Here is a 102,421-nt window from a genome sequence, read left to right on the forward strand (position 1 = left end):
CAATATCTTTATATACGAACTGTTTTATTTACAGACAATTTGTACAAACGTTTATATTGTAAACATGTATTTAACAATAATATAAAAGTGATGATAAAGCATAGCTTTCTTCTGATATTTGATCATAAACACAGTGTAGCGTCAATCTTGCTCCGATCCTCGGAATTGTGTTGAGGTGTTTGATAAAACTAGAAGGTGTCCAGTGGATTCATTGGTATCCATATACTCCTTAGATAATGCTTTCTTCCGTAGGCATGTGCTTTCTGGCGAAAAATATCTGTAAGTTGAGAAAATGGACAAAGAACCTACATTGACCCCCTTTCTCTCGCTTCGGAAGCATACACCCCGCGCACAACATAGTATACACCCCGCATGTTGGGATGTACACGGTGGTTGTAACAATGCATGTAGGAATAATGAATTGGTCTATAAGATGTACAGTTGAACTCTAGTATCTTGTACACCGGTATCTCGAATACCATGGATATGTCAAAGTGATTTAGAAGTCCCAACCTATTCATTCACTATTTTACCCTTGATATCTCGAATCTTCGGAAATCTCGAAGATTTGCATGTTTTTCTACATTATTATACCACTTGGCCATTCTGTAAGCGCTGTCATATTAAACATACGTATAATTTAAGTGCATAAATATTTTTTAAAAGACAAATCGAGTTATATCTAAAGTATTACTTTAACTTTGGTAAGAACCACCACTTATAAGTTTAATGCGATAGTTCCAATCTTCTTCAGTCATAGATGTTCGCCCGTTAACAAAGTTTTGTTTATTCAACAAATCCTGTTCTGATAAAAGTTGAGCTTCTGATAACTTAATTGTAAATATGCCGATTAATACCGTCAGTTCGGAATACAATGAACTCTTTATTGAGTTATGCTTGATACCAAATTCTCTTTTATTCAGATAAGAAAGACACATTAAGTTTCTTAAGGATGTTTTTAGTCGGAGGGTAAAGAGAAATGTGTAAACATGATACACAAATTGATATTTATTGTTGTTTTTATTCCGAGATGTATCCCGGGTAACCTTGAGCAGGTTTTCTGTAAATTACTTGTTGATACCTTTATCATTGAGAGCCCAGTTTTCATCGAGCTGTAGGAACCTAAAGCAGTCTAATATCAAAGGGTATTAACTGCACCTTAAAATAATGTTCTCATTAAAGTATTTTTGTTCACACGCCAAAGTATAAACATTTTTGTTCACCTGATTTTTTTTGTTTTTGAAAATCATTGATAAGTACAAACGATTACTTTATATAAATTTCCTGGGGTATCTTCTATCATTTGAGATTTTTCCCCAGACTATTTATGAAGTAATTACATGAATTAGTGTAAAAGAAAATAACATGTGTTTTAAATTTCTCGCCGAGTGCCAATACATCTCCATCAGTTGTTATTTTCGTTAACTGATTGATGTTCTTTTTTTATTTTCTCACAATAATGACAAGTAGGGGTCGTGAACTTTTTCATACTTCCTAGCTTTAAGGATCCTCTCGACTTTCAAGGTGAAGAAAAATGGTTTTAAAATATCCTATATTTTCATCAGCTCAAAGAGTATTTAGCCATAAAAGAGAAATACGGCGTTCTTATTTCGTTTTGAATAAGTTCTAAAAATAGAATTATATTTCTTTTGCAGTGAGCAATTTTTGATCTGAAATCTAATAAAAAAGAACATTAAGTAATTTCCTTTTCTTTTGAAAAGAATTGAAAAGTTCTTTTGTTAATGTACAGCTCAACAAACTTTTTAAGCTCTCATGGTTTTTCGCACAAATTAAGGTCACATTGTTATAATGTACCGACAACAAAATACATTTTAAAAGTATTTGTTTACATAATTTGAGTTTTATTTCATTTACTGAAACATAATTTGCACAAATCAATTGGTAGAACTTTGATATATTCATGGCTGAAAAATAACAACTATTCTCATGTGAATTTTTGTGCTTTCTTGCCAATTTGCAGCTGTGTTTTTATCTGTTCTTTTGAAAGCAATAGCTCTTGGCAGAAACGTAGACATGGGCACAGAACAGCTACTGTAACTTGTATTTTCTATACATTTTGACTCTTTAACTCGGAGTGGTAATAGTATTTTTCAACTGTTTGACTGCTTTCTATGTTAATAAGGTGGGATTTTTTAAAGTCAACTTCTAAAATCTAGAATCATGAGAGATTTATCCCACTGCAAAATTTTAACTTTCAAACCGTAAATGCAGAAGAATTTTCCTTTCCATAGAAGGAATTTACTATTTAAAAAAAAATAAACAATACTTCATTCTCCTACCCTTTAGTGTGGTTTCCTTCTGCAATGTTATCCCTTTTTGGCGCTACATTTCGACAAATCCAAGAGGAGTATAGTAAGTGAGCAAAGATTTTTAAAAAGAACTCATCGTGAAGAAGAAAATTTAAAATGTTCATCTACATGGTATCAAGGAAATCTCGATTTATACGATTTGTAAAAAACCTATGGTAGAATCGTATAGGCGAAACATCCTACCATTTATTCATAAGTTCCCCTTTAAAACATCCACTTTGGAAACTTAATATAATAATTTTAAAAGACAATTATGCTTGACATTATATGTAATATAACGAAGGGATGTGTTATTGTACTACAGTATAAAAATGGTATTTTTAATTACAACAATGTGACCTTAATTTGTGCGAAAAACCATGTGAGCTTAAAAAGTTTGTTGAGCTGTATTTTTAAATCATACACCCAGGTGTTTAAGATGGAATTTCACTTGTGTAGTAAACATATATTTGTAATAAGAAATACCTATAGGAGTGAAATTTCTGATGAAATAGCAATAAATGTTTATTTAAACGGTGATGAATGGTTCCTTTCTTGTCATTACATATATTTATCATGCTATACAAACATTACCTATTAGTTTATAAATGAAAGCACGAGAGAGAGAGAGAGAGAGAGAGAGAGAGAGAGAGAGAGAGAGAGAGAGGCTTTGATTAAGAGTTCCGTCAATGAACTGTATAAATTTAATTAAAGTGAATGTGCAATATCTTAAATCTTTTTGAAATGAATATTAATATTTTCAGAAGTTTTGAATTTTATTTTTTAATTACTTTTTCTTCCCTACCTTGTATTTACTTAAATATACCAATCCTACAATTAATTATTTTAGCTATTGTGGTGCGGTTTTTGACCGGAAGATATCTAAGTGAATACGCTTCTTTAGAGGAAGTGACGTATGAAAGAAATGTCACCGTTGATGAAAAACAAGTGTCCATTAAAGTAACAGACGTTGCAGGGAAGGTATGTTAAAATTGTATTCACCGATTAACATGTTTCTTTTTATACATGCATTAAAATAGTGGGTAACAGTTTTGATAAAAATTTGTTACGAACGGAGACACACACACACACCCTCTCTCACAGACACTCAAGGGTAAAGCAGAATTCCCCCTCTCATTCGGAGCGGGGTTATAATTATGAAAATTATTTTTGGAGGATAAAAACCTTTTTAAACAGCAGTAACGAATAAATATATACAGCAATAATAAATCTTTCATCGCTACTGTGTGTAAAGCGTATATTAAACTGGAATCGGATTCTTTAAAAATCATTAAAATATAATCATCAGTGTTTGAAATATTCAGCGGAAAGGATTTCATCGCGCCAAGATTCATTTACTCTGTTTCGCGATTAAGCTGTCGGAAGCAAATCTCTCCAAACATTGGTGTTTATCTTATATAATGTATATAAGACTATTCTTTAATCAAGAGCAAAAAAAAAAAAAAAAAGATCTCTAAAGATATTGTGGAATTTTCTTTCTTTTCTTTCTGTTTATCCGATGTATATGAAGTTTGATATGGAAATGATATCTATTGTATTAAGTAAAACAATATTTCATTGAATGAAAAATTTTGTTTTAAAGAATGCCAAATTTTTATATAATCTCTTTCAGCTTGGGGCTTGGGCCCCATTTCACAGTCATGAAAAGCGACCAATCATGGGTATTTTCAAAACATTATTATGTTTATAGAATCTGGACCGGAAGTCGGCTGCAAGAGACTGGCTTCACAAAATAGATGGCGCTGTCATCGTTTATTCCGTGACGGACCGGAACAGTTTTGACCTGGCGGAAATTATCTTGGATTGGCTGAGGAAAGAAAAGAAACCAAATCAGATTATTCCTATGGTCTTGTTGGGAAACAAATGTGATTTAGAACATTCAAGGTTCGTAGTTCGTAGTTCGTACAACTTAATAAAAGCCAGAGTCTAACCTTGGATTTGCAAAGTTCGAGTATTTTGATTGAATCCCATGAACTTGTAATCTGGCAGTGCTTACTCTATACTACTTTCCATTCGAAGCTTTTTTTTTCTTCTTTTATTAACATGATATATTCTGCAGACTTTTGATAAATATTTATAAGAGGAGTCAGTCATTATGTTTACTTTGTCGTAAATACGGTGAATCAATTCAGGGGGTATATGCAACATCTTCAAATATCATTTACGGCAATTTAGAAACATACTGGTTAAATAAACCTGATTGAACAATCGTAACATAAACAAATCAACCTTACCAAACGAGCAATTTCTTTAAAAAGAGGCCATTTGGCCACATCGCACACCTGTAATTAAAGTGGTCCCGAAATTTGTTCTTCTATTAATTGAGACCTTGCATGTTATCCTAATGGACATGATTTGAACAAACTTGGAATCTACACTACCCAAGAATGCTTTTGAATTATTTGAATATGACAAATCATGGCTTTGAGAAGAAATTTTTATTGACTGCTGTGGCACCACCCTGACCGCAGGGGTCATGATTTGAAGTTTGATTCAACACTATCTACGAATGCTTCCATACACTCTAAAAAAAGTTTTACTTGTTGTTTTTAAAATAAGATATTAGATTAAGAAAAACTAGTAATAATTAGTAATCCATTTAGTCAGAATAGCAAGTAATTGACTACTGGTATCATGGTTAGTAATTGTAAACATAATAATTAGTAATAAGGATGAATTCATTAACTTATAAAATGATTTACTAAGTATCAATAGAATTACTTAAATTATAGGAATTGTATTACTTTAAATTAGTAAATGAACTACTCATTTTTGTTAAATTATTATTACTTAATTTAGAGATAATATGCTTTCGATTTACTAAATTTTATGAATTATTACTAAGTAAATGTAATTCTGAAATTAATTAAAATCTAGAATATTATTACTCAAAAGAATACTAAGTAAATGAAATACTTATCATATTTACTAAAATCGACATTATTTACTAGAAACACTGCAAGGTACCGAACCTCTGACATGTGAGTACTACTCACAGATTTCTTTATCAGAGTTCCCTAATTGGGCCCTCTGAATAGTTTAATAGAAGAAATCTACGTATGATGGAAACAATTATACTTTCTATTTCTTTTGCCAATTTCTTTGTAATTGTTTTATTATATATAATAATAAAATATTTGATTCCAACTTCGAAAGCCTTAAAAATTGAATAAGTTGTATCTTTTAAAGGACCATTTTAAAATGGATAAACATTTCAAGTACTTAATATCGCATTTTTATTAGCGTGACTTTTTTTTTCACATGAAGGTATATTTAGAAGAAAGATAACTCCTCCTCACAGACAATTAGTGACTAGACTACCATATTTAAGTAATTACTGATCTGAATTTTCCTTGATTTAGTAAATAAATTTTTGTTTTAAGTAAATCAATTAAATACAATTCAAACAAGATGTGTTTGTGAAACACCTATGCCCCTGCATGGCAACATAGCAAAGGTTAAACTTTTCTTATATGCAAATTTAAATTATTGGGATTTCTTGATATCTCCAAGGTCAAAAGGTCAAGGTTATTAGTATCTAATGAAAGGTCTTGCTACAAAAAATACATATGTGATGAAATATGGAAACACTTGCCTCAACCCTTCAGAAGTTATGGTCAAGGTTACCAATTTTGAAATGTAGGTCAGACTCCAAGGACAAAGGGACAGATTTGGTGGTACCCAAAGAAAGGTCTTGTCACAAGGATGAACTATGTAAAGTATGAATGCACTAACCCTAATCCTTTTAAAGTTACAGTCAAGGTTTGCTTTTTAAAAGTGGGTCAAACTCCAAGGTCAAGGTCAAAGGGTCAAAGTTCTTGGTATCCTATGAATGGTCTTCTCAAAATGATTACATATATGTAAGTATGAAAGCACTCTTCCTTACCGTTCAAAAGTTATGGCCAAGGTTAAAGTTTTTTTTCATAAGGATGGAAATCTCCAGGGTCAAGGTCAAAATTTCATAGTTGTTGGTATTCAATGAAATTTCTTTCAACAAAAAATATATATGTGAAGTATAAATGTCCTGGTATTTACTGTTCAAAACTCAAAAGATTTTGATAAAGAATAAGTTTGGATTTTTTGTGTATAAGTGAGTCAAACTTCAAGGTCAAGGTCAAATTTGGTGATACTCAAAGAAAGGTCTTGTCACAAGGAATACACGTGTGAAATATGAAAGTCATAGCTCCGCTAAATCAAAAGTAATGGGCAAGGTTAAAGTTTCTGCAGATAAACAGACAAACAGAGAGACAGCTAGACAGACAGACATGCACGACAAAAACTATATACCCCCGAAACTTCGTTTACAGGGGCATTAAAATATTAATTATATAGTAAATAGTGGTAAAATGTAAGTAAAGACCAAGTAATGTTATTACTTATATACACAAATTTAAGTAAATATAAATTACTTAGTAAAACTTTTTAGTGTGTAAGTAAAACAATTCTTTAAAATGCAAAAATCAAGTAAAACATTTGAATCTAGTAATGACATATATTTCAGTAATTGATTTTAAATTTTAAGTAAATGCTTAGTAATTATCTATTACTTATCTTTGTTATTTCAAGTAAAAAATGACTACTAAGTAAAACTTTTTTAAGAGTGTAAAAATGTGACCTATCATGGTTTTTGCTGCTTTTGATAAGACTATTTTAAATAATTTTTCTTTATATTCTTCTGTAAAAATCTAATTCGCCAATGTGGCCCCTACGCCCGGAATAATTAGAACAAACTGGAATCTGCACTATGTGAAAAATTTTTCTTGTAATATTCAACTTTTTTGACCCAGTGGTTCTTGAGAAGAAAGATTTTTTAAACGATGTCGCCAAAGTTTCATGTTTTCCCTATCTCCCCCATGAAAATAGCTCAGTGGTTCTGGAGAAGAAGTCGAATATGTAAAAAGCTTAAGAACGGACGAACAGACTGACAAAATGTGATCAGGTATAAGCTCACTTTAGCTTTTCAGCTGTAAGAATACTAGTAGTAAAGGATATGACTTTGACCTCTCTCCACCCCCTTCTTGTCCATTTACAATAAACACATTCTACATGCTTTACTTCCTAACACGCTGATCATGACATACCTCTATGGGACTCGTACCCCCTCTAATATCAAACATACATTTACACTGTTTTCCTTTTAGAACTGTTACAAAACAACCAACAGAAGAGTTGGAATGGCGAACAGATGGACTTATGTTGACGGAATGTTCAGCCTCCGCTAATACTGAGAACATTAAACGCGTGTTTCACGAACTTATTAGAAAGGTACTGTATCACTGTAGACTTCCAATGCTGTGGATAAAGCATAACAGTTGTATGAACTGTCAACCGATAAATTCAAAATTTACAACAAGGCATGGTCTGGGCCCTGAGAACCATTACAATGGTATTAACATCCAGGTCCTTAAATTCAAAATTTACAACAAGGCACTGGTCTCCTCTGAGAAAAAGTTATGGTTATTTAGCTATGTAGTAGCTAGGTACATGTAAGCTTTGGCAAAGGAAAGGAATCGAAGAAAAGGCTATCCTTTATAATACTATGTTTGCATGACCTTGGACTTCAAACATCGCTTAAGAGTTTAACTGAGAATCTTTTTCTGCATACTAGTCTTATTTAGTTAAACAAGAAAGATGGGAGAATGTTCCATCAAAGTTATTTTTATTTTGATCTAATATGAAATCTTTGGTCAGTGACACTTCACATCTCTAGGTAAAGCCTGGGTGAGTTTGTATAGGGAATAAAATATTCAAAACAAGAGATTTAGCTTTAAAACAATTTATTTGACCTACGTTTTTGATCAAGAACCGTTTGACCGAATCTTCAAATACACCCTCACAAACTGACCTTTGATACAATATTCACTGATTATACACACTTGACATTGGCTTTTCACTTTTAGATTCTGAATTCATTAGTCAGGGTAACTGGACACTCCTGAAGCAGGAAAACTTTATTCGTAAGGTATTGCTAGTTTGAGTGAAGGGAGAAGAATTCAGACAATTAACTGAGTTGCACATGCTTTTTGTTTTGAGTTACTCATTTTCTGCAAACAGACTTAAAATTTTAGTTAGGCATACTCATTGATACACAGGTTTCGGTTACCAAAACAACACCTTTCTCATGAAAGAAGATTAACGAAGAAAGTGTGCAAAATGCCTATAACATAAAAAGTACTTTATATAACTTGTAAATTTAGCATTTTAAGTAAAATTCTTATTTTTGAATAGTATGAAATTTAAAGAACACAACTTTTATGCTGAAAATTCTTCCAGCGAAAATGTTTCTATGATATAAAATGTAAAATTTTTGAATTTTCGGGGTTCGAACCTAAGCAATAAAAATCACGAATGTGTATTTGCTATTTCATATTAAACCGAATAATAATATTTTTGAGATTAAAGATTTTACCTTGAGTACACGTTAATGTTAATAAAATATCAAAGAAAACAATTATGATAGTTAATAGATATATAATTTTTTACTTGCTTGTATCAAAAGGCAATGTGCTCGCCTTGTTCGCGTATGTTCTTTATTGTTTTACTTATAGTTTGTATTGGTGCATTTCCACTTGTATTTTTTCTAAAATTATATTAACTATCGGCATTACTTACTTACAGATAAGTGAAAAAAGAGATTCGTCCTCCAAAGCACAGCGAAAACTTTCTCATGCGCAGATTGGATCACCGAAATTAATTCGAGCGTCATTAAGGAGACGTTTTAGTGTGTTTACTCGAGAGCGAACCTCTACAATGTAAATTTGGAAAACCAGGGTACAGTGTTATAATGAAATGACAATAATGAAAAAATCAACAGAGATTTCTACAGAGAAAGAACTGGGCTCCCTACTTTATAGTATTACATTTCCTGACTTGAATACAACGAAGGAGGAAGTACATTCCAAATCAGAAACACTTCAGTTACTTTTGTAGAAGTATATATAAGTGTAAATGTGTATTACTGTATGTGAGTGCTTCATTTTACTTTTTATTATACTTTGTATATATGTGTGCAATGAAAAGGCATAGACAATAATATATTTTGTCATCCTTCCTCTATATATGTATGTATATTTTACAGTAATCTTCATGCTTGTTCTAATCTTGTCTATAGTTACAATCTCCGTTTATTCTAATATGCTTTTATAGTTATAATTTGCATAAAAAACACACCTTCTCCCTCACACACATACATCCGCACAGAAATATACCGACACATCCATAATACATATTTAAGAATAAATTGTTTGGAAAATATGAAACGGAAGTATTTTTTTTCGTTTGAAGTGCACTTCTAGCATGTCTGAATCTAGACTTGAGCCCCCCCTCCCTACCAATAACCATTTTTTTGTTGAATGCATAAATGATTTACAAGACTTATAACATTCTTTATACATGCAGTTTAAAGGACAAGGCACGGTAAGGTAATGACCGAATCTGCTCTCTTATTTGATGTAAAAATGAGAAAATTAGGAAACGGGCATTTTTTCTGATCTTCCTGTGACCTCTATGTATCCCATAACTTAGAAACAATACTCATTTTGTGGCATGGGTAACAACAGGTTTTTAATTGTAATTAAGTAATTAGTAATTCTAAAAGACACCTCAAACCAGGGGACAAAATGGCGTCTTAGCCTATCTTGTCCTTTAAGATACTGTACTAATAAGGCCACTATCACTCGTGGGACGAGCAAAAGAACGAGAACGGAAGTGTAGCAAAACGCAAACGCGAGGGTTACAACTCAAGATGCGTGATTGTAAAAATTGTAATCTCGCTCCAGCGTCCTATGGTGAAAGTTTTCATTATAACCAGTTCTTTTGACAATGCATCCCACATTTTCTATCGCCCTTATACGCCCTTATAGTTTATCAGAACATATACATTGAATGGTTTTTAAAAAAAAAACATGTACAAAAGACTACAAGAAGTGGGCTTAATATTGTAGTTGCTATATAGAGTTAATAACATTTCTAAACTATTGATTTTGTTTTGTTTTGTTTTTTTTTTTCATTTTTTGTCGAATGAATAATGTATACAGAGTTATTTTCTCCCCGTGTTTTTTTTTTGTTTTTGTTTTGTTTTGTTTTTTTTTTTGCCCTTTCATATTCGGAAACAAGTTTGCCCCGTTTTAAATTCGCCCGAAAAGATTTTTGTTTAAGATATTATACTGTTTACTTTCAATTCGCCTCGTTTTAAATTCGCCCACTTCCGACGAGGGCGAAAGGGGCGATAATTAAACGGGGGCGAAAAATTTCTTGTATACAGTAAATGATTTACAAAACTTAAAACACTCTTTATACATGCAGTTTAAAGGACAAGGCACGGTAAGGTTATGACCGAATCTGCTCTCTTATTTGATGTAAAAATGAGAAAATTAGGAAACGGGCATTTTTTCTGATCTTCCTGTGACCTCTGTGTATCCCATAACTTAGAAACAATACTCATTTTGTGGCATGGGTAACAACAGGTTTTTAATTGTAATTAAGTAATTAGTAATTCTAAAAGACACCTCAAACCAGGGGACAAAATGGCGTCTTAGCCTATCTTGTCCTTTAAAATACTGTACTAATAAGGCCACTATCACCCGTGGGACGAGCAAAAGAACGAGAACGGAAGTGTAGTAAAACGCAAACGCGAGGGTTACAACTCAAGATGCATGAATGTAAAAATTGTAATCTCGCTCCAGCGTCCTATGGTGAAAGCTATCATTATAACCAGTTCTGTTGACAATGCATCCCACATTTTCTATCGCCCTTATACAGTCAGTAAATCAGTATGTAATTTATCAGAACATATACATTGAATGGTTTTAAAAAAACACGTACAAAAGACTACAAGAAGTGGGCTTAATATTGTAGTTGCTATAAGAGAGTTAATAACATTTCTAAACTATTGATTTTGTGATATAATTTCACGACTTCAACTAACGAAGAATAATTCCATAATACAGTTTTACTTAAAGTGTATTCGATTGTTTGGACAAGTGCTCTTGGAAAAAAATCTAACACTGTCTACAAAACTTCTAAATTTGATGGACCTCCTTGGCTGCCTCCGTCTGTGGAATGAAGATAAAACTCGTGTATGATCCTCTTAATTTCCCGCGACTGACTGTGATGCCTTCGTTTCTTAAACATAGAGCATGAGTCTCCTAAAACCTTTGGTACAAGACACACAATAATAGTGGCTGCAGCCTGTGTAAGTAAACTTAAGTTCTTAGATACGGAGAATTCTAACAAGAGATCAACAGAAATATATAAAACAAGGACAATCACGCTTAATTTTAAGAGAGATATAAAAACCTGTTGTCTGATGGGCCTGTACTTCTTCACAATTAAAAAGAAAAGATTCTTCGGGATGCCTTTGCATTCTTCCTCCCTTTTGAACAAAGCTATATCTGGATATTGACCATACTTGTGTATTTTCTTGCATATTTTTCTGGTATGCAGGAATATATTGTCGTAAAACTTCGAAATGTCATTAAGGCTGTCGAACATGTACATAAGGACCGTAAAAGAAAATATAAGGTATCCATAAGTTACCTCTGGGTGCGCAAATAACCCAGTGTATGTATACACAAACACTCCGCAAATAAAGATGAAGCTGTCGACAAATATTATACTGAACATGTAATTGCTGAACGCCACAAAGCAGAACGCAAAAAGACAGCATATTACTTTTAAAGGGGCACTTATGTCTAGATCCCGCCAAGGTTCAATGACGTATGCACGTGCTATCGTCATAATGAAACTAATCAATGGGATTCCATAAAGCAAAAGGCACAACGCTAGTTCCAAGACAGAAAACAAAACATACAGAGGTGTTATGAAAAGAAATATTCTTCCAATAAATGCGGATTTCCTCCATGCGTGAAGACTGTACTTACTCCAACGCCTAATCTGTGTGATTGCAGCAAATTTCCAGAAAGATGGGTTCAGAACCATAAAAAGCTGAGATAGAAAGACACGGAATATTTTTTCGTACCCATTTACAGGTTCTGTTGTTTTCATGGCTCCAAATTTCACTCGAACAAATGCATTAATTTTTAGAGGGGATGTGACTTCATTTTTGTTCTCAACCAGTCCTTTTGCAAGAAATGTTGCCAGGTCGGAGGGAACACATGTACTTAATATGAAACACACGGCGTATAACAGACACGCTAGGAAAGGTCCCCCAAACACTCCAAGAAAATTTTTACTGCTCAGCTCGTATCCCGCCAACATGGACTGGAAATCGTTGGGTACACCTTTCTTTACACTTGCAACTATGTCGCTGTATTGCATTAGTCCATGCAGTAGTACCTTTAGAGCGATGATTGATATGCTTACGAAAAAGAAAGTAATTCTAACAATTCTTGAAGACCAAATAGGGCATTTTACACAGCAAGAGTTAAAAGCATTTGTTATAATGGTTCCAATATGTACAGGATTATAAAAAATCCAACTTTCCTTATTTTCAGCTACTTGAATATGACCTTCCATGTCGCTGATTGAAAAGTTCAGGAATTCATGATAGCTTGAACTACCTCTAAATGTGATTTCATGGACATATTTCAGAAACCACACGAGAAAAAGGGGGAAATACATGTATAAAACCAGACCTAGCACAAACGGTAACTTCCCGCCAATTTTTCTGTATTTCAGGTAAGTTCCAGAACACTCCAAAATTCGTGTTTTCGCCACGAATTTCCACTTCCAGCGACAACATCGATAGCCCATTGCTTCCAAAGGACAAATGACATTAAGACAGAGCGAATAAAGTGCATGACTCTTGATGAATATGCGTTCCCTGTAACACCAGTAGCTCTGATTATAATACTCCGCCATCCCGTTAATATCGCGATCCTTAGTTTTAGATTCAAGATAATCTGTCAGATTGGCTAGAGCTAAGGAAATCCGTTGTGTTGTCTCGTTAGCACCATATTGGATTTGACAATTTCCATGAACTCTTAACGGAACAGAAAAATGTTCCAGGGTGTTGACATCCAAGAGACCGAGAGACCAGACTCGGTAGCCTAATGGCCAGTTTAAGTATTGTCTGGACCCTTTAGGTCCAGGAAATGTCCACGTCCATTTGTTACCTTGTATAACGCATCTTGTTTCATTGATTTGTTTGCTGGAAACATTCTCAAAGCGGAGCACAAAATTTACAAGACTGTATGAGTTCTGTGCAACTTCGTGAAGGAACCTTTTCTTGGTTGATTCTGACACAGAAAACCAACAAGAAGAGTCCACTCCACTGGTGTATGGATAAGTGAAGTCCCAGTATGGACAAACATCTGTATTCCCAGGAGTGACCTGTGCCCCTTCTCTTGCGTCCTCTTCAGCTAAGGCAGCCTGGAGGATCACAATAAAGCAAATTATGTGGTTGGTTCTTTTCATTATGTTCTGTATGTCTCGATTTTTCGTCAACTGATATGAAAGAGAAGACACTATTCCTTTTTCTGAATTCTTTAAACGGTCTGCATTAATTCGTCGCTGATTTGATCATTAAACGTCTAGGAAGTTATTGTTTGATACGGATAATGGCCATTACTACATCCTTTGTGGAATACGGAAACTTCCTGAATTTGTATGAAAAATATAAGTATTCCTGTCGTTTATACGACCAAAATTAAGCTAATTTATTGGAAGTATCTTAATCGAAGGTAAAAAAAAAAGTCATATTGGAACTTAAACAATGAATGAATTATTCTTCCGCTATACAGAAATTTGACCCAAGAATCACCTTTAATCTTCAATAATAATTCGGGAAGTGTATAACCCCAACAGGACAAATTAAATCAAATAAGATATTTGTGACACCTGAATAAAGACACATGTACGCAATTATTTCTCTTGACACATTTTTTATACATGTAAACAATCTTTCAAAGCAGATAAAATTCAGTTATTCATCGAAGTACTTTTTGGCCAAGTACTGTGTTATTAATTATTATTATGCCCCCATAATCGAAAAAAAATCAGGTGCATAGAGTTTTTATTTGTTCACCCGTCGGTTTGCCTGTCTGTTCGAAAAGATCTTTAACCTTGTCCATAACCTTTGATTAGTTGGAGTTATGGCTTTCATATTTCACAGGTGTATTCTTTACGTCAGTTTCTGTATTTGGGTACATTGTACCGACATAATGACCTGTAGAACGGTAAGGGTTAGGACCGTCCTTTTCACAGGTATGTTCCATTTTACAAACCCTTTCATTGGGTACCATTTATTCTGACCGTCTGATCTTTACCTAACTAATTTTGAAAACCTTTAACTATAGCATTAAAATTTGAATGTTGGAGCTAGGGATTTCATAGATCTTCCCTGGAACACTTTTTAATTTGACCTTTTTGCATTTGTCTTGGAGAAACTTCAACAATTCCAATGAGCTGCAATACAGGAACATCAATATCTAGCAAATAATTCTTTCTTTTTAAATCTATCTGTTACCCCCATTTTTTCTTGTACATCAATACATAAATAAAAGAAGAGGCCCTTGGGCCACATTTCTCACTTGAGCACTGTGGCCAGGAAAAAATAAAAATCAATCCAGGTTTGGAAAGCTTAAAATGCATGTGGTCCCGACCTATCACTAAAAAAGCAGAAGTGGGGAGGGGGGTTGATTTGAATTAACTTAAATGTACACTAATTAAGGATGCTTACATATTTCTTTAACTTACTGTGGAATATTTCCTTAAAAGTCTGAAATTTCATATTGGCCAAGCCCTACATCCGGGGTTCATAATTTGAACAATTTGAATCTACACTACCTGAGGATGCGTCCATATGAATATGACCAATCATAGCTTTTGTTGTTCTTCAGTAGAAGATTTTCATTTGTAAAACTATATTTAATGGTCGTTAACTATAGTTTACGAATGCTAATCTAAGTTTATCTGTCTGTAATAAAACGTTAAGAATAGATTTTGTTGATAAACAAAGATTCACGTCTGTAAACTATAATTTACAACCGTGAACTATAGTTAATAGTTGTTAATCATTGTAAGCCATAGTTTACAAATCGTGAAACTGTATTTATCAGAAAATCTGTGTTTTGCAATCGCAAATGATTGTTTTCAGTGTTAAGTATAGTTTACGGTTCTGAAACATACATTATGGTTTACAGATGTAAAATATAGATTAACGTTAACTATAGTTTACAGTCCGTAGACTATAATTTACAACCGATAAACCTAGTTTATCGACTGTGAAACTATGTTTAACTCATTTTTGTGAATTTGGCATGCCATACCCGGGGTTCATGATTTGAACAAACTTGAATCTGCACTACCTGAGGATGCTTCCATATAAACGATGAGCAATCATGACTTTGCTGTTCTTGAGAAGACGATTTTTAAAGATTTTCTCCAGGGGTCATGATTTGAACAAATTTGAATCTACACTACCTAAGGATGATTCCACATTACTTTCATCTTTCCGAACCCAGTGGTTCTTGAGAAGAAAATTTTCAAACAAGCGATCAAATTTTCACTCTCAATTATCTTCCCTTGAAAGAGGACGGGGCCTTTCATTTCAAAAAACTTGAATCCCGTTCACCCAAGAAGTTTGTGGCAAGTTTGGTTGAAATTGACTCAGTGGTTTTGGAGAAGAAGTCAAAAATATTAAAAGTTTACAGACAGACAGCTAGAACGACGGACTACAGACAAGATGTGATCAGAAAAGCTGAATTGAGCATTCAAGGCATAACTTAGGTTGTTTGCCATTATTACGTTCACATGATAAATTATATTACCTATAATGTTTTTTCTAAACTTATATGGGAGGCGGAAGAATCGTTTATAATGAACTCATTGCTCACGGTACTTCTAGAATGTTTTAATAAATTTATAATTCAAGCAAAGAAACTTTTTTTTTAATCCAAATAAAACGGATCATCAACTTTAAATGAGATACAAGCACACATGAATCTGATTGATAAAGAATGCTTTCTCCACGGGTAAAGAGATTATGTATTAACAAAATTTACAGAACCTTCCTTGTATGCATGGAATCTCTATATTGAATATTATTCTAAATTGGAAAAAAAAACAAAGTGATTTGCTTTGGTAACAGTTATATTGGCAGAAAAAAAAACATTTTAAACAATTATTTTGATAAAGTCCTAGCGAGACAATGCCCGTCAACAGTACTTGACTTCCAAGTACATACTTATCTTAAGTACTGTTGATCACATCCGTGAAACTGTAATCCCTTGTAATATCTAATGCAGACTTGTCCTTTTTACATAATGCGGTACTGTTACATCCTGATTTTAACATAATTTCAATAACTTTAATGTGATCGACTCCTGGCGCATAGTTCGGCTTTGGAACACATTTGATATTACACGAATACTGCAGCGTAAACATGTAACCTTTCATTAGCAGTTCTCTTTCGAACATATACGCTAGTTCAATGTTTTTCATAAGATAAAGATTACCCCTACTTGCTGCGAGGTGAAGTCCTGTATATCCAAAAGTATCAGTCGTGTTAATATCAACTCCTAACTGGAGAAGAATATTCGTGAAATGACAATTACCACTAGCCGAGGAATAATGAATTGGGTACCGGCCATTGCTATCCGGGAAGTCAAACTCAGAGTCATGTTGAATTAGCAGTTCGGCGATATCGAAATGTCCAGCAATGCAGGCCTCGTGTATTGGCAAGTTACCATGCTTGTCAAATGCCTTAACGTCGCCTCCAAATTCCAGAAGATGTTGGACTATTTCCAGACAATATTGGCGGCATGCCAAATGCAGAGGTAACAGTCCTTCTTTTGTTTCTTTGTTTGGGTCTGCGCCATTTTCCAATAGGAAATTTGTCAAGGAGATACTTTGTCTTGATATGGCAATTTCAAGTAATGAAAATTCATCAAATGTTATATCAACGATTTTTTGGGTCAGTCTCTGACTTAATTGTTCAAGGTTTCCCGTACGCGCAGCCACGTGGATGTCCGTAAGTATCGACGAACCTACAGCAGCAAACTTGGTGTCAAAGAATATAAAGCGTTGTAAACGTGGGGCTGTTGGTAGTGAAATGCTGCAATTTTTAAGGTTCAAATTCCGTAATACTATATGCCTACACAAATTTTGAAGTTTCGGTACCTTTCTTGATAATAAATGTGGTTCCTTTGTTGCAAGAGCAATGTCATCTCGACTACAATTTAGAATGTACATGTCTTCTAAAGACTTTTTCAAAGCCCAGATGTAGTTGTTGACCTCATTTTTATCTCTTTCTTTATCCTGCAAGTCCTTTTCCGTCTTCCTATAGAATTCTAAAGGAAAGCTTTCAAAGTATCTATAAAAATTTAGGAGAATAATGAAAGCGACCTCTAAATGATTTTTAGATAACGCAACTTCGTAGGCAGATTTGACTGTTTCTTCTTTAAGGGAGTTAGAGATTGCTCCGTGGTGAAGAAGTACAGACGCTGCCAATGTGTTTCCGTTTTGTAGAGCAATGTGAAGCGCGGTATATCCCCTTTCATCTGAAACATTGATGTCAGCGCCATATTCTAACAATAAACTTATTATTTTTAAGGATCTTGAGTATTCCTCTTCGCTATTGACGTCACATGAGATCAGAGATTTACCTGCACATATCAGTAAAGGAGTCCGAGATGTATTTTCGATAGCATTGACATTTGCATTACTTTTCAACAGAGCTTTGGTTACATTCACAAGCGAGTTTTGTACAGCGATATGCAGTGGCGTTCTATTTTTCTCATCCACATCATTGACATCAGCTCCTAAACTCACTAGCTCGTATACTGTTGTCTCCTCATCATTGCAACCATGAGCACAACCATGTAACAATAACTTTGATTGGTTTATATCAGCCCCTAGTGTCATCAGCTTCCTTACTAACGGTATTTGACCAGTCTTGGATGCAAAATACAATGCAGATCGGCCGAACCTGTCCGTAGTGTTGATATCTAGGTCAGAACTGGTCATCACAGCATCGATTACGTCAATGACCTTGAGATCTACAGCCAAGGCCAAGGCTGTGTGGCCAATCAGGACCCTGTTTACAAGGTCACCATTCTTTGAGATGATGTTCAGAACGGATTTAGTTTCCTTCTTTTTGATGGCATCATGGAGGTCATTTAAGACATCGTACGAGTCGATCATCTGATGTTTTTCTGCTACATGGAAAGAAAATAAATATGATGAATCAAGAGTACATTAACAGAGGTAAAAAATAAAAAAAAAAAACATACAAGTTATATTAATCCAGCATTCGGTATGTTTTCCCTTTTATCATGTTACATAATCTGTGCAAGGAAATTACCCTTACTCTCAAGAGAAATTCATAAATCTGTCATGCTTAACGCGAGCATCTAAAGACACAAGCAATCATAAAAGATATAATGTGGAACATAAACTATGTTTGTTCTTTTCAGCTTGAAACAGTTTGAATTACATGCATTAAGAGCTATTTCAAATGGACATCATTCTGAGTTATATACTAGTAGTGAATGAAAAGAAAATAACGAGATATACTCATTTTGCATACTTGTTCAAATACTGCAGGCTGATTTCCTTGGTAATTGGCCTTTGTCCTTTCTCTGTAGGTCCAGCATTATTATTATGTCAATCTTGCTTCGTTATCCTTTGTTGTATGCTTGTTGCTAAATGATGCTTACAACTAGTATATATAGTCCAGATAATACATACGAACATGGAGGAAATCCTATTGCAGTTCCGGATTGCTGTACATTTCTTTTCACGTTTCTTTATAGTTTGAATAATGTTGTGTTTCAATATGTCTCTGCTTGGTTAACGATGTGTTTCAATATATCTCTGCTTGTAATTTAGTTAAGGTTGGTGCATATAAAAAACAGTTTATGCCCAAATATTACTCTCATTCTGCATTGATAGTAAAACACTTCAAACAATTAATAGTAATTTCGATAACAATAAACCCATCGAGACATTTCAACATGGGAGGAAGGATATTCCGAAAATGAAAGTGGGCTATAATGAATATACTCGTCAAACACATAAAACAATAGTATTGTTATATGCCTGGGGTTGGACTTTAGAATTTTGCATATTAATCACAGGCTGATGGTGGAGTGTATTTTTAGTGATGTAAAGTAGCATCCAGTAGTAAATTTATTAGAAATGTTTTATTGTTCATGTTATTTCATTATCTTATTGTTTACTTGAATTAATGATGTAATACACATTGCACTTCGACATTGATATGTAAACAAATGTTGTTTTTGTGTTACTAGACAACCTAGTGAGGTACAATATGTATTGTTGAACAGACAGTAAGGGGCAGTGATACTAAGATGTTATATGTCAGTTTTTCATCATTATCTGCCATATTACGACTGTAATTTATTTACTTATTTCAGCATTATCCCATGTGTTGTAAATTGGGCGCCTGCCATCTTTCTTGCGAAGAAAATAGTCATGTGACATAAACATTGTCGTTTTACAATTGATAAGATCGAAATAAATATATTCATAATTGACACTTAAATGTTATTTTATTGCAGTATTGTCATTTAATTATGTTTTATTTGACGAAATGTTTTGGACCTTGAATGTGTAGCGTAATACTTATGTGTTTGCATTATTGTTCGGTATTACTACGCCATGGATTGTGTGTCGTCCGTTTAATTATACATTTATTGCATGATAGTGAGGGAAATATGAAGACTTATTCAGCCAAGAAAATCATATTCCCCGAGGGCTTCGGCACCGCTCTCAAATTCACTTTCATTTTTAACGTAAAATTACTAAACCCTTTGGTCAACACTTTATCATCAATTTTGTGACGTAAAGCAGGCTATTGTGACGTCTACTACTCCCGGGAGTACGAAAATTATTGCGGGAAAATACACTAGGTGTTCGGAAGAGGTGGATTATGATGAAAAGCGTGCCGACGGCCGGGAAATATGAAGTTTTACGGCCCGATCACGTGATGATCTAGAACCAATCAGATAATGCGTTGTTTAGAATATTTAAAATGAGGTATAATAATACAGATTGTTTGTTGAACTTATTTTATTATGTATATCGAATAGAATTTATAGTTCCTACCTTACATGTAGAGAGGACATTTTTAGCGATGTTATTTTCTTTGTTTTACAAAATATGTATGTAAAGTAGTTCTGAGTTGCTCCAGAAATGACAGTTATTCATTGGTTGTTGTGATCACGTGACCATTGTAGAAGGTTATATATACGAGCAGCGAACGTCAGTTTCAGCATAACGATCAGATCATATTACGTCATCAACATCACTGACTGTAAATTACTAGTGACTTAAAAATAATGTAAACTGATACAAATTAAGGAGCGTATAATTTCTCCATCGCACGGACACCGCAATCCACTATATTTTATTAGGCCAGAGGTGTTAAGCTAGGACTCTGACTCGTATAGATGTACTGACTGTTTTGTTATATTTCATTGAAGTCTTTATTAAATGAAATAGTTGAAACGAGAAATGGAACTTGGTTATGATTAACAAGGATGTGAAGTAAATAATCAAGGGTGTTTTAATACGTGCGACGGGCTGAGGATGCCCCCCTTTTTTTTTATATGTGGACGGATGTCATGAGTAGTCCTGATAAAGTTTAATTGATTGAATTTACACGGGATGGAAACACTGTAAGCTGACTGGCATTTGACAGGGTGCTGAGGAAGCTTACAGTATTGTCTTTTCCAAAAAAAAAAGGCAACCATCAATGATATATACTCAAGCCTTACACTGAAAAATGTATCAACAACTTTTATTAGTATCCCGATGTTTTTATATAGAACATTACATGTCCTATTGGGAAGTAAAATATTTAGGTACCATCTTAGAAAAATAACAAAATACTTTCATGGGGTCAAATTTTCGTGGATTGAAAAAAAAATAGTTCGAGAGAACTTGATCTCGTGGATGAAGAAAGTTGAGTTGTAAGTAACATGCATGCATTTGAAAGTTCCCGTTACGTAGGGTAGGGAACATGAATTTCTGGGTTTCAAACCTCGGTAACAACAGTGATTTAACAAATAAGACAGAGAAACTCAAGCAGTAGGGGGTAATAACTCCATTGAAAGGGCATTTGCTCTTTTTTTGTTTTACAGGATGGTCTAACATGTTAACCCCCCCCCCCCTAAATTTTTTTTGATATTGTACAAGAGGCCCAGGGGCCACATCATTCACCTGAGCACTGGCTATGAAAAAAAAACACTTTGATCGACTATTTGGCCCCACCCTACCCTTAGAGGTCATGCTTTGAACAATCTTGAATACACATCTGTGACCACCTGAGGATGCTTCGAAAAAAAAGCTTTTCAGTTCTTGAGAACATTTTTCCTATATACTTCTATGTAAAACTTGATCGACAATTGTGGTCCCACCTTACCCCAGAAGGTAATGATTTGAAGAAATTTGAATCGACACCACCTGAGGATGCTTCCATATAAATATTACTAATCATGGCTTTGCTGTTCTTGAGAAAAAGACTTTTAGAGATTTTCACTATACATTCTTACGTAAAACTTTGATCCTCCATTGTGGTCCCAAGCTACCAGTGGGTTGTGATGTGAACATGCATACACCACTGCAAATGCTTCCACGTAAATATGACTAATATTTAATGGCTTTCCTGTGCTTTAGAAGAAAGTTTTTGAAAAATTTCCTTATATACATGTATTCATATGTAAACTTTTGATCGTCCATTGTGGCCCCACCCTACCCGCAGGGGTCATGATTTGAACAAACTTCAATGTACAACACTTGAGGATGCTTTCTTATAAATATGACCGATCATGGCTTTGCTGTTCTTGATAAGAAGTCTTTTAAAGATTTTCCTCCTACATTCCTATGTAAAACTTTGATCGTCCATTGTGGCCCCACCCTACCAGCAGGGGTCATAATTTGAACAAATTTCAATGTACAACACTTGAGGATGCTTCCAAATGAGTTTCATATTTCCTGGTCTAGTGGCTCTTTGAGAAGAACATTTTTAAAAAATGCAATTAATTTTTCACAAATTCGTAATTATCTCCCCTTGAAAGAGGGAATATCCCTTCGTTTGAACAAATTTGAATCCCCTTCACCCAAGGATACTTTGTGGCAAGTTTGGTTGAAAATGGCCCAGAAGTTCTTGACTAGAGGATGAAAATGTGAAAAGTTTACAAACAATGACGACAACAATGAAGACAGACAACGGACAAATTTTGATCATAAAGATCACTTGAGTCTTTGACTCAGGTGAGCTAATAATTAAAATGTTAGAAAAATCAAAACTTTTAGAACATGTGGTGGTATGATTTCTGTACTTTTTACAGAGTAATCCATGTGAAAAATCCTTTCTTTGAGTACTATGAACTTTTCTGATTATGTTGGCCGTGGAAAATGGCCTGTTGTCGTAAACTTTAATCTTTGATATGTCATACGAGACATCAGTATTTCACAAACACATCTTATTTTCTTACTTTATACCGTTGGATGCAAGATATGGTATTTTCATCTCAATGCATGTGCCAGGTGTTCAACATTTGAAGAAAGAGCTTCAAATACTGATTGAAGGGTACAAATTTCTGAAGTCCTTTCTGGTTGATTTTTTTTTTAATTTCCTTTGATGAAAAACTTTAAAAGCTTTACTAATTAAGCAACGGAATTTAAAGTTGTCTTGTGCTTACAATAATAACTGTGATCAAAAGAGTGGAATTAACACAATAAAAGTAAAATTATCATGATTTATTAGTCACCTTCCACTGAAAACATTTCACCTTTCACTGAAAATCGCATATGGAAAGGTTGTGATTTACAAACCATTAATTCTGGTCTAGCTGTGTACTGTATAGGATAATACTTAATAGTCTGATATAAATGATTTATATTAGGTGTGGACACGGTGTCCTTTTGGTATGTGCTTCCTAAAAGGTTATATAGGTTTTCTAAATTGAATATATTATTTTGTTTCACTGTGTTAAATTTATTGATGTGAAACACATGCTTTGAGATGCTCTTTGGCGTTTCACTAGACTCCACTGTAGCCTGTCCTGAACTGTCAGTTTTTACACTCAATACAACACTTTTGGGGACTTTTTCTGGGTCTGTTCTTGAAGTTTTTTTAAAGAATTTGTATTTCCTTCTACATTTGAATCCATCTCTTCACTATTAATTTGTTCACTGATGTTTAAATTAATCGGCTCTTCAACAGCTTTCTCATTCAAATACTCTTCTGAAGATGAAGGTGTTCTTTCATCCGGTCTCACATTTTCATATTGTGAAGCAGCAGGTGGCACCTGTGTTTTAGTTGGAGCCACCTGTGAAATGGGAGTAGGTGGTTCTGGTTTTATATCATTATAAGGGATATTGTCTTTTAAGGAATTTTGTTCCGTGTTTGAGGCTGGTTGTTCTAATTTCTCTTTTTTCTCAAGCTGTGTTTCTGGTTTTAATATCTCTAATTTCTCCTCTATTTTAGTGGATTTCCTCAGGTCCATTATTGCATCATCCTCGTTGCTAATATCTTTTGAATCCTTCAATCCTGAATCTAGTTTGGTAATCTGGAATTTGAGTAACTCTAAACTGGCTCCCAATTTTGAAAGGCTAGAATCAATATCAGCACCTTCTGCATTCTCAAGATAACTAGTCAAAATTTCCAACACGGAACTCTCAAACCCTCTCTCTGAAGAAGAATTTTCTAAATTCTGACCCTCTGTTTGAAAAAGCTTGTCACCGTGTAAATCCTGAGTAAAAGATTTCAGCTTTTTCCCTCTGCATCTTCTATCCTCTTCTTCAATATTAAACAGAGACAGTAGATCCAGATTATCATGCATCCTCTCTAGAACGGAATGCTCTTGCTTTTTCTGGCTGCTGCAGCAGTACACCGAAGCTGCATCTATAGGCTGTGCTTCTGACGTAAAGAAATATCCTCCAGCATCAACCACACATTCACCGTTTGGGTTATGTATAACCGTTCCGTGACTACCATTGTTGTGGATAAAGTTATCAGGGTCAAATAATAGTTATAAGTATTTTGTTGTCTCTGCCAAAAAGAAACTTTCCATTCTGTTGTCAAGTTAATGGGTGTTAACATTTTTTACCTGAAATAAAAATCATTGTATTTTTGGTAAATATGTATCAGATACAAGGAAAAAAATTGAATCAATCTGAAATTTAGAGATCATAATTTGCTTGTTATTATCAATTCTTACATGTAAAAGTACAGTATGTGTATTTAGAAAAGCTGGCTAAACATTTAAGTAACTTTGGTACAGACAATGATGCACTTATTCACGAAAATCATAAACTAGATGCTGTCATGAGGCAGTAATACCCGCACTATGGTGTTTGCCTCTAAATATACACTCATTCATATTGGACTTTCCAAGGAAGAAGTCAAAATAATTCTATAATTATCACCGTACATGTATTCGTCAAATTGAACATAAAATTTTCAGATGACCATATCAACTCTGAGCCTCACATATGTATTTTAAAATACTTAATTCATAACAAGTCTGAAATAACAGAATTTAATTAATGATTGAAGTAAATTACTTATTCAAATAAATAATTTTCCCATTATTTGGAACTTTTTAAATTTACTTTCTCAACGACATAAAATATTATTTTAGTACAAAGCGTTTTCGATGAATTTATCAAAATGTGCAAACTGATTTTAGTATTTGGTCGGGAAAAAAACCCATTGAAAATACAACCCTATTAATTTGTCAATGCCTACCCCCCCCCCCCACCCACACACACACACACTCTCTCTCTCTCTCTCACTCTCACATTTTTTAAAAAACATAGTTTAGTTAATTATGATAGTTTGAAATTTGTTCTAGTACTAAACAGTTTTATTTTCTACATTCACATTGGGTTTGCGTCACCCATTATCATATTTATAGATATCACCTCTCGGCACACCTCGGCCAATTCATACTGGCAACGGAATCAGCAAAGGTTTGTCGAATGAGATTATTTAGCACATGTATGCTGACGATGCAGTGTGGTCAGTTAAAATCATCAGGGGATTTCCTACCATTTTTTAACTGGGTCCGGAGTCCATAGAATTGGGAAAATTGACGCGAAATGCGATCAAATTGGGAAAATTTTAAAAAGGACCAATTTTGTTATTTTCCCATATAAATGATAATGAAGGGACCAATAAGTCTCTGTGTTACAATAGAGTAAACAACTGTACACAGATATAAAGATTTACACATTATTCAGCTGTTATTGAATGATAAGAAAATGATATAGCACGATGATACAATTGCATGTTGACACCTGTTGAGATTTTCAGACGTCTTGCAGGGAATCAAAGTATTGTACATCTGTCTGAACACTCTTAAAAAATTAAAAATACAAAATTGGGAAAAAAAGATTCAAAATTGGGAAAATATGGCTGATTTTTTGATTGGGAATGGGTCCTGTAAACGGACTCAAAAACAAGCCAGGAAAACCCCTGATCATTTGTGTTTTAATTGGATTATATGGATTATATTTCATGAATTCGTTGTCACGACCTATGACATTCGGTAAGTACAAGATTTAGTATAGATTGCATAAAAATAGATAAATGCAAATGGTTAGGTTGAAGTTCAAAAAGGGTCAACATGGTCAAAGATCATCGCATGCCACAGTCGACAAATTTCACATTGTCAAGTTATCTCCCGTTGCGGACATTCAGTATATAACAGACGCAGATCCCGATTTTTTTTTCAGAAAGGGGGGGGGGGTGTCACACCTCAGTCAAAAAAATCAGCCCAAGATTTCCTGAGATGGAAATAAAAAATAATAAAAACAATGATGGTGGAGTCCCTGTTTTCTAAGGGGGAGGATGTCCAAAGTCATTTTTATTCTCTACAGTACATATATAGTCTTATTTAAATAACTGCTAATTCCAGGGGGGGGGGGGGGTCTGATCTCCCTAGCCACTGACTCCCTGTACCTGAAATGACAATTGATCTTATGACTCCATAATAGTAGAAATTTTTTTCATTTGACTATTTATACATATTTTGTTTCCTATGTTTATGTATTTTTGTCTGTCCACGGAAACTTTAACCTTGCCCATATTTTTTAAGTGGATTGAGCTATACACATGGCTTCAATATTTCATAGGTAAATTTCTTTTGGCAAAACCTTTTAATGGGTACCACCAATTTTGACCTCTTGATCTCTTGACCTTGGAGTTTGACCCAATTTTACAAGAAAAATACCTTGAACTTGGCGTTAGTTTTGAACAGGTGGTGCTAGGACTTTCATGCTCTTACATGTGTAATCATTGTGAACTTTCAACAGGTATAATTATTTTTGACCTAGACCTTAGAGTTGAATCCAATTTAACTTTAACCTTGGCAATAACTTTTGAACAGGTGAGGAAGTTCTAGGGATTTCTCCCTTTTTTCACATGTGTATTCCTTGTGACAAGACTTTCCCTTTGATACCAACAATTTAGACCCTTTGACCTTGACCTTGGAGTTTGACTTACATTTGAGAAACTTCAACCTTTGCCAAAAGCTGCCATAACAGTTGCTGTCACAACAAACAAACAAATTACTAAAAAAAAACACAGAATACATGTACATATTTTATATTTAACAGATATACATCTGGTCATATCTCTAGTTCTCCCTTGAATGAGACATGGTGATATAAATTTTAAAAAATAATTATAAGAGTTGAAAAGGTTGTGCATATTGAAATATACTAAGCTCTGCGGATGAATTAGATATACCAGTTTAGCTTTATTTTGCTACCCAAAGCACCTTGATTAACTATTCATAAGCATACTGTTTTCTGAAATGTACTGATTTCTGTTGTCCATCTGTTTATCTGCAAACTTTTCACATTAACTTCTTAAGAACCACTGGGCTAATTTCAACCAATTTACATTTAAATATGCAGGGTACTTTTTAAGCGCCCGGATGATAGATCCCGGGCGTATATTGTTTTTGTCCTGTCTGTTTGTCTGTTTATCTGTTTGTCTGTTTGTCAACTTTAACCTTGGCCATAACTTTTGAACAATAAGGGATAGAGACTTCATATTTGGTAAGCATACTCCACTAATAAAGTCCTTTCAAATGACTTCAAGGTCAATGACCTTGTGACCTTGACTAAGACTTATATGCTAAAAATAGCTTTTTCCACTGTTTGTCATAACTTTTGAACCATAGGAGATAGGGACTTCATATTTGGTATGCATACTCCACTAATAGAGTCCTTTCAAATGACATCAAGGTCAATGATCTTGTGACCTTGACTGTGACCTATATGCTAAAAATAGCTTTTTACACTTTTTGCCATAACTTTTGAACCATCAGAGATAAGGACTTCATATTTGGTATGCATACTCCACCAATTAAGTTCTTTCAAATGACACCATGGTCAATGACTTTGTGACCTTGACTGTGACCCATATTCTAAAAATAGCTTTTTCCACTGTTTGTCATAACTTTTGAACCATAGGAGATAGGGACTTCATATTTGGTATGCATACTCCACCGATAAAGTCCTTTCAAACGACGGCAAGGTCAATGATCTTGTGACCTTGACTGTGACGGATATGCTAAAAATAGCTCTTTACACTTTTTGCCACAGTTTTTGAACCATAGGAGATAGGGACTTCATATTTAGTACGCATACTCCACTGATTAAGTTCTTTCGAATGACACCATGGTCAATGACCTTGTGACCTTGACTGTGATCAATATGCTAAAAGAAGATTTTTTTAACTTTGTTGCCGCCGGGCGCGTAGTGTTTCACAAACACATCTTGTTCCAACATAAATCTTCTTCTCAAGAACAGCAAAGACATTTATTGTCCCCATTTTTGCTAAAGGTAGGGTACATTAAATCTCATTTGTTTGTCAATCTGCCCATCTGTCACAATAAATTTAACCTTGGTCATCATGGTTGTATACTTTGAATGAGAAGAGATAGGACTATTATATTAAACATGTGTATTAGTATTAAATGGGACAATACCATTCTACATACACTATGATTTTCATTACCCATGATCTTGAAGTTTGACCTAATTTCCTTAAAAAAATTAATTGCTTTCAGGGAAGACTGGGCTTTTTGCATAAAAAACGTCATTTTTCAACCCCCATTTGATCCCCCAGGGCAAAATCAAAATTCCAAAACCTTACTGCACATCTACATGACCCCACCAACCATCTCCCAAAAGCTGGTTAGGCTACTGAGTAAAATGTAGAAGGAGTTCAGGGAAGACGGGGCTTTTTGGACAAAAAACGTCATTTTTCGACCCCCATTTGACCCCCCGGGGCAAAATCGAAATTCCAAAACCTTACTGCACATCTACATGACCCCACCAACCATCTCCCAAAAGATGATTAGGCTACTGAGTAAAATGTAAAAGGAGTTCAGGGAAGACAGAGCTTTTTGCTTAAAAAACGTCATTTTTCGACCCCCATTTGACCCCCTGGGGCAAAATCAAAATTCCGAAAGCTTACTGCACATCTACATGACCCCACCAACCATCTCCCAAAAGCTGGTTAGGCTACTGAGTAAAATGTAGAAGGAGTTCAGGGAAGACGGGGCTTTTTGGACAAAAACGTCATTTTTCGACCCCCATTTGACCCCCCGGGGCAAAATCGAAATTCCAAAACCTTACTGCACATCTACATGACCCCACCAACCATCTCCCAAAAGATGATTAGGCTACTGAGTAAAATGTAAGAGGAGTTCAGGGAAGACGGAGCTTTTTGCTTAAAAAACGTCATTTTTGACCCCCATTTGACCCCCTGGGGCAAAATCAAAATTCCAAAACCTTACTGCACATCAACATGACCCACCAACCATCTCCCAAAAGCTGGTTAGGCTACTGAGTAAAATGTAGAAGGAGTTCAGGGAAGACGGGGCTTTTTGGACAAAAAACGTCATTTTTCGACCCCCATTTGACCCCCCAGGGCAAAATCGAAATTCCAAAACCTTACTGCACATCTACATGACCCCACCAACCATCTCCCAAAAGCTGGTTAGGCTACTGAGTAAAATGTAAGAGGAGTTCAGGGAAGACGGAGCTTTTTGCTTAAAAAAAGTCATTTTTCGACCCCCATTTGACCCCCTGGGGCAAAATCAAAATTCCGAAAGCTTACTGCACATCTACATGACCCCACCAACCATCTCCCAAAAGCTGGTTAGGCTACTGAGTAAAATGTAGAAGGAGTTCAGGGAAGACGGGGCTTTTTGGACAAAAAACGTCATTTTTCGACCCCCATTTGACCCCCCGGGGCAAAATCGAAATTCCAAAACCTTACTGCACATCTACATGACCCCACCAACCATCTCCCAAAAGCTGGTTAGGCTACTGAGTAAAATGTAAGAGGAGTTCAGGGAAGACGGAGCTTTTTGCTTAAAAAACGTCATTTTTCGACCCCCATTTGACCCCCTGGGGCAAAATCAAAATTCCGAAAGCTTACTGCACATCTACATGACCCCACCAACCATCTCCCAAAAGCTGGTTAGGCTACTGAGTAAAATGTAGAAGGAGTTCAGGGAAGACAGAGCTTTTTGGACAAAAAACGTCATTTTTCGACCCCCATTTGACCCCCCGGGGCAAAATCGAAATTCCAAAACCTTACTGCACATCTACATGACCCCACAAACCATCTCCCAAAAGATGATTAAGCTACTGTGTAAAATGTAGGAGGAGTTCAGGGAAGAAAAGTGTGACAGACGGACGGACGGACGGACGGACATGAGTAACAACAATATACACGAACTTTCTTTAGAAAGTGCGGGTATAATAAACCCTTAATAAATACACTGCATGTTGCAGACATGTGTCTTGCTTTGTGATATTTATGCTAACCACTAAATACCAGGTGATTGTTCTAAATTTTGAATGTGTCAATTTGCGTACAAGTACTGGTATTTGAAGAACTGTAGTTCTTTTTTATTAAACTCCTTATGGATTACTGAAAGTACCTAATATGAAAAAGCTTTAACTTTCAAAATTCAGAATAGTTTCCGATATCCCAAAAGCAACTCAGCATTGTAAAAGATCAATGTGTATACTTAGAATAATACAGGACCATTATGATTCTATGATGGTCTCATTCTGCACTTTTTTTAATATAGAAGTTAAATATATTATATTCTAGACATGGTTATTGCATATTCATTCTACCGTATGATTATGTAACTTGACATTCTGTACAACATTTAATTCATTGGGCTTTGCTTGTGTCATGTTATAAATGTGTCATGTTATACAAGGAGCGGTATACTCACGGTAGCATATCCACACTTGGTTTTGGTGCTGTGTTCTATGGCCTCCAGCATGTCTACACCTATCTCCAGTAAAAAAGGGTCTCTGGTGGCCTGGTACAGGTACACAGCACTATCTATCAGTTCTACAGAAAAAAACATAGGATTAGCTCGCAGAATTATAGGATACATTTAATTCGTTTTCACAAATATGTGTTATTTCCTATTTTGGAAAATTTCAAACTATAAATAATAAAAAATTCTCAATCAAATAAAGTTTTTATTTAACATATTTAAAATTAATGAATATTTTTTAAAAGTTTTTTGTCAAAATGTATTTTATTGCTATGATAAGCAAAATGCTTTGACATACTCATTCAGGCATACATTTATAGGAATGAAGAGTGATATTACTCAAAGAAGCTGAGTGAGCCTTATGTTTTTTATCTGCTACAGGGAATTGTTTCAGTCTCATAAAGGAAGAATTCTACAAACATTACAATTAACAGACATGTACTTCTCCTATACAAAATAAATTAAAATCAAACCTGTGTTTCTTTACTTATTATCTGACAGTAAATATTGGAGATTACCTGGTCTAAGTGGGTACCCCTCTCTCCCCGTGTGGGCCTCACTCTTTGGAATGTTATAGTACTCAGGCAGGAAACCAAACTGTCTCCAGACTTGGTGGAAGTTATGAATAGTTTTCATGGCACTGTCTATATCACCCAACAAGCTCTGTTAAAGGGACATAACTATAAAATCAGCATTATGTTTCCTAATTTTATTTTCCCTGGATTTTTTGCAAATTAAATATAATTATAAAACATCATAATGTCCATACTTAAAATCCTTTCTTTTTGTCAAACTACTTGTAAAATCATGATTTTGTGTTTCAGTTACCTGAATTCCTGGCCAGTAGGCATCTAATGAGGTAAACATAGGAAGAGTTATCCCTCCATTGGTCATGTGTGCCCACATATACCAGTCATCCTTTTTCACATGTTTTACAATTGCTTTCTCATAAACTAAAACAGTAAAATACTTTAACAACTAACATTTACCATTTGTGCATTGTGACAGTCTTCGAAAGCTTAAATATGTACTTGCCTAACACCTATACCTTGTGTGCTTATTCATATGGAATACACATGTAATAGGAAAATGAGAGAAACTTCAAAAGTTGTCAAACAGACAGAAAAAAATAATATTCTACATGTTAATTAAAAATGTTAGCAAATACACTTACCTATGAAGTGTTCCAGAAATTCAGGGATATAAAACAAGATGGCTCCCTTAACTAGATACTCAAAGTATGAATCAATATCCTCTCCAATACCAGGGTCAAGAGCTGTCCAATGACCTTCAAAATTTAAAGATAAATTAATTTCTATTTCTTTGAATTTCTTCATCCGAGTTGCTGGTATGAAAAGAATCTAACATACCAAATCCAGAGCTGATTTTGAGTTCCAGAGAGCCCACATTGCTCTCACTGCCACTTTCTCTAACACAGGGTCACCGGTCAGCCTACTCAGAGATCCAAACTCTATCAGGAATGTCCCGACTCCAGCAGTACAGTGGTCTCCCCTTCAAGCACACCATGCCTAAGGTTGACTGTTCCATAAGGCATACCAGTTGGTGTGTCAAATGCTGTTGGGTAAAAATATTCCCCGGGGGTTATGACCATAACGAATTTGAATCAACACTACCTGATGACGCTTCCATATAAATATTACTTAACATTGTTTTACTGTTCTTGAAAGATTTTTTTTATACAGTATTCCTATGTAAAATTTTGATCCCCAAATCGCGGCCCCATCAGGAGTCATGATTTGAAAAAAATGGAATCTACACTATGTAAAGGTTTCTTATTAGCTGCAAAAATGTAGCCCTCTCCGATTTTTTTTTATCTGTTATTTTCTGGAGAGGGTACAGAAAAAAAAAAAAAGGAGAGGGCTACATTATTGCAGCTAGTTTCTTATAAGTGTCAACTTTTTGGCCCAGTGGTTCTTGGGAAAAAGATTTTTATTAAACGATGTCACCCAAGTTTCACGTTTTCTTTACGATCTCCCCTTGAAGTTGGCCCGGTGATTCTGGAGAAGAAGTCGAAAATGTGAAAAGTGTACAGGCAGACGGACAGGCGGAAGACGGACAAAATTTGATCAGAAAAGCCCACTTAAGCTTTTCAGCCCGGGTTGGCTAAAAAGGATACTAGTAAAGGATATGGCTAAGACCTCCCTAAGTCCCTTCATCCCATGTTGTCCATTTACAATAAACATTAATTCTACATGCTTTACTGCCTAACACATGTATCATGACATATCCCTATGGACCCGCAGCCCTCTAATATTATACATTTATATGCATTGTTTGCCTTTTCAGAACTGTTACAAAACAACCAACACGAGGGTTGGAATGGCGAACAGATGGATTAATGTTGACGGAATGTTCAGTCTCTGCTAACACTGAGAACATTAAGCGCGTGTTTCACGAACTTATCAGAAAGGTACTGTATATCAGTCTAGTTTCCAATGGTAAGCATAACAGTTGTATTTACTGTCACCCGATAAATTCAAAATTTACAACAAGGCACTGGTCTCTTATGGGAAAGAGTGCAATGTATAGACATCAAGGTCCTTTGATATAACTGACAAAATGCAATATATAGTCACTTCTGATCACTACAATCAATCGAACTTGGTAGTTCAGCTATCGAGTAGGTAGCTAACCCTTGGCAAATGAAAGGAATCGAAGACCAGGAAAGAATCATCCTTTATAATACATATTTGCATGATCTTGGACTTCAAACATCGCTTATTGTTTCACTGAGAATCTTTTTTACTGCATGCCTTTCTTATTTAGTTAAACATAAGAAATATGGAATTTTCCATTAAAGTTATTTTTATTTTTATCTGAGATGAAATCGTTGGTCAGTGACCTTCCACTTGTCTAGGTAAAGCCTGGTTGAGTTTGTATAGGAATTAAAATATTCAAAACAAGAGATCTAGATTTGAAGAATTTATCTGACCTACGTTTTTGATCAAGAACCGTTGGACCAAGTCTCCAAATATCCCTTTCTCACAAACTGACTTTTGATACAATATTCACAATATACACACTTGGCATTGGCCTTTCATTGTTTAGATTCAAAATTTGTTGTTCAGGGTAACTGGACACTCCTTAAGCTGGAAAACCTTAAAGTATTGCTAGTTTGAATGAAGGTAGAAGAATCCGGCCAATGAACTGAGTTATATATTTTTATCCTTTTCTGCAAAGTCAGTAAACTGACTTAAAATTTTAGTTAGGCGTACTCATTGATACACAGGTTTCGGTTACCAAATCACAAAAGTGGACCTTTTGAATTCATAAGTGTTTTTAATCAACACCTTTCTCATGAAAGATTGGCAAAGAAAGTGTGCAAAATGCCTATAACTTACAAAATACTTTATGTAATTTATAAATTTAGCATTTTAAGTAAAATTCTTATTATTGAATGGTATGAAATTACAACGAACACAACTTTTCTACCGAAAATGCTTCCAGCGAAAAGGTTCTGATTTAAAATTTAAAAAGCATTTTGCTCGCCTTGTTCGCGTATGTTCTTTGTTGTTAATTTACTTATAATTTATAATTTGTTTTGGTGCATTTCCACTTGTAATTATTCTAAAATTATATTTAGATATCGACATTACTTACAGATAAGTGAAAAAAAGAGATTCATCATCCAAAGCACAGCGAAAACTTTCTCATGCGCAGATTGGATCACCGAAATTGATTCGAGCGTCATTAAGGAGACGTTTTAGTGTGTTTACTCGAGAGCGAACCTCTACAATGTAAATTTGGAAAACCAGGGTATAGAGTGTTATAATGAAATGACTATAATAAAATCAACAGAGATTTCTACAGAGAAAGAACAGGGCTCCCTTCTTCATAGTACAGTGTATTAAATTACATTTTCCTTACTTGAATACAACAAAGGAGGAAGTACATTCCAAATCAGAAAAACTTCAGTTACATTTGTTGAAGTGTATGAAGTGTAAATGTTTATGACTGTATGTGAGTGCTTCATTTTACTTTTTATAATGTGTGCAATGAAAAAGCATAGACAATAATATATTTTATTATCCTTCCTCTATATATGTATACCGTACAGTAATCTTCATGCTTGTTCTAATCTAGTATATAGTTGCAAACTAATATTCTAATATGCCTTTATAGTTATAATTTGCACAAACGCAAGCACAAACCCTCACCGTCACAGAAATATACCGACACAGCCTATACATATTTAAGAATAAAGTGTTTGGAAATATGAAACGGAAATAATTTTTTTATCATTTGAAGTGCACTTCTAGCATGTCTGAAAGCCAAAAATATCCCTACCACAGGTCATTATTTGTCGAATAAATAAATGAAAAAAAAAACAACTTATAACATTCTTTATATATGCAGTTTAAGGGTACTTAACACAAACAAAAATTGGATGCATTGATTGATATATGTTTTTTGCCCGATTCTGATATGAAATGACATAAATAATAAATTCCTGAAATATAAAGAAATCGTAGGTTTTCCTTGGTTCTAAGATATGATACTTTGTTTTTCTTTTTATATAATTCCATAAAAAAATTACCCAAATTTTTAACCTTATGACAAAATCTTATAAAATTCTCCCACTATACTTGGTAAACATTATTCAGGTCGCCAATTTAAATGTAAATCTATGAGAAATATTGTTGTAATGGCCGAATCTGGTCCCTTTATTTGATGTAAAACTGAGAAAAATTCGGAAATTGACATTTTTTCTGATCTTCCTGCGATCTCTGTGTATCCCACAACTATACTCATTTTGTGGCAGGGATGACAACAGGTTTCAATTGTAATTAGGTACTTAATAATTCTAAAAGACACCTCAAACCAGGGGCCAAAATGGGGTCTTAGCCTATCTTGTCCTTTAAGATACTGTACTAATAAGGTCACTGTCACTCATGGAACTTAAACAAAGCGCAAACGCGAGGGCTACGATTGTAGTTATTGTAATCTGGACAGAGTCCATCATCGTTTCTACATTTTCGCTCTATCGCCCTTATAAATACGTCAGTAAATCAGTATGTAGTTTATCAGAACATATGCGTTGCATGGTTAACAAAAACATGTACAAAAGGCTACAAGTTTAATATGTACTTGCCATAAAAGAGTTAATGACATTTCTAAACTATTGATTTTGTAATTTCACGACTTCACCTAAACAAGAATAATTTCATAATACAGTTTTACTTAAAGTGTATTCGATTGTTTGGACAAATGCTCTTGAAAAAAAATCTAACACTGTCTACAAAACTTCTAAATTTGATGGGCCTCCTTGGGTGCCTCCGTCTGTGGAATGAAGACAAAACTCGTGTATGATCCTCTTAATTTCCCGCGACTGACTGTGATGCCTTCGTTTCTTAAACATATAGCATGAGTCTCCTAAAACCTTTGGTACAAGACACACAATAATAGTGGCTGCAGCCTGTGTAAGTAAACTTAAGTTCTTAGAGGCGGAGAATTCTAACAAGAGATCAACAGAAATATATAAAACAAGGACAATCACGCTTAATTTTAAGAGAGAGATAAAAACCTGTTGTCTGATGGGCCTGTACTTCTTCACAATTAAAAAGAAAAGGTCCTTTGGGATGCCTTTGCATTCTTCCTCCCTTTTGAACAAAGCTGTATCTGGATATTGACCATACTTGTGTATTTTCTTGCATATTTTTCTAGTATGCATGAATATATTGTCGTAATACTTAGAAATGTCATTAAAGCTGTCAAACATATATATAAGGACCGTAAAAGAAAATATAAGGTATCCATAAGTTACCTCTGGGTGCGCAAATAACCCAGTGTATGTATACACAAACACTCCACAAATAAAGACGAAGCTATCGACAAAAATTATACTGAACATGTAATTGCTGAATGCCACAAAGCAAAACGCAAAGAGACGGCATATGACTTTTAAAGGGACACTTATATCTAGATCCCGCCAAGGTTCAATGACGTATGCACGTGCTATCGTCATAATGAAACTAATCAATGGGATTCCATGAAGCAAAAGGCACAACGCTAGTTCCAAGACAGAAAACAAAACATACAGAGGTGCTATGAAAAGAAATATTCTTCCAATAAATGCGGATTTCCTCCATGCGTTAAGACTGTACTTATTCCAGCGCCTAATCTGTGTGATTACTGCAAATTTCCAGAAAGATGGGTTCAGAACCATAAAGAACTGAGATAGGAAGACACGGAATATTTTTTCGTACCCATTTACGGGTGCCGTTGTTTTCATGGCTCCAAATTTCACTCGAACAAATGCATTAATTTTTAGAGGGGATTCGACTTCATTTTTGTTCTCAACCAGTCCTTTTGCAAGAAATGTTGCCAGGTCGGAGGGAACACATGTACTTAATATGAAACACACGGCGTATAACAGACACGCTACGAAAGGTCCCCCGAACACTCGAAGGAAATTTTTACTGCTCAGCTCGTATCCCGCCAACATGGACTGGAAATCTTTGGGTACACCTTTTTTTACACTTGCAACTATGTCGTTGTATTGCATTAGTCCATGTAATAGTACCTTCAGAGCGATGATTGATATGCTTACGAAAAAGAAAGTAATTCTAACAATTCTTGAAGTCCAAATAGGGCATTTTACACAGCAACAGTTAAAAGCATCTGTTATAATGGTTCCAATATGTACAGGATTGTAAAAAATCCAACTTTCCTTATTTTCAGCCACTTGAATATGACCTTCCATGTCGCTGATTGAAAAGTTCCGGAATACATGATAGCTTGAACTACCTCTAAATGTGATTTCATGGACATATTTCAGAAACCACACGAGAATAAGGGGAAAATACATGTATAATACCAGACCTAGCACAAACGGTAACTTCCAGCCAATTTTTCTGTATTTCAGGTAAGTTCCAGAACACTCCAAGATTCGTGTTTTCGCCAAGAAATTCCACTTCCAGCGACAACATCGATAGCCCATTGCTTCCACAGGACAAATGACATTGAGACAGAGCAAATAAAGTGCATGACTCTTGATGAATATGCGTTCCCTGTAACACCAGTAGCTCTGATTATAATACTCCGCCATCCCGTTAACATCGCCATCTTTAGTATAAGATACAAGATAATCTGTAAGATTGGCTAGAGCTAAGGAAATCCGTTGTGTTGTCTCGTTAGCACCATATTGGATTTGACAATTTCCATGAACGCTTAACGGAACAGAGAAATGTTCCAAGGTGTTAACATCTAACAGACCTAGAGACCAGACCCGGTAACCTAACGGCCAGTTTAAGTATTGTCTGGACCCTTTAGGTCCAGGAAATGTCCAGGTCCATTTGTTGCCTTGTATAACGCATCTTGTTTCATTGATTTGTTTGCTGGAAACATTCTCAAAGCGGAGCACAAAATTTACAAGACTGTATGAGTTCTGAGCAACTTCGTGAAGGAACCTTTTCTGGGTTGATTCTGACACAGAAAACCAACATTCAGAGTCTACTCCACTCGTGTACGGATAAGTGAAGTCCCAGTATGGACAAACATCTGTATTCCCAGGACTGACCGGTGCCCCTTCTCTTGCGTTATCTTCAGCTAGGGCAGCCTGGAGGATCACAATAAAGCAACTTATGTGGTAGATTCTTTTCATTATATTCTGTATGTCTCGATTTTTCGTCAACTGATATGAAAAAGAAGACACTATTGTCTATTAACTTCCTTTTTCTGAATTTTTTAAACGCTCTGATGTCCGGGGATATGTTTAAACAGCAGTAATTCGGTCGCTGATTTGATCATTAAACGCCTAGGAAGTTATTGTTTGATACGGATAATGGCCATTACTACATCCTTTGTGGAATACGGAAACTTCCTGAATTTGTATGAAAAATATAAGTATTCCTGTCGTTTATACGCCCAAAATTAAGCTAAATTATTGGAAGTACCTTAATCGAAGGTAGAAAAAAGGCATATTGGTACTTAAACAATGAATGAATTATTCTTCCGCTATACAGAAATTTGACCCAAGAATCACCTTTAATCTTCAATAATAATCCAGGAAGTGTATAACCCCAACAGGACAATTTAAATCAAATAAGATATTTGTGACACCTGAATAAAGACACCTGTATGCAATTATTTCTCAAGACACATTTTTTATACATGTAAACAATCTTTCAAAGCAGATAAAATTCAGTTATTCATCGAAGTACTTTTTGGCTAAGTACTGTGTTATTAATTATTATTATGCCCCCATAATCGAAAAAAAAATCAGGTGCATAGAGTTTTTATTTTGTTCACCCGTCGGTTTGCCTGTCTGTTCGAAAAGAACTTTAACCTTGTCTATAACCTTTGATTAGATGGAGTTATGGCTTTCATATTTCACCGGTGTATTCTTTACGCCAGTTTCTGTATTTGGGTACATTGTACCGACATAATGACCTGTAGAACGGTAAGGGTTAGGACCGTCCCTTTCACAGGTATGTTTCATTTTACAAACCCTTTCATTGGGTACCATTTATTCTGACCGTCTGATCTTTACCTAATTAATTTTGAAAATCTTTAACCACAGCATTAAAATTTGAATGTTGGAGCTAGGGATTTCATAGATCTTCCCTGGAGCACCTTTGAATTTGGCCTTTTTGCATTTGTCTTGGAGAAACTTCAACAATTCAATGAGCTGCAATACAGGACATCAATATCTAGCAAACAATTCTTCCTTTTTAAATCTATCTGTAAAACCCTTTTCTTCTTTACATCTTTACATAAACAAGAGGCTCATGGGCCACATTGCTCACCTGAACACTGTGGCTAGGAATCAAAGTACTGAAAGTACTGGAAAGTGCTAAGCATGGGTTGAATTTGAAATTCATCAGAATTTAAATTCCTTATTGCATTGGAATAAGTACATGTATAATTTTGACGGGGCAGCTGTAAAGAGGGGGGGGGGGCGAACTCAATAAACCCAGCTCTTGATTGCCTTGACTGTTACATTAGATAACATCCAATGTAAGTTGTATTGCTATAACAAAGTCTTTAAATATGCAAAAAAAAAAAAAACCAAAGAGAATCTCATTAACTATCTCTGTGCATTTTTTTTAAAGCAAGTGAGTTACTTTTATAACCTTATTTGTTTTCCGCACCATAGTTACAAGTCCAGAGAACAAGACTACTTGTGTTGCATTGTGGGTCCAGGTTTCTGCGATAAAATCAAATTTATATCAATTTTACAATCCGATTTTTTTCTTCTGACTCATTTTATTTCAGATTATGTATATAGCTCTACATTAGCTGGAAGGCCTTTCTTTTGGGGGGGGGACAAATTTTGAATGCTTAAGATGTTGCTGATATCCTTATCTTGAACGTAAAGTGGAGAACACAAAACCTTCTAGTGAAATTTTGAACAATAAATCACTCTGCTCTCAAATTCAAAATTGACTGTCGGCGACCGTGCCTTTCTTTGTTATTATCGGCCGCATATAGGTGATCGACCTATTGGCAGTTGTATTTGAAACTGCACAGGGAGAAATGAGATATTGTTTTTATATTATTAGGTGTATTATTAATATTATGAATAAAAGATTTTTAAAATGGTTTAATATTTTGTTTGAACTGTTTTAGTTAATTTAATTTTTCTCCTCTTCGTAGATATTTATAAAGTTATATTTTTACATATTAAACGGTTTTACAAAAAAACATTTCTAGCATAGGAACTAGTAATATACACGCATTCAATAAAAGTTACTGGGTGTACAAATAATGAATAAAAATTGAACTTTTAAATTTTGTATCGAATATGGTACAGTTGAATAACAAAACAATAATTTTTTTTTCAATATTTCAATGTATATTATTAAAAATAATTGTGATACCAATCCCTCATCGTGCAGCATGTTGCAAAAGACATGTAACAAAAACCCGAGGACTTTACTTCTTTTTTCATTACATTGCTATAATATCAATTTTGGGTATAAGGATATTGCATTTGTCTTTTGGTCATTTTGATGAAAAACCATTCTTATCCTTCATCTCTGACCCTCACGCACATGAATATGATGAATTATAATTTATTTGTACCGAAAATTAAAAACGTTTGATCATTCTTTTTCTCGTGTAATATTTGAAGCTGATTTGTAAATATTTGTTTGTAAAATAAAAATGTTAATTTAAATACTCTTCTACTTAGAAATAAAAATAAATATCATATTAAAATTCATGAGTATTTTCCTTTGACTCATTTTGGCAGAAATACTTTAAAATGCTTCTTTTTTTCACTTTCATCACGATCATGTAAAACATGCTGACAAGAATGAAATAGCCACAACTACGAAAGCCTGTTAGGATCAATCTAGAGAGAAAAAAAAAATTAAAAGGCGTTATAACGCCTTTCGAAAAGGCGTAATAACGCGAAAAAAGGCATTATAAAGCCTTTTGAAAAGGCGTTATTACGCCTTTCCATTCCAAAAGGCGTTATTACGCCTTTTTAAAAGGCGTTATAACGCCTTTCTAAAAGGCGTTATTACGCCTTTCCATTCTAGAAGGCGTTATTACGCCTTTCTAAAAGGCGTTATTACGCTTTTTTAAAAGGCATTATTACGCCTTTCCAAAAGGCGTTATTACATCTTTCGAAAAGGCGTTATAACGCCTTTTTAAAAGGCGTTACTACGCCTTTCTAAAGACGTTATTACACCTTTCCAAAGGCGTTATTACGCCTTTTACTTTCAATACATAACTAAACATATTTAGCCCAACCGAGGGGGGGTGGTGTATGCAGAAATCGTACCTTTGGGACATAAATTTCACAATTAGATATAGGACTAATTTCTTAAAAAATAATTTAAACAAATAGCAATTAGATTTCCAGGAAAAAAGATTTTTAAATGCGTCATATATTTTCAATGTTGAACCAACTAAGTCCTTCTTTCATACCAGGCACACCTCTACCAAGGGTCATTGATTTCAATTGCTGATTATACCCATGCAAATATAGTTGCCTTCTTTTTTCCAAGAAGAGAGAAAAATATCTTCAAATGACATAAATTTTAATACACTGTACATGGCAAGCAAAGCTCCAAGATAAGTCTGCCTATATTTTAGATCTTCACAAGTAGAGTGTTGCCTTCTCTTAATACGAATGCAAACAGTTGTCAGTGAGATGTGCAGGAATATAGAGAATTGCATAAATAAAGATGGTTTTAATTAAATCTTTCTATATTTATTAACATAAGATAATGCCTTTTCCTTTTCCTTTTCATGTAGGCCAGTAATATGAGTGCGAATGGGGTAAACCCCCCTCCAAACATACACACTTTTGAGGAAAAGTCTTGCTACAGTTTAAATATTATAATTAACTATTGGTTTCTTGGTTCCTGAACATTTTGTTGCAGTATGTAAAACTGTGACAAATTATTGCATTAAATAAATTTTTACCGAGTATTTCCCCCACGAATTTTGACAGTGGAGTGTGTGTGTGTGTGTGTGGGGGGGGGGGGGGGGGTATTAAAAGCACGGACCTGTTAAATGCAAAATAATGGTTATTCAAAAAGCATAATAACTATTTTGGAAAGGGATAATAACGCCTTTTAGAAAGGCATAATAACGCTTTTTAGAAAGGCGTAATAACGCCTTTTAGGAAGGCGTAATAACGCCTTTTGGAAAGGCGTAATAATGCCTTTTGGAAAGGCGTAATAACGCCTTTTGGAAAGGCGTAATAACGCCTTCTAGAATGGAAAGGCGTAATAACGTCTTTTAGAAAGGCGTAATAATGCCTTTTGGAAAGGCGTAATAATGCCTTTTGGAAAGGCGTAATAACGCCTTCTAGAATGGAAAGGCGTAATAACGCCTTTTAGAAACGCCTTTTGGAAAGGCGTAATAACGCCTTCTAGAATGGAAAGGCGTAATAACGCCTTTTAGAAAGGCGTTATAACGCCTTTTAAAAAGGCATTATAGCGCCTTTTGGAATGAAAAGGCGTAATAACGCCTTTTTTCGCGTTATTACGCCTTTTCAAAAGGCGTTATAACGCCTTTTTAATTTTTTTTCTCTCTAGATTGATCCTAATAGGCTTTCGTACACAACATCTAAGCGTTCAATCTAAAGGAATTTTTTGCATCAAAATATTTTGTTACAAAGAAAGACTACAAATTAATTAAGTATAGACTATCTATATAAATGCGTTCAAGTTTAAAATTTGTGCTACTAATGGATAATGAGATGCTGTGAAATCATTATCATTGATAGCGCTCTGCATGATGCAAGTGTGATAATAAAAAGGCTCGTTTGTATTTACATTGTTTGAAATAAAGGCCCAGAAGATGGCGTGAAAAATAAAGAAATGAATATACAAAATGAATTCAAACGATATATAGAACCTTGTTAATTTTTTTCAATGGAATTGTACATGTACTACTAATAGATTCCAATTTGATTTTTAAATTCTTATTGAAATTTTAATGAGAGTTTTAAATACTCGTGCGCATTAAATCTTTTTAAGGTACTTGTATTAACTTTTTCGAATTACACTGCAGAAATAAGATTTGTGACATAATTGTTGTTTGCCAGTACTTATTAATATGCACCATTCAGAGATAAGACCCGCCATTATATATCCACAAACACAGGATTTCAGTACACACGAAAGTTAATATCGACTCTACTAATTAACACCTATTATGATAATTCCTACACTAAAAGTAGCCGACAGAGGGTCGGGGATTTCCAGTTGTATATTTTTAGACGACTTGGTAGTGTTACATAACTTGCTCAGTGTATTTCGTAAGCTTTGCGCTGTATCACTCCACGAAATTGAGTTCGTCATTTTGAAATCGAACATAATATACAACACAAGTAACAGCTTTTTAAAAAGCTTGCCTGACTAAATCAATCAATTTATCTGCATGAAGAGTGATAAACCTTTTGAGCATAAATACCTTTGTGGGTTTAAAACATATCCCAACTTTATATTTTGAGAACCTTGTGTAATTGAAATCTTGATTTTATTAGCTCTACTAGTCAGAGACCAGAAGAGCTTCTGCGATAGTAATGCGTCTAACGTCCGTCCAGCTGTCCGTCCGTCCGTCTGTCTGTAAACAATTTTTCAAAATGCTACTCCTCCTACAGTTTTGGTCTGATTTGGCACACAAGTAGACTACACTAAGATACATTATTCTGTGTACCGGTTTTTGATTTCAATAAACGGTGTTGCCGTGGTTGCTAAAAATAGAAATTTCTGTGAGATTGATTCAAAATGCTACTCCTCCAACAGTTTTGGTCTGATTTCAATATAATTTGGACACAAGTAGACTACACTAAGATACATTATTCTCTATCGGTTTTCGATTTTTAGGCGGAAGCCGCCTTTTACTTTTGCATGCTTTGTTGACCTTTCGACCTCTCAAGATGTTTGCCCCGTTTCATGGTACTCCAAACGGATGTATCTTAAACTAAGGGCATACAACCCGCTTATAATTAATCATATTCGACCCCCTTCCCAATCTTTATCGTTATTATCATATCAAAAAGCGTGTATTATGGCGAATTTATTTTAACAATTTATTTTGATTAATGTAAAAAAGTCCAATAAAAATAATAGCCTAATAATAGAAGGAATAGTTACTTTAGTACTGCTGAAACGTTGAAGAACGAACGACAACTCTGTATGTCTAAAACATAAACAAATCGGGTTCAACATAACATTTGATTAGCACGGACTGAAGCGATCTTTAGAAATACTACGAGGGATGAAATAGTTCAAGTAGGTAATTATGTTTAAGAATTATTGACAGGTACATAGCTACTGAAGAACTTATCTTTTCAATAATCTTGTATAAAATAGAAGAAAAGAGGTATGTAACTCCTTTTATCAATTGTGTACTACATTCGCGTAATAATCTAACATAGATATAGACGATTCAGCGTGAAATTATTGTCAACAAACCCACGTGGAGTACAAATGATTTACAATGGTTGACTGGAAGTGACAGGCCTTCTCTTCAAAATAAACAAGGTAACTCACGCTGCGTGATTAGCCTATCTTTTATTGTCACCCTTATCTTTGATTGTTTTAACGTGAAAATGTCGCCTCCCTATGCAGGCATATGTTTTATAGTGGAGTGACAATCCTAGAAAAAGATGCCTAGTTTTCGAGTTTAATGGACCGGCATACCCTACGGCTGAAAGTTATATTTTATAAAAGAGACATCCCTCCTCATACATTTTCGCCCGCTCGTAGAGTTTTCTCAAGTCAGATTTTTTTTAAACTTGCGATGAAAGTGAAAAGGGGGGGGGTATTTAAGTCGTTAATTTTACTTGCTGATAATATTCTTTTTCAAAAATTAATTATTAATTAGAAAAATATTAATTTGTGTGTGATAGGATAGCTAAAGGTATCTAAATTTACAATGCAAAATTAATCAGGAATATTATTTGCCCCCCCCCCCCCTTTAAAAACATGTTTTGTTATAGAAACTGCGTTTATTTCAACAAAATATTATAATATTCAATACAATTATTTCATGCAATATCAATATCGAATATTTACCTAAGCGTTAGAAAGATTTATAAGACAATGATTTCTGATCAAATAAACCGCACTTTTTTAAAGACATCCTCACACTATAAGTCTTGTATTCTACTTGATCTAAAATGTTTTGTGTAACTGGGAACGGATTATAGAATCCCATTATGTCTATGACAGTGACTCCATCGATCAAAATGTTGTTAAATATATTAAATTGGCTTCTATTATTAATAAGATAACGCTAATATTCAGTTTGAATTTAAATTAATGAGCAATTGAAAATAATTTTCCTTTTTTTCAATTTAAAAAAATACGTAAATGACAAACATGTCACTTTTCCTTCGCATTCTTGTTTGAACAAGGTATCTTGCATGATTGGATATTGCCTTTCTAGTTCATAAGCAATACATATAAACGCAAGTATGAAACGGAGAGAGAAAAACGATTTTAGTTTTTCATCTTAAAGACTGTCCATCATCTTACAGAAACTATTTCATGTTTCCTTCGGAAATATATTTAGTGTTTTCTATAGCAAAAACATGGACTTTGTCACTATTCAAACTAAGGGATACATATCTTGTTTACGCATTTCCTCATTTACTTGTACATACCGCCAAAAATTGAACTCTGTTACTATAATCCTTTAGGGGGGATCATATTTTGCTTACAGTACTTAAGTTTTCTTTTGAAAAGACGTACCAGAAAGGAAGATATGAAGCAAACGGAACAGTGAAAGCAATCCACTAAAGTTTTTGCTCGGAAAATTCATGGTTTGTTCTGTCATAAGAAGGCTTTTTCGATATATTTCCTTTTGAGAAAGAATTGTCGTTTTGCTTCAAGAACTAATTGTCTAATGTTAATTTTAAAAATTGCAATGGAGACAGAAGACATAGAACTATATACGGTATCTTTAACCAACCACAGAAACAACATGGGGTTTTCAACATTCTTTTTAGGACTTCTGATGAAATGACAAAGACTATTGAGTATTTAGGCAATCAGCCTTTTTTCAAAATTCAAAGATATTTCCAGTCAGCAGATGAAAAAAGCTACGCACGACATGCATTTAATGTGAATATTGCCACGTGATCAACATTTTTGCACTGTTCTAATTATTATCTACCCACCTGAAATATCTGTTTAAGGATCGACTATCGTTACTTTTACAGTGTAGCTCTTTTACAAAGTTTTTACTTTTATAGTTTTCAATTGAAATATATTCTTGAAAAATTAATAATAAAGATATACATGAACGTGTACATGAAAACCAATGAATAGAAATTACAGCTCTAGCAAATGTATTACGTCATTAATTTATCTCTTCACCCCTTTTCAAAGAATTGCAACTTTAACACCAATACGTGTTCTAAATCTTTCAAAACCCCAAAATCTCGACAATATAACTTATAACCTGCTTAATTTATGAGTAAACGCTTATTCAAAAGTTCACCAAATTAAACTTTTCAAATCATATAGACAACATTCATTGATAAAAAAAAATTGACCTTTTTAGACAGAGAAATGAATAATATCCACAATATTAAAACTTTAAATATTCCGTTGTCTGTCCTTTGGATGAGACCGGAGTACCGAAATTCAGGGTGAGAGCAAGGGTGAACTCTAGAAGAATTTTTACTAAAAAGCTTTTTAAAAATCGTCGAACAATTTCTTTAAAAAATAATGAATCAGATGAAAAAAGCTTAATAAGAATATTACATTCAAAAAAAGTGCACAATTTATGGTCATATTTCGGTTTTTTAGGGGTTGGTGTTTTTTTTTTTTTGGGGGGGGGGGGGGGGGGGTTAGGGGTGATGGGTGTTGTTGTTCTTGCTTAAATTTTTCTTTACTTTGTGTACTAAATATTACGTGATTGTACGTAAAGAATAACGTACATTAGCATTAAACCTTTTATATTTAAATAAAATACTATAAGACAAACCTTTCATTTTACAGACAGACAAACGGGCATTCTTATTCATTTTTTTCGTTCCTTTTCCATGAAATCAATATATTCACCGAATTAATAAAATTCCTATACAAATATACATTATTTTCACGAATTCCTTACACTTTTCTTTATATGTACAATATTATGGTCAGATTTCATTCATTGATCTTTGATCTCCTTTTATTTTAAATTTTGACCATAGAATTTTCTACGACCGGGCAAAAATTATTGCTTGATAATATATCTGACCAAAAAAGTACAAATCAGCCGTAGGGTAGAGTGGTATATTAAATTCAAATTTTTGATGGTATTGTCACTCCACTATTAGATATCGTAATATGATAGCTGGTATATGGTCGGGTCTTATCGAACGAACTGGTACTCTATATTTACCATGATTACATGCCTGGGAGAAATTATTTGAGGAATTATCATGTCGAGTTTGTGTATACATTTATATATCCTTTCTCATTTATTGTTAATACATGCATGTTGAAGGATGGGCCAAAACTGTAAAATCTGGACAGAAATTAAGATGCAAGCGTGAGAACTACATTGTGTTTTGTATAGATGTGTCCCTGCTACGGAGGCACCTAACAGAAAGTGGATATAATTAAGATTGCATTGTGGATTTGCCCTGTGCCACCTCTAAATGGCAGAAGAAAACTCAACTCAGCACAACCAGAAACACTTTTCTGAAGGTGAGTACATCAATTTATTATATTTCTAGATAAGTGGAAAATTTTTTCATAACTTATGATACATATTTTTTATAGCATAACAAATCTTCTTGTTATGATGGCAAAACTGAACCGAATACTATTTTTGAAAGTATATTTTGACTTTTCTTATTTTTGTTGACTCATTTTCTTTTCATTTTTTTTAAATACATGCAAATACATGATTACTTATAATAGTAGGCTTTTGAAAAAGAAAACAAATACAAAAAATATTAGAGAAGTCAAATCGGTCAATATTTAACATGTTTAATAATCGCTTACTCGATATCTGACTTTTTCATTACATGCATGTACAAAATTATCAATTCCATTGGAAATAATTTTTGGTACTAAAATTAGTTATCAAATAAAACACAAATGCAAAATACACCCAAAATTACAAAAGGTTGTTTTAATTGGATCTATTTGAAAAACTGCTGTGTACACGTGTATGTTATATAACTAGCGAAGGAGAGGGGACGGATGTTGTTGGTCAGGATCGCTAGTCTTATATTATTTCATTTGTAAATTGGTTGTTTCCAGTATATTTACACTAAACTTACTACACAAGTTCACTTTCAGCAGTTTTGAATCTTTTGTTATTTCTATATACCCACTTCACTCTTGAAGTGGGTAAAGTGGCATTAATTTCTATGCAAGTCAGATTTCACAGAATGTATGAATGTACATCAAGGCGATAATGGGTGTTTTACAGCTAGGTGTAGATGAAGACATGCTAATTACCACTTGCATGTTTTAGTTATAATTGATAACTTTCTGATAAAAATGTGTACCTTGAAATAAGAAATAATATACATCCGCGTAAACGAGTACCTTTTTTTAGTATTCGATACTTGGACCTTGGATCGAGTACCCGGTAAAGTTGACTTCCCTAGAAAATATATTAAAATACCCGGTATATCATAAAAGGTTATTTGAAGTCCTTGATTTCATTTATTGAAAGTCAGATACATAATGTGAAATAATTTTTGTTAAATAAACATTGTGAGATATCTTAATTTTTTTTTCAATTATACACTTTGTAGAAAATTCTGCCAAGAGACAGTTGTGAAGGGAATCGTGTAGATAATCTCCAGAAAAGAAATCACCACTGATATTAGGATGTATGTAACAATATTTTAATACAATCATCAAAGACAAATTTACCACAGGAATAAAAACAAAACTGTCTGGCATTCAAGGGCCTGCCATGGTAGAAGCTCTCCTGAAAAAATATTCCATTTATTGTGGACATCATGACACAGGGCTCACCTGTCATCAGCATTAGAGACTTGTGTGATTTGTTCTACCTGGGCCATACACCCTTACCAAAATATTGACCTTCTGGCAACATCTTCTGGCTTTATTGCCGCAATATTGCAGCAACATTCTGGCAATACATTGCCGCAATATTGCGGCTATATCGTTTTTCGTATGTAAATTAGTTTTGCGGCAATATTGCCAGAAAGGGGTTGCGGCAATATTGCTGCAAATCATGACCAAAATATAGATCTTCTGGCAACATCTTCCGGCATTATTGCCGCAATATTGCGGCTATATCGTTTTTCATATGTTAATTAGTTTTGCGGCAATATTGCCAGAAAGGTGTTGCGGCAATATTGCTGCAAATCATGACCAAAATATTGATCTTCTGGCAACATCTTCCGGCATTATTGACGCAATATTGCGGCAATATCGTTTTTCTAATGTAAGTTAGATATAAATTGGTATTTAATAGAAATATAATGATCTATCAATCTAACAATTAACAAACTGTGCTGAGGAATATAACAAACAATAGCAAGCCACAGGGTCAATAAGAAATAGCTACAAGTGTACTTCTGCTATTCTTTGAACAGATATAAAATTATGTTGATTTTTTTTTTTTGATTTATGTTTGTGAAACACTGTGCGCCTGGTGGCAATAAAGTTTGAAAAAGCTATTTATAGCATATGGGTCACAGTCAAGGTCACAAAGTCATTGATCTTAGTGTCATTTGAAAGAACTTAATTAGTAGAGAATGCATACTAAATATGAAGTCTCTATCTCTTATAGTTCAAAATTTATGGCAGAGGATCAAAATGGCTATTTTTAGCATATGGGTCACAGTAAAGGTCAAATTGTCATTGACCTTGGTGTTACTTGAAAGAGTTTAATTAGTGAAGGGTGCATACCAAATATGAATTCTCCATATTTTATGACTCAAAAGTTATGTCGAAGTTTCAAAAAATCTATTTTAAGTATATGGTCAAGGTGCCAAGGTCATTGACCTTGGTGTTATTTGAAAGAGTTTAATTAATGAAGGGTGCATACATAATACAAGTTCTCTATCTTTTATGGCTCAAGATTTATGTCCAAGATTCAAAAAATCTATTTTAAGCATATGGGTGACAGCCAAGGTCTCAAGGTCATTGACCTTCAGGTGTCTTTTGAAAAAGCTTAATTAGTGAATTATGCATACTAAATATAAAGTGGACTCTATCTTTCATTTATTTTAAGTTATGATGAATATTTGAAAAAGCTATATTTAGCATATAGGTCACAGTCAAGGTCACATGGTCATTGACCTTGATGTCATTTGAAAGAACTTAATTAGTGGAGTAGACATACCAAATATGAAATCTTTATCTCTCATTGGTTCAAAAGTAATGGTGAAGGTTAAGTTTACAAACAAACGGACAGGACAAAAACAATATGTACCCCCGATCTATCGAGATGGGCGCATGAAAAATGTTTATAGAAACAATATTAATATGCCACTGTGAAAATGTCCAGCAACTCGATCTGCATTAATTTTCAAATAACATGCTTTAATTCATCTTTTCCTGCTACTCTAGGATATATAGACATACAAGTCTAGTATGCATGCATCACAAGCACTAATTGAAACACATATAATTTTTCCACTTTTATCTCCATTGAATCATTCATCTCAAAAAGAATATTGGTTTTGACTCACCAAGTCTGATGATATGGAAACAGAGTACACATTCCTATAATTCTGCTTAAATTCTTCTTTCTAGTCATTCCACACTATGCAGTCTTACTACTCATCTTGACTAATCCCACTGTACACAATTAACAACTCTAATCAACTTGATACAAGTCAGTAATGAAGCAAAACATGCTTGCCTTTGAATTCCCTCCACTTAAATTAAAAAGAGGAAGTAAATGACTGAGCATGCTCAACAAATGTCTCATGGGTAATCCTAGATGTTGCCAGAAAGTTTTTTTCTGGCAGTATTGCCAGAATGTCACCGGAAGTTGTTGCAACTAGCGGTGATATTTCATTTTTTCTGGCAGTATTGCCAGAATGTCACCAGAAGTTGTTGCCGCTAGCGGTGATATTTCACTAACCCAACAAGAGGCCCAGGGGCCATAGCGCTCACCTGAGCACATCAGTCTTGAATTTACTCCCCCCCCTCCAGGCGTTATAATTTGAACAAACTAGAATCTACACTACCTGAGGATGATTCCATATAAATATCACTAATCATAGCTTTGAAGTACTTGAAAAGAAGATTTTAAAAGGTTTCCCTATATATCCCTATGTAAAACTTGGGTCGGCCATTTTGGCCCCACCCTAGCCCCGGGGGTCATGATTTGAACAAACTTGAATCTACACTACCTGAGGATGATTCCACATGAGTTTCATCTTTCCTGGCCCAGTGGTTCTGGAGAAGAAGATTTTTAAAGATTTTTCATATATATTCCCATGTAAAACTTTGGTCGGCCATTTTGGCCCCACCCTAGCCCCGGGGGTCATGATTTGAACAAACTTGAATCTACACTACCTGAGGATGATTCCACATGAGTTTCATCTTTCCTGGCCCAGTGGTTCTGGAGAAGAAGATTTTTAAAGATTTTTCCTATATATTCCTATGTAAAACTTGGGTCGGCCATTTTGGCCCCACCCTTGCCCCGGGGGTCATGATTTGAACAAACTTGAATCTACACTACCTGAGGATGCTTCCACATGAGTTTCATCTTTCCTGGCCCAGCGGTTCTGGAGAAGATTTTTTTTAAATGCCATTAATTTTTAACAAATTCATGATTATCTCCCCTTGGAAAAGGGCGTGGCCCTTCATTTGAACAAACTTGAATCCCCTTCACCCAAGGATACTTTGTGCCAAGTTTGGTTGAAATTGGCCCAGTGGTTCTTGAGAAGAAGATGAAAATGTGAAAAGTTTACGACAACGACGACAACGACTACGACAACGACAGACAACGGACAAATTTTGATCAGAAAAGCTCACTTGAGCCTTCGGCTCAGGTGAGCTAAAAAGCTTGTTTCTGGTGACAAAATTGTGTTGCCGCAATGTTGCCGCAATATAGCAGCAATATTGCTGCAATAATTTTACTTTGGTAAGGGGATGTATTGAATGAAAACAATTTATAGAACCACAAGCACATTCATTTGTAAATCTATGTAAGGTCTGTGTATGTTGTATTCCTTATATAATTTGCTATTTTATAACAAGAATTTGTTTCATTGGTACTAAAACTTAATACATGTACACATAAAAATCCCAAAGCAGTTGTGATATTTATTGTTTTTTATTACTCAATAGTTCTCATTTTTGTGTGAAATTTTATAATTTTCCATTTCTTGTTCCCCAAAACCATATCTTACAAATTTTATGCAATGCAACTTGCATTTCAATTTTAACTTGTTATACTTGACAAAAACTAGAGGTACTGTGAGCAATGAACTCACTAAATGATACCCCCGCCTCCCATATGATTATAATGGAAAAGTCTATGTTTTGCTGTGGCCAGGAAACCCAAAATATGTGTCGGATCAAAAAGTAAAAGAGGAGGTGCACAATGGCAATATGTAATAAAGATTCTGTGAAGATTTCATTAAATTTCACTCAGTGGTATAAGAGGAATTGCGGATAAGAGATGAGTACCCCAAAGCGGAACAGACGGACGAACGGACAGCTAGACGTACGTATGTACGGACATACCGATTACAGTATACCCTCCCACTTTTCAAGCGGGGATATAATAAATGTTAAAATGTTCATATTGCTATTGACGTGACTTATTCTCAGGTATCCGCATCAAAAGCGAGACATATTGTTTATTCTTGTTTCTTGGTTTCAATACTACAATCCAAAGTATTTTTCATCCCCCCCCCCCCTTTAAAAAAGATTATGCTTCAAATATGTGTCATTAAAGTTTTGCACATGAGAACTTGCACACATGCTTCCGCCTATCAGTACTCTCAGTACTTTGATTATGAACGGTGTTGCCGTGGTTACGTACTAAAAATAGAAATTTCTGTGAAATTGTTTCAAAATGCTACTCCTCCTACAGTTTTGGTCTGATTTCAATATAACTTGGCGCACAAGTAGACTACATTTGGATGCACAATTCTATGAACGATGTTGCCATGGTTACTAAACATAGAACTTTCTGTGAAATACTTTCAAAATACTACGCCTCCTACAGTTTTGTTCTGATTTCAATATAATTTTCCACAGAAGTAGACTACACTAAGAAACATTATTCTATATTATCATTTTTTGATTTTGATGAACAATATTGCCTTGGTTACTAAAGATAGAAATTTCTGTAAAATACTATCAAAATATTATCCTAAATACAGTTTTAGTCTGATTATAATACAATGTGGCATGCAAGTAGACTACGCTAAGAACATAAAGAGACTTCATCAAGGATCATTATTCTTAGACTATTTATTGCTGTTGTAAAGTTTCGATTCCCAACTTCTACTTTTCTCTTTCTTTGCTAAGTAAAATCCAGTAGAGCTTCAGTCTCGACAGAGTTCTTGGTTTTACTTGTAGAAGAATCATCTCTACACTGCATACTAAAGAGTGTTATTCGGGGGGGGGGGGGGGGGGGGTCTGCAAGTGAAGTGACCTGCCCTTGGATCTGAATTGATTTCAAGCTACATTGTAACACCTATTATAAAATCTGTTGTCAAATCATGCATTGTAAACATTTTAAAAGATGGATATAATTAAATACACATTTTGCTAGAGTGTACTTTCTCCTCTGAAGTAAACAGTAGTAACGTGTGTTCATTATTTTTTTTCTTAAAAGGGGGGGGGGGGGTAGTGACACGTACTATCTTATATTGAGAATGAAATAAGTAAATTCAATATCTAGGCCTTTGTGAAAAGAAAAATCCAAGATTTTTCACTGCTTTATTATTTATTGTGTACATCTGAACAGAGCCATATAATAGATCAGGCATCTGCATGCAGACGCTGATTAGAACTGCGTTGTTTATTTTTACTGGACCAGTCCATTTATGCAATAAACCAATCGCGGGATCGAGAAACAAATTAGAAAAAAATCATTTCTTTAGTGTTGCATGTCAAGAAAACTGATGTGTACATACGATATGTTGTTTTAAAGAAAGATGTAAAACCTGTAGATAGAATTTCTGAAGCATAAGAAGGAGTTTTCATGGAAGTTAGCACACCCATTCATATAATAGAACAATCCAAGGAAAAGGCGCGGATAGCTTACTAGTGACATTTGGCGCGAAAAGAGCAATTCACCCCTTTCAAAGAATATAAATGGACTGATCCAGTAGTATAGAAAGGCAGAAAAAAGGATCGAGGAAATGTTGAAACGGCGAATTACATGGAATAATCTGTTCCATGCAAAATGAGTAAAGGAAGTAAACACTGCAGTATTTTGCATCAGTAATATCATTTCTTTTTTCTGAAAAATGTTTCTTTTAAAATGCAGATTAAAAAATTCCATTGTTAATCAGCTTGCACAAAATCTAGCTCTCTAGATAGGATCGCACACTTTCGGATCTTGGAAATATCAATTATTATACAGCCTGACGCCGTGACGTCAGGCAATTAAACAAGAATACACATGGGTTACCCCATATCCAAAGATATTCGACTTTTAGATTTAACAGTGTTTAATGATTTTTTTAAAGAAAAAACTGCACTGTCTGGTTATGGAATTGGTGTAAATTTCGTGAGTCCGTAGCATTACGGTCGCCCAGTCTCCTAACAAACAGTACTCATACATGTGTCCGCAAGATCAGTTTGCCTTGGTCTATACACACGTGCGATGGAGAACTTTGTCAAACGCATCAAGCGAGCTCGGAGAAACACGTTTTTGGTTTGCCGAGAAGTTACCATGGCAGACAAAACCTTTTTTCTTAATTAGATCATATGAATACGAATTCTGATTAATAAAAATTAAACAATCCCGGTTCTCAGTTTAGAAATCTCCAACCCGGTTCGGGTTTTCCTACACATTTTATAATTACGCTCCCTACAGTTTACACAGTCTACACACGAGCAGAATCCGACCAGGGATTGAAAATTTCGGCATTTAATCATGTTTAATAAAACACATGTACATAGAATGATTATCTTTTTCTGCAAGAGGAAATTGTATGATAATTGACGGACAATAAACATGAACTTAATACAATTGTTGATATACTATAATGATTACCAATTCATCGGTGAAAAGATTAATTATCAATGGAAGAATTAATGACCTAGATATTCTTTGTTATCAAACATGTTTTAAAAAAACATAGGCTCGGTAGCGGGCGTTGATAAAAGATAAACAAGATCGATAGGGGGCGCTGATAAAAAGACCATGGAAATTTTCGATGCCTACCGAAGAAGCGCTTTGCGCATGCGCTTAGCGCTTAAAAAGTAGAAATTGGTTTATTGAAAAGAAGTCCAATGACCAATCATGGATTTGCTATTCTTGAGAAGATGATTTTTAAAGAATTTTCCCATATATTTCTATGTAAAACTTGGTCGGCCATTGTGGCCCCGCCCTACACCCGGGGGTCATGACTTGAACAAACATGAATGTACACTACCTGAGGATGCCTCTATATAAATATGATGAATTATGGCTTTGTCATTCTTGAGAGGAAGATTTTTAAAGAATTTTCCTATATATTTCTAAGTAAAATTTTAGTCAGCCATTTTGGCCCCGTCCTACCCTTGGGGGTTATAATTTGAACAAAATTGAATCTACACTACTTGAGGATGCTTCCATATGAATATGACCAATCATGGCTTTGCTATTCTTGAGAATAAGATTTTTAAAGAATTGCCTATATATTTCTATATAAGACTTTGGTCGGCCATTGTGGCCCCGCCCTACCCCCGGGGGTCATGATTTGAACAAACTTGAATCTACATTACCTGAGGATGATTCCACATGATTTTCATTTTTCCTGGCTCAGTGGTTCTTAAGAAGAAGATTTTTAAAAATACCATTAATTTTTCACTAATTCATAATTATCTCCCCTTGGAAGAAGGCGTGGCCCTTCATTTGAACAAACTTAAATCCCCTTAACATAAGGATACTTTGTGGCAAGCTCACTTGAGCTTTCAGCTCAGGTGAGCTAATAAAAGAAGAGGCCCTTGGGCCACATTTCTCACTTGAGCACTGTGGCCAGGAAAAAATAAAAATCAATCCAGGTTTGGAAAGCTTAAAATGCATGTGGTCCCGACCTATCACTAAAAAAGCGGAAGTGGGGAGGGGGTTGATTTGAATTAACTTAAATGTACACTAATTAAGGATGCTTACATATTTCTTTAACTTACTGTGGAATATTTCCTTAAAAGTCTGAAATTTCATATTGGCCAAGCCCTACATCCGGGGTTCATAATTTGAACAACTTTAAATCTACACTACCTGAGGATGCTTCCATATCAATATGACCAATCATAGCTTTTGTTGTTCTTGAGAAGAAGATTTCTTATAAAAAATTCTGTATACTAGTATTCCTATGTAAAATATATATGTAAAACTTGGATCGTCCATTGTAGACTATAGTTTACAACCGATAAACCTAGTTTATCGACTGTGAACTATGTTTAACTCATTTTTGTGAATTTGGCATGCCATGCCCGGGGGTCATGATTTGAACAAACTTGAATCTACACTACCTGAGGATGCTTCCATATAAACGATGAGCAATCATGACTTTGTTGTTCTTGAGAAGACGATTTTTAAAGATTTTCTCCAGGGGTCATGATTTGAACAAATTTGAATCTACACTACCTAAGGATGATTCCACATTAGTTTCATCTTTCTCGACCCAGTGGTTCTTGAGAAGAAAATTTTCAAACAAGCAATCAAATTTTCACTATTTCTTAATTATCTTCCCTTGAAAGAGGACGGGACCCTTCATTTGAAACCAAAAAAACTTGAATCCCGTTCACCCAAGAAGTTTGTGGCAAGTTTGGTTGAAATTGACCCAGTGGTTTTGGAGAAGTCGAAAATGTTAAAAGTTTACAGACAGACAGCTAGACCGACGGACTACAGACAAAATGTGATCCGAAAAGCTGAGTTGACCATTCAGGTGAGCAAACAAAAAAAAAAACACAAAGAAGACATAACTTAGGTTGTTTGCCATTATTACGTTCATATGATAAATTATATTACCTATAATGTTTTTTTCTAAACTTATATGGGAGGCGGGAGTATCGTTTATTATAAACTCATTGCTCACGGTACCTCTAGAATGTTTTAATAAATTTATAATAATTCACGCAAAGGAACCTTTCTTTAAAACCAAATAAAACGGATCATCAACTTTAAATGAGATACAAGCACATGAATGTGATTGATAAAGAATGCTTTATACACGGGTAAAGAGATTATGTATTATCAAAATTTTACAGAACTTTCCTTGTATGCATGGAATCTCTATATTGAATATTATTCGAATTGGAAAAAAACAAAGTGATTTGCTTTGGTAACAGTTGTATTGGCAAAAAAAAACAAAACATTTTAAACAATTATTTTGATAAAGTCCTAGCGAGACAATGCCCGTCAACAGTATTTGACCTCCAAATACATACATGTATTTATCTTAATTACTGTTGATTACCAAGTAAGATAGCCATCACATCCGTGAAACTGTAATCCCTTGTAATATCTAATGCAGACTTGTCCTTTTTACATAACGCGGTACTGTTACATCCTGATTTTAACATAATTTCAATAACTTTAATGTGATCGACTCCTGACGCATAGTTCGGCTTTGGAACACATTTGATGTTACACGAATACTGCAGCATAAACATGTAACCTTTCATTAGCAGTTCTCTTTCGAACATATAAGCTAGTTCAATGTTTTTCATAAGATAAAGATTACCCCTACTTGCTGCCAGATGAAGTCCTGTATACCCAAAAGTATCAGTCGTGTTAACATCAACTCCTAAGTGGAGAAGAATATTCGTGAAATGACAGTTACCACTGGCCGAGGAATAATGAATTGGGTACCGGCCATTGCAATCCGGGAAGTTAAACTCAGAGCCATGTTGAATTAGCAATTCGGCAATATCGAAATGTCCAGCAATGCAGGCCTCGTGTATTGGCAAGTTACCATGCGTGTCAAATGCGTTAACGTCGCCTCCGAATTCCAGAAGATGTTGGACTATTTCCGGACAATATTGGCGGCATGCCAAATGCAGAGGTAACAGTCCTTCTTTTGTTTCTTTGTTGGGGTCTGCGCCGTTTTCCAATAGGAAATTTGTCAAGGAGATACTTTGTCTTAATATGGCAATTTCAAGTAATGAAAATTCATCAAATGGTATATCAACGATTTTTTGAGTCAGTCTCTGACTTAATTGTTCAAGGTCTCCCGTACGCGCAGCCACGTGGATGTCCGTAAGTAACGACGAACCTACAGCAGCAAACTTGGTGTCATAGTATATAAAGCGTTGTAAACGTGGGGCCGTTGGTAGTGAAATGCTGCAATTTTTAAAGTTCAAATTCCGTAATACTGTATGCCTACACAAATTTTGAAGTTTTGGTACCTTTCTTGATAATAAATGTGGTTCCTTTGTTGCAGGAGCAATGTCATCTCGGCTACAATTTAGAATGTACAAGTCTTCTAAAGACTTTTTCAAAGCCCAGATGTAGTTGTTGACCTCATTTTTTATCTTTTTCTTTATCCTGCAAGTCCTTTTCCATCTTCCTATAGAATTCTAAAGGAAAGCTTTCAAAGTATCTATAAAAATTTAGGAGAATAATGAAAGCGACCTCTAAATGATTTTTAGATAGCGCAACGTCGTAGGCAGATTGGACTGTTTCTTCTTTAAGGGAGTAAGATTTTGCTCCGTGGTGAAGAAGTACAGACGCTGCCAAGGTGTTTCCGTTTTGTAGAGCAATGTGAAGCGCAGTATATCCCCTTTCATCTGAAACATTGATGTCAGCGCCATATTCTAACAATAAACTTAGTATTTTTAAGGACCTTGAATATTCCTCTTCGCTATTGGCATCATATGAGATCAGAGATTTTCCTGCACATATTATCAAAGGAGTCCGAGATGTTCCATTTTCGAAAGCATTGACATTTGCATTACATTTCAACAGAGCTTTGGTTATATTCACAAGGGAGTTTTGAACAGCGATATGCAGTGGAGTTCTATTTTTCTCGTCCACATCATTGACATCAGCTCCTAAACTCACCAGTTCGTAAACTGTTGTCTCATCGTCGTGGTAACCATGAGCACAACCATGTAACAATAGCTTTGATTGGTTTATATCAGCCCCTAGTGTCATCAGCTTCCTTACTAATGATATTTGACCCGTCTTGGATGCGAAATACAATGCAGATCGGCCGAACCTGTCCGTAGTGTTGATATCTAGGTCAGGACTTGTCATCACAGCATCGATTACGTCACTGACCTTGAGATCTACGGCCAAGGTCAAGGCTGTGTGGCCAATCAGGACCCTGTTTACAAGGTCACCATTCTTTGAGATGATGTTCAGAACGGATTTAGTTTCCTTCTTTTTTATGGCATCATGGAGGTCATTTAAATCATCGTACGAGTCGATCATCTGATGTTTTTCTGCTACATGGAAAGAAAAAAATATGATGAATCAAGAGTACATTAACAGAGGTAAAAAATAACAAAACATACAAGTTATATTAATCCAGCATTCTGTATGTTTTCCCTTTTATCATGTTACATAATCTCTGCAAGGAAATTACCCTTACTTGAGTAATTCATATATCCGTAATGCTTAACGCGAGCATAAACGCAAGCAATCGTAAAAGATAATGTGGAACATAAACTATTTTTGTTCTTTTCAGCTTGAAATGGTTTGAATTGTTTGCATTAAGAGCTATTTCAAATGGACATCATTTTAAGATGTACTAGTAGTGAATGAAAAGAAAATAACGAGATATACTCATTTTGCATACTTGTTCAAATACTGCAGGCTGATTTCCTTGGTAATTGGCCTTTGTCCTTTCTCTACCGGTCCAGTATTATTATGTCAATCTTGCTTCATTATCCTTTGTTGTATGCTTGTTGCTAAATGATGCTTACAACTAGTATATATAATCCAGATAATACATATGAACATGGAGGAAATCCTATTGCTGTTCCGGGTTGCTGTACATTTCTTTTCACGTTTCTTTATAGTTTAAATTTTAATGATGTGTTTCAATATGTCTCTGCTTGATTAACGATGTGTTTCAATATATCTCTGCTTAACTTAATGAAAATTTTAACTTAGTTAAGGTTTGTGCATATAAAAAACATTTTTTGCCCAAATATTACTCTCATTCTGCATTGATGGTAAAACACTTCAAACAATTAATGATAATTTCGATAACAATAAACCCATGGAGAGATTTCAACATGGGAGGAAGCCTTCAACATTTCAAGGATACTCCGAAAATGAAAGTGGGCTATAATGAATTTACCCGTCAAACACATACTAGTAAAACAATAGTATTGTTTTCTCCAAAAAAAAAGTAACCCTCAGTGTAGTTGGAATGATCTAACTGTGTCTCGATACAAGCCCCTCGCCACATTGTTAAACCGGGTCCATAGGACAATATCTATGGCAAGCCAAATTCACAAAAATGAGATAAACCTAGTTTCACAATTGATAAACTAGGTTTATCGACTGTAAACTATAGTTTACAAACCGTAAACTATAGTTAATGATTCGTTAAGTATAGTTTTCATCTGTAAAACTATATTTAACGGTCGTTAACTATAGTTTACGAATGCTAATCTAAGTTTATCTGTCTGAATAAAGCGTTAACAATAGATTTTGTTGATAAACATAGATTCACGTTTGTAAACTATAGTTTATTTAATAGTAAACTATAGTTAAGAGTTGTTAATCATAGTTTCACAAATCGTGAAACTATATTTATCAGACCGTTAACTATAGTTAACGGTTTGTAAACAATAGTTTACAAATCGTGAAACTGTATTTATCAGATAATCTATGTTTTGCAATCGCAAATGATTGTTTTCGATGTTAAATATAGTTTACGGTTGTGAAACATAGATTATCGCGTTAACTATGGTTTAGAGATGTAAAATGTAGATTAACGTTGTTAACTATAGTTTACAGTCCGTAAATTATAGTTTACAACCGATAAACCTAGTTTATCGATTGTGAAACTATGATTTGCTCATTTTTGTGAATTTGGCGTGCCATAAATATCATTTTAACGATAGAACGTTCTATCTACCCTCAATGATACTCAAGCCTTGCATTGAAAATGTATCAACAAGTTTTATCAGTATTTTTACTGATGTTTTTATATAGAACATTACCAGTCATATTGAGAAGTAAAATATTTAGGTACCATCTTAGAAAAATAACAAAATACTTTCATGGGGTCAATATAGTTCGAGGAAATTTGATCTCGTGGATGAAGAATGTTGATTTGCAAGTCACATGCATGTATTTGAAAGTTCCCATTACGTAGGGTAGGGAACATGAATTTCTGGGTTTCAAACCTCGATAACAACAGTGATTAAACAAATAAGACAGAGAAACTCAGGCAGTAGGGGGTAGTAATTTCCATTGAAAGGGCAATTGCTCTTTTTTGTTTTTACCCCCCCCCCTCCCCTCAATTTTTTTTTTTTTTTGATATTTTGAAGAAGAGGCCTAGGGGCCACATCACTCACCTGAACACTGGCTAGGAAATAACCCACTTTGATCGACCATTGTGGCCCCACCCTACCCCTAGGGGACATGCTTTGAACAATCTTGAATACACACCTGTGACCACCTGAGGATGCTTCGGAAAAAAAAAAAACAATAAGCTTTGCTGTTCTTGAGAAGAACATTTCTCCTATATATTTCTATGTAAAACTTGATCGACAATTGTGGTCCCACCCTACCCCATTCCATGTAAATATCACTAATATAAAATGGCTTTTCTGCACTTGAGAAGAAAGTTTTTGAAAAATGTCCTTATACATTCCTATGTAAAACTTTGATCGTCCATTGTGGCCCCAACCTACCCGCAGGGTCATGTTTTGAACAAACTTCAATGTACAACACTTTCGGATGCTTTCGTATAAATATGACCAATCATGGCTTTGCTGTTCTTGAGAAGAAGTCTTTTAAAGATTTTCCTTCTACATTCCTATGTAAAATTTAGACCATCCATTGTGGCAACACCCTACCCCCGTGGGTCATGATTTGAACAAAGATGGGCGAACAAGGCGGGCAAAATGCCTATAGCGTCAGATATTAAGAAATCATACGAAATATGTGAATTAATTTATTAAATTAACTTCTAATCATTGAAATTTTTGAAATTATGTCAGAAAAAAAACTGATGAGAGAGAAAAATCTCGTAAAAATTTTCTTTCATAAAATAATTAGATAGTATTCGTGGGATTCGAACCCTAAGCAATAAAAATCCGACATATCAATAACATACTGCTTTGAGACTAACGCGTTAACCACTATGCTACACCGTTCATGGTGATTTTGGTCATTTAAATCATGTTTGTGATATGACCCGCAACTTAATGAACTTGAAGTATTTCTCGGAAAGAAGCTAATGTTGTGTCATAAAAGTGTACTTTTAAGGTATAGTGGGTCTTCCCTCCATGTTTTTGAAAACCAAAAAATGTGTATTTTATTGCACACTTTTAATATCATCTTTCAAAAAAAATGGAGAAAAGACCCACCCATATTGAAAAATTTTGTTTAAGTATGAGAAAATGATCGTTTTTGTTCATTTTAGTGTGTGTAAGCTTTTTCATAGGCAAATATTTTCATTTTTTGAGAGATTTTTGTAAATTGTAGAGATTTTACATAAAGTATACTTGAATATTAGATGAAATATCAAGTAAAATTTGGATTCAATTGATATTAAAATTTTCACTTCTTATCTGTTGCACTATAGGCATTTTGCCCGCCTTATTCACCCATCTTCTTTGAATCTACACTACCTGAGGATGCTTCCAAATGAGTTTCATCTTTCCTGGCCTAGTGGTTCTGGAGAAGAAGATTTTTTAAAAATGCCATTAATTTTTCACAAATTCATAATTATCTCCCGTTGAAAGAGGGTATGTCCCTTCATTTGAACAAATTTGAATCCCCTTCACCCAAAGATACTTTGTGGCAAGTTTGGTTGAAAATGGCCTAGTGGTTCTTGACTAGAGGATGAAAATGTGAAAAGTTTACGAAGACAATGACGACAAGAATGAAGACAGACAACGGACAAATTTTGATCATAAAGATCACTTGAGCTTTCGACTCAGGTGAGCTAATAATTAAAATGTTAGAAAAATCAAAACTTTTAGAACATGTTGTGGTAGGATTTCTGTACTTTTTACAGTGTAATCCATGTGAAAAATCCTTTCTTTGAGTACCGTTAACTTTTCTGATTATGTTGGCCTTGGAAAATGGTCTGTCGTCGTAAACTTTAACCTTTGATATGTCATACGAGACATCAGTATTTCAAAAACACATCTTATTTTATTACTTTTAAAAAAATACTTTATACTGTTGGATGCAAGATATGGTATTTTCATCTCAATACATGTGCCAGGTGTTTAACATTTAAAGAAAGAGCTTCAAATACTGATTGAAGGGTACAAATTTCTGAAGTACTTTTTAATTTTTTTTTTAAATTTTCTTCGATGGTAAACTTTAAAAGCTTTACTAATTAAGCAATGGAATTTAAAGTTGTCTTGTGCTTACAATAATTATTGTGAACAAAAGAGTGGAATTAACGCAATGAAAGTAAAATTATCATGATTTATTAGTCACCTTCCACTGAAAACATTTCACCTTTCACTGAAAACCGCATATGGAAAGGTTGTGATTTACAAACCATTAATTCTGGGTTAGCTGTATACTGTATAGGATAATACTTAATAGTCTGGTATAAATGATTTATATTAGGTGTGGAAACGGTGTCCTTTTGGTATGTGCTTCCTAAAAGGTTATATATGTTTTCTAAATTGAATATATTATTTTGTTTCACTGTGTTAAATTTATTAATGTGAAACACATGCTTTGAGGTGCTCTTTGGAGTTTCACTAGACTCCACTGTAGCCTGTCCTGAACTGTCAGTTTTTACACTCAATACAACACTTTTGGGGACTTTTTCTGGGTCTGTTCTTGAAGTTTGTTTTAAAGAATTTGTATTTCCTTCTAAATTTGAATTCACATTTTCACTATTAATTTTTTCACTGATGTTTACATTAATTGGCTGTTCAACAGCTTTCTCATTCAAATACTCTTCTGAAGATGAATCTTTTCTTTCATCAAGTCGCAAATTTTCATATTTTGAAGCAGGAGGTGGTTCCTGTGTTTTGGTTGGAGCCATCTGTGAAATGGGAGTTGGTGGTTCTGGTTTTATATCATTATTAGGTGAATCGTCTTTCCCTTTATTTTGTTCCGTGTTTGAGACTGGTTCTAATTTCTCTTTTTTCTCAAGCCCTGTTTCTGGTTTTAATATCTCTAATTTCTCCACTATTTTAGTGGATTTCCTAAGGTCCACTATTGCATCTTCCTCATTGCTAATATCTTTTGAATCCTTTGAATTTGAATCCAGTTTGATCATCTGGGATTTGAGTAACTCTAAACTGGCTCCCAATTTTGAAAGGCTAGAATCAACATCAGCACCTTCAGCATTCTTAAGATAACTGGTCAAAATTTCCAATACAGAACTCTCAAACCCTCTCTCTGAAGAGGAATTCTCTGAATTCTGACCCTCTGTTTGAAAAAGCTTGTCACCGTGTAAATCCTGAGTAAAAGATTTCAGCTTTTTTCCTCTGAGTCTTCTATCCTCTTCTTCAATATTAAACAGAGACAGTAAATCCAGACTATCATGCATCCTCTCTAGGACGGCATCATCTTGTTTTTTCTGGCTGCTGCAGCAGTACACTGAGGCTGCATCTATTGGATGTGCTTCTGACGTAAAGAAATATCCACCAGCGTCAACCACACATTCACCGTTAGGGTTGTGTATAACAGTGCCATGACTACCATTGTTGTGGATAAAGTTATCTGGATCAAATAGTAAGTAAAGATACTTTGTTGTTTCTGCCAAAAAGAAGCTTTCCATTCTGTTGTCAAGTTGATGGGTGTTAACATTTTTTACCTGAAAAATAAAATCATTGTGTTTGATAAATAAGTAAAAGATACCAGAAAATCAATAAAGAGATCATAATCTGCTTTTTAAAATTTAATTCACTATCAATCTATCTGGGTTTACATTTACACATGTACACGTATTATGAGAACTCCAGTTCTCAGAATCTCTTTTAGTGTTATTCTTTACTGCTAAATGAAGGAAGATTAAACATTCAAATTTCACACTTTCTAATATAATATCCCTAAATTAACCCAGCATTGCAGTAGGCGTAGATCAATGTGAATACGTAGAATAATATAGGACTACTGAAATTCTAGGTGTTCTTATTCTGTACTTATTTACAAAGGAATATTCTATTCTGTGATTCATGTATCTCCTGCCATGATTGTGTACATCGAGAATCAGGACTAGATTTAATTTCATGGACTTTGTGACATGTTATGAAATACAAGCAGGGTATACTCACGGTAGCATATCCACACTTGGTTTTGGTGCTGTGTTCTATGGCCTCCAGCATATCTACTCCTATCTCCAGTAAGAACGGATCTCTGGTGGCCTGGTACAGGTACACAGCACTCTCTATCAGTTCTACAGAAGATATCATTGTATCAGCTGAAAGAATTCAAGGGTAATTCTTTTTCACAAAAATGAGTGAATACCTTTTTTGGTAAAATTGATATTTTATCAAAATATATAAAAATCCTAAATCAAAGAAATTTTTTTTTCAAATAAAGTTGTCACATAATTTATGGCTGTTTATGTCCAAATGTACTTTATCTCCATGATTAGTGAATTTTCCAGTGCAACAATCGGTGTGTTTGGTGTTTTATTTGGCTCCAAAAACTTTGTTCAGTTTCAATAATTCTAAATGTTCTACCAGGTAATTATTATACTTAGTACTTTCATCTATACTCTGATATTTCCTATGCAAAAAATCTATTTTTTAACATTATATAAACATACAATTGATACATGCATTTCCTTACTATTGTAGAAGGAACTATGTCAGAACAATGTCAGAATGATTAAAATTAAAACTTTTTAAGCAGTTATCAGTAATTATTGGCGATTACCTGGTCTAAGTGGGTACCCCTCTCTCCCTGTGTGTGCCTCACTCTTTGGAATGTTATAGTACTCAGGCAGGAAACCAAACTGTCTCCAGACTTGGTGGAAGTTATGCATTGTTTTCATGGCACTGTCTATATCACCCAACAGGCTCTGTTAAAGGGACATAACTATAAAATCAGCTTTATGTTTCCTAATTTTATTTTCTCTGGATTTTGTGCAAATTAAATTATAATTATAAAACATCATAATGTTAAAAATTAAAAATCCTTTCTCTTTGTCAAACTACTTGTAAAATCATGATTTTGTGTTTCAGTTACCTGAATTCCTGGCCAGTAGGCATCTAATGAGGTAAACATAGGAAGAGTTATCCCTCCTTTGGTCATGTGTGCCCACATATACCAGTCATCTTTTTTCACATGTTTCACAATTGCTTTCTCATAAACTGAAACAATAAAATACTTTAACTACTCATAACTGGTACTAACATTTACCATTTATGCATTGTGACAGTCTTTGAAAGCTTAAATATGTATTTGCCTGACACCTATACCTTGTGTGCTCATTCATATGGAATAGTAGGAAAATGTAAGAAACTTTAAAAGTTGTCAAACAGACTGAAAAAAACAGCATTGTACATGGTAATTGAAAATGTTAGTAGATACACTTACCTCTAAAGTGTTCCAGAAATTCAGGGATATCAAACATGATGGCCCCCTTCACTAGATACTCAAAGTATGAATCAATACCCCCTCCAATACCTGAGTCAAGAGCTGTCCATTTCCCTGTGGCTACATCAATATGATTCCCAACCTGTTACCATAACATAAATTGGTTGTCATTTTTGCTAAATTACAAACTAGGATTTGAAAACTTAAAATAATTTAAAGAATGACCTTCAAAACTTAATGATAAATTAATTTCTATATCTTTGAATTTCTTCATCTGAGTTGCTGGTATGAAAATAATTTAACATACCAAATCCAGGGCAGATTTTGAGTTCCAGAGAGCCCGCATGGCTCTCACTGCCACTTTCTCAAACACAGGGTCACCAGTCAGCCTACTCAGAGATCCAAACTCTATCAGGAATGTCCCAACTCCAGCAGTACAAGTCACGGTGGTCTCCCCTTTAGGCACACCATGTCTAAGGTTGACTGTTCCATAAGGCATACCAGTTGGTGTGTCAAATGCTGTTGGGTAAAAGAATTATAATTTTCACTTTGTAACACAACTATTGAAACAATCATACCATTCCTATCACCAAAAATTATTTTGCAGGTTTATATAAAAAAAATTATGTATTTAATCCTCAATATCTCACACCCTTTAATTTGATATCCTAAGTTTTTTCCAAGTTCAACTGAGTTCAAGATAATGAGATTTAAATGTATATACACTTCTCAATTATAAAGCTTCTGTAACAAAATACATGTAAATGTATTTAATTGTAAGCTTATAAATGGTTACACATGTAACCATATTGCTAGAATTTTTTTTGCCATAAATTGATGAAAAAATTAAAGCCTCATGCACCAAATAAAAATAAAACTATTTTATCATTTGTAACAACAGACTTTGAAGGTTAGTTTGCTTGTTATCACTTACCTGGGAGAAGGCGTCTGGCCACATCTTCAGCCAATCTAAGGAGGGGTCCAGAGCAGGGCCAGCCAGGTTCCACCTCCATCCCTGCTCTCCTTGTAAACAAATGAGCAGACAATAATCCTCCCAGAACTACAAAAAATAAAAATAAACGTGCTACAAAGCTGTGGATTCTTTAGTGTGCAGAATGAAAGCTAAAAAAAATTTGGAGGACTCATTAATTACTTGAAAAAAAAAGGCATATTTTATTTTTTCATTTATTTTAAGAGATAAATTTACATGCTTGATCGTTCTGATGACGACCACCACAGGTCAAAACCGATCAACAAAATAAATTTACTGCTGCATTCTCACAAAGTGTTTGTGATCTGATTTATATTTTTAAGTTTACAACTTTAGTTACAGACCCTATTGAATACCTTTCGGTATCTATACATGAGAATCTTCCGCAATTTTAACCTCAAAATGTTGGTCTCCAGCTATTTTCTTTGGTTTTTATTTATTTAAACATCTAAAATCCTCACTATTTGACAATATTTTGAATCAGATTAAATCAAGATTCAGAAAAAATTTAAAAACAAGAATCTTGAAGCATGATGACAGATGCTGACTGAAGATGGAATGATAAGCAGTGTACTTAATTCGAAAGAAAATCTTTGCAGAAGGACCTAAAAGTAAACCATTCAACACAAAAAGAATTTCAGTAAGTTAAGGAATCTTAATAAGGGAATTTTTTTTTAACATGGATCCAAGTGCCAAAGTATACTACAGTGACATTTTTTTACTATGTTAAAGTCAACTGCACTTACTTCTGATATTAGTTTCAAATACTGAAGCATTTATGTCGGTATCAAAGTTCATCTTGTCAATTACCAGCTCAGCCACCCTTCGAAACTCTGTGTAGTTTCCCATTATTGCAAGTGTATCTAATGCATCGATCAAGGTAAGTGAATAGCTGTTCAAAAAGACAATTTTTAAACCATAATTCAGTTTGCATGCTCATGAATGAAATATACGTCATAATAAAATTGCATTAAAAAAAATTGTAAATTCCAAATAGAGCAATAAATTGGATTGTGAAAAAAATGATGCTTTATATAATACATTTGTATCATTAAGCCCTACACTTTTTACCTTCCCCAGGTATCGTGTCCATCACAGGTCAGAGGTCTCAATTCATCATAAGGATAAGCATGCTTAATATACCCATCATAGGCATGATGAAACATCGACACAACTCTCTCTCTGCAATAGTTACATAAAGAATATTTACAATACTGAAATAATGAAAGAGTTAATAGTGATCAACATGTGTATTCTTAATGTGGTCATATCAAACACTGAATCTGAATTCAAAGCTATATAACCAAAGCAAGAGATTGCATCTCCTGCTATATAACCTGGTGAAAAGCACTTAGGAAATATGCAAAACGGCACTTGAGAGTAGTCAAAACGGCACTTTAGAAAAGTCAGAACGGCACTTTTTTTATTTTGAGAATTTGATATTGTTTATACAGAAAATGGATCTTTATGTTACATTTATAGTAATAGTGTATATTATTATTGATAAAAAGTTTAAAAAATATTTTAGGAAAAAAATTAAACTGATTCATTTGAAAATTATTATACTTTTGTACAGGGGTTAGATTTTTAAAATGTATTTGGTATTTATATTTTAAATCATATATATTTATTTACTACAAAAGAGATCCAATCTATATTATTATGATCCTTTGAAATTAAAAAATTTATATATAACAGTTAGAGTATGTTTACTAAGAATACACTTTATCAATAATGTGTCAATTTGCAATCATATACAGCTACTATTGTGTAACAAAATGTCAAATGGATTGTACACAATTGATAATCGCAACTGTACATAAAATATGAAGCCATACAACATTTAATAATATAATAAACATGTACATACAAGAACAAAACATTTGTTTTTTTATAATGAAGATATACAATGTTGATATTGTTAAAATAATTTCTACAGAATTAGATAGAAATGTGAGATAAAGTGACTCTTCATTTAAAAGTTATACCATTTCTTTTTGTTTATACAAATATAATTATTCTAAATCCCAAATATTGTTGTGTTATAGCTTAAAAATACTACCTTTAAAAATAGATTGAGCAAAATTTCTAAAGTCTTAAAAAGAACTTATGTGAAATATATATCATAACACTATTATATACTTTTTTCTCTCAGTGCCGTTTTAACCAAGTGCCGTTTTCACTAAGTGCCGTTTTAACCAAGTGCCGTTTTGCATATTTCAGGTGCCGTTTTCACCAGGTGCCATTTTCACTAGGTGCCGTTCTAACCATAATTCCTGCTTGACCTGCTGATAGGGACATAAATTTCAGTGTTGTCACTCCAGGCAATTGAGTCTTGGTTTATATAGACCCGTTATAAAAATGTGTTAACCTATTGATGTAAAAAAACATATCATACTGGCGTAAGCCAAGGACTTGTATCATTTACAAGTTATGCAGTTCTTTTTGTTTATCATATTTCGAATTTCCTCTGCATTATTGCAGATGAAGCCATATATTTACGAAATTTTGAGAAAACATATTAATGTGAAGCATTACAGGTATTGCTTCATATATTACCTATATGTTTTTATGTCATCCTCTGTTATTTTCCTCTTTGAAAAGACCGTAACAGAGTTGAAATTTAAAAGAATAAATAGGCAAATGACACGTTCACTCATTATCGCCCTTGATCTACTTTTGAAGACTAATTGACGCAAGTTGTCATAAGTATAAGTATGTAAGCATGATGGTATACGATTGAATAAATGTTTTATTTTTTTTTAAACCTATAAACATTTAGTTTTAAGTAGCTTTTTATATTATTATTGACTTAATAATTTTGTTTATTTTATAGAGAGAAATTTCTACTGATTTTCTTCCCTGTCGGCATATAGACTGTTCTTCATGTTTACTTCCTTTTCCGGTTTAAGCCATACTGAATTGGCAAGTGAGTAAATTCTGACCAACTAAATCCCTCGATATCGACTCTATTATACGATTTTATGCGGAAAAAGAATAAAAGATAGAACATTTTATTGAAGAAGAATTCCCTTATATCTCAAATATTACAGATTTACAAAAGGTTTCTCGACATAATGAGTTTGTTTACATCCCTCCCTTCATTGTAACTCATGATATACGGTTTAACATTTAAGATTATTAGATTATAGTTGCAGTAAATATCATTTGATATAAAGCGAATGTATTTGGCTATGAAAGATTACCCTTTTATCTCTACAGGTGCAAGATGTTACCTGTGATTGGCCCTAAACTGAATTGCATATCCATAAGACTACAATTAATAGGGTTAAAATTATTTTTCCTGCTTTATGCATTTTGTGGCCGAAGCAGGAACAGCGCAACATAGTGAGCTTTGATGTGAATATTTTCAAAAAATGAAAAGTATATTGAAACTAATGTAAAACCACATTTTTGGCCAAAACCACAATATAATATTACAATATTGTGTTTCTACTGGACCTGATTAATAGGGTTAAAATTAATCCTATGTAGACTTGCTGTAATATTTTCAATAGTATATTGACACCACATACCACAATATAATATTACAATTTGTGTTTCCATAATGTGTTAGATCCGATTGAATTTAAATAGAGAAAGATCAATTCATGATGATCGACATCATCTTGAGCCACAGTTCGGAATCAGCATATAGCTCTTTCCTACCCATGGCTGCTTGATCACATAGTGTCATTTAATAGCTCTGTGCTTTAACATCAACTCAGCCAATGACAATATTGTTTCTATCGTTATTGAAATCTAAAGACTCATCAGTAAACAAGAAATGTTTCATAAACTGTGATTGGGTATTGAAAGGTCACACAAGCCAAGGTTCATTTTCTGACTATGCTTTACTCACATTGGTCAATATTTGAATGAGCTAATGCCTATGAAGTATCCTCTTACATTCAACCATGGCAAGAATGGAAGAGGATCGTAAATTTTTGCTGTGGTTTTGCCATGACCCAATTCATTTTTTCAAGTTGGAAAAAAACACCAGTAGGCAAAACTTGCAAAGAATTAAGCAGTCATTTTCACCTAAGAAAAGTATTCTTTCCTGCATAACTTTTACTAAATTTTTCAGAATGTTGATGCCCAAGAAAAACCGAGTGCAGATATTTGAGTACCTGTTCAAAGAAGGAGTGTTGGTAGCCAAGAAAGATTTTTCTGCTCCAAAGCACCCCGAGATTGATGTCCCAAACCTTCATGTTATTAAGGCATTAACAGTGAGCATTTTAATTCCTTAAATTTTTTAAAATGTAATTTAAACTATATTTACATTGTGTGGTATGTAATTCACAAACAATATTGCTCTTTTTATTGTAATTTACATGAAAAGGTAAAATCAAGGATGTCTTCTTATTTTTATTCAGAAAGTTTCTATCTTTTGGTACTATTCTCCTTTGATTAGAGTACTCTAAAGAGAGATAGAGCTTAGCTGGTTAGAAAATTAATGTAGAAAAAAGTCAATAAATTCAAATGAATGAAAAGTGAAAATTAAATTTGGTCAAGATAAAGGTTTAGAAAAACAACATTCACAATTTATAGAAGTAAAACATAACTGTGATTGAAGGTAAATTTGAAGTGTCTGAGAGTGAGACAATGGTGCCTAAAGCTCCCTTAACTATACGTAGTGGAAATAAAGAATATTTATTTGTAAACATTTTTGTGCTTTGACTATGATGAAAAGTGAGGGAATGAAAAGATAACTCAGTGTTTTTTGAATGGGGGATAAGTTGAATAGAAGTGTTGGCTATCAGACCAAGTAAAGAGAGCTTTTGATTTGTGATAAAAACAATTACACATGGTAGGGAACTAAACTTGTAGGTTTTATTAAATTATACTTGAATTGTTGTCAACAATTTGATGTTTAAACAATAGAATTGATATTAATTCTGATGTTGAGTTCAGTTTGAATAATTTGTTAAATTTTGCAGTCTTTGAAATCACAAGGATATGTCAGAGAACAGTTTTCCTGGCGTCACTACTACTGGTATTTAACCAATGAAGGAATCCAGTATCTACGCGATTATCTCCATCTGCCAGCAGAAATTGTGCCAGCCACACTAAAGAGACAGACGAGACCAGAGACTGCCAGGCCCCGACCTAAAGGTAGTAGTGACTTATTGGAGGTCAATATCTTATGTACCAGCAGTATATATAATCATTTCTAATATTTCTTAAGCTGTAATAATACACTGAAGTTTTTGACTGACAACATTCAGTGTAATTCTCAGGCAGGGATTTTCCACTGCCCCGTGTAGGGCCGAATATGGCCCCATTCCCAATTGCAAAATCACTCCATTTTTCCCAAAAATGAACAGCCTATGTTTTATTTTTGAAAAATTCATGTAAAACAAACATGGTCAGGTTTGAACTCTTGATGAAATGAACATAATTTTTGGAGACTTGGCTAAAACTTTATACCCTGGTAATAACAGATCTATTTTCTGAAGTAAAGTTTTGAATAATGAAGTAAAAAATAAATTTTAACTATCATAAGTGTTTAATTATTGAAATACGTCTTGCTATAAAATTTCCCAAAAAGTTGTAAAATGTCGTAAAATTTCCAATGGTATGGGCCTGGGCCCCATTCCCAAAGTGGGGTGGAAAATCCCTGTCAGGGTTATGCATAAACTTGGGGATCAGGGAATTTCCCTGCCTGTCTATAATGATACAATCCCCAGGTCATACCGGAATTGTGCCCCCAAACCTTATTAGGATAGATGCCCAAGACACCCTTTTACATTTAAAAAAAATGCTTATATTTTGATTTTTATGGAAAATCCTGTCTTTTGCATTTGAATCAGGTAAAGAACCTAGTCCCTGTTGAAAATTGCAGAGTTTCCCCCTATATCAATGGAACACACAGCTTATTTAATGTACAAGAGATTTGTTCTACCTTTGATTTTTTTTAGGTCCAGAAGGAGGACCCCGAGGTGCCCCTGGGGCCCAAGACAGGGCTGAATACAGACGTACAGCATAGTGTATTAAAGTTTATATAGCACTTTGGGGATTGTTAACATAGTGTATTAAAGTTTATATAGCACTTTGGGGTTTGTTAACATAATGTATTTAAGGTCAGACGACACGTTCCTCAAATATATATAATTTTCCTCAAGAATTTGTTATTGAAGTCTAGGTACTTAAATAAGTTTCCTCACAAAAAATTAGGGTACCTTACCAGGCATTAGGACAAGATACCAGAGGGTAAAGTTTCTTATATAATCTTATGGGTTATTTTCTGAATGACCTTTATCACAATTTTTGGTGAACTTTTATTTATAAAACATATTGAAAACGCTGAAGCAATCACAAAAAAATTATTATTATTATTTTTATATAATGCCAAGAAATAAGTCTCATTTGATCTAGGGACTTGATTCTCCAACAGAAACCTTCTGTGCATAATGTAGACCAAGTTATTTCCATTCATGTTTGAATTGCATAAAAAATGAGGAATTAGAATAACTTCATAAAAGACATTGCACTCAATTTAACATTTGCCACAGTGATGAATGTTTTCATCAGAGAAGTGAATAAAATTAATAACATATGTTTAGGTTGCATGTCTTCTAATTTTATGTATCAATATTTAAAAAAAAAAACAGATCCTTTAAGGATGTATTCTTATGATACGCGGAAAAAAACGTGCATTAAACTTTCCAAATGCTTATATTTTTCTGAAAGTGTAATATCCAAGGAATAATTTAAAGACAAGAAAAGTGTATGTTAGTGTTCATCTAAGAGAGGTTCAACCCTTTGAACATAGGCCAAAATAGAGCATGGGAAATTTCTTTAAAAATGCTACTAGACAATAAAATACCTTATAAAACTTATAAATACAGTGAATAAAAACTTAATTTGGCTTAAATTTACTTGAAAGTATTGCAAAGTTGATTTTTTTAAACAAAATATGAGCAAATAAATACCAGTTAGTTAACTTGTACCCAAAAATGTTGTTCACCCATGTCAAAATTAGGCACATTTTTCCCTATAAAATTGCTCCAAAAACCAAAGAAAAACATATTTCTACAATTAAACTTTTTAAGAAAATTGTTGTACAGTTTCTTTAGGTAATATGGCTTCTTTTCATAGCATGAAAAGTAGGGGTTAGTGCACATATAAGAAAGTTTTGATATTTTTTATATCCCCACCCCATGTTTCTTTTTCAGCATTTAATGAAAATAAATCAAGCATTTAGGCATCAAAGTATGTGTTTTATTCACCAAATATTCAAAAGTAGTGTGATAATTTCAGGTAATATTTACAATTTTGATAGGAAAAGATTTTTAAGAACAAAAAGTAATCAATTAACACATTAAACTTCACAATAGTCTGTTGGATGTCCTCTCTTTCTCTTGGCCTGGGGGTTCCAGATTGGATCCTGGTTTGTGGTGTTGGATGGTGGCTTCACAGGGATTAGTAAAATCCTGTCTCACTTTCTCAATCTGATTTTTCATCTGATTTTAGTGGTTCTTAAACCCTGCTCTCTTCTAAAAGCCTTCATTAGTGATTCTTGTGAAAACAAAACTTACCTGTAAAAAATTATTTTAGAAAAAAATTAGATTATAATTTACTGGTAATATCATTGTTCAAAAAATGTAAAATCATCATTTTGTCTATCTGACTTTGTTTTTATGAACCCAGGCCTGTAGTTTAGACTAAAATAATTTCTACATGTTCCATGATAAGTTATCTTATTATTTTCTTACGGTATGTCTATAAATTTGAGATAGAGATTCTGCATTTACAATATCCAAGGTAATTTATCATATACTAAAAGCTAAATTTGTAATAAAAAAGATAATACGAATGTTGTCGTCTGCACGCCTCAGGCCTATGTAATAATGTTTGAGTTTGCGATGTGACAGTATACTATGTATTTTGAAACCTTTGTATCTATAACGCATAAAAATTGCTATTTCCAATAAGTTTGAAAGCATTGTAAACCTCATTTTCGGTTTTGCCTTTTCCACTGCTACTGGAACGTCGTCAACACACTTCGGCGCTGTTGGCTGGCGGGTACCGCTTTCGAGAATGTTCCTGTAGGCTTAATTGTGATCTCGACAATTTTTTAAATGTTTTAAAATTTCTGTCGGTTGGCTCTTTTAATGGAGTGCCATTCGGCATTCCTGTCGCTTTGAAACGGGCGATCCCGTCTTCATGAGTCTTCCCCTAGGCCTCTCGATGTCGATTTCAGTTGTCGAATTTCTTAGGCCTATGTCGTAAATATCATAATTTTGCACACGTGTTGGTCATGCATACAACATAGAAAGATTTTTTATTTAAAAATAAATATAGTTAAACATATAAATCATAAAATCTTTTAAAACGTGTTTGTAAATTGTTATCAGTTTGAATTTTACGACATGTCTAAGTACGAAGACCCACTTGGGGTAAAATGATCATAAGAATTCATCCTTAAATAAGTTTGTGACATTCCTTTATGATTGAGGGGTACATTTATCTTACAGCTGGGGGAGATAAAAAAGCTGAGGTGGGACCTGGTGCAGAACCATCCTTCCAATTTGTAAGTACCTTCTATGTACCTTCTTCTATTGAATGATTCTGAATAAGGATTAAAAAAAAATAACTTGCAGCATTAATATTTGAGCTTAAGCAAACTCAGGAATTCTATAGATAGTGAATATGTGAAAAGATCATTAAAAAGATTTTAAGACCTGCACCAAAATGAATGTCAGTGCCAACAAATAGATGCCAAAGAAAGAATATGAAGCGAAATTAATATGTTTGTGAATCCATATAGCTTGCATACTATATTCTGAATATTTATTACAAGTACACCATGACAAGTGATTTGGTGATTTTATTTTTTTTATAAACCGTGAAGAATTCACTTTAATTAACAACAGATTCATTTGAAACCTGATTTTACCCCTGAAAGATATTAATTACACCCAACACACTGAGTTTCAAGGGTATAATGGTTTTGACCTATCAGTCAGTCAGGCAGCAAATCCTTTTCTTGTCATCCCAACTCCTGTGAATTTGTTTAGACCTTCTCCTCTAATATCGGTACTGATTGTGCTAATTAGTTGTGCGTTATTTTTCCAGAGAGGAGGATTTGGACGAGGCCGGGGATCCTCAGCACCTCCACCTCAGTAGGGAGCCATGTGACCTGTCATGTGATGTGTATATAGGGACATTAAAATCAAGAACAGTCAGGGGAATTTTGTGTTGTTTACTCTATAGAAAAGGAAAAAAGTGAAAATTTTCATGTTTAAGGCCATAAAAAATTAATTTCTTGGTTCTCAGGCCCTCCCTCATCTCTTCAAAGGGTGCCTCATTGTCCCTTTCTATTGCTAAATCAATAAAAACAAATCACCCCCTCATCATTTTGTGAGGTTTTGTACAATATAATGCCTCATCATGTTTTTTGGGTCAATAAAAAAGTTTTTAAAGAATGCCTCCCTCCCTTATCATATTTCTTGAAAAAAGGCCTGAGAACCAAGGAACTAACTTTGCATGGTCTTCTACACATAGATACAAAACACAACCAAGTTTTAATGCATGGATTGATATATTTTGCCTGATTTTGAATAGGCACAAAATGGTATTATGATAAATTCCTAAAATATAAAGAAATGGAAGTTACAACAAATACATTGATGCTAAAATATGACGCTGGGATGTTCTTAATATAATTTTATACAAAGCATCGTAATTTACCAGCTACACATAAAACATATTCTGAGTAAATGTGTGCCTCCATTGTAAAGTTTCATAATTATACTGTTTATGATTGATCACGTGAGCTCATGGGGATTGTTTTTATAATTACTTTCTTCATAGTTTTTACAACCCAGCCAATAACCACGCATATATTCTATATTAAATAAGGAATGACGTAATAAATCATTAACAGTTTTTATTTACTATACTATTAAGTACATACACATGAGTAATCAACATATGGCAATTAATTGTTTTTCCCGCTTCACGTGATCGTATTTAAAAAAAAAAATATTTCTAATTTTGCAAAGATTGAACTCCAAATATAAGAAAACTGGCCATGAACCTACAACGATCTGCAACTCTAACAAACTCTAACAAGTTCGGACTTGTGAAATAATACCTCAACTAGAAACAAACAACCGAACCACGTGATCAAACAAAGCAAGTGAAATATAAAATATATTTTCAAAGCATCCATGGTTTTTTTATTGAGCACTAAAAACAGATTTCACTTATACCTAGAACAAAAACACTTTTCACATATACCTAGAACATTTTTTATAAAAAAGCTCAATTACATGGAGTAAATGAACTAGCCCAACTTAAGAAATATAAAATATTGTTATCGTATACATAAATGGTCTGTTTGGATTTTTTCGTTCTGTGCTGTGTGCATAATTTATTGTTAGTAAGAGATTGTTGTATGAATGAAAAAAGTAAAGATATTGAATTCCCACTTAGCCAAAATTCTGAATTTCTTATTCCCATCTAGCCAAAATTGGGATTTTCACACCTGCAAGGTCACCAGTGTGTAGTCTGTTTTATTACCTGTACTTATTATTTATTTTTAATCGATCAAATTTTAAAAAATGCACAAAATAGAAATATATATATATATATATATATATATATATATATATATATATATATATATATATATATATATATATATATAAATCGTTTACCATTTACAAATTTAAAAAAACTTAAGAAAGATTTTTTTTATTTCTTCATTAATAATTAATTTCAATATCTGATTAAAATATATTGTAATTTCAAATATTAATTTCAGTCACCATTCATTGCAATATCAGCATTTAATCTTAGTTAATCTTAAACAGACTATAGGTCACTTGTAATGAATTTCTTTTGTTCTAACCCTCCCCCTACCTGTACACCATTCCCACTTAGCCAAAACCAGTCACCTGTAACATTTTCAGAATTTTGGCTAAGTGGGAAGACACCGAAATATTCTATGTACAATACAATTACTAGTATGTAATCAGGCCACAATTAAAACAAGGCCCCTTGGAACTTCAAATGTGAGTACAGGTGCTTAAATGAGTAATCATGCTCTGTTGATCAGTCGCATCCGCCGTGAGCCCAATGTTTTGATCAGGTAGAATGGAATTTTCATAATCAGATTCAGTATTAATGGTATTAAACATGTAAGCCGTAATTCGACCAGATGATATGTTAAATTTGCTAATAAGGTCATAATAACGACCATAGTATTTTCGAAATGCTGACTTAAACAATTGTTGAAATCATGTAATATCAACTTATCTGTCAGTAGCCTGCTCGTTTAAAAATATTGATTTGCAATCCAAACATACTCTTGATTATTAACTCTTCTGAGCTCAAGAACCCCTTGGCCAATCATTGTCAAATTTGTCACAGGGTATCCTTGGGCCAAGGACTACCATTTATACTAAAACTACGGTTTGGACCCTTAAACAAGGGGAGATACTCAGGAAAATAAAACCAAAACAAATCTTCTTCTCCAGAACCACCAGGCGGATATTCACCAATCTTACATACAAGGATCAGGATATGTTGAAGATTAAAATTTGCATGGGGAATTACCCTGGGGCTAAGGGCGTGGTCTCTAGGTCACTTAAAGTTGACCAAAAATTTTACTTTATAAAAACTTTGATATTTTGCTTATTATAAAGACTTAGCTGCAGAACTGTAGCTCTCCGAAAGAAAAATATTTTGACAGACCGGAGAGCTACAGTGCCACCCATTGAAAAAACTGTATATTTATTGCGCACAAAAATGTGCGCTGTTCCTCGATTTATTTCTCCATGTTTTTAAGACCGTCATCTCAAATTTCACTAACCGTGTGTTCCTAGCGTATTCTTTCACTGTTTCCACAACAAAACATTCCTTATAATTGTTGTTAATAGCCCTCCTGGCTCTGAAATTGAGATCTTCGAATTTCGTCTATTTATACTGCCATTTTGGTTAATTCGGTCCAATGCGCTTCGTGCAGATGTAAACTACCGTGTGATCGCGGTCTGATTTAGAAACGTAGTATGATCGCCGTAGCAGCGCGGTGAGATCTCCAACAACGTAGTGGGAGCTCCGTACGAACGCCGTGAAGACGCACATGATCGCGGCACGAACGCAGTGATAGTAGACTGCGCTTCCACGGAGACCTCACGGAGATGTCGCGGAGACCTTGGAGATGTTACTGCGTTTCTATAGCGTTTTTACGGCGCTTCTAATGAGATTTATCGTCTTGTGATTTTTTCGACTGCGATTACACGGCGACAGCACGGAGTTGTCACTGCGATCATTGCGCTCCCATGGCGTTTCTACAGCGTCCGTTGGCGATCACAATGCGCTTTCACGGCGTTGTTAGAGCGTTGTCAGCCAGCTCACAAAACAAGAGCAATGGAATCATATTTGATCAGCAATAATTCCAACGTATTTGTTGCATTAGGGGCATTTAAGTGAAAAAAAATGGAAGAGAAAATTACACAAGAACTTGTTCTGTTGTTTCACTTAAATTTTGTAGAAAACTTTTCAGTGTGTTTGTTTTTTTTACATTCATAATAAAATCAAAGAAAATCTAACAACACTTCTGAACCGATAAAATTGAAAAAAGGAGTTTGATCATAAAACTATTAATAATTTAGTACTAAATTATTTAAATCGAACATTTTTAATTATTAAGAATATTTCATGACATGATTAGAAGTCTTTTCTTCGTGTAACTTGAATATTTAAACAAAAATGTTTTACATTCCTTCTGAATATATATTAGTGAGTATAGAATGCATTGTGAACGTATTGTGAACGCAGCCAGCGCAGTGGGAACGCCGTAAACACGAAGTGAAAACCCCTAACGAGCCGTGAAAACTCCGCGGAAGCGCAGTCAATCGCCGAAAGATCTCCGTGGGAACGCAGTAGAACGCCGTGAGGTCGCCGTAGAATCGCATCCGTTGCTGTAGGGACGCCGTGACATCTTCATATTGTGAAAATTTTACAGAAATTTGTGCATTTTTCCTGCGATTCCACGGCGATTTTAAAAATTTAACAACGCCGCAAAGATTCCGTGTGAACGCAGCTTGGTGTGACTTTGAAGAAATCATTATTGAAAAATAGCGTATGCATATTTACGATTTGTGTTCAGTTTTAATGACAATCATTAGCGCAGGTATTTACTATATAGTAACCATTTCTTGTGTTTATCACTGTGATATGTACGCGAGCCATGATGTGAATGTAAGAGTGATATTTTATTTTTGGTTGACCTTTATCCTTCATCTTCAGTAACACATGTATTTCTATTCATATACAAAGGACAGATATTACAGACTCTTGGGTGTTATTTTAGTTTTCTTGGAATATCGAATCGATATTTGAATGTCAATTATCAGTTTATAATACAATGAAGCGCTATTTAAACGGTAAAATATTTTGTTTTTAAAGTTGTTTTAAAGTGGAAAGTTTGGGTGAAATATATGGAGATATCAACAATTAATTCAAACTCAATGTCCATTTAATAATAAAATAAATAATTGGGAGCAGAGTAAACACGGACCTCTAAAATATCACAAGCGGAATCATGTGCCATGGAGGAGTGTAGCATCGCCTGCCGGCCTGTAACATTTGCCATGTGATCCTTGTCATGATCGAGATAAAGGAAAAATTCGTCAACAATTCAGTGTATAATAATGGCGTTACAATAAATATGAAAAACATCATTCAGGATTTGACTTAATGAAAGATTGTATTTGTTGACAAGTTCATTGTATCGAATATAGAACTTACGAAGTGACGACTGTAATCGATATTCTTGTTTCATCAACTTGTTTGTCAAGAATTTACCTCGTTTAAGAAATTGTGCATTCATAGAGCATGCTCTAACGTATCGAATGAACTGAGAGATAAAACCCCCTATATGCATTTGATGAAGGTACTGAGTATATTGCTGCAAACGTAAGGGAAGCTAAATGTCGAATTGAAGGCCACAACAAGGGTTTTTTATTTTCATGTTTAAGATTCTGGACAATTTCTAGCTTTATATGAATATAAAAAATGTTCTGCTAATAACGGGACACAATTGATACCCATGGAAATTCCAATTGATTGTTGGAAGACCTGGTCTCCAGAAACCATATTGACAGTCAGAAATTCAAGCATCTTTTCAATACTGTATACAGGGTTATTTTCGCCCCGTGTTATTTTCGCCCTTTTGCACTTGCGAACAATTTTGCCCCGTTTTAAATTCGCCCAGTCATAGTTTTGTTTAAGGAATTATGCTGTGTAATTTTGAATTCGCACCGTTTTAAATTCGCCCAATCAGGAAGAGGGCGAAAGGGGCGAAAATAAAACGGGGGCAAAAATTTACCTGTATACAGTATCAACTTTAGGGTACATGTACTTTTGTGTACAATTTGAATGATTTTAAGGTATGCAATAAATAATGCAGGGATCTTGAACAATCTCGAATAGTTTTAAACTAGTTAAGAATATATTGCTAGATAACGATAAAAGTGAAATAAACAAAATTCATATGACTGATTTCATATAAGAAGCCGGTCATTTTGCACCTTAAGGATGACGTTTACTCAGGTTTCAGAAATCAGAAAGGAAATTTTATAAAGTTTACAATGTTGAATAAAAAATTGTTCTAAATGGATAAAATAACTAAGTTTTATATCAATTTAAAAATTTAATATGTTAGTACTTGAAGAAAATATACAGGAACAAAACTAAATATATGGCTATGCAGAGGAAATTCGGACTAAATTTTTAAATTTTTCATTTTTGTCAAAATTTTAATTTCTTGCAGTGTTAATCACAAAAGCAAAGGTTACGTGTATTTTAAGACATCATTTTGCAAATATTATATGTGTTTAAGCTCATAAATTATTTCAAATAAATGAATGCTATGATCGAAACAAAGAAATTCAAAAATATGTACAAAAACCACTCCAGACAACATATCTCAATAATTTTATCATTGACCCCATATGTATATAATATTAATACCATGGGAATGCGGGTAACAAAAGTAACCTGAGGTTATAAATAATTTAGAGTTCTTATCATTCAGATTTTTGTAATATTTGATTAAGAATAGGAAAAAAATATAAATATGACAGAGGAAATTCGGACTGTAATAATTATCACGTTTATCGCCCAAACTCTACTCATTTCTTTATATGATGCAACTCTGTTCCATTGCTATAATATTTCATTATTTAAAGAGTTTTGTTGCTTGTAATATTTTGTGAGTGAAGAAAAAATGGTCATAGTGTGAAAAATTGAGGTATTTCCCGAGAAATACGCAGGGGCCACTAGCATGAAAACGAGGTCATTGACCTAGTTATTTGAAATTGAAATTTGACACAAGAATCATGGTTGTACAATGTGCAATAGGTTGTTTTTCGTTTTTATCAGTGGAATTTTTAGTCATCTGAGTAAAGGTATACCTTAAAAGTTTTGAAAAGTTATCTGCCCTTGATGAAAAGAAAGAAAAAAATTCTCAAAATGCCTGTGGTAAATGATTCATTTTATATCATGATTTAATAAAGAGAGAGTTTATGCACATTTTCACCAGAGACGTGTCTGAGTAAAGGTATACCTTAAAAGTTTTGAAAAGTTATCTGCCCTTGATGAAAAGGAAGAAAAAAATTCTCAAAATGCCTGTGGTAAATGATTCATTTTATATCATGATTTAATAAAGAGAGAGTTTATGCACATTTTCACCAGAGACGTGTTTGAAATTCAAATTAATTTTACAAATATCTTTATAAAAAACATGCGCTGTCCATAGACTTCAACGTAAAATTCAATATGCAATTAATTGGACAGTTATGATTTTTTTTCTAAATTCACTTGGTGAAGCATTTTTATTTGATAACACCTTAAAAATGCTATTATGATTAAAAATATCGAACCATTCATTTATTAGGTACAAAATACGGTCGTTATACATTGAATACCTTAACGACGTTCGATCCTGATATTTAAAGTCTTAAACTTTTTTTGCCAAGTATATTTTTAGTTTCTACATACATAGCTTAATTAAAATTCAAATCAAAAAATGAAGGTCAATATGCTTCTTTTGGCGCTACAGTACATTGAATATGACCTTTTTGCACTGAAATTTGTGTCTTAATTAAAAAATTTAATTTTTGACATTTTCCCTCCAATATTTTTATCCAGTTAAAAGCATGAAACAAAATGAACTCTTAAGTTTGTTTAAAAAAAGACACTAAAAAATTGACTAAGAAAAAGTTTCATATTGCTTCGCATAACAAATTATTTGACCTTTCTGCACTAATAAAAAGTGATTTTTCTGGCATTGAAAATTTAATAAGCAAAAAAAATCATTTTAAAGTCTTAAACTTTTTCTGATTTTAAGCAAATAGGTCAATTTTTTCTTGAATATTTAGAAAAGAACATCAAAAGCGGGGGTACATGATGTAAATTTTCAGATATTACTAAAAAAGTGTCAATTTTACGTTAAAATTGGCTCAATTTTTTCCCGAATTTTCAGAATATATTTACTATATTTGTCACAATTTGTTGACAGAATTCATAAGAAATAATTTAATAGATATTTCAGAACCAGCATAACACATTTCACTGCAAAAAACAGCTTTGTGCGCAACCAGGATGGAAAAATAAAAATCCAAAATTAACAGTACTGTTATAGTTCAAACTGGAAAAACTGATAATTTTCGTCTAAAAAACCTTCCGCCAGAAAATATAGTCCTTAGCTTAATTCTACTTGAATGGAATTTAATCGTGGTTTTTTCATTGAATATAGTTAAATTTGCCATGTAGAATTCAGATTTAATGTTAGAATTTAAAAATGATACAGAATTTTATAAATAAAGGACCTGACCAAAATACGCTCAAAATCTCAGGATCGAACGTCCTTAACAAAAAAAATTGCAAATGACCAATGACAAGGTAAGAAGATATACGAGTTTTAATTTTATTGAAAAAGCAACTTTTTCTTACTGTCAGTAATATCAAAAAGCCTGGACTTTAGTTTATCGTGGGGAGTGGCTGTACATAAAGATGAAAAGTCGTCAGTGTTTATGTTGTTGATTTTGGTGAAATTAAGACTGCAGTCTATGGCAAGACCTTTTACTATTTATTCGTGAAATAAAAAAAATCTTTCAATAAGAGAGATATCTCTCTGGCATAGAGAAATATCTCTTTAGCTTATAGAGATATCACTTTGACTAATAGAGATATCTTTATACCAAAGAGAGATTTCTTTTTAAACAAAAGAGATATCTATTTTTGTGAGAGAGATATCTCTTTTACTTAGAGAGATATCTTTATAAGCTAGAGAGATATCTTTATAAGCTAGAGAGATATCTCTTTAAGCGAGAGAGATATCTCATATAGTTAGAGAGATATCTCTTTAACAAGGTTAAAAGAGATATCTTTCTTAGTTAGAGAGATATCTCTGTAGATTTTCAAAAAGAGATATCTTTTAAAGCTAAGGAGATATCTCTTTTAATGAAAGAGGTATCTCTTTTCCAATCCTTAAAATAAATAATTAATTCTCCCCTTTAAAACGAAAGCGAAACAGGAAGTAAAGTCTATTGAATAATTTCTCTGTTATTAGTCTCGTTCAACCAGACTCTCGGCTGTCTCCGTAAATCTCCGACCACCCTGCTGGTCGGAGTATACGGAGACAGCCGAGCGTCTGGTTGAACGAGACTACTCTGTTATAAAAAAAAAAGAAGACTGAATAATATATGTACTATATAGACAAAAATGCTATGAATCCCTTGTTGGAAACAACATATAATACATTTGTAATGACTAATTTGAAATCTAGACAACAATGAATTGCTTGCCATGTTTTATAATATAGAATACTGAGTATCATGAATAATATTATATATCGAAATGTAAAAATACTTAATGTACTTCCGTGAATAAAAAGCTTACTTCAAGAGAGAAGTCATTTCAAACGGAATTTAAATGACAATAATGAAGAGAGATATCTCTTTGCAATAAAGAGATATCTCTTTTTGCTTGAGAAATATCTCTTTTAGACCCTTTTGAAAGATATCTCTTTCACTTTGAGAGACATCTATTGAGACAAACTAAGAGAAATATCTCTTTTACTTTAAGAGATATCTCTTTAACTTGGAAAGATATCTATAAAAGTAAAAGAGATATCTCTCTAGGTGAAAGAAATATCTCTTTAACGTTCAGAGATATCTCTTTTCACGAAAGAGATATCTCTCAAGGAGAAAGAGATATCTGTTAAAGTGGAAGAGATATCTACCTTTTAAAAAGAGAATCTGTTTAAGCATAAGACATATCTCTTTTAGTTCAAGAGATATCTTTTTCTCATTAAGATATCTCTGAAAAATGAGAGATATCTCTTTAAGTTCGGAAATATCCCTATTTTTAAGAGATATCTCTCTAAAATGAGAGATATCTCTGTAATTTTAAGATAAATTTTATTTTCCGAATAAATAGTAAAAGGGCTTGCCATGGTAGTCGATGCCAAAATAAGATAATTTCTCGAATATATTGTAGCACAATACTATTGAAGTTTCCCCCTCACTACTGTTAATATTTATATACTAATAGTGAGAGGTAAAGGAAGAGGCTTGGTAGGACACTTACTGAAACTCGCTATGTATCTTTGTATGGATATTTATGACGTTTTGGAATCTAATATATAGATTTTGGTAATTCATGTTTAAGTTTTTTGTTGAGAATATTAAAAAATATTCAAAACTGTGACAAATGATTTTAAAGAATTTCCTCCTTATAAAGAGATCCATGGGTATAAGTATAAGTTGGATTACCATTTGTAAAATTAAATCCCATTTCCTCTAAAATACAATTTAAATAATGAGCCTTACAAACAAAGACAAATGTTGGTACTTGCTTTGTCAGCAAGGACCAGTACATATATATTGATCATGTAATCTGTCTAATTCTTTTAATTACCTCTGATTTATTGAACACAGAACGGAAGTTGATTTTCATTTCACCTCAGTAGTTTAATGCGGGATTTTAACATACATGATCTGATACATTTTTAAAATCCATTCTGACAAAGTGTCAACGTCTTCTTTTTCATGTCTGGCCCATCGCCTGGCGTAATCTTCAACAGAATCCATATTGTTATACCTCATTATAATTATTCTACACAACGCGTTATCTGATTGGTTCTAGATTATCACATGATCGGGCCATAAAACTTCATATTTCCCGGTCGTCGGCATGCTTTTCATCATATCCCACCTCTTCGGATACCTAGTGTATTTTCCCGCAATATAGTTATCGTTCGTTGAAAGAAAACTCCCGAGAGTAGTCAATGTCTCAATAGACTGGTGTACGTCACAAAATTGCTGATTAGAAATGTGTCCAAAGGTTTCAGGAACTTTTACGTTAAAAGTGAAAGTGAATTTGAGAGCGGTGCCGAATTTGAAAGTTTATTTTTATTTCAAAGGTTTTGCTACAATTCATTGCATGAATGTTCGGGAAACGTGAATTATACTTACTCAGCCAAGAAATATAATATGATTTTTCTTGGCTGAATAAGTATTCATATTTCCCTCACTATCATGCAATAAATGTATAATATTTATGAAATTCCGACGCCAGTTGAAGGATCGGGGTTCCCTATATTTAGGACTTTTTAAAATAGATGTAAGTGATCTGGGGTCCTCAGTATTAACTATATTTACGATAAGACTTTTAAACTTTATATGCAACCACGATAAATTAATGCCCAGACTTTTTGATATCATTTACAACTGCCTTCCCTAAAACCTGCTTGCTCTTGTTTTATTTTGGCATCGACTGCATTCTTAATTTTACCAAAATCAACAACACAAAAACTTGTGTCTTTTCAACTCAATATACAACCACTCCGCTCGACAAAAAATTTGGAATTTTCATGGGTACCAATTGCACCCCGTAATTAGCAGAACTATTTTCATATTCACATGAAGCTAGCTAGAATTTATCCAAAATCTTATGCATGAAAAAAAATAAAACACTTGTTGTGATCTTCAACTCGAGATTTAGATATATCGACGACGTAATTGTCAATTAGCAATGGTAATTTCCATTCTTATGTCGATGCGATATATCCTGGTGAACTTGAGATAAAAGATACCACAGAGTCTGACACATCCCCTTTCATATTTGGATATTTTACTTGAAAAAGACGTTAATGGTAATTTAACAACCAAGCTTTATGATAAACGTGGTGACTTTAACTTTTCAATCGTCAGCTTACCTTACTTGTGCAGCAATTTACCTTCATCACCTGCATACGGAGTTTATATCTCTCAGTTGATTCTATACGCAAGAGCATGCTCTACGTACAGTTTCTAAAATGAAGTAAGTTATTGACAAACAAGTATATGAAACTAGACAACAAATACAAATACAATTTATCATTGAGTCAAATATTGACTGAAAATTTTCATACTAATTGTTAGACAATTATTTACACACTGATCGAATTGTCAACGGATTTTCCCTTTATTTCTCGATCCTGACAAGGAGCACACGTCGGGTGTGACCGGTTGGCAGGGGATAATCAATCCTCAATGGCTTCTGACAGATGTGCAGTAAGTTTTTTTCTTTTTTTTTTTTTTGATTTTTTTTCATTTTCCTCCAGCCGAAAAGTAATGTCTTACAGTAAAATTATTTTTTGAGGATACCCACGATATAACTGCATGTTTTCCTTAACGTTTTATGATTATTTTCTTGCATAAGCACTTACTCGTATTTTGATGGAAAAAATAGAACAATATATATGGTTTCAGTACTAGTAATCAAGGTACAAACGAAAATACATACGAGGCAAACAGATATGGATATTGCTGACGTATGATAACAGTATGAAGACTTCCCCTACAAACGCAGGTATCCATGGAAACAAATGGGAACATAAATATATGGATTGTACGAACTTTTCATTTGGTTTCAATAACAGCACTAATTATATATTTTTCGTAACCTTTTCTCTGTTACAAGTATGAGAGGCCAATATTTATGTACCCTTCAGATGATTGTTATGAATAGTGTTTCACTTGTTATTGTTATACGCTATATATGGCAATTACCATTTGCTTTAACTTTTTAATTTGCCCATTTTATGACATGGATGTAGTCCGATATACTGTTTTAAAAATTGTTCAAAAAGTCTTTAAGCTCATCTACTTTTTTTCTGTTAATATTCATCAGATTTGGGGGGGGGGGGGTTGAAAATCTAAAAATGTACATTTATGAATGTTTAGATTTTTCTAAATGTCAGAACACAAAAAAATGCAAAATCCTCTTAGAAAATAGTTTTCTCACTGCCTTATTTGTTCAAGGCGGTTTTCTGGGAATATCCATTATATTTCTTTGGTCCAACTACTATGGGGAAATCGGTGAAAAAAAGAAAAGAAATTTAGACAGAACAATCCAGCGCCACATGCCTTTTTTAAAGGTCAAGCTTAAATTTCAATATGATAAAAAGTTTATTTGGCAAATTCTTAACAAATGGATGGGATGGAATATTAAATTTTGCAACATCTTAACATGGGGATTTCCTTATATATATTATATATGTATATAAATTACCGATTTTCTGCCACAATCTGTTCAGTAAAATAGATACTTTCGGTAGTAACAAAATTGATATTTCAGTTATGAAATTAAATTCAGTTTTTGAACTACGTACTTTATTTAGAGCATAGTTCCTGTGATTGAAATGTAAAAAAAAATATGACAAAACTACGGAAAGTGCGGGAAATTACTCTTGACAAATGTATAATATTTGAAATTTGACTATAAAGTTTTAATTGATGTTTACTGATATACCTAAGAAAATCATATTTTAATTAAGATTTACTTTTTTTATTTACTTATTCGTCGAATCTTATACCCCATTCATACGACGAAAATTTACTTATGTGTGCAAATTTACATATAAGTAAATCTACACACGTAAGTAAAAGTTAATTTGCTATGCGTTCAGATGAGATTTATGTGCTGTAAGTAAATCCTCATATTTTCATATAAACTAATGAGATGGACAGATTCACAATTATGATTTTATTAGAGAAAAGGGGTATTTCCTTATTGTTTGGGTATAAGACTAACTTTTAAATCTTCCTCAAAAAACTAGGGGGGGGGGGGGTCCGTTCCACTGATTTCTTGGTACAACTTAATTAATGACTTTAAGGAAAAAGAATGGTATAAGAATATAAACACGAAGAAGGTAAACTTATTAAAATTATCAATATGAGCTGCAAGATTGACATGGCAAAATTTTGTTGCAAATTTGTAGTCACCTTTTTCAATGATAGAAAAATAGAACATTTAACATTTATAAACTACAGTTGTTCATATTTGCGATGGAAGAACTTTTTATAAGCTTTAATGGAAGCAAAATGACATTATTGTCGTCCTGTGCATTATTGATTTCTTATATAATGCTGTATATTCGACTGCACAGAAACATTTCTTCTGAAATACTTTAAAACTTTCATTTTAGTTTTATCATAAGGGTTTAAATTATATATAAATTAATAATAATAACACATTTTAATAGCAAAACAATTTTCTCAAAAACACAGCTCATATATTGCTTTGTTGTTGGAAAATGTTTTGGCTTCCGTCCCAAAGATTGTAGAAGAGCCATTGGGTGTAAAGAAAACGGGATTTGCCATCTACTAGTTGACGCTTTTGGCAGAAATAGGACCATTTAAAATTTGTTTGCTGTTGGGAAATCTACAGTACATCAAGTGTGCGAGGCCATTATAAAACATCTGCTTGAATATTATACAATAATTATTTTTTTCAGTATAATGAAAAGGATGAAAAAAATCTAACATTGATCGATCTCAAAAATCTTTGAACAATACAAATATGTTAAAAGGAAATTAACATGAACCCCTGGACATTCATGATGAGATCAGGTGCCAAGTAGGTTACTTACGAATGCTTATTTTCACTAGTTAATTGAAATTCCTGAAACATTAACTTTTATATGAGTTGGAATGCATGTTCCTGTCATTGCTCCGGAACATTCCAAAGAAGAGAACTTGAATAGTAAGGACACTACTTATTGATCCTACAGGGCACTTGTTTGCGACCACAGCTACATCTTTAAAGACATAAACATAGGTTTGCCAGAAAGGGTGCAAGATGCCCTCGTTTTTGCAAATTCGAAAATTTATCTCGGAGGGGATAATGGCTCCTTGTTTAATAGTTTTGCTTTCTAGCCACCAAGTCGCCCGCGTGGCGCAGTGGTTAAAGCGTCCGCTATAGTGTCGCGAAGTAAGGAGGTGATCCTTACGTTGCGGGTTTGAATCCCATTGTTGGACGTGGAGACCGGTCCTTCGGATGAGACCGTATATAAACTGAGGTCCCTTGTCGCAGTGGGTGCTGGCATGAAAAAGACCTCTCCCTGCTCAATAGCCCTGAGTGCCGAGAATAGGACAAAATTTGCAGCTCTCCACAGACAAGTGATGAGTGAAAAATTCTCGAGAGGGACGTTAAACAATATACAATCAATCTAGCCACCATGTTTACAGACTGGTATTTTACACGCCAATGCATACACAATCGAAACGACACATAAAATGGAAATTTATAAAATAAACAAAACAAAATACATACATAAGTAAATTTGCTGCTTGTTCATACGACACAATTTACACACTTGAACTAATAATTTGCTACAAAGTGTATGCAAAAGTTAATTTGCACCTAGTCCTGACCAGGTGTAAATTTACTGAACTGTGCAGAATTTGCATATGAGTATATCAGTTCATACGACAAAATATGAGTAAATTTACTCATGTGTAAAATATACTGAGGTATGCAAATCATGTCGTATGAATGGGGTATTAGATGTTTTACTCGGCTTGTTCGCTCAACTTCTTCCCTACCAAGATGTTATAACATTTAAGATGAAAAGTGCAAGACATAATCATTTGCTGATTATACTAAAGCTTTGATACCCTCAATTTCAAAGTATCAAATCAACGAAAATAAGGTTAAGTACCATATTAAAAAGTGTAAAAATTGGATATATAAAGATATTACAATATTAACTTTAAAAAAACAGCAATATCTCCTCAAATTGAAACTGAAATACTTAATCACGGAAGTTTCTTGAATGGTGCTACTAATATGAAGACTTTGGAGTTGTGGAAGGGGGAAGATAATACAATGACCCTTATACTATCACTTGTACATCCTCTAATTACTTCCAATCTGGAATTGACACACTTAAAAATACAAAATTCATTTTCCAAATGATTAAAACTTTTTAGTTCTTTTCCTAAGTACAAGCAATTCAAGGATACTAAACATATATCAGGAAAAAAATTATTGACAGCAAAGAGTTAAGTTATTTAAGAAATAAATTGAGGTTTTGAGAATTCATGAAGAGATGAAATATAACGCTTTAAGCTGGCATATACGAGTAATATACAGGCAAGAAGCACTTTAAAATCACGTATTCACACGAAGACTCGTTAAAAATATATTAATATACAGCTGTGTATTGATTTATTTAAAATGTAATTAATAAATGTATATTAAAATGTAACGAATACTTTCTTTTCTTTTTCTTTTTTAATCTTATATCAAACTTCAGACATGATGAGTAATGAAAATATTTAACGAAAGTCTCACACCTCGAACAAAGGATTTTCGCCGATAATAACTTGGTACACTCAAAGTCCAGGATTCACGGTTGGATGACTATACCATTGTGTGTAAAATAAACAAGCTATCGTTGATTGATTGAATGTTGTTTTACATTCCGTTCGCGAGTTTTTCACTCAAATAGAGACGTCATCGTCTACAGGTAGAAAGTTCCAAAATCAATCTTTAATACTGGGCACCCAGGGTCATTTAGCAGTTAGGGTTATTTATTGTGCCAACGTTTACCGTGGTCGGTATTTTTAGGTTTAATTGAATTTTTTTTGTTTTTACGACCTACTAGTATTCCTGATATTATTACTGATAAAGACATGTTAACATACAACTGCGAAGGACCTCAAGCCTAGGCCTCTAATGGGCACCCAGACTCACAGACCATTGAGTTATCTTGATCGTGCCATCGTCTGCCGTGAAACGGGGCCTCGGTTTTTCAGATTTCATCCGAAAGACCTGCAACTTTCACGGCAAAGTACAGGGGGCTTAAATTGACAAAGGAACATTCGCTACCTACATTTATTAGTTGCAGTCGAGGTTCGAGCCAACCTTCTTATCACAGAGCGAGCGCTATACCAAGCTACCGTGACAGTTCTATCATTGTTGATGCACAAGGTAAATGTTTTTGATTTGAACATATTTTATTGTTTCGATCTTATAACAAATGGATTGGACACAAGTTCTTAAAACTTAGAACTTAGAAGGTAAATGTTCTATAATTGGATGTTGAGTCTGGGGTGCTGATAAGGTTATGATAAAATTTAATAGACTGAAACCCAAAGTGTTTAATTTCTACTGTAAAAGTTATTAAACGTTCCCCTCGCTCGCCATTGAATTCGGTCCCTCGTTTTGCTCGATACCAAATCTCATGGTACTCGGGAAAAGCTCGTTATATATGAAATTTCACGGTGTTTAAGAATAGAACTCAAGTGACAATTCAATTAGAAACCGAAACACTTGATCGCGGAAGAACCGTGCTTCTAACATCAACTTTAAGAGGAGGTGCTCTTAGAATGATCTTCAGTCGTCATTTTTATTACCCATTTCATTCCAGTCCTGTACCAAAACCTCATGTCTTTTCAGGTTATTGAATGTTCTGCCTCCTTTGAATTAGAATGTATATTTTTGACAATTCCTTGATATGACTCTCTCTCTCTCTCTCTCTCTCTCTCTCTCTCTCTCTCTCTCTCTCTCTCTCTCTCTATTGCGCATTAAATTCAATTGTCTAATATTACTTGTTTCTTAAAATACTTAATTATGACACAACCTCTGGTGAGATTTAAAATTCATTCTGATAGACTCGCATCTATCACAAAGCAATAATAGAAAGGAACCATAACCAAGCAACTGTGGTAGACTCATATTTCTATTTAAAAAAAAGACTCAAGGATATACTATCATGTAAAACTTTAGAATTTAATTTTCGTTGATTATGTAATATAAAAACCAATTCATATCCCCAAAGATAGCTTAAATTTCATGTATACAACAAAGCAACCAAGAAACCTATTGCCAACAAAACAACACTTTTTTCTCAAACTTTGATATATATTTGACTCATAAATGATTTTACAGAAGCATAATTATATATGATATGCTTTACAAAAGAGTGTTGTTAATTTACTGGTCTGGAAATTTTCAAACCCCTTAAGGTTCTCCAAATATCATTGAGATCCATATTTTTTTTTCTTTACTTAGTTTTAATTTTCACAATCGCTAAGTTATGAAGCATCAAGCCGCTCAGCAATATAAAGTCTCATACGCTCAACAATGACATGTTTTACCTTTATGTTATTATGTTTTCACAATGTCTTATGATGATATGTTACGAAAAGAAAAGGCAAAGGGAAACTCAAATAAATTGTAATATTTACACTAAACGCGTTTTTCTACCTAAATAAATTGACATGAATCTCATTTTGACGGAAGCCCATTTAGGACCTGTCAAAAATATTTTTGAATTCAATATAACGAATTGCCGAATTTGTAATAACGAATTTAATTCGTTATAACAATTTCTTTGAATTCTTTATAATGATTTTAATCTGTTATAACAATTTTATGATGAATTCAACAATTTGTTAATACGTATTAAACTCGTTTTAACAAATTCTAAAACTTGTTATAACGAATTTAATTCGTTTAAACGAATTCTTTAATTAGTTATAACGAATTGAATTCGTTTAAATCAATTCGACAAATTGTAATATCGAATTCATATACAGGCCATGATTGTTATATTCATATACTTGTATTGTTCATACATTTAAAAACTGTCTGTTATCTTAACCTTTTATAATGTTATTATTTGAATTAATATCTTATTTCTTCATGTGAGTATTCCATATAAAACAACAATTGATGTTTGTTTGCAAATTCTTCTAGTCATATTGGTATTTTTTTACTGATGTATATTTTAATATCCTTATAAAGGATATATTCAAATATGATCATATGTAACTTTTGTACATATTTGGTTAATTTGTTTGGCATTACAATAAATGCTCATTTACAACAAACATTTTGTTTTGATATTTGCAAAAAAACAGAGCAGAATAGACTCATTCATGGAGAAAGTAAATTATTTGAGGAAGGTAGAAGACGATTGTATAATAAATTCCTTATATGCTGTGAAGTAGGATTGACTTATTTGACCCTGACCAACACATTTGTGTCTGTTGATGTGTGAAAGGAAAAGAGTAGTTTACAAAAGTTTTTGTGACCTCGTTTTCATTTCTTAATATGGTTAAGATGTATCTAAAGAAACAAATTTTAATAAGGGGAAAAGCATTCACAAATGTTTTTGTTCAAGGGAGATGGGTGAACAAAGAGTGCAAAGTGCCTATAGCTTCAGATATATGAAATAAAATTAAATTTGTGAATTAAGTATGCATTTAGAATAATGTCCTCTTTATTGAAATTTTTAAATTATCAAAATCAAAACTTTTCTGAGGAATATTTTTTCGGGAAAATTGATCAAAGTGGTATGCATGAGGTTCGAACCCTAGCAATCAAGTTCCTATAAAATTTTCCTTTGAGATTAACACGCGAACCACGAAACTACACAACTCATGATACATAGAGGCATTTAATTGAATTGTGTCTTTGGTATGACCCTTCACTCTATGGACTTCAAGTAATTTAGTGTGTATAATTTTAGAAAGATTTTTCTGTCTGTAAAAATTTTATTCCAATGCAAAAAAAGTGTATAAAAATCTATCTTGTAAGCATTTCATTCTATACAATTAAAGAAAGCTTTAAGAACACGAACTCTAATTGTTCATTGAAACTCCAAATTGAGTTACATGCATATTGCACCAATTATCCATCATATGCAAAGTTAGATTGGCACTAATTGATTTCTTTCATTGGTAAATGTTTATCTAATATCATTTTGATCAGTTTATCGGGTCATAATTTTGCACTAGTATAACAGCATCGTGTGACAATATTTTCCAATTTGTATACTCTACCATACATATACGATCAAAGCTCTACGAAAAAGAAAAGAGCTGAGGACTTTCCCTCTTTTACAAGATGGACGACTGTGATTTGTTAAGATCCAGAACAATGTTTTTAAACCCGGAGAAAGTATTGTGTCAATGTACACTGTTAATTGTAGTAAGAATCAAACATTGGTATAATCCTATTAAGGTGGTATACACAAAGTAAATTAGGGACATTGGACTTGATATCGTGGACTCTATTTTTCATCAGTTTGGAAGAAAAGTGTTGTTTACTGTGTGTGTTGGCCCATATAAGTTCTGCTTCAAAATAAACAGACACTAGTATGCCACACCTTATTGACATCTTTTCACGTTGTAAGTTAATGTTGGCCTATATAAGTTCTGCTTCAAAATAAACAGACACTGGTATACCACACCTTATTGGTATCTTTTCATGTTCTTAGTTTTAATATCCCGTATACAAGACAAAGTTTATGAGAAAACATTTTTTAAACACGTTTGACTAGCTCATCTGCTCTTTCATTGTGCTTGAATATAACAATATTGCGATAACTCTTTCTATAATTCTAAATCAGATTTATTCTTCTTTTTTTTTATCAATATGTGTTACTGTATACAGGGTTATTTTCGCCCCGTGTTATTTACGCCCTTTTACACTTGCTTAAAAATTTGCCCTGTTTTAAATTCGCCCAAACCCAGTTCTGTTTAAGAATTTATACTGTGTTCTTTGAATTCCCCTAGTTTTAAATTCGCCCTCTTGTGACAAGGGCGAAAGGGGCGAAAATAAAACGGGGGCGAAAATTTCCCTGTATACAGTATTTTTTAATTAGACTATTTATTGTACTTTTTTTCTTTATCAATGATTGTAGTAGAATACGAGGTAAATGTCCCTTAAGGAATGTGTTTGTAAGAAAAAATCTACGTAATGATCTGGTGTAAATTATAATTATCGATGTACATTTTACTGCCAGCTGCTATCGTAGCTAATGAGCATGTGGCTTCGTAAATATTGCCTAGTAGATGTTATAAGAATCATTAGAATGTCTTTTTATTGTCCGTTAGATTAATTTTATACTGTTTGAATTTTCAGTCTGTTAATTGTTCTTTTAGTGTGATTTTTAATTGTTTTTAATTAAATTCATATAAAGTTTCATAGTCATCCCTTTTGTTAAAAATGTTCAGAATCAATTATCACATGAAAGATTAAATATATATTAGAAAAAATAAAATTATCTACTTAACAGCAATTAAAAATAATTTAGTCGTGACCTTTTGTTTACTGTAAACCAACTTTTATTCCCGTGCGAGAAATTTTCGCCAAGTTCGCGAGAGCCTTGTCATCGCGAATATTTCTTGCCGCGAACCGGTCCTTAAAGTGTATGTGTCTATTAACAACAGATCCAAAAAGGCTTGATCGCGAACTAGTTTATCCGTGGTAAATCGCGAAATAAAGTTGTCGCGAATAAAAGTTGGTTTACAGTATTTGGAATTCAAATATTTTTCTTGCTTATGATGTCACACATAAGGATTTCCAGTTATGTCAAAAGGGTGTGTGAAACAAGTATTGCCAGTGTACTTGAATAACATGCCTTGCATATAAAGTATGTATTACTGACGTCACAATTCATATATAAATACTTAGTATTTGTGATTGTATTTGTGTAATTTCGATCCAGCTATTTATAAAGATCTTATAGGGTTTGGGAATTTGACCAGACTACTACAAATTTCTGGTGACGTCACAATGCATATTTTCGTCTCTTTATCTCAAAATGGCAACACTTAAAAAAAATCAGATTGCAAATTTAAATACAGACAAAGTTTTTTCTTACAAAATCAAAAATGAATATAATATGTTAAAATTTGCTGATTGTTTGGAATTTCCTAAACAACTATACACATAACTATGCACAAAAAAATGAAGATTCGGGCATTCCAAGAAAACAAGCTTATTCACTTGACTAAAAAACTAAACTAAAACTAAAAACTTAAAAACAATCTGTTTGTGCAAACACATACTCTGAAGTTAATGAAGATAATAAACGCGAAAATTGCATCTTTTCATTGTCAACTTCCCCTATTTATTTAGCAATACACCCTAATCACCTACATTACTTACTTACTTATCCTCTCCGTGCCTCGGAGGACGCATGAGGCCGTTCAACAACGAACGCCACTTACGGCGGTCACTGGCAACAACCTACCCTTCCTTCCAACTGTTCCAGCCCAGTTCTTCCCTTTCTCTCTCAACAGAGCGTCGCCAGGTGTTCTTTGGCGTCCTCTTCATCTCTTTCCCTCAGAGGCCCATGTGAGAGCTGTTCTAATGTGAGAGTTCTCTTCCCTTCGGAGGATGTGGCCTATCCATCTCCATCTTTTTCTTTTGATGGTGCTTGATAGAGGTATGGATCTTGTTCTTTCATATAGTTGTTGGTTTGTTATCCTTTCAGGTCAGTGTATTTTAAGGATCCTTCTGAGGCATTTTCGGTGGAATGTATAAAGCTTTTCGTCATCTTTTTCTGTTGTTCTCCATAGTTCAGCGCAATACAGCAACTCAGGTAGAACGTTCGTGTTGAAGATCTTAAGTTTGGTCTTTGTGCTGTATTGTGCTGACTTCCATACCTTGGCAAGGGATGCAAAGGCGGTCCTGGCTAAGCCTAGCCTTCTCCCAATATTTGCCTCAGTTCCTCCGGTCTTGTCCATTGTGGCACCCAGGTAGAAAAATGTTTCGACCTCTTCTATTTCTATATCATTCAACCTGATGGCACCCTTCTTCTCCCCATTTATTCACATGCTTTTTGTTTTTTCAACATTAATTTTTAGGCCTGTATATTCCGCGACAACATGTAATCTCTTGGTCTTCTCCTGCATGTCGCTGTGTTTGCAGGAAATAGGTGCAAGGTCGTCTGCATAATCCAGATCTTCTAAAGTGGACATAAATTTCCAACGTATGTCTCTCTTCTTATTGTTGGTATTTCTCATTATCCAGTCTACCACAATGATGAACAGGAACCCAGACATAAAAGAACCTTGTCTCTCCTGTCTGTACTTTGAACCAGTCTGTAGTTCTTCCGTTCTCTATGACACAACTAGAACTTCCATCGTATAATTTCTTGATGATATCCACGTACAAGCCCGGAATTCCATACTGCCTTAGTATGTCCCACAGTTTCTCTCTTATTATGCTGTCAAAGGCTTTTTTAAAACCTATGAAACTTATGCACAGTGGTGCTTGCCATTCTATAGATTGTTCTACAATATTTCTATCACATCCAATTCTATTCGAATTGGAGGCTTTTATCGAAGAAAGTGTTAATTTCCCATATTACAAAATCCATAGATCCGCCTATAATCCCTATAATCAATTAGAGTTATTCCCCCTGAGTCAACTTCCGTTAATCCTTTTTCATTCACAGACTATATGAATGAGGTTGGTGCAATTTTAAGGGATAATTTTTTGCAAATTTAGATATTTAGAAAAATAGTTAATGGGTATAATACATATGGATGTTTTTGTTATCTATTTGGTAGTTGTTTGCTGCAATCAATTTAGGAGTATTTATTCATGATTTCCCGATGATCCTTGATTTTATAATGATAATTTTTTCTAGCGTCTGTTGTGGCCATTTTGTATTAGCCGACCACGTTGTATCTATATAAGTTTTCATTAAAACAGATTATATGATGTAAGTATGTGATAAGATATAATGATTATTAAGTCAATTATCTTAATCGTTAGGATTTATATCATATTGCTTTGGCTTAATTAAATTTTCTTTGTTTTATAAATTGATCCGACACGTTTCAGATTTCCATACCAAGGGGAGATAAAAAAAATAAATAAATAAATAAATAAATAAAAATAATAATAATAATAATAATAATAATAATGAATAAATAAATAAATAAAAAATTAGGCTAACTTTATAAAAAGAAATAATAAAGCATGTGAGAATGAGGAGATAATTAATCTAAATTTCTTCTTACAAATATAAAAAATAATATATATATATAAATAAAGAATTTTCTTTTCTTTTCTGAACACGATGCCACCGAGAGCTAAGAAGCGTAGAATGGCTCAACCAGCAGCGACTGCCACACATCAGCCAAGTGGTAGTCAGGCTACGGTGTCTGTGAATTCCCAGACGTACTCGTCGACGGCGTCGGCAGGATGTCCAGTACATGTACCAATACCACCGACCCAGGCTCCATCAACTTCCGTTGTGGCGGAAGCGCAACCCATGTTGACGACAAGTGCAGGGCCATCCTTTGCACCGACCACCTCTGGAGCAACAATCTCAACTCCAACAGATGTTGGTACCACCCCTGCTCCTGTCCCATCAATACATATGATTGGTATGAATGTTTCTAGCACAGTCAAACAACGTATTATTAGTGGGCAGTATATTGATTTGGCCACATTGGTAACACCAAAATCAGGGTCTGATGAAAAGAAATTAGTTATGAATAGTATGGGCGAGATAATTTATAAAGATGCCAACCCAAAAAAGGTAGAAAATATTGAGCAATGGACTGACCTTATGCTCATATTTGCAAGTGTGTACTTGAGTGCACATCCCGCCAAGACTCTTGACCTACTTAAGTACATACAGACCGTAAGAATGGGTGTTAGCAGGGGGGCTATATCTTGGAAAGAATATGATACGCAGTTTAGGCTGCGCAAAGAGCAAAATCCTGTGTCTTCTTGGGGTGAAATTGACTCGGAATTATGGTTGATGTATATGCATTCTGGGCCCGCTTATAACGTAACAAATGCACCCAAAACCAATAATGATAAATGCTTCAATTTCAATTACAAGGGATCTTGTGACAAATTCCCATGCATGTATAAACACAGTTGTATTCGATGTGGTAGTAACCATCCACAGATACATTGCCTTACACGAGCCTCAAACACTGGGTCCGCACAAATATTTCGCCAACAAAATTCAAGTGGTCAATTCTATGGACAGTCAAGTTTTCGTCCACAAACCACCAATGCAAATACCAACTATAAGGGGTATTCAACCAATGCAAATACCAATTATAGGGGGTATTCCAGCAGCAACACCCAGCGCCCCACCTACTCAAGACCAAGATTCCGCACCCCGCAATCTATGGCGTCTAGGTTCAACGCCTATTAATGTACACGCCCTTAAAAAATGTCTCGTCCACTATCCTAACAGAATCATAGCAAATCGCCTAATCCAAGGGTTCTCTCAAGGGTTTAAACTTCATTATCATGGGCCTAGATTACCAATTCAATGTAATAATTTGAAATCCGCGGACGATCATCCTAATGAACTTAAAGAGAAAATCGATAAAGAAATTGAAATGGGGAGGATACAGGGTCCTTTCACGAAAATACCAATTTCTAATCTTAGGTTATCTCCAATTGGGTTAGTGCCGAAGGGGGATAATTTGGGCTGGCGTCTAATAACGCACCTCTCTTTCCCGAAGTTTAGTAGTGTAAATTCATACATAGATCCTTGTGAAACTGCTGTACAATATTCATCCTTTGATTCAGTGATTCAGATGATTGCTAAATTAGGGAAGGGGGCTTTCATAGGTAAGCGAGATATAAAATCCGCATTTCGACTTCTTCCAATATTTCCCGGCGATTTTGATCTCCTGGGTTTTAAATTTCAGGGTAATTATTTCATAGACAAATGTTTACCTATGGGGTGCTCCATTTCGTGTAAGGTTTTCGAGGATTTTTCTACAATTTTGCAGTGGGCTACGATACAGCGCTCTAAAACATCAACAATGGATCATTATCTAGATGATTTTATATTTGCTGGGAGGGATGCCCATTCCTGTCAAGATCTTATGTCGAATTTTCAAGACGTCTGCGATGATATAGGTGTTCCTATTGCCGAGGACAAATCTGAAGGCCCTACTATGGTTATGACATTTTTAGGTTTTGAGATAGATACTTATCATATGCTAGTTAAGATCCCCAATTCAAAATGTTTAGAGCTACAGGGTATTTTAAACCATCTCGTTGTTCAACGCAAGATGACACTCCAACAATTACAATCTGTTTTAGGTAAACTGAATTTCTTTACAAGAGCCATAAGACCAGGTAGGGCATTTCTGCGTCGGCTTTATAATGCTACAATAGGAGTTTCAGAATTACATTATCACATAAGGATAACTCAATCAATGCGACAGGACTTGTACATGTGGATTAATTTTCTTGAATCATTTAATGGGACTGTGTATTTTTTAGATATTGAGTGGACGTCAGACAACAACATTAATTTTTACACAGATAGTTCCGGTTCGTCTTACTTGGGATGTGGTGCTTATTTCAAAGGGGAATGGTGTTTTTACCCTTGGCCAGAGACCTGGGCGTCCAATGACCTACTTAAAGACATGACCTTTTTAGAGTTAGTTCCGGTGGTCTTGGCCGTCTATTTATGGGGTAACAAACTCGCTAATAAAAAGATC

The 102,421-nt window shown here is 34.0% G+C and overlaps 7 protein-coding genes, 1 long non-coding RNA gene and 1 pseudogene across 8 annotated transcripts; 3 read left to right on the top strand and 6 right to left on the bottom strand.

Annotated features, from left to right (window-relative positions):
• Positions 1 to 3,149: 3,149 nt before the first annotated feature.
• On the top strand, positions 3,150 to 34,741 carry LOC134247617 (ras-related and estrogen-regulated growth inhibitor-like; the record flags this gene model as incomplete). The annotated part of the gene is made up of 5 exons (XM_062729948.1): positions 3,150 to 3,290; positions 4,021 to 4,214; positions 7,472 to 7,595; positions 8,949 to 9,274; positions 34,550 to 34,741. Coding segments are annotated over 4 exons (597 nt in total), but the record flags the coding sequence as incomplete, so codon positions are not given.
• On the bottom strand, positions 10,700 to 57,743 carry LOC134247628 (uncharacterized). Its single transcript, XM_062729960.1, has 3 exons — positions 57,615 to 57,743; positions 35,721 to 38,432; positions 10,700 to 11,217 (listed from the first exon to the last, which is right to left on the bottom strand). Exon 2 carries the CDS (start codon positions 38,211 to 38,213, stop codon positions 35,847 to 35,849), a length of 2,367 nt encoding a protein of 788 aa, XP_062585944.1. The 5' UTR covers positions 38,214 to 38,432; positions 57,615 to 57,743; the 3' UTR covers positions 10,700 to 11,217; positions 35,721 to 35,846.
• LOC134247627 (uncharacterized) lies at positions 11,214 to 13,736 on the bottom strand. The gene has a single exon (XM_062729959.1). It carries the CDS (start codon positions 13,704 to 13,706, stop codon positions 11,340 to 11,342), a length of 2,367 nt encoding a protein of 788 aa, XP_062585943.1. The 5' UTR covers positions 13,707 to 13,736; the 3' UTR covers positions 11,214 to 11,339.
• On the bottom strand, positions 16,482 to 19,033 carry LOC134247644 (ankyrin-1-like). Its single transcript, XM_062729985.1, has 2 exons — positions 18,820 to 19,033; positions 16,482 to 18,448 (listed from the first exon to the last, which is right to left on the bottom strand). Exon 2 carries the CDS (start codon positions 18,432 to 18,434, stop codon positions 16,482 to 16,484), a length of 1,953 nt encoding a protein of 650 aa, XP_062585969.1. The 5' UTR covers positions 18,435 to 18,448; positions 18,820 to 19,033.
• LOC134247645 (ER degradation-enhancing alpha-mannosidase-like protein 2) lies at positions 23,004 to 32,201 on the bottom strand (annotated as a pseudogene).
• LOC134247629 (uncharacterized) lies at positions 44,237 to 51,098 on the top strand. The gene is made up of 4 exons (XR_009987896.1): positions 44,237 to 44,310; positions 44,457 to 44,562; positions 47,594 to 47,724; positions 48,789 to 51,098. It is a non-coding gene; the product is annotated as an uncharacterized LOC134247629 (long non-coding RNA).
• Positions 57,744 to 58,660: 917 nt separating the features above from the next.
• Positions 58,661 to 60,120, bottom strand: LOC134247646 (putative ankyrin repeat protein RF_0381). Its single transcript, XM_062729986.1, has 2 exons — positions 59,940 to 60,120; positions 58,661 to 59,586 (listed from the first exon to the last, which is right to left on the bottom strand). Exon 2 carries the CDS (start codon positions 59,570 to 59,572, stop codon positions 58,661 to 58,663), a length of 912 nt encoding a protein of 303 aa, XP_062585970.1. The 5' UTR covers positions 59,573 to 59,586; positions 59,940 to 60,120.
• Positions 60,121 to 63,751: 3,631 nt separating this feature from the next.
• On the bottom strand, positions 63,752 to 70,540 carry LOC134247618 (ER degradation-enhancing alpha-mannosidase-like protein 2). Its single transcript, XM_062729949.1, has 10 exons — positions 70,398 to 70,540; positions 68,910 to 69,020; positions 68,585 to 68,730; positions 67,782 to 67,907; positions 67,155 to 67,366; positions 66,848 to 66,989; positions 66,497 to 66,621; positions 66,185 to 66,329; positions 65,578 to 65,699; positions 63,752 to 65,117 (listed from the first exon to the last, which is right to left on the bottom strand). Exons 1-10 carry the CDS (start codon positions 70,496 to 70,498, stop codon positions 63,771 to 63,773), a joined length of 2,577 nt encoding a protein of 858 aa, XP_062585933.1. The 5' UTR covers positions 70,499 to 70,540; the 3' UTR covers positions 63,752 to 63,770.
• Positions 70,541 to 70,658: 118 nt separating this feature from the next.
• Positions 70,659 to 77,029, top strand: LOC134247619 (small ribosomal subunit protein eS10-like). Its single transcript, XM_062729950.1, has 6 exons — positions 70,659 to 70,767; positions 71,926 to 72,067; positions 72,779 to 72,953; positions 73,760 to 73,823; positions 76,317 to 76,374; positions 76,920 to 77,029. The coding sequence occupies exons 2-6, from the start codon at positions 71,927 to 71,929 to the stop codon at positions 76,968 to 76,970; spliced, it is 489 nt and encodes a 162-aa protein (XP_062585934.1). The 5' UTR covers positions 70,659 to 70,767; position 71,926; the 3' UTR covers positions 76,971 to 77,029.
• Positions 77,030 to 102,421: the final 25,392 nt, after the last annotated feature.

This window comes from Saccostrea cucullata, unplaced genomic scaffold, assembly GCF_032062105.1.
Source record: "Saccostrea cucullata isolate Sc308-1 unplaced genomic scaffold, CSIRO_AGI_Scuc_v1 ctg143, whole genome shotgun sequence".
Classification (NCBI taxonomy): domain Eukaryota; kingdom Metazoa; phylum Mollusca; class Bivalvia; order Ostreida; family Ostreidae; genus Saccostrea; species Saccostrea cuccullata.

Excerpts from the sequence above, each read along its gene's own strand:
- LOC134247628 (XM_062729960.1), bottom strand. The coding sequence starts at position 38,213 with ATGAAAAGAATCTACCACATAAGTTGCTTTATTGTGATCCTCCAGGCT.
- LOC134247644 (XM_062729985.1), bottom strand. The coding sequence starts at position 18,434 with ATGATCGACTCGTACGATGTCTTAAATGACCTCCATGATGCCATCAAA.
- LOC134247618 (XM_062729949.1), bottom strand. The coding sequence starts at position 70,498 with ATGAGTGAACGTGTCATTTGCCTATTTATTCTTTTAAATTTCAACTCT. Across the intron at positions 69,021-70,397 it reads GATGACATAAAAACATATAG|AGAGAGAGTTGTGTCGATGT; the intron begins GTAATATATGAA and ends TAACTATTGCAG. Across the intron at positions 66,990-67,154 it reads CAAAATCTGCCCTGGATTTG|GTTGGGAATCATATTGATGT; the intron begins GTATGTTAAATT and ends TTATGGTAACAG.
- LOC134247619 (XM_062729950.1), top strand. The coding sequence starts at position 71,927 with ATGTTGATGCCCAAGAAAAACCGAGTGCAGATATTTGAGTACCTGTTC. Across the intron at positions 73,824-76,316 it reads GCTGAATACAGACGTACAGC|AGCTGGGGGAGATAAAAAAG; the intron begins ATAGTGTATTAA and ends CATTTATCTTAC. Across the intron at positions 76,375-76,919 it reads CAGAACCATCCTTCCAATTT|AGAGGAGGATTTGGACGAGG; the intron begins GTAAGTACCTTC and ends TTATTTTTCCAG.
- LOC134247627 (XM_062729959.1), bottom strand. The coding sequence starts at position 13,706 with ATGAAAAGAACCAACCACATAATTTGCTTTATTGTGATCCTCCAGGCT.
- LOC134247646 (XM_062729986.1), bottom strand. The coding sequence starts at position 59,572 with ATGATCGACTCGTACGATGATTTAAATGACCTCCATGATGCCATAAAA.